General features: G+C 43.6%; 1 protein-coding gene and 1 non-coding gene across 2 annotated transcripts; both read right to left on the bottom strand.

The window, feature by feature from the left end:
- Window positions 1-58919: 58919 nt before the first annotated feature.
- LOC124613638 (thymus-specific serine protease-like) lies at window positions 58920-119728 on the bottom strand. Its single transcript, XM_047142353.1, has 7 exons — window positions 119649-119728; window positions 100518-100753; window positions 94723-94858; window positions 81914-82062; window positions 75698-75806; window positions 72546-72715; window positions 58920-59065 (listed from the first exon to the last, which is right to left on the bottom strand). Exons 1-7 carry the CDS (start codon window positions 119726-119728, stop codon window positions 58920-58922), a joined length of 1026 nt encoding a protein of 341 aa, XP_046998309.1.
- Window positions 119729-140847: 21119 nt separating this feature from the next.
- Trnaa-ugc lies at window positions 140848-140921 on the bottom strand. Its single transcript has one exon. It is a non-coding gene; the product is annotated as a tRNA-Ala (tRNA).
- Window positions 140922-144179: the final 3258 nt, after the last annotated feature.

The following is a 144179-nucleotide window of genomic DNA, read 5'->3' as shown; positions in this document are numbered from 1 at the left end:
TTGAAATACTTATTCAGACTTTATCAAAACTCTAATTTAAGAAGGTTGTACAAAATTTGTTAAGCCATTACCTGTCTATACTTAATATAAAGTTGACGCTAAAATGACTATTGCGATTGTGCAGGTTATTGTAATCATTAATATTATATATGACTACGAATCACTTATAGTCTTATTGACGATTTCAATACAGCATTGTTGCTGACTATGCGAAGTTCTATTCACCTTAAAGACCTACAAACATTTATTTTGTAGCAAATGTCCGCTGCATAGTGTTATTATTATGGTATACTACCTTTAGTAGGAATTTTTTGTACATAGATTCTATAAAACTAATTACTGTTATTGCTATGGAGGATGTGACGTTATTGTTACCTTCAAGATATATAAAATTTTTTGCAGAAAATGTCCACTGCATACAGTTATTGTATATTACTTTTAATATTAATTTCCTGCAAAATAATAATGTACGTTTCTGTCACTATGACAAATGTCATTTTGTAAATGTTTTTAATCTAGCATCAGACTAAGCTGTCGCCTACCAGGACATACGTTCTGCATCTGCGAGAATCTCATGATTGTGTTTGAGAGTCAGAGTGGACTACCACCTGACATAACGAGTAGCCCGAGTCTACGTAAATGTAAATGAAACTTAGACTGAACTGTCACCTGACATAATAACTGGTCTGAGTCTACGAGAATATTAAGAAAGTCAGTGTGAGCTACCTTCTCATGTAAAAGGTGTCCTATAACAAACTGAATATCGTAACTTTATGTGTATGTCAGTGTGAGCTACCACCTGACATAACATGTGTTCTGTGACTGATCGACTATTATAATTGTAACTGAACGTCAGTGTGTGTTGTCACCTGACTTGACATATATTTTACAATCGATACTACCACGGCTCAGTGTGTCCCATCACCTGATGCCCTTTCTTCTTCAGTCTTATTGTACTACTGATCACTATTAAAGTCAGTGTGTCCTATCATCTGATGTGATAGGTATTGTACAATAGACATTATTTGTGGCTCAGTGTGTTTCATCACCTGAGACCCCTATTTGTGACATAATATAGTCTTTCATTATGGTAACCAAAACAGGGAGAGTTATCCCCTGACTTAACAGGTATTCTACGAACTCAGTAAGGTGGCTCAGTGTGTCCCACCATCTGATGCCCACTCTTCAACCTTATTTTACTACTGATCACTTTTAAAAGTCAGGGTGTCCTATTACTTGATGTGACGTCTATTGTACGATCGACATTATTTGTGACTCAGTGTGTTTCATCACCTGAGGCCCCATATTTTACTATCGTTTACAATTAGAATCCGTGTAAACTGTCACCTGACGTGACATGGATTGTACAATCGACACTAGTTGTAGCTCAGTGTTTCTTCACCTGAGGCCCCACGTTTTACTGCAGTTTACAATTAGACTCAATGTAAACCGTGACCTAAAGTGACATGGCTTCTTTATTTTGCTATTGTCAATGAAACTCGGCGTGTACTCTAGGTCTACTACAAGATAATGATTGTAACTGAAAGTCAATATATGCTGCCACCTAATGACACATATTATATATTTAATCCTACTATTATTTAAAGTATCTTATTGCATTATTTCACTGGCATTAAGAGTTCTTTATGAGACATTTATCCACATTTGGTGTTAACTTCTAGCGGATATTTAACTATTTTATGTGTTTTACCTCACACTCTACATTTCTGTTCGATAAAGTTCGATGTTATTTGAGGTATTTTACCTCACATTTCTATGCTTCTATTTTGTAACTTTTAATACTATTTAATACACTTCTCTTTAGATATATAAGTATATTCTGCATTTTACCCCACATTCTGCATTTCTGCATTGTAACTTTTGGTGTTATTTGAGACAGTTCACCTTCAAAATCTAAATACCTTATGGATTTTACCTCACATTGTTTTCTTCTGTTTCGTAAATTTTGATGGTATTTGATACACTTTCCTTAATAATCTAAATGTCTGATGTCTTTGCCCTAAATTTATGTATTTCTGTTTTGTACATTTTGATGTTCATTGATTCACTGCGATTTGACAATCTAGCGATATTATACATTTTACTTCACATGCTATGTTTCTATTGATAAATTTTTTAGCTGTGTAATACTCTTTTAATTGGAATACTATGCACGTTTTGTATTGTATCTTACATTACAGATCCCCCCACAAAATTCTGGTCCAGCGGACCAGGGCGTTATGAAAGGTATGTGCTAAGGTCTGATCAGGGTAGATCCAGAAAATAAAGTCGGTAGTTGCCAACCGAAAGGTGGAATGAGTATAAGATCTTAGAGTAGGATGGTTAAGGGAGCCGGGCGCGTGCAGTAAAAAACTCGAGAGTCGCAGCTGGATGCCCAGAGGAAGCAGACGTGTGGTGACAGATTTAAGGTAGGATGCCCGCTCGCTGCACAGTTACACTGAGCAAACTTTGGCATGAAAATGAGAGAAGATTTATAATGATTTCAAAAATGGTTTATGTTAGATAATGTTCAGAGTTAGGATTTGTATGTCCAAGGTTTGATGCAGTAAACGTTTTGTAAAATTTTTTGTGAGAGTGATTCATGCTACAAAAATGTTGGAAATGGTAGGTTTTGTCTATGACTTATTAAAATTTTAACAATATATATATTGTGATCAACATTGTGTTTAAATCTAACAGCCTGAATCATAATCCACATCCTTTGTTTGTATTGAATATGAAAATGAGTGCTAAAGTAAAGTTACCCACCAATGAAAGAACGTAAGGAAAATGAGGCCTCTATGCAATATATATGTGCAGTTCATGGTTTGAAATCGATTTTGGTACAACTAAAATTATCAGAACAAAGTTATTTCAAATAACAAATTTTATGCCATTGCACAACTGGCATTATTTAAGGCAAGATATAATTTCATTAAGTAAACATCAGGGCCAAAAGTTAATTTTTCAGTACCATCGTAATGCTATTGCACAAACGGCATTATTCTCTTAAACTTGATTGCTGAGTCAAATACATGTTTCATTACTGGCAAAATGGAGGAATGCAAGAAACAAGTTCGCAGACGCAGTCAGATGCAGGTTTGTTGAATAATTAATTTGGAACAATCTTATCATTGAAACTTTCACTAACTAAAAAGGAAACAATTTTGGTTAGACACTTTCAGCATTAATTTCATGCATGATTTTTATATTCTGTGTCGTCTGGAATAACTGAAGCGAACAAAATTTGGTTTTAAAACTATGTTTCTTGAGGCGGTTGAGTTAAGTGTAGCCTAAGGCCAACATCTGGCCAGATTAATGTGTAGCACTTCCTGAAAGCATTGTCAAATTGGCTGGCATAATCAGTTTCAGCAGCTTAGGACACCAACAAGGTAAGCCTTGTCCTTGCAGTTTCTTACATTAATGTGCAGCATGCGAATTGGAATGCAGAATTCGTGGCTGTGTGTCGTGCTGTGTCACACTTACAGACTTTGATAAGGTCCCAGATGTGGAGAGAATATTATTTCGTATGGGATTAAGTAGAGATGCAAACGCCTACAATACGTCATGGCTGAGTTATTCACAATAGCTCGGTCGTATAAAACTGACTGCAGAATCGTCAAGTCATCATGTGTTTTCTTTTCCCACAGACAAATATGAAAACTACTGCTGTGATTCCGTTGTGCATCACGGGGGTGGGGCGTCTTTAAGGGAATTGGAGACTGATGACGGGAGTGTACACTGCTGCCGTATTTTTGTTTTGGCAATCGGCGACGAAATCCGTATTTGACCAACACCATTCTACACATCGCTAAGAGCTGCACGTGGAAGCGTCAGAAACAATTGAATACATTATTTCGGCTCGGTTCTGTTAGGGTTCGCATCCATCTTGACTGCAAAACAGTGCTGAAATCGCAGCCACACCAAGGAATCGGCGTACTTTCCCGTGCGCAGAGTGATAACTAGGAAAACCCAAGATATGTTGTGGTTGATAAAGCTACAATACGTCTCGTCGCGTTCTGCAATGTTAACTCTAGATGTTTAGCTGACATTGTCAACTGTATTGGAGGCGATCTCAGAACTTAAACACGGTTGTTCTTCTTATTACAGAAGGTTATTCGCCTCACACAATGATTAGTAGTTTGAGTGAAATTAAATCACAATTTTCGGATGACTTGTGCAGAAAAATGTTTACAGTATCGATACGTTTCATCGACTGCTGACATTAATTGGACTGTAATGTGTACAGAGTGTTCGGAAATTCCCGTTGCAAACTTCTAGGACTTGTAGAAGGGATTGAGCACACAATATTTTGAAGAGGAACCCATGTCGGGGAACGTACTGTTTTAGTTCTATGACGGTTTCAATTCAGATGTGCGACGCGTCGGCGTCTGCTGATGGAAAGAATAAAGTCTCAGAGTTTCTTGTCCTGGTATACAGGAAGGTAGACAGGATGGTGTGTACTACGTCAGACGGTCACTTCTGTTAATTAATGTCGTATGCAGAGTTTAATTTTGGAGACTCCTTTAGAGACAGAGTAAGACTTGCTGGCACGAGGTCTGGCCGCTGGATCAGAAATTGAAGACACACCATTGGAATGGGGAGTATGTACCAGAAAATGCTTCGTAGGTAGGTCTGTAACAACGATGTTCGTCGTCACGTCGAGGCGCTGTTGTACGGCATCGTTCCTGCTCTGTATGCACTGTATGCTGCGTTCCTTCTTGTTTTGAAATAATGTCAACATGTCATGTTTAAGTCATGTTTAAGTGTTAACACAAACAGATGTGCTTAAGGGATAAATAGCTGTTTCGTTATATTTCCGTTCGAATTGTTACCCAATAATTGTACTGCACCACGCCTAATTAAATTCCTCAAGCAGAAATGGATGAGTTAAACATCTGACTTGCAACAGTCGTAGAACGGGAACTACACGTTTCCGGACATGGGTTCCTTTTCAGAATATTATGACCAGATACCTCTACAAAAGTCCAAGTTCCTAAAGGGAGTTTCTGAACACCCTGTGTAAACGTACAATTATGGATAATTCTAACGTCGAACCAAAAGAAAATGCGTACAGATTTAAAGTATGGCTCATAGACACTACGTTCCACAGTACCTACCAAGTCATACAGTAAGAGAATACCTGTCCACTGTGCACTGCCGAAAGATGGTACTGTGGAATGTAGTCCCTATAAGGTATGTTTACTTTGAATTTGTGTGTTTTTATGCTGGCTTGAAGTTAGAATTTCCCATACTTCTATCATTATTTATATATATATATATATATATATATATATATATATATATATATATATATACAGGGTGTCCCAGCTATCTTGTCCACCCAAAATATCTCTGGAACAATAACAGCTATTGGAAAACGACTTTCAGCGGTATCAATGTAGGGCTGGGGCCCATGAATGTACATATTTGGAAACATTCCAAAACGAAAGAATATGTGTTTTTTAACACAAACTTATGTTTTTTTTTAAATGGACCTCCTATATTTTTTCTTCAGCAATCCATAGCATGACAAAGCACATACACAATGGCGTTGATTGCATCGCAATATTCCCATTACATCCCGAAATATTAAGACGCGAAGTTGACGCTTGAAACACCCGCCATGCGCTGCTAGCGCACGTCCTGAGGCTCAGGCGTGAACCCCATGCTGCCCGTAATCGCGATGTGATTGACATGCGTAGTCATACTTCCATACTTATCAAGAGGTCCGAAACGAATAATACGGTCTGCTGCCATCCTGCATTAACGACGTACATTTCAGCAGGTATTTATCTCATAGGCTAGGGGTGATACGGTTCTGTACATATCTGTGTACCGCAACGTTAGTCACAAAGTTAACTTCGCTTATCGTTAATCCGTTACTAAAAGGGTAATGCCGTTCAACGTTAAAACTTTACTTTACTGTAGATCTAGCTCAAGTGACAGTTAATCATTCACTCGTAATAGAAAAATTCATGTTGATGGTTTTAGTGAAACAAGCAAGTGGACTAAAAGTTTTACCGCTGTTTAGGTAAAAATGTTTTGATTTGGGAAGTTCAGGTAGGACATAGAAGATGAATGTAAACATGTTTAACCAATTAGTTTTATTATCACATAATTATCAATGTTATGTTTATCTAATGCGTTAAATGACAAACTGTTGCAAACAAATGTTTCTTAACATCACTGGGTAAAATGGCCCTTTGTAGAAACTTCCACTGTGATACCAGCACTACATACTAAACATAGCGTTCACATCTCATGCTCAAAGTGATGCCCATTGGCTTGCATACATAGGGTCACTCTGCGGATGAAGGATGCCCTACTTCGTGCTACTGTTTCCTCTTTGATGGCTGTACAAGCATCAATAATGCGTTGCTTCATGTCCTCTGGTGTTGTTGGTTCATGTTGGTAAACAGCATCCTTCACTGCTCCCCAAAGAAAATAATCCAGCGGTGTAAGGTCCGGAGATCGGCAGGCCGCCTAACTGGGCCACCTCGTCCAATTCACCTACCAGGGAACTTACGGTTCAGAAGTCGTCGTGCTCGTAAGGCGTTATGTGCAGGGCATCCGTCATGCTGATACCACATGACCATTCTCCGGTTCAGAGGTACGGTGTCCAAGAGAACAGGAAGATTGTGTCGTATAAAACTGGAGTATTGTCTGCGATTTTGGATGCCATTTATAAAGAAAGGTCCGATAATGGTATCTCCAATAATCCCACACCAAACATTAACTTTCCACGGACGTTGATGCTCTACCTGACGGAGCCATTTTGGATTGTCTGCGGACCAATAATGCATATTCCTCATATTGACAATTCCTTTGTTGGAGAATGATGCCTCGTCGGTAAAGAGAACATCTGCAAAAAATTTCGATTAGTCAGAAGTTTTTGCTGAGCCCACCGACAAAATGTTACCCTATTGCGGAAGTCATTTCCATGAAGATCCTGGTGTAAATGAACATGGTAAGGATGAAATTTATGACGTTTAAGAATACGCTGTGCACTTGTTTTCGACACACCAACTTCACGTTCAATTTGACGTGTGCTGATTTGAGGATTCACAGCTATGGTAGCGAGCACAGCAACTTCAGCACGTTCGTCAGTGCGTGTTCTAGAACGATGTCGCGGACTTGGATTTAAGCTTCCCGTTTCACGTAGACGAGATGTGAGACGACCAAACATCCGGCGCGAAGGCGATGGCTTGTCAGGGAATCGTCTTCTGTACAGTCGTTCTGCCTGAACAGCATTTCGTCCACCTTCAACAGGGTACAGTACAGGTATGTAGAGTAGGGTAGAAAACAGACATATTAACTTAATAATCATAATGTTCGCTAACACTACTATCAACAAACAAGCAATCTCATAACGTATTTCCCGTCAACGTACATTCTCCATAGATCAGCAGCATTTCTACCATTTCTTCATGTGTATACATTATACTGTACAGTATAAGTTCCACAACACAACGTTTATTCACAATGTGTTCTACCTCCGTGCCGTCACTAGGTTACTCTGATGCACGACTACACTGGCAAGCGGTGTACTGCACGCCAAAGCAACAACAAATGGGATGCTCGGAGGGTGGTGGAGTACAGGAGTTTGCATGGGTCGCAAATCATAAACAAGGCGAAGTGGTAACTGTGGCAGTAGTGGGAACTACGTTGGACACTTGACTAGGTGCGAATCCTGCCTCGGGCATGGATGTGTGTGATGTCCTTAGGTTAATTAGGTTTAAGTAGTTCTAAGTTCTAGGGGACTGATGACCACAGATGTTAAGTACCATAGTGCTCAGAGCCATTTGAACCATTTGAACTTGACTAGGTAGAGCCAGGCCCTGCGCGACAGGCACAATGGGTCATATAACGCATTAGATAAACCTTATTTTGGGTGTGCAGGATAAATAAGACAACCTGACGGGTGTACACCGATCGGTACTGGTTCATATTGTGTACGTAGATACGTAAAATGTGGAAGAGGGAAACCATTATGTGCTTATGAGAGTTGATGGCAGCAGACCGTATTATTCGTTTCGGACCTCTTGATAAGTATGGAGGTGTGATTACACAGCCGGCCGAAGTGGCCGTGCGGTTAAAGGCGCTGCAGTCTGGAACCGCAAGACCGCTACGGTCGCAGGTTCGAATCCTGCCTCGGGCATGGATGTTTGTGATGTCCTTAGGTTAGTTAGGTTTAACTAGTTCTAAGTTCTAGGGGACTAATGACCTCAGCAGTTGAGTCCCATAGTGCTCAGAGCCATTTTTTTGTGATTACACATGTCAATCACATCGCGCTAGCAGCACATGTCGGGTGTTTCAAGCGTCAACTTCGCGTCTCAATATCTCGGGATATAATGGGAATATTGCGATGCAATCAACGCCATTGTGTATGTGCTTTATCATGCTATGGATTGCTGAAGAAAAAATATAGGAGATCCATTTAAAAAAAACATAAGTTTGTGTTAAAAAACACATATGCTTTCGTTTTAGAATGTTTCCAAATATGTACATTCATGGGCCCCAGCCCTACATTGATACCGGTGAAAGTCGTTTCCCGATAGCTGTTATTGTTCCAGAGATATTTTGGGTGGACAAGATAGCTGGGACACCCTATATATATATATATATATATATATATATATATATATATATATATATATATATATATATATATCCCATTAATGTTAACAGTCGACGAAATCGATTGGCACCGCATAAAATTTTTATATACAAATGACCTGAAGATGGCGATTTAATTTCGTTGATACTAGTACCATTGTATATTTTTATGCGATATGGGCGAAAGAAACTTGTGTAGTAAGAAAAACAACCGTGGTTGACTCAAGAGAGTAATAGAGTCGAAGACAATTATTTTTAGAAATTCGAGATCATTATTTATCGAATAACAGCCTGTACCCAGATCCAAGAAGGGAGAAAGTGCACCACCCCCTCTCTGAAGCGGACTCTTATGAGTATGATGTGACATTGGATGGAGGCTGTACTCCAGAGGAACCTGAGGGCAGGCACACACGTAATCAAGTTTGTGCTCGACTACCCCAAGCACAAGCGAGGATCACCATGCTCCAATCACATCATAAGCCAATCACATCTGTGCCTGCCATTTGAGAGCAAGTAATGGACTTGATACAACATTCTGCATCATCCCGCACCATTTGTCGGAAAGTAGCAACGATCTGACCGGGGAATTACCGTCCCATGTATTGACTCTCGTTGACACAGGACACAAACGTCTGCATGACTAGGACGTATGGACTGTCGATGAATGATATCATTGTATTGTGTTCACTGATGAATCGTGTCCCCTGAGGACAAATAGGAGTGCGTGACTGTCTGATAACTCAGATTTACGTTTTTGCATTTGTGAGCACACTATTGTATGGCTTACGTGTCGATAATCGCCTCTCTGACGAGGGAGAGCGCGCGAATCGTCGTAGCTGACAATTAATCACTGTGGGCGCGGTCACCGTGTAGTGTTGTTCCTTGGCTGCAGCACGCTTTTCTCGAATCATTGCAATGTAATTAAAAATGTTTGCCACGCAGGTTGTACATTTCGTATTAGTGTACACAGCTCAATACTAATGTTCATCTAAACAATGGTGACTTTAGATCTCGTGTGTTGTGTTGGGTGGTCAATAGTCAACATCGTCGGTACAGCTATGGGAAGACAACGTGACTCTGTTGGGTCCTGCCCACTCGTCTCGTACAGGGTGCCTAAGGGACCGGAATGCTATACAGCAATTCAAGCAAATAACATTAGTAGTTTTATTCCTATAAATCTGACTAACAATACTTAACTCTGGAGTTAAATCGGTGTTGCAAGTGACATGCAAACAGTAATTGTCCTCGCTACAGACGAAGTCCAGACATGCAGTGGATATGGATCACTAAGCACTCTTATAAGTCGCGCTAATGCTGTCCACTAATGTCCGTATACCGAGCAGATCTGAGCGGCTGAGGCTGGTAGGGGCAGCGCTTATATACACTTCTTGCAGGGGGCGCTCCTGTAATGGTGCGGACCTAATCAGCTTACCATTGGCCGACGTCGTTTCACCACCTTCTCTGGTTTTCCGTTCTTCGTCTTCGTTCCTGTGCTTGTGGTTACGCCAGAACAGAACCTTATTACAAGTTGCAAGTGAATGAAGCATTTATGGTTGGACTGTTTGAATATCATGAGAGTAGGTACTTTCTCATTCCGGATATCGGTCGCTGACCTTTTTAAACATGTGTTTCGACATTCGACCACATGCATGCTTCTGTAACGAACCGAGGAATTGTTTAGTACTGACGGGAGGAAGTGTGGCCTTCATCTACTTATAAAGCGTATTTTGAACAGTGAATTCCATGTGTGCTCTGTGTTGCATTTATCTGAATTGGATAGTTGTTGTTGTTGTTGTGGTCTTCAGTCATGAGACTGGATTCATGCAGCTCTCCATGCTTCTCTATCCTGTGCAAGCTTCTTCATCTCCCAGTACTTACTGCAACCTACATCCTTCTGAATCTGCTTAGTGTATTCATCTCTTGGTCTCCCTCTACGATTTTTACCCTCCACGCTGCCCTCCAATGCTAAATTGGTGATCCCTTGATGCCTCAGAACATGTCCTACCAACTGGTCACTTCTTCTTGTCAAGTTGTGCCACAAAGTCCTCTTCTCCCCAATTCTGTTCAATACCTCCTCATTTGTTGTGTGATCTACCCATCTAATCTTTAGCATTCTTCTGTAGCACAGCATTTCGAAAGCTTCTATTCTCTTCTTGTCCAATCTATTTATCGCCCATGTTTCACTTCCATTTATGGCTACACTCCATACAAATACTTTCAGAAACGACTTCCTGACACTTAAATCTATACTCGATGTTAACAAATTTATCTTTCCTTGCCATTACCAGTCTACATTTTGTATCCTCTCTACTTCGACCATCATCAGTTATTTTGCTCTCCAAATAGCAAAACTCCTTTACTACTTTAAGTGTCTCATTTCCTAATCTAAGTCCCTCAGCATCACCCGACTTAATTCGACTACATTCCATTATCCTCGTTTTGCTTTTGTTGATGTTCGTCTTATATCCTCCTTTCAAGACACTGTACATTTCGTTGAACTACTCTTCCAAGTCCTTTGCTGGCTCTGATAGAATTACAATGTCATCGGCGAACTTCAAAGTTTTTATTTCTTCTCCATGGATTTTACTACCTCCTCCAAATTTTTCTTTTGTTTGCTTCACTGCTTGCTCAATATAAAGATTGAATAACATCGGGCAGAGGCTACAACCCCTCTCACTCCCTTCCCAACCACTGCTTCCCTTTCATGCCCCTCGACTCTTATAACTGCCATCTGGTTTCTGTACTTATTGTAAATAGCCTTTCGCTCCCTGTATTTTAACCCTGCCACCTTTAGAATTTGAAAGAGAGTATTGCAGTCAACATTGTCAAAAGCTTTCTCTAAGTCTACAAATGCTAGAAACGTAGGTTTGCCTATTCTTAATCTTTCTTCTAAGGTAAGTCGTAGGGTCAATATTGCCTATTTTGCAGCTGTGACTTATTAAACTGATAGTTCGGTAATTTTCACATCTGTCAATACCTGCTTTCTTTGGGATTGGAATTGTTATATTCTTCTTGAAGTCTGAGGGTATTTTGTCGGTCTCATACATCTTGCTCACCACATGGTAGAGTTTTGTCAGGACTGGCTCTCCCAAGGCTGTCAGTAGTTCTAATGGAATGTTGTCTACTCCGGGGCCTTGTTTTGACTCAGGTCTTTCAGTGCTGTCAAACTCTTCACGCAGTATCATATCTACCATTCCATCTTCATCTACATCCTCTTCCATTTCCATAATATTGTCCTCAAGTACATCGCCCTTGTATAGACCCTCTACATACTCCTTCAATCTTTCTGCTTTGAATTCTTTGCTTAGAACTGGGTTTCCATCAATGGTCTTGATATTCATGTAAGTGGTTCTCCTTTCTCCAAAGGTCTCTCTAATTTTCCTATAGGCAGTATCTATCTTACCCCTAGTGAGATAAGCCTCTACATCCTTACATTTGTCCTCTAGCCATCCCTGCTTAGCCATTTTGCTCTTCCTGTCTATCTCATTTCTGAGACGTTTGTATTCCTTTTTGCCAGCTTCATTTACTGCGTTTTTGTATTTCCTCCTTTCATCAATTAAATTCGATATTTCTTCTGTTACCCAAGGGTTTCTACTAGCCCTCGTCTTTTTACCTACTTGATACTCTGCTGCCTTCACTATTTCATCCCTCAAAGCTACCCATTCTTCTTCTACTGTATTTGTTTCCACCATTCCTGTCAATTGTTCCCTTATGCTCTCCCTGAAAACCTGTACAACCTCAGGTTCTTTCAGTGTATCCAGGTCCCATCTCCCTAAAATCCCACCTTTTTGCAGATTCTTCAGTTTTAATCTACAGTTCATAACCAATAGATTGTGGTCAGAGTCCACATCTGCCCCTGGAAATGTCTTACAGTTTAAAACCTCGTTCCTAAATCTCTGTCTTACCATTATATAAACTATCTGATACCTTCTAGTATCTCGAGGATTCTTCCATGTATACAACCTTCTTTCATGATTCTTAAACCAAGTGTTAGCTATGATTAAGTTATGCTCTGTGCAAAATTCTACCAAACTGCTTCCTCTTTCATTTCTTACCCCCAATCCATATTCACCTACTATGTTTCCTTCTCTCTCTTTTCCTACTCTTGAATTCCAGTCACCCACGACTATTAAATTTTCATCTCCCTTCACTACCTGAATAATTTCTTTTACCTCCTCATTCATTTCATCAATTTCTTCATTATCTGCAGAGCTAGTTGGCATATAAGCTTGTACTACTGTTGTAGGCATGAGCTTCGTGTCTATCTTGACCACAATAATGCGTTCACTATGCTGTTTGTAGTAGCTTACCCGCACTCCTATTTTTTATTCGTTATTAAACCTACTCCTGCATTACCCTTATTTGACTTTGTGTTTATAACCCTGTAGTCACCTGACCAGAAGTCTTGTTCCTCCTGCCACCGAACTTCACTAATTCCCACTATATCTAACTTTAACCTATGCATTTCCCTTTTTAAAATTTCTAATCTACCTGCCCGATTAAGGGATCTGACATTCCACGCTCCGATCCGTAGAACGCCAGTTTTCTATCTCCTGATAACGACGTCCTCCTGAGTAGTCCCCGCCCGGAGATCCGAATGGGGGACTGTTTTACCTCGGGAATATTTTACCCAAGAGGACGCCATCATCATTTAAACAGTAAAGCTGCATGCCCTCGGGAAAAATTACGGCTGTAGTTTCCCCTTTCTTTCAGCCTTTCGCAGTACCAGCACAGCAAGGCCGTTTTGGTTAGTATTACAAGACCACATCAGTCAATATCCAGACTGCTGCCCCTGCAACTACTGAAAAGGCTGCTGCCTCTCTTCAGGAACCACAAGTTTGTCTGGCCTCTGAACAGATACGCCTCAGTTGTGGTTGCACCTACGGTACGGCCATCTGTATCGCTGAGGCATGCAAGCCTCCCCAACAATGGCAAAGTCCATGGTTCATGAGGGGAGGAATTGGATAGTAATACCTCAAAAATAACCATAGTAGATCACAACAGATAATGCGATTGTAATGCAAATACTAACTTCGGTAATTATAGAATAATATAAAACGTGAACAGTGCAGCCTAATCCTCTGTGTGTTTTTAGCAGAATGTACTGAATCCCACGAGACTAAGTTGACTTTGTTTGTGTAAGTGGCTCCGCACCCTGTTCGATAATAATTATTATGGAACACATAGAAGCAGGCAGTGCAGGGAAAGAGCAACCGCCCCGCGAAAACCAGATGTACAGGATTTAGGCACGCGGTCGTTAAATACCCTCCCCCTGTTCCTGTGTTTAGGGAGTATTTGTCAAGAGTGTACACATTTTCCCTGGGAGCGTTACACACTGTGTAGTCAAAATACACTCATATTAAAAAAAAACGGAACACCTTGAACGACTAGAAATAGGAGGTCCACATTCACAGGACTTGCATATTAGTGCGTCCTGCAGAAATAAGTAGCTGTCGAGCTATGCCGCCCAAGGGTTCCAGGTCAACATCGATATTGCGGCGCAACACTGCAACGGCTCTCGTTGGTGCTATAAACCGAAGGTATTGGATTCGTGACTTGAACAGACGTGCAGGATGCCTCGCAAACGTATGTGCGAACTGTGCCGTCAAACAAATGAGTTTGAAAGAGGGAGCATTATTGATATGAGAAAATGTGCTGCATTCATCCGGGAAATTACTGCTCTTGTGGGATGAAGTATTTCGGCAGTGCAATAGGTGTGTGGAGAATTATTCATGGAAGGCCGGAGAAGAACACGACGAGAGGCGTCAGGTCGCACCACCCAGACCACCCTCAGAGCAGATTGACACCTCATCCGAATGGCATTGTAGGACAGATCTGCGTTCTCATCGGCTCAGGCGCAGAAATGGAACAGTGAAACACATCGTACACTATTAGAAGTGACAGTACGTCGCCTTTTATTACGCTATGGGTTATATGCGCATCGTCCACTTCTCCACCTACCTTTGACGGATGTGCACAAACTTTAGACGGCAGTAGTGTATGGAACGATGTCATTGTAGACAGTAATGGCAACGGATAAGTGTTTCCATACGAATTCAGGTTCTGTTTGTTTGAAAATGATGGCCGCAGACATGGGGAGCGGCATTACAGTGACTGCATCCGCCCAAGACTTGCGGCACCATCTCAAGGCCTTATGCTTGTGGGGTGCTATTGGATACAGAGATAAATCACAGCTGGTGCGTGTCCAGCGCACTATGACCAGTGTGAGCTACATGAATGACATCCTGCAACCCGCAACCATACCCTTTCTGCACAACACAACAGACACTATTTTTCAGCAAGACAATGCACGAACGCAAGTTGCTGCACAAACACCTGCCTTCTTGCTGTCACTGGATGTCATCCTTTGGCCCTGGCCCAGCAGATCATCAGGCTTAACACCAGTCGAAAATGTGTGAGATATAGTGAAACGGCAATTGCAGTGCAGTGACCCAATGCCAACCACCACAGATAAACTTTGGAACCAGGTGACTGCAGAATGGGTGACTGTACCACAGAACGCCATTTGCGACTAGTACGCGGCAATGTCATTACTCATAGAAAAAGTTATCAGAGTCCACGGTGGTTCCTTTGTCTACTGGACAACAGGATACATTCTGAACCGAGATGACTGAAATGCTAATCACTTCTGCAGATCATACTAATGTACGTGTATGTATCCTGTAAATATGAACGTCCTATCTCTAGTCGTTCAAGTGTTCTGCTTTTTCTGAACACGAGTGCACATCCGCACATATTCAACCAGTTAACCCTACCTACCCTTAACTGTTATACAGTCGTTCATGCACTGCACGCCCGTTTCTGTGACCTGATTAAGCTTTCTAGTAACACTACACAACTCTGTTAGAGGTTTGTACGCCATCAAATAAATAACAAGTCAATCTGGTAAAATCGTAATATATGTTTGAGGCCCTGTTATCTCCAGTTTGTTTGCTGTACATTAGTTACAACAAATGCGCAAACCACAAGTGACAATCATGAGAATTCATGGAGAAACGCTATTTCTGATTGACAAGACACTTTCACCATTATCTAAATAGCAATTACCGTATAAAATTACAACAACGCAGCTACTGCCCCACAGAATTCGAAACGAAACACTGTTTAGTTCTGAATCTGCTTGGCAATAAGTCGTCCCATATTTCCAACATGTAAAACAATCTACCCCCACAGTCGCAACCAGGTCATCAGTAATGACATGATTACAACACAGAGAATGTACACAGCTAGGTAACAAGCATCGTCCGCTTACCGACATTTTGCTTAATGACGCGACATAAGCTTTATTTGTTACCGCTACCAACTTCTAAGTCTATAGATATTGTCACCATCAAAATACAACTTCAGAACACCAATTAAAAGAGCTGCATACCCAATTCGGATATTCACGTTTTCAAACTGTGTCAGCATAAAATCAACAATTACAAAGCTTACTGTACAGCAGAGCTGTAACTGCTAGCAACCAACACTTTCTCCACCACACAGTGTTCTGTCACTTACGTTTATAATTTTTCGGCCTATGTGAGTTCAGAAAACCCTCTTCACTAATATTTACACTTTTGATAATATTTTGTCCTACCCTTTGTTCTCCAGTGGATACTCTTTCGGAACACTACTTGAAATAATTTAACCCTCAGGCTAACTCCTTAAAAAGTGTGTTTTAGAAGGACTGTATTTCTTTCACTGATTTCGGGGCTCGGGACGAGTTCGCCTGCTTGTTGATAAGGGGGGGGTCAGACCTAGCAAACTGCCTCTAACTTCCAGTTCTCTCCCGTCGTAACCTTGCTCCCAGCCTACAGAAACTTCCCGGCGCCGCGCTCCAAACCCCTTACCATGGCAACTTGCAAATTACCGGCCACTCAGTTGCCCACTTTGCTACAATGGTGGCATACAGCTGTTGCATGCTACATTGAATTCCAATTCCAAAACTTAATTAACATTTAGATATCCCGTGCTCCAAAGGTTGGATCTTTCTTCTTTATTGTTTTAACCAACTATCGTGATTATGGGACTTACGAAATCGGAAATGAGCGTGGTTATTGAGATAGTAGATGACTGCCACGTCTTTAAATGTCATTCATTAAATGTAAATACACTGTTGATTTTGGGCTTCAGGTCACTGATGTCTTTGACATTAGTGTGATAAACAAGATACTTGTACCAAATTAGCTCTCAACAGAGGTAGTTTTCAAGAATTCTCTTTTTAAACTACCCATGTGGTGATTCAGCACCATCCTGGAGAAATATTATCAGTTGATAGCCAACTAAATGAAGAATAAGATACATCTCCTGGATGTTAAAGTAATTTTCATCATTACTTGACACTTCTACAACAAAAAAATATCCACTTACGTCATCCATTATAATTCCAAATGTTATTTCAGTTTATTTATTTTTGAGTATTTCACGCTAATGAAAAGTGGTTTCCTGAGAAAATGTCCTTTTCGTTAGGAGACGTGACGATTTCTGCAAACGTGAAAGAACCTCACAATAAACAATAAACTCTAGTTAGTCATTTCCACTTCCTAGACATGACTTCCATGGTTACTATCGAAATAAAGTGGAATTCTTCTCTATTTGCTCATTATTTTTTTGTACGTACAGAATTCATTACTATAGTGACTTGTGGAAAAATATGGGAAACATATCATTTATGCGACTGTGTTAAAGGTCTTGGAAGACTCTTAGTACAGTTGTGAAAGACTACATATCTTCTACACTACTTGTAAAAATGCGAATACGGTAGAGAGGTCTCAAAAACAAAAAAACAAAAAAGATAACAGCGCAGCGACGTTATTGGTTTGAAAGATAGAATTTTTTATTCGTCACTACTTATGCTGTAAGTGGAACATAAATTTAAGAAAAATCTATTTTTTACTTTAGTTAAAACACTAGCAGTGTTTAATTAAAATTTGGCCATGGGACTGGAGTTAGCATCATTGGGTTTAATTGCTTGCAGCAATTAGAGTCGATACGGTTAGAACATAGTACACTCTCAGATTACACATCTACCGTTACACGAAGTTTTCCCAACTATTGCGGCATCTTATGAACAGACTTCAGGGGAACTTTGGAAAAGTCTGAGAAGTCTTCGTCACTTGTTATAGGCCGAGTAGTATGAATGATTTCACGTGGTGGACAACCTAAACTGAGTAATACATTCGTAAAGCAAGAAACCACTTCAGTTGCAATGAAAGTTTATTTGTTTAACTGATTTCAGAGCGTAAGAGCTCCATCATCAAGTGCTATAAACTGCAAAGTACTCCTCTACTCGTTATTATAACATTTATTTATTTGCGTACTAATATTAGAGTCTTGTTTATGCCTTACCTGACACCCAGTGATCCTTAACGCTGTGCCACATTGTCTACCGTCTGTTTATTGTTAAATGTTGATAACTTTGTTAATAAGAATTTTAGTGAGCTCGAATCAATATCATGAATCAGACGCTGTATTCAGATTTTCATAGTAAGTCTCTAAACAGTTTTAGTATTTTTACTGAATATATTAGGCGTCAGTTTTAATATATAAGGGTCGTTCCAAAAGAAACGAGCCGTAGTCTGGAATGCGCAAACCGATGACGGGAGGGTAATAACGTGGCGTGTGTAACGAGGTGTGGTCCCGATCAGTGCGTGGAAATTCACAGCCCGTCGCTAGAGGGTACGCGTGCACGTTACGTGGCTATACAGAGCTAGCAGCAGCATGCATCAATCGTCCAACGCTGCCAGTCGCATTACAAACAGTGACATGGAGACTTCAAAAGAACAGCAAAGAGGTGTTGTTCCTTTCCTCAGAGCGGAAGGAGTAGGAGGAACGGACATCCATCGACGAATGTCACAAGTGTACAACGAACACTGCATGGCTCTTGCAAGGATCAAGGCGTAGCACAAGCGCTTCAGGGCAGGACGTGTGTCGTTAGCCGATGGTGCACGGTCTGGAGCACCGCACTGCGTTACCGATGACATCGTCCAGCTGGTGGACGCACTCATTACCCAGGACCGCCGAGTGACAGTGAAAGCCATAGCCACCGTCGTCGGATTGAGCCTCGGAAGTGTTCACACTATCATGAAGGAACGACTGCACATGCGCAAAGTGTGTGACCAATGGGTGCCCCACGGTCTTCAACCACACCAGGAAGCATGTCGAATGGCCCACTGTCTTGCTCATCTGCAGCGCTATGCTCGAGAAGGGAATGCGTTCCTGGCACGAGTGGTGGCTGGAGAAGAGTCACGGTGTCATCACTTCGAACCGGAATCAAAACGACCAAGTCCCCAGTGGAAGCACCCAGAGTCACACCACCAAAAGAAGCCAAGGCCATCCACACAAGTGCAGGAAAGGTTATGCTGAAGTTCTTCTTTGACCAAGATGGCCCCCTTCTGATTCACTTCCTGTAGCACGAGGCAACAGTGAATGCCCAGCGTTACTCGCAAACTTTGACCACCTTTCGCCAAGCGATCAAATCAAAACGACCAGGCAATCTCACTCGTGTGGTCATTCTGCTCCACAACAATGCGAAGCTTCATACAGCCAATACATTCGCGGAACTCCTGCATACGTTCAAATGGGAGGTTCTGGCCACCCTCCATACAGTCCGGACCTCTCCCCGTGTGATTACTCCATTTTTGGTCCCCTTAGAAAGGCTCTGAGCGGCAAGTGATTCACCTCGGACGACGGCGTCTAGCTACTCGTGCGGAACTGGTTAACATCGCAGCCCTGGGAATTTTATGAGACAGCTATTCACCGCTTTGTGTCACTTTGGGACAAGGGTCTCAACAGCCAGGGTCAACACTTCTAACATACAGGTACTCTTTCTGTAATTATGCCTCAGGCTCGTTTCTTTTTGAACGCCCTTACAGTTCCTGGGCCATATTGCCTTGTTTCTCAAGCAGGCAGAGGAAAACTAAGACCCTAGCATATGGTATCTCTACCTCGCTGAAACACTGTAATTTATGTGTCATCACTGTAGTTTTTGTGTCATCAGTATTTTAATTCATAAAATACACAATATGAGGAAAATCGGCAGAGGTTCCTTGGGCCATTAATTTCAAATTCCAGCAAGAGCAATGCCGGTACATAGGAATACTGAGTATGCCCACTGGTCCCTGCAGAGTCACCAATGCGCTGTCCTCTCGCGCAAAAGCAGTAGGAACCGTTTGCATTACCAATCCTAGTCAAGTTGGCCGCATGGATGTTTTTCTTTTGGAGGTGGCACACTGCTATGCTGTGATCAAGCTTACAAAATTGCTGAGAGAGATGCTCTCTTAGTCCCATTTCGTTGAGGCCCTCAGGCCTCTTCGATTCCCGGCAGCGTTGGGGGTTTTCTCTGCCTAGGGACTGGATGTTTGTGTTGTCCTCATCATTTCCATCATTTCATCATCATCATTCGTGACAGTGGCTAGATTAGATTCTGAAAAAATTCGACACTGTTAGAATTGGGTCGTTGTACGGGCGCTGATGACGCGCAGTCGAACGCCCCACGAACCAAACATCATCATCATCTCAGTGAGCTCTTACAAGGGAAAGTCCTCGTCGTAGCGTCCTCAGATTTAGTGGTAAGAAGGCTCAGAGAACATCCCGTCAAAAACTAAACACAGATCAAACATGAAAACAGGAGAATGGTGTACTGGACCGAGAAAAAAGGATCAAAATATACTCCTGGAAATGGAAAAAAGAACACATTGACACCGGTGTGTCAGACCCACCATACTTGCTCCGGACACTGCGAGAGGGCTGTACAAGCAATAATCACACGCACGGCACAGCGGACACACCAGGAACCGCGGTGTTGGCCGTCGAATGGCGCTAGCTGCGCAGCATTTGTACACCGCCGCCGTCAGTGTCAGCCAGTTTGCCGTGGCGTACGGAGCTCCATCGCAGTCTTTAACACTGGTAGCATGCCGCGACAGCGTGGACGTGAACCGTATGTGCAGTTGACGGACTTTGAGCGAGGGCGTATAGTGGGCATGCGGGAGGCCGGGTGGACGTACCGCCGAATTGCTCAACACGTGGGGCGTGAGGTCTCCACAGTACATCGATGTTGTCGCCAGTGGTCGGCGGAAGGTGCACGTGCCCGTCGACCTGGGACCGGACCGCAGCGACGCACGGATGCACGCCAAGACCGTAGGATCCTACGCAGTGCCGTAGGGGACCGCACCGCCACTTCCCAGCAAATTAGGGACACTGTTGCTCCTGGGGTATCGGCGAGGACCATTCGCAACCGTCTCCATGAAGTTGGACTACGGTCCCGCACACCGTTAGGCCGTCCTCCGCTCACGCCCCAACATCGTGCAGCCCGCCTCCAGTGGTGTCGCGACAGGCGTGAATGGAGGGACGAATGGAGACGTGTCGTCTTCAGCGATGAGAGTCGCTTCTGCCTTGGTGCCAATGATGGTCGTATGCGTGTTTGGCGCCGTGCAGGTGAGCGCCACAATCAGGACTGCATACGACCGAGGCACACAGGGCCAACACCCGGCATCATGGTGTGGGGAGCGATCTCCTACAATGGCCGTACACCACTGGTGATCGTCGAGGGGACACTGAATAGTGCACGGTACATCCAAACCGTCATCGAACCCATCGTTCTACCATTCCTAGACCGGCAAGGGAACTTGCCGTTCCAACAGGACAATGCACGTCCGCATGTATCCCGTGCCACCCAACGTGCTCTAGAAGGTGTAAGTCAACTACCCTGGCCAGCAAGATCTCCGGATCTGTCCCCCATTGAGCATGTTTGGGACTGGATGAAGCGTCGTCTCACGCGGTCTGCACGTCCAGCACGAACGCTGGTCCAACTGAGGCGCCAGGTGGAAATGGCATGGCAAGCCGTTCCACAGGACTACATCCAGCATCTCTACGATCGTCTCCATGGGAGAATAGCAGCCTGCATTGCTGCGAAAGGTGGATATACACTGTACTAGTGCCGACATTGTGCATGCTCTGTTGCCTGTGTCTATGTGCCTGTGGTTCTGTCAGTGTGATCATGTGATGTATCTGACCCCAGGAATGTGTCAATAAAGTTTCCCCTTCCTGGGACAATGAATTCACGGTGTTCTTATTTCAATTTCCAGGAGTGTAGAAAGAGTGACCTTTCCAAGGCCAAGATGTGCAACATCGAGCGAACAAGAAGAGCTAAGCCGTCGTGGTTGCGTGGTCACGGTGTTGGCTGCGAAGGGGCAGATACGTGTTGAAATCTCCCTAGTGCCCCCCCCCCCCCCTCCTTATTTTGTGCAAAGTTATGAACTGTCCGTCTGGTCATTGACATGTCTGTTCGCAGCATTGAAATCTGTGTCTGTGTCGTGTAAGTACCTCCTGTTTGTTCTGCACAACTACCAAACGTTATGACTCTTGCGTTCCGTTTTGGAAGTTTTGGCTCTTGAATTCCTTTGTTGTAACGTAGTTCACATCAGTTTATTTGTTGTTTTCAGTTCTGTGAGAGGTGTATGAGGCGTCTCGTCTGCCTTCACTATTCATCAGATTTACTTGCCACGGTAATGTACAGTGTTTATCAAAATGGATCATCCGAAGTGGTACGTCTATATTTCTGGGATAATAAACATATACAATGAATTTTGATGACAGAAACTCAAAAAGTTTTTTTTAATACCTTTTAATAGTGCTTAATTTGCCTCATTAGATGCACGGCATATGTCAATGTAGTATTCAAATTGTTTCCACAATGCAGCGAGCGTGACTTGAGTCACAGCTTCCACAGCTGCTGTTATGTGCTGTCTCAGTTCATTCATTGTTGTTGATAACTGAGGCACATAAACAGAGTCTTTTATAAACTCCAACAAGAAATGATCACATACAGTCACGTCCGGCGACCATGAAGGCCACTAATGTAAGGCTGAATCATTTGGTCCAGGGCTATCGATCCATCGTTCACTAATTCTTTGATTTAAAAATTCCCACACTTCCAGATGCCAGTGTGTCGATGCCCATCCTGTTGGTAAATAAAGTCGTTCGAATCAGTCTCGAACTGTGAGAAAACAAAGTTCTCAAGCATATCGAGATATGTGATTCCTGTAACAGTGTTCTCGTCAAAGAAAAATGGACCTTACATCTTTTCCCGTGAAACTGCAAAAAACACATTCAATTTTGGAGAGTCCCTATCATGATGTCTAACTTCATGTGGTTGTTCCGTACCCCATATTCTCACATCATGGCGGTTCACCTTTCATTTGTGTGAAATGTTGCACGTCACTAAACACTAAGCGTGGAAAAAAACTGTCAACCTTCATCTTGTCAAGGATCAAATTACTGGATTCCACATGTTGTTGTTTGTCATCTTCACGAAGAGCTTGCAGTAGCTGAATTTTGTATGGTTTCATGTGTAAACACACAACAGACGGACATCGGGGGCATGTTGAGCTGTCGAGCTGCACCGCGATCTCCTTGGGAAACTATGGCGGATTGGTTCGACGTGTATCTCAGACACTGGGGGACGGCTCGGCCATTTACCTCCACACAAACAACCTGTTTCTCGGAACTGTTCATGCCATCATCTAATGCTCTATACTGTGGGAGGTTCCACACCATGCCTAGTACGAAAGTCACGCTGAACAGTTATTACTGACCCGCATTGCGCAAAACATAAAACACAAAACGCTTTCTTTTGTCTCGACACCATTTTTACTAGAACTGAAGTGGGCGCACACAGCTGCTACCTAGCGAGAACCACGTAAAACTCGAGAGTTAGCTTTTTCCAAAAGTACGTCGTTCACGCACATATCGAAAATAATATAACAGTTACAATTTTTTAAATCAGATGATTCTTTTTGGTACACCCTGAATTATTACCATATTACTTATACTCTATAGCCAGTGTATAGTATGACAGTTGCCAAGATTACAGAAGAACAACAGACACGTCAATGAGCAAATAGAAAATTCCTAATTTTGTGCAAAAGAAATGGGGCACGAGGGAGGTTTGAACCCGTATCTCCCACTTTGGAGTCAAACACCGTGAACACAAAACCACGACGCCGTGGCTCTTCCAGCTCGCTCGATGTTGTACATTTTCGGCCTGGACCGTTCACTGTTTCTATTTTGTTTCTTTTTTCACAGTCAGTAAACTTACCTCCTATTTTCATGCTTGATCTGTATTCGGCGTCTGATGGGCTACCCGCTGTGTCATTTTACCACTAAATTTGAGGGGAGGTGCGACGGGGAGTTCCCCTCGTTAGTAAACCGCAATACAGCTGACTGGAGCAAACCGAATAACTTTTTGAATTAAAATAGTACGACAGATGCTGACATTATAACACCAACGAAGTCCGCAGGAAGTATGATGGTCAAATACCATAGTAGAAACCGCAGCGAGACTGAACGCAACCTCGTGCTGTCCTCGCAACGGGTCCTTCAATGCACACATTGTAGGCGTAAATCAGTCCGCTGTGCCCCGGTCAGCGAAGCCTCTCGAAGAACCACCCCTCTTGACAGGAGACTGATCCCTGTTGCTTACTGCCGGTTATCACCTGCCCTCTCCTGCACAGGGCCAACCAGGAAACACAGCTGAGCGTTCTCGCTGAGAACACGGCACTCATCTTGCTTGCAGACCCAAGCACTGCGACTTGCTAACGGTCCAAGACCGCTGACGCCAGAGCGCAGCACCCTCGCATGCGCGCCTCTACATCCCCCATCTTCCGCCTGTCCCCTGGTAACAACCACCCAAGATTCACCTGTCGCTCGTGAGCATATATTCTTTACTCGCCTCAAGCTTAAAATCGAAAAATCGTGCGCCACGACTCAATATCTGTAAGCAAGAATACTGAAAAATTCGAGCAAAGAATTGTTTAATGTCAGTAAGATGATACTATGTAGCTATATGGTGAATAATCTTGGATAGGAGGAGAGATAATTTTTGGATGTTTTCGCACAGAACACAATTTACAATGTGAACCTCTACAGTCGCAGGTTGCTAAGTACCACAGATGTAGTTTGCCATTTCAGCTTCTGCTAAACGTATGGTTTTAATTGAAATTACGCCTTTTTTATTGCTTTCCTTTCATCATTTTCTGAAAGGGTTCATGAGCAGACTGTGGTAATGTACGTGATTACAACTGAATGGTTCAAATGGCTCTGAGCACTATGGGACTCAACTGCTGAGGTCATCAGTCCCCTAGAACTTAGAACTAGTTAAACCTAACTAACCTAAGGACATCACAAACATCCATGCCCGAGGCAGGATTCGAACCTGCGACCGTAGCGGTCTTGCGGTTCCAGACTGCAGCGCCTTTAACCGCACGGCCACTTCGGCCGGCAACTGAGTAAGTCTGATTAAAAGACGAGGAAACTTTTAGTCATGTTTTTTATTTGTGATAGATATGAAAAGAAATGAAAAGTATTAATCAGGTAAAAAATAGAAAGATAGAAACTATTTTTATCATTTATCACCGAAAAGGTAACCATGATGTTTATTTGGTTGTAGGACCATTCGGCGTGGAATAGCACCATATTTTAACTGACATCGAAGACAGAAAGAAAAACAAAATGGACTGCGATTTAAAATATTTTGAGTGCCGATGGAGGTGGACAAAAAGTTGTAAACGGTTGTCATGTAAGAACACAATGACGGTAACTATTGTCTTATTTATCTCTGTATTTCGTACAGTGGTCTGCTACGTAAGCGAAGTCATGCATTCTGAGAGGCCTTATTATTTTTCTTACTGTACGTACACCAATCTGGTGGTGTGGTTTGCAGAGAATTATGTACAGTGAATAAGCTTCTACAGAATTCTCTTTTTTGTGTGTTTCTTACGAGCGTGATGTCTGTTGTCAGGTTACTACTGCTACCCAACAGATCTTGAAAGCGCTGTCTTTCGTGCACAGCACCTACTTTCCATTTCTTCTCCTATAACAGTGTTGCAACCACCTACGACTATTAAGTTTTCATCCCTCTTTATATGTGTAATCAATTCCTTTATTCGCTGAGATACACTTTCTCTCATTTGCGGACATTTAAGCATGTAAACGTTTGGCTGAAATGGTATACTTTCATCACCTAGACGATTAATTGGAATGTACTTTGTGACCGGCCTTTGTATTCATACGATGCCAAAAGTGTTGATGCTGTTATTATCAAGCTATAATCTTCTAACTAAAGATCTCTTTCCCTTTCCATTTCACTTCAGTAATCCCATCCAAATTTAACTTCAACCTGTTCATTTCATTTTTCCGATTCTTGTCTCCCTTCAGCACTGAAGCATGTACTATTCCACACTAAAATGTAGAAAGTTAGACCTTTTCTTCATCTTCCTCGTATCGACTTCCAGAAATCATCTGCAGATCCGAAAGAGAACCTGACTTTTCAGTCGAATATTTTTTGCAAACAAAGTGGTGCCCTTGAGATTATTTAAAAAAACTACATGTCATGTAGACACATTTTATATGCTTTTAATGCAGTGATTTTCATTATCCTCTCCCAGTGAATTATTGGCGCGGTAACCTATTCCAACTTCGGTATTCTCAAACACCCATGTTTGTGTTCGTGTATTCATCTTCTTGGTCATTTTAAGATCTGCATTAGTTCCTAACCACTATATACTTTAATATGGCCATATCCTTATTGAGATCAATTTGATATGGCGGAATGTTAATTAGGCTACTAAAAATGCTTTTCCTTGAATTTCAGAATTACATGTTGTCGTGGATTGGGGTCATTCGTTCACACGACCCAAGTGTTATCGGGTTCCATACAACGGTAGGCCGCCATTGGAAAATACGAACATTGGATACACCAAGATACAGTGAATAAAATTAACACGCAACAGGAGCAAATACGAGAAAACGATTGAAATACGAGTATACAGAGATTACAAAGACATGAAGATGAACATGGGAAAACAGACCGATGTGTGGGGAATAGAAAAGGAAAGTGAAAAGTAGCATTGGTGCAATTAGGACTGAGAAGGAATGGTACAGAATAAACTGAAAGCATTGAAACACTAGCGAAGCAAGAAGAAAGTTGGATGAATGGGAGGTCTTCATCATTGCGAGGAAGGAAGCGGCTAGAAGAAAAGAATGAATAGAAGTGAGAGCAGGAAAAATCAAGAATGATTGTAGAAAGTACAACAGCGTATAATTTTTCCTGAAATTCAACGACTGACTAGATAAAGGGACACAGAAATTGTTGCAAGAGACGGGAAGGTAAGTGCAGAGCAGAAGAGTAATTGACTGAGAGTATTGTCACCGTATAATGTACTGCAAACGATCCTAAAGGGATTTGGAACGTGATTCGGACAAAGAAGTTAGGCAGTCTTATCTGGCAGCCAAGGATGAAGGCACAAGCCAAAGGTGACTTGAAGACTAACAAAGCGATCCGATCGTGGAATCGACCAGACGAGATATATAAAGTGACATAACATATTAACTACGCAATGGAAATGAACGAAAGTGCGGGAGCTTGTTGTCAGAGGTCTCCCAGTCGTACACAGAAAGCTGGACCTCACTTGGAGTGAACTCAGCCTGTTCATAGCTCCAAGTAACGAGACAGTTCAAGGAACGGGAAAATGTGTGTGTGTGTGTCAATCGCTGAGCAGTTACGGTGGACTGTTGTTGTGTGCTTCATTACAACATGGCTCGGAGACAACATCTCCATGACTTCTCACGTGGAAGAATCATCGGGAAGCACGAAGAGGGATTAAGTGGGGCAAGTGTAGTCCAGAAGTTTGGTATTGCTTACAGCATTGTTCAAGTGGATGGTGAGCGTTCCGAACTACAGGCACTACTGCCTAAAGGAAATGAGATGGTCAAACAGCGGGTACAGTTGGAGTCACATTTGACGTGCCTGCAAAGCCTGCAATCTTACGCTCCAAAGTAGTACGGCGACTGCATGGAGACATCCACAGGTCGGTGGCATCGTTAGCAATGCTAAGAGCAAAGGGACTGGGCAAATAAGGAGCGGGGTCACGTGATCTTCTGGGATGAGAGCAGATTCAGTCTGAGTAGCGATTCTGGACGCACGCTCACATGGTGAGAGGTCGTAATACGCAATGCACCCAGAAATGCTGTCGAACGTGATCGTTTTGGTGGTAATGGCTTTATCGTGTGGTGAAACATGATGTTGTGTGCGTGTACTGGCCTCCAAATCTTTGAACAAGATGCACTCAACGGTCAACATTATTGTGACACTGCACTCCTACCCCATGTGCGTCTTTTCAGGGCTGAAGTCAGCCCTTACTTATTTGTCTGGATGGCAATGCGCTATCACAAAGAGCACCACAGGTGGAGATCTTGGAACGAGAGGATATCCGGCCTGCCCGTTCCCCGGACTTAACTCCCACCGAGCACGTGTTGGATGCGTTGGGGAAACATATTGCAGCACATCCACACGCACCAACGACCATCCAGCGGTCGTCAACCGCACTGGATTAAGACGTCCCACCACAACAAATCATTACCAACCTTGTGGCCAGCATGGGAGCACGTTGCGGAGCATACATTGCCATCCGTGGTGATCATACACCCTATTATGGACCATAAAAGGAAGGAAGAAAGATTGGGTTTAACGCCCCGTCAACCTCGAGGCCATTAGAGACGGAACATAAGCTCGGATTGCGTCAAGGATGGGAGAGGAAATCTGCCGTGGCCTTTGAAGGGAACCATCCCGGCATTTGCCTGGAGCGATTTAGGGAGATCAAGGGAAACCTATATCTGGATGGTCGGACGCGGGTTTGAACCGTCGTCTACCCGAATTATTAAGAGCCGTATCGCAAATTTTTTAATGTCCAGGGTATCATCACAAGAGGCGGTGACTTCAGTGTAATTATGCCAGTTGTGGGGATTCAGGGATAGCAGTCTGTGCTTCGATTTAACGCGTTGTCTGGCAGTCGTTGGCGAGCAATCTTCAGTGTTCAGTCTACAGTCTTCAGCGTGTTCAGTTTACAATGAGCAGTCAGATGTTCTGACGCAGTCCTTCAGATGAGTTCGTCTGGAGTTAGTAACCACCATACTGGAATATTCTGTACACCTTGACCTGACATGAGGGACACAACGCACAGATACACTGTGTGCTCAAAAGTATCCGGACACCCCCAAAATCATACGTTTTTCACATTAGGTTCATTGTGCTGCCACCTAGTCACAGGTACTCCATATCAGCGACCTCAGCAGTCATTAGAGATCATTAGAGAGCGGAATGGGGCGCTCCGAGGAACTTACGTACTTCGAACGTGGTCACTTGACTGGGAGTCACTTGTGTCATACGTCTGTACGCGAGATTTCCACACTCCTAAACATTCCTAGGCCCACTTTTTCCTAAGTGATAGCGAAGTGGAAACTTTAAGGGACATGTACAGCACAAAAGCGCACGGGCTGACCTTGTCTCGCCGGCCGGTGTGGCCTAGCGGTTCTAGGCGCTTCAGTCTGGAACCGCGCGACCGCTACTTCGCAGGCTCGAATCCTGCCTCGGGCATGGATGTGTGTGATGTCATTAGGTTAGTTAGGTTTAAGTAGTTCTAAGTTCTAGGGGACTGATGACCTCAGATGTTAAGTCCCATAGTGCTCAGAGCCATCTGATTTTGACCTCGTCTGTTGACTGACAGAGACCGCCGACAGTTGAAGAGGGTCGTAATGTGTAATAGGCAGACATCTATCCAGATCATCACACAGGAATTCCAAACTGCATCAGGATCGACTGCAAGTACTACGAAAGCTAGGCGGGAGGTGAGAAAACTTGGATTTCATGGTCGAGCGGCTGCTATAAGCCACACATAACGCCGGTAAACGCTAAACGACGCCTCGCTTGGTGTAAGAAGCGTAAACATTGGAAAAACGTTGTATGGAGTGACGAATCACGGTATACAATGTGGCGATCCGATTGCAGGGTGTGGGTATGGCGAATGATCGGTGAACGTGATCTGCCAGCGTGTGTAGTGCCAACAGTAAAATTCGGAGGCGGTGGTGTTACGGTGTGGTCGTGTTCTTCACGGACTGGGCTTGCACCCCTGTTTTTTTGCGTCGCACTATCACAGCACTAGCCTACATTGATGTTTTAAGCACCTTCTTGCTTCCCACTGTTGAACAGCATTTCGGGGATGGCGATTGCATTTTTCAACACGATTGAGCACCTGTTCATTATGCACGGCCTGTGGAGGAGTGGTTACACGACAATGACGTCCCTGTAATGGACTGGCCTGCAAACAGTTCTGAGCTGTATCAAATACAACACCTTTGGAATGTTTTGGAACATCGACTTATTGCCAGGCCTCACTGATCGACATCGATACCTCTCAGTGGACACTCCGTGAAGAATGGGCTGCCATTTTCCAGGAAACCTTCCAGAACCTGATAGAACGTATGCTTGCGAGAGTGGAAGGTCTCATCAAGGCTAAAAGGCTGTGAGTGTGCCAACACCATACTAAATTCCAGTAATAGCGATGGAGGGCGCCACTAACTTGTAAGTCATTTTCAGCCAGGTGTCTGGATTATTTTGAACACTTAGTGTAGATGGCTGTTGCAGAAAATAAGTGGTGATGAGATGAATTGCAGGTACGCGTCCTTCCAGAATGACTGACACGGGGTCCTTCCAGACCCACACCACAAGAAGATCGTAGGACTGTTCGCCTGATTCTGTTGAATAGCTGGATGACAAGACCTGAAATCCAGGCAGAATTTAAAGATGGAGTACCGCCACTAATCACTGGGAATCGACTACTGGAAAGCGGACGTAAATCTCGAGTCGACATGCACTGCTTGCCGTCGGCACCACACCATGAAGAACAGAGCTATGCACGGGGTAGAGGGAGAACCGACTGGAACACTTGAGTGGCATTCGGCGGTGGTCAGCGACGATTCTCGCTGTTGTCAGCGGCAGTCAGACTGATTCCAGTGCGTCCATAGACGACCTGGTGAAGGTGACAGGGTCACAGCAAGCAGCGATGTTCGAAACCCAACGTCTAGAATAAAGATACGGTATGCTGCTGCATATGAAAACATGACTGATTTGGAAATTTTTGCAAGGGAGGGAATGACACATTTTTCAGTCATGGGAGTAATTCTGCAACATGACATTCGCAAGCTGTTTGCTTCCTTGCTACAAAGTGTATTCGTACCTGTGAGCATCATATTGATATTGATGGTGAACACCAGTTCCAAATTAAATGTGCGAGGAAGGAAAATCAGATTGGGAACACGGTGTGTCTTTATTCTCTCCTTTATGACAACTGACAGTCACCACAACGTACACCTATAGCTGCCTCCCAAATAAGGATGCTCCTTCAGTTTGAATGAATGTGGGTATAGTAATAACAAACCCAAGAACCTAGGCAAATTCAGGTGGACGCTCTTTGTTTAGCTTTGTAGTAGCAGCCTGGGAAAAGAGTTGAACATTATTTCCGAAACCAGTTTCAGTTGCTACATTCTGGCACAGCACTGTTTCACGAGACATGGACGGCATGAACAGGAGGAGTTTGACGAATTAGCGATACAGCTATATCGGCCCTGGGGAGACGCTGCACATAGTGGAGTGTGCGAGGAGGCAACCCCATCTGATTTCAGTCATGACGAGTGATGGCGTCAACTTGTGTCAGTACAAAAGTAGTCCGTTTCTCTCTTTTCTTCAGCTCAACCACTGACTTCCACTCAGGCAAATGGCTTGCACAGTACCTTAGAGCAATGTCACGGAAAAAACTACTAAAGAGGCATTTTATGTTCGAGCACTTGCTTGACAAGTCGGCTACGAGGATCCATGTCCTGGTGAACAAATATCAGACATATCAGTACTTTAAACTCAAGTATACAAAAGTCGCCGAAAACGGTATTAAATGATGGAGGAATTTAACATATCCAGTTTCCCTAACCTGATACTCTGTTTTAAGGAGATGGTTAAGAGGAATCGGTACCTGATTTGCCGTGTGACCTAGCTGAAGTAATTCGAATACGTTAAACTGAGCTTCCTCAGCAACTACAAAATGTGATTGTGGTCAGTGACCATCGTATGGATGAAGTGCTTTCTTTTCAGTCCTTACTACAAGAAACAGGATGTGACTGCAGATATTAGGCAAAGGCACCCATCACGCTACAGAGCAACATGGAATACTCGTATCATTTCGATGAAAGAAAGGAATGGGAACCTTGTCACCAATCACAAAGAAATGGAAACAGATGGCAACGCAATAACCAGAGAGGACGTTGGTCACCTCATAACAGTGATAACGGGTGACGGGAACTGCCTTGTTACGATAATTGGAGAAAACCGCAATCCGACAATAGAGAGCGCAGAAGTGCGTACTGCGGACCCAAGTAATAATGGTCTGAGTACGAACGAAACTAGAAACTAGCTAAAAGTCACTAGATCGGGTAGTAATGTACGAAGTGAGAAGCTACCCGACAACTTGTATAGTGTAAATTTGGAAGACATATGGGAAACGCTCTTGAGAGAAGAGGATTTCCTACAAACACTAGGCTATCCTATACTTAGAATGAATGGTTGTAGAGAAATTTATTGCGTTCTCAACACCAGCAGTGTGATAATAGTCATGCATGAAGGTGATTCTTCCAGCTCGCGAAAGGCAAAGGTCTCGAGTTCGAGTCTCGGTCCGGCACGCAGTTTTAATCTGCCGGGAAGTTTCATATCAGCGAACACTCCGCTGCAGAGTGAAAATTTCATTCTATGAATGAAGATGTTTGTGAAGAATGCGTGTGTGTGTGTGAGAGAGAGAGCTTGGCCAGAATTTCCCAGGCAGAAAACTAAAGTTGAGGGGTTAACGGAAAGACCGTGAAAGTAAAACGCCAGTCTTGAAGAGATTTCTTGTATGAGTTTCATGAAATGTGGGCAAATTTTCTTGTTGTGCCGTTCTACGCAGTGAATGTCTCGAGGTCAACCTTATTAACCACAATAAGATATTCTGAGCTGAGAGCGATTCTATGTAAAACAAAAACGGTGTTGAAAGTGGCCTGTCAGTTTGCTCCATAGAGTTTGTATAGGGTGGAGAAAATAAAACAGGCCTGGGTAATAGAGTCCCAGGGTACAAAGAAACACAGCAGAGGAAAGGAAATACAATACTAACTTGACCATAGCAGAGGTTAAAGGGACTAGCATTCATCTCTTGGCACTTTTGGTCACTGATCAACAAGTCAATGAAGGCGCATTGAAGCTGGACTGATGAAACTGCTGAAATTTCTGCAGTCTCACCTGAAATATTCTTCTGCAGTTCTTGAAGATTATGAGGGTAGTTATGATACACATTAGCTTGAGCCCCCCCCCCCCCACCCCCCTCCACAGACGTAACCGCACACTGACAGATCAGGTGAACTGAGTGCTCAGACAGGGCTGCGAACAGATAAGCCTCTGCTAACAACTCTGTCAGGCGCGAAGATGGTGTTAATGTACTCTAAGGTTCTGCTGGCTGTATGGGCAGTTGCTCCGTCCTGTGGGTAGTAACTGTAGGCTTTTCCTCCTCCATTACTGTTGGCAATGTTACATACCGAATTCAGCGTCTGGCGAAAGACGAAAGGAACAATAATGAGGCGTGCAGGCACTACCCACCAAACCCCAACCTTCAGAACACGCAGCGGTGTTTCTTTGTAGTTATACGGATTTTTCACAGTCCAGAATCTATGATGACGTAACCACTCAGGTGAAACCCGGCTTCATCAGACATAAATAACAGGTCAGTATCCATTGTTATCTCAGCGAATAGCCGCTCACAAAACTAGAGACGCTGAGGAGCATCTGCTGGTTTTAATGCATGAACAACGGACACTCGGGAGGGATGTATGTGTAGATCCAGGGAAGTATCGTCCAAGTGACTGACTTGACAGCTGACGAGTTGATGTGATAGGACTCCGATGCATTTTCTGGTGAACTGCAGCCACATTTTCTGACGTGCAGGAACGTTTCGGGATGTTTCTTGACTTGTTCAGAACAGATCCTGCCACACACCATATTCGGACTAAGCGTTGCATGACACTCATCGCTGCCACTTTGACGCCACTGAACTTCTCAGCAAACAACTGATCACACTGTTTCCACGCATTTATTGTCACGTAGCATTTCACAACGAGTATTCGCTGCTCTACTGTGAGTACCATCATTCCCTTTGCACTGGTCCACTCACACTGACACAGCCCCTCACTACGCTCTGAACTGTTGTGGATCACATGGTGGAAGTAAACGTGTTGTGCAAGCCACGGAGTGTGTTTATATACATGCATTAATCCAATCGTCTGGGTCACTTTTATTTGTTCCACCTTGAATATGTGTTCCACGTTGAGCACGTGAAACAACAAGTACAGTATCTGGCAATAGACACAGAAGTTGACAAATCAGGAGGTAGGACACCTGGAGCAAACCAGGGAGACAGAAAAACTCCATGAATTTTAACGTCACATCTGTTAAGTCCCTGGGACTATTAAAAGCTTTTGAACACCACTTCTAGAGTAAACCACGTAAGAAGTTTCTCTTGTGATTGTACAATAAGCAACTGGAGAAGGAATTACGATCTATGGTTGTGGAAGGAATGACTCAAACCGCAAACACCTCATATAATAACCATTTACCATATGTCACTAAAAAGGATTATTCCACTCAGTTTGTGCTCAACTCGTGGCAAGTTAATATTATCATCCAGTCTGAGAACGACTGCCCTGAAAAACTGAAAGCGTTACTGCAATGTTTCCATGAGGTAGAAGTGGCCAAGTCTAAGGACAAGCTAGTGACAAGTAGCACTAAATCCTGCCTCCCTTTGTTTTGGCCCCTCCCCCCATTGAGAAAGCTGCCTTTCAGGCTTAATGTCTTATGGGCTGCATTTATTAGAAGCCTGAATGACATCATTCTGGAGGACCTGTACAAGAGAGTAACGCTGTATATTGAGGTAATTCTAATTTGCAGGAAACACGGAACAACCACAACAGAACACTTGAAAAATTGATGAAATTATTTAGAGATGGCAGTGTAATAGTAAACCTTTGAGATCCAGCCACAAACAAGTTAACTTCCCGTGTCATGTAATTTCTCAGCAGAGAATTCGACAAGACACTGATAACGCGCAGACGATAAGAGATTATGCAGTACACCGAACCAAGCGCCAACTTCAAGCTTATCTTCGATCTTTACAAGCACTTTGTTGACATGACCGTGAGAACACACCGGCTCTGTCAGTTTTAAGGCAAGAACACTATCTGGTTGTGGGACGAGGGTGCACAGTAAGATTTCACGGCCCTAAAGCATAAACTACTCAATGCCCTTGCTTGCGGGCATGCATGGGTTTCCACTTGTTTCAGGAAGAACGAAATGACAAGGTGAGGGTGCAGACGACAGCGTTTGCGACTCACAATTTATTCAGTTATGGAGCTTGACGCCTTCGCAATTGTGTGGTATTTACGAAGTTACTTACAAAAGCACATTGTGATCAAAAAGCATTACAGTTTCTCATGAGTGCAGGTCTCACGCATGGTCGGTAAGTATGTTGGTGCGAGCTAACATCCCAAAGATGTTCGGGCTCACATGCGGTTCTTCTTCGTCGCAATGTCTTGGCTCAAAGTCATCTAGGGGTTGAACCGCACGTGTCGCATTACACGCCCTAAATTAGACACTTGTGACCCTTTGGTTAAATTGTCTGACTGATGGCAAGTTCGCGAAACACAAATGAACCGTGATTTATTTTCAAATAATATTCTTAAGAATTTATTTCATTTACTAGCGATCCATCAAGAACATTAACACATTTAATCACACTAAGTAAGCATGGAAGTAGTTGCCAAGAAGTAACTAATGAAATCATAACCACATTCCTTTTAACAAATGGGAATTTTATTCACTTTAATAGTGCCTAAAAGCATTTTTTTAAAGAAACAGATTTAAAATTGTAATCAGAGAGCACCCTCTAAGTATCAAAGTTACAATTTATTCAAGGGCAGAAAGAAATAAGTTTTGACTGTATGAGCTTTCGGGCAGAGAACCTTGCCACTCCCTTCTGACACGGCCGTAGATACGACGTAGCTCACAATAGCCTCTGAAAGACTACGCTGGTGCAAATCTACAACACACCAGATAGCTTTAAACTAAGAGGTTTAACAATTTACACAAGCACAAAAACTATGCACCCCCCCCCCCCCCCCCCCCCCCGTAGGAGGGATGGAAATGGTACAAGACAATTAAAATATTAACTTTGCCACCGAAGGTGCAACTTGATTTTAACTTCTAAGAAAAGTCTTACGGTGAAAGGGTGGAAACTTTATATACTAAAATAATCATTTAAATAAAAGCCCATGAAATGCAATCTTATATAAAATTCTACAAGGTTGACCAAACAATAGTTAAGATGCTCTACAGTACACAGATACCGCCTCTCAAGATCATAGGCAATAATATCAAAGTTTCCTAAGATCAAAACATATTTCAGGTATTAGGCCGTTACACTCCAAGCAATAAATTCGTTAACACACCAAATCCGACAAACATGACAGAGGCAGCTACTAACGTACGGTAGATTGATAGGGAGATTACCGAACAACCCGAACCGCAGGTTGCTCTAACCCGCCCCTACTCTATAAGGGAAAAACGGACCACCCAATTAACAAACAACCACCTTCCCGCGGGTGGGCAAACGGAGAAGAATGGCGGGACGACCCCAAAGCAAACGGCTGGTGAACTCACCAAGAAAGCAAGTAGAATTTAACAAGAGTAAATCAAACAAGATATCACCAATCACTTAACTTCTAATAAACTGCGATTTCTCGAGAAATCTCAGCCAGTCTTTATGGTAGACACCCGCGCGCAATGGCTCAGGACCCAAAGTGTTAATTCCTCCCCCCGAAATTTATTCATTGTTCACATTCCCTCACTCTTTAAAACATATTCTGGCTAGAACAACCGGAGACAGCAGTAATGTGTGTGTGATTTTTGTGCGTATGACTGTATGAATGTGTGTCTGTGAGCCCGCATTGCTTCCTTTCTCGAGAATTGGCAGAATACTTATGTGAATACTCTTTTCTTCATGACTGCCTGCTCATCGGCGTGTAAATAGCAATCTGTCTGCTTCATGGTATAGTTATTCTCTGATGAAGTTTGTTGTAAATAATCCACTGCACTTAAACAGCAACATCATGTACTCAATTACAATTCCAGAAGAAGAAAAGAAGACACTCATAACGCCACATTGAGGTTGTCTATAGCACAAACAGGGGTTCACAGTGCCGCAACCAAAAGTTTTGATCGCTTACCCACTGATATAAAACGCCTGAGAGACAGCAAAGTAAAATTTGCAATTAACCTGTAAACCGTTCTCATTGACAACTCTTCTATTCCGCAGAAGACTGTCTATTGGTGTGATGTGTAATGGTGTGGATAAAAATTACTGTCTTTAATTAAAAAACTAAAAAACTAATGATGATTATGGTTGCATATTTACAAAAAATTGATGTTTGTATAAAATTATTTGTTGTACATCATCACGGCGTATCGTGTAAATGGTATATGGAACATGAAACTAACTAACTATTGGTATATCAGAAGGCAAAGTATAGACTTACACACTTTGAAAACCTCAAAATGAAATTCAAAGGTAAAACGAAGCGGCTGATCAAAGTATTCATAAATTCCATATTGTGATATGTTTGGTTCCTCCTGAAAAATTGACAGACATGCTGGCGAGAAATAATACGGGAAGAGGATCAAATAGGCTACACAGGTTAGGCTATCATTACTAAAAAAAAAATTACTTACACAGGTTTCCAGGAATTCCCCATTTAGTTGTAAGAGCGAAAGGCTACATCTGTATCTTATACCGTTTCCAGTTCGAGCACTTCGTTGTTAGTTATCCGTTTAAAATTTTTTCCTCTGGTTCCTGTACATATTGTATATTATCCGCATTTCCCTATATCTGACGTGTATTTTCCTTAGAACTTCGTATATATTGAACAATTTTTCATTGTCGAGAGCTACTTCTTCTTCGATAAATCATCTGAGCGTGTCGCGATTTTTTTACATCTTACTTCGAATATCAAGGGCATCGTCAGACTACCTCTCTGGTGCTTTTATCTTTACTAAAGTTAAACTAATATATGGAGCTTGTTTCCAAAAGATACCAAATGCAATTGGGGAGATTCTTGGGTAGAGCAGAAAAATTCACTGTAGCCACAATATTTCTCGTATGCAAACCAGATATACAGTTTGTCTGCGACTCACTGATAAGTCTTTTAGAAAAGATTAATATATCCGTCATTATTATTGCACAGTTATTGGGAACTTAATTTTGGATTTGGTGCTTTGTGTCATAAAAACTATTTTAAAAGTGTACAAAATGTACAGGGTGTACATAAAGTCCGGGTACACTTTCAATTATTTATTGCACAAAAAGCAAACATTGTACAGATATCACATATATGTCATTTTGAAGAGAAACTCTGAAAGTGTTTTTTTTTTCATGTGTGCCGTCACAGCATTGGAGTTCGACAAAAACAAGTGTGCTACAGCTGTTCAGCGGATCTTTAGGAACCAAGTACGGTAAGAAGCCAGCAACAAGAAATGCCATTTACCACTGGCACGACAAATTCATTACGACTGGTTGCACGTGCCCGGCAAAGAGAAGCGGACGTCCCAGTGTGAGTGAAGTGAATGTGGAGGGTGTACGAGAGACATTCATAAGGAGTCCAAAGAAATCGGTGCGTCGTGCATCCCATGAACTCGAAATGGCTCCAATGACGGTGTGGAAGGTCCTGCGACAGAAGCTGTCTATGAAACCCCAGATCACGTAAGAAACAGATTGACCGTCCTTACGGCGGAACAGGCAACCGTAAAAATAGTTTTCCCGTCAGTCAACAGATGTCGCAGGCGACGCTACAATGCTAACTGACCTGTCCACGTCGCGGAATTGGCAACGCTGTATCTTCGGTGACGTGAATGACGCTGATTTGTGTTCGGCTAGAGCGCTGCGCGCGAAATGCATTCGTCACACAGCTGACTGTAGACCATGATCGGCTATGGTTTTTCCCGAGTTTTCAATCGAAGAATGTAGATTAGTTCCTGTAATTCCACAAACCAAGTTTATTTCTACTGTAGGGATACTTCTCACAATCATATGCGAAATGAAAAGTAATACACAATCTGCTCTCGCGCAGACATGTTACTATAAGCAGTGTTGTATTCGAGTGAAAGCTGTGTGAGGATTATTAGCGCACAGATAAAAGAAAAAATTAAAATAGGCAGCGTCTATAGTTTGCATGCTATGCTCGTTCTCTTCTATCCTCCTCCCTTCATTCCAGTATAAATGTTTGTTCACATGTATAAACGAATGGCACTGAACATTGGCGAATTATCTATGAATACTCATTTGCAGCAGTGTAAACGAGGTTTTACACTTGTTCACTTCGTTCACTCTAGTATATACCAGGATATAGAGGGACCGATGACCTAGCAGTTAAATGACGTCTATTATTCATTTATTTCACTGTTGCGATCTCAGTTATAGAGCCATTTTCATGTACCAAGGGAAAGGTCTTGTAAGGTAATGCTTCTTAAATTGTTTACCAAATGCTACCACACTATGCCTTGCGTTTTGTTGTCCATATCTTATATTGGTTTCAGTTTTCACATTGCACACAAAAATGACCTACAGCCACAATTACGATAGTGAAGTGAATAAACAGTTGAAAAAAAGTTCATATCGCAGCAAAGATTTCATTTAAAAATTATATGATATGATTCTTGTACAGGAAGGGCTGCCACGTTATATCAGAATGTAAGATCGACAAAATTTAGATAGGATCGAATGCTTAGGGATCTTTATTTTTTCTTACTCGTAACTAATTTATAGATTTACCTGAATTTAAAATCCACTCGCGTAATCTTTCTTTATTTTGGACAGGAATCTGAACATTTTCAGTTCAGGATTTGTTCGTCTACTCTTTCCACAGTTGATATACTCGCAGGCCCTCGGCATGACGACTCGATCCACTACCACCGGTATGTCAGAAACAGCGGTACTTCACAGACACCAAATAGTGGAAAGCTGCACGCGTTCGGCCGATGTTGCCACATATTTCACAGAACGGAGTGCCATCTAGTGGTTGATTCCACAAGTAAGGGTGTGACGCTGCTGCCGCCTGGTGGCCGTTCCCTGACAAGGGTTGCCTGCTAGACCAAGCGATTGGGCAATCTGTTTCTTACGTGATCTGGGATAAAACCATTCAAATTGGAGCTAGTGCAGAAGCTCAATGACGATAACAAAGACAAGCGTTTTGGGTTTTGTTCGCAGTTGCAACAGTTGAATGAGGATGGGGATGGCATTGTTGACCGCTTAAATTTTAGCGACGAAGCCACTTTCCACACTAAAGGGAAAGGGAACAGGCATAATTGTCGAACCTGGGGTACAAAACATCCACACGAATGCATTGAATTTGAGCTTGATTCCCCAAAAGTAAATGTTTTTTGTGCCTTGTCACGTCGAAAACTGTACGGGCCATTCTTCTTCGCCGAGAGCACTGTCACTAGATATTCCTACTTGAACATGTTGCAGTAATGGCTAATACCTAAAATGCAATCGTACTCTCTGTTCATCTTTCAGCAGGATGAGGCTACACCCCACTTTCATCGTTGAGTTTGTGGGTACCTGAACATGGAGCGGCCGCATCGATGGATTGGCCGTGCTACAAAAGAGGACAGCTGTTTCATGAAATGGCCTCTCCGATCACCAGGTCTCACTCCGTGTGACTTTTTTCTATGGGGACACATTAAAGATCTGGTGTATGTTCCGCCTATACCGCGGGTTTGTATTCCATAGATTATAGGTTTCTTTTTGATTGAACTTATTTTTTCCTTGATCAGGCCGCCTCCTTTTAGGATACTAAGCTTCAGTATACCCCATTAAAAATCTGACTCACAGCATCTGTAGCGTTTCAATATCTGTTATTTTCACGTATCATATCATTTCCTGATATGCATAATGCTTTACAAAAGTTATCATTATATTTGCACGTGATTTCAGGTTTTGCACTTGCATTATGATTTTAGTAACACTCCGCTTCGGCGTATTTAAAGGTCTTCCACTTTTCCTCGTCTTTTCTATAATATAGGGCACATCGACATATTCATCAGACATATCACAGTTCATTTTAAATGATAGCCATAAAGAAACACGATAGAAAACACAAGAATATGACATGAAATACGAGGGTGGTTTCAAAAGTTCTCGGAATCACCATGCGAGGCCAGCGCTAGCGCAACGAATTGTTCACGTAATATTCATTGGACTGTTGCCTGTGAACACGTGCCACGTCAGTGCTCTTCGAAGAGAGCTGTGAGGGTGACGTGGCTGTGTTGTTGTTCCCGTGTAATGATTTGCGAAGATGGAAAATTCAAGATTCGAGCAGTGTTTAAGTACTTCGTAAAGAAAGGTATGAAAGCAAAGGACATTCAAGCCTATTTCCAGAATAGACCGGGGGAACCTGCTCCTTCATATTAAACTGTTGCCAATCCTACAAACGAATTTAAATTTATTCGGGAAAGCTTAGATTATGATCCGCGCAATGGTCGGCCAAGATGTGTCACTATTACAGAAATCATTGCAGAAGTGCACAAAATGGTCATGGAGGATCACCGATTGAAAGTGCGTGAAAATGCTCATGCTTGCCAGATACCATCTGTAAGTGTATATCACATTTTAACTGAAGAATTAGAAATGAAAAAATTATCTGCAAGATGGGTGCCGCGATTCTGGACGCTGGATCAAAAACGCATGAGAATGCCATGGCAAAATTACACGAACTAAGGTAAGAATTGTTGCCACACACATCTTATTCATTATTTCGTCAGACTTCCATCTCTTCCCAAAACTGAAAATTTTTCTTGATGGACGAAGATTTACTTCAAACTAAGAACTGATAGCCGAAGTTGACAACTATTTTGCAAGCCTGGAGGAAACTCATTTTCGAGATGGGATTAAGGCACTGTAACATCGTTGGACCAAGTGCATTAATCTACAAGGAGATTACATTGAAAAATAAAAAAAGTTTCAGTGATGTAAGTACTTTTTTTCTATTCCGTTCCGAGAACTTTTCAAACCACCCACGTAAAACGTAAGAAAATTACGTTCGATGACTGCGTTTGTGGCGTCACAGCACTGAGCCAGATCAGTGCAAGAGGATTTCGTACTTCTTGCTACGGAAGTCCAAAGAGTCTGGCTTGTTTTGGTGTAAAATACTGGATTTGTCTACCTCTGTGTAAGATATTTGATACTTTCTGTAAGTAAATATTGACTTGATAGATCCAGCAAGCTAGTAGGTAGAGACTGCCGTCTCTATGTAATTTTTTTTAATTTTTTGGATTTAGCACCTTTTGGAAACAAACTCCACTTATCTAACAGATCCTCAGTTTTCTTTCCCATTTTTCTATATGTTATTCTTGTCAGCAAAGTGGATACTGTAAACATACAAACTGCAACATGGAAACGGAGCACTCTTTGGGAAACTGGCAATATGCTACATTTTTTCTGTTAGTCAACCAGTCGCATGTCTTTTTTTAGATGAAGTGAAAATACCGAATGTTATTGTTGTCACCTGGACAGAGATGAAAAATACAAGAAGGAACTTGATGAAATAAGAGTAACACAAATGGTTGTTTCAGTGGCTGAAGTATACATGAGTGCTGTCGTTTGTAGTTTTCACGAATGTCTGACCTTCTGAACGAAAAGAGTTATAAGTAGCTAAAACATAATGCAAATCACCGAAAGTTTCCATTGATCATGTGATACCATTTACTAGAAACATATTTGTGATGGTGTTTCAAGGTATAAACAAATTCAGTTTGAACAGTTTCATTAAATCACTCAGAACAAAAGTGCGAACATTTAACGAAGAGGTCGCACACATAATGAATATAGCTCAAAATGGAATTTCCAATATCAACCGTTAAAGGATACTTCAGAAACATACCTCTGTCTTCAAAATTTGGATGTTTTGACAGACATAATACATGTACAGTACGATTCTAGCAACCAAATGAAATTGCATCAGACCTAACTAAGTTGAATATTCTGGACGTTACTCTTTGAAAATCAGAGGATAGCAATTATAGAAGGGAAGGCAAAATGTTATCGCTCACCATCGGACGATGTAGGAAGGGATGTAGGAAGGGATGTAGGAATGGAGGAGCGAAATACCTGAGGTTACAGTCAGACAAATATTCCTGGTAACATAGTGTACACAGTTCATACTTTGGAGTCATAAATGTCTGCACACTTTCATGCAGTAACAGAACTGTCAGATACATTCTCCTGTTGTTGCGGCATAACGTAAGGCCTGTACGGTGTTTCAGAGCACCTTCCTTATCTTCTTGGCGATCCACAGTCAACTTACTTATAGTCGAATGATCGATTCTAGTAGCAGTAGAGACAATTTCGTAACAATTATATATGTTTGCTCCTTTTCATTGCGAAATTGCCAGCGTATCCACATTCATCCGCCAAAGAAACGTTATCTCTTTCACTTGATAGTATCTTTATGTTTCGAAATAACCACTTCACATTCAGTTGAAGGCCGTCGTTATCAGTGGTGGGAGGGTAAGGTTCAAGAACTCTTACTGTCCTTGAAATTTCATTCAGTGCTCTGTCACATCCCATAAATAAAATAATAGCTATCATCCGAGCCCATTTTAGTTTTAGATAGTCAAGGTCTGACACTTAAAAGCTATTAGACCATAAATAAGAAAGATGTTCTCAGAATAATTATGTATTTCCTTACAGCACCTACACTGTACCATTACTACCTCTGCCCTCAGAATATTTTCTTTTTTTTTTTTCAATAATAATAGAGATTTTATATTACAAATACGTACCAAATTGTGATTCAAACCTATAAATCTCTCACCAGGAAATTCCCATCCAGTTAGGCCCTCCTAGGAAAGTCCCCCTTTGTCTTTAGCCACCGCTGACGTCCTCCCTTCGAAACTCCTCAGTGGCTCCCAAGATGACAGGAGGTGGAATCCTAGGATGGAAGATATTTTACACAGCCACAGGGATGTTAATGAAGTGAAGCTCTTACCTTTGCAAAGTGTTCTCTCACTGGAATATCTTGAATATCGGTCTGCTGACCGTGCTGCTGAAAGCGATAAAAATATTGGAACTTCATATACTTTTTATTGGACGTCGATCGTGTCCATACTATCCATTCAGGATAAGTGAGTCATCTGAGGTCGCAATGTGCAAGAAGGGAATGAACTGCTGAAACACTGTGTTGTGAAGTGCAGTAAACAAAAATTTAAGGTCAATTAATAATACACCAGATCTGTCTATTTCTTAAGTAACACAGAAAAAAGAAAAAGGATGTGATTTCAGTGAGATAGGAAAACTGACGTGAGAAGGTGCGAGATCAACCAGTGACGTAATGAACAGAGAGCCACACTGGTGCCGCCGCAGGGACCTCGGATGCGACAGTAATAACAACTTTAGGATGTAAGTACAGTCTGCGCCTTTGCACCAGTGATTGGGTGATACGTGAAGCTCCTTGAGGCTTCAGTGGAACTGTATGGGAGCACTGTAACTTTTACAGAGTTATTCAGTGTATGGTTCTGTCGTGAATTTTTATTACTACGGTAAAAGAGCAAAACAATATTAAGGAATCATAAAAACGCAATAAATGTATACATGGGCCTAAGTTCAGGTTTTTACGATCTATTCTATATCTATCACAGAGCAAAATTCAGTTACTGAGTGCGTCAGTTGGGAAATTAAGGTCCTGTATAAAGTATTGCCCAGCTAACATATCAACAATATCTAAGCGTGAAATTAATTTGCCATCAAGGAAGTAACTCGAGCACCACAGAGTGACCAAATACATTCTGCGTTGTTGCAAAGTCTCAGTTATACTAGCAGCAGCAAGAATAAATGTGTTTCTCGAGCAGGCGGAGAAGTGAAGGGTACTGCTTGCATCTCAAAGATGCCAGAGCCGAAATATGAACAGCCTAACATAATGATTTTTTTCGCATTTCTGCATTTAGGTTTAGGCGCTGTGGCGCAATTAATAATAAATATTTGCAGTCAGAGGCACCACCTGCAAACTAAACATCTTAAATCATAACTGTCACAATGTTTTTTGTTCTTCTGTGTTATGTAAATTGCAAACTGATATATTCATTTACCACACGTGATTCACTTGTTTGGAGCGTCATTAGTGGTTATACTGAAAACATCATGAGTATGTAATATTTTTTGATCGTTATAGGTTTTAACGTTTCGAGTCCAGGAAGGTCGTTCTCCACAGAAATTGCAGCTAGTATCGTATACACATCAAAAAAGTTTTGCAAGACCTCGGTTGCGAGAGTTGCGGAAGCTGTACAGAAAACTGGAATAGCGATGAACATAAACATCATTTCCGCCCTTTTTATTGCTCATTAAAACCACACGTTAAATGTTGTACCACCATATAGCAAGACCTACAGAGGTAGTGGTCCAGAGTGCTGTACACACCGGTACCTCTAATACCCAGGAGCACGTCCTCTTGTATTGATGCATGCCTGTATTCGTCGTGGCGTACTATCCACAAGTTCATCAAGGCACTGTTGGTCCAGATTGTCCCACTCCTCAACGGTGATCCGGCGTAGATCCCTCAGAGTGATTGGTGGGTCACGTCGTCCATAAACAGCCCTTTTCAATCTATCCCAGGCATGTTAGATAGGGTTCACGTCTGGAGAACATGCTGGCCAATCTAGTCGAGCGATGTCGTTATCCTGAAGGAACTCATTCACAAGATGTGCCCGATGGGGATGCGTATTGTCGTCTGTGAAGACGAATGCCTCGCCAACATGCTGCCGATATGGTTGCACTATCGGTCGAGTATGGCATTGACGTATCGTACGGCCGTTACGGAGCCTTCCAGGACCACCAGCGGCGTACGTCGGCCGCACATAATGCCACCCGGAAACAGCAAGGGACCTCCACCATACTGCACTCGCTGGATAGTGTGTCTAAGGCGTTTAGCCTGACCGCGTTGCCTCCAAACGCGTCTCCAACGATTGTCTGGTTGAAGGTATACGTAACACTCATCGGTGAAGAGAACGGGATGCCAATCCTGAGCGGTCCATTCGGCACGTTGTTGAGCCCATCTATACCGCGCTGCATAGTGTAGTGATTGCAAAGATGGACCTCGCCATGGACGTCAGGAGTGAAGTTGCGCATATGCAGCCTATTGCTCACAGATTGAGTCGTAACACGATGTCCTGTGGGTGCACGAAAAGATTATTCCATGGTGGCGTTTCTGTCAAGGTTCCTCAGAGCCATAATCCGTAGGTAGCGGTCATCCACTGCAGTAGTAGCCCTTTGGTGACCTGAGCGAGGCATGCCATCGACAGTCCTGTCTCTCTGTATCTCCTACATGTTCGTACGACATTTCTTTGGTTCACTCCGAGACTCTTGGAAATTTCCGTTGTTGAGAGACCTTCCTGGCACAAAATAACAATGCAGACGCAATCGAACCGCAGTACTGACCGCCTAGGCATGGTTGAACTACAGACAACACTAGGCGTGTACCTCCTTCCTGGTGGAATAACTGGAACTGATCGGTTGTCGGTCCCCCTCCGTCTAATAGGCGCTGCTCAAACATGGTTGTTTACACATTTTGGTGGGTTTAGTGACATCTCTGAACAGTCAAAGGGACTGTGTCTGCGGTAGCGTTCTCGCTTCCCACGCCCGGGTTCCCGGGTTCGATTCCCGGCGGGGTCTGGGATTTTCTCTGCCTCGTGATGACTGGGTGTTACGTGATGTCCTTAGATTAGTTAGGTTTAAGTAGTTCTAAGTTCTAGGGGACAGATGATCATAGTTGTTAAGTCCCATAGTGAAAAAAAAAGAAAAAGAAAGGACTGTTCCTGTGATACAATATCAACAGTCAACGTCTATCTTCAGGAGTTCTGGGAACCGGGATATTGCAAAACTTTTTTTGAAGGAGGTATTTTACGTTGCCAGTTATCTTTCTTGTGCAGTGGGGAGAGATGAATATTGCATACGTTGACTCACGCTGTAAGGTGAAGGCTGTATTATATCTCTGTTCCAAGCTCGGCAGAGACCAGCCTTTTACCTCTACTGTGACAGAGCTAGGAGCAGCCAGATCGTAAAGCTGTTAAGAAAATCTTTAGAAACTTCTCTATCGTAATTCTTCTCACTACTTTTATCACTCAGTAACCTAAGAGTAAAAAACTTACGATATAGTATGCTTGACAACACCTTTTTTTTTTGTTACTACCAAGGGGATTTTTAGTTTTCTGTGAATACACAACTATGGAAAGGTACTTTGTTAACTGGATTTCCTTTTGCGTCTGCTCCAACAGTCATATTTCCACACTGCTTGAGTATGACACAGGATAATTGTGGCATGCTCACGTTGCAGATTCCCTCTGTTTTATTAAAATTGACTTCTGTCCTAACGTTATCATGGTATGGTACGTATGGTATGTTAATCGGGGACCTAGAAACGACGGAGAGGCTCCGTCCCTGCCGCAGCCGCAGTGGTCCACAACCCCACGACGACTACCGCAGTCAACTTCACCCCTCCGCGGCCCCACACAGAACCCAGGGTTATTGTGCGGTTCGGCCCCCGTTGGACCCCGCGGAGAACGTGTCACACCAGACGAGTGTAACCCCTATGTTTGCGTGGTAGAGTAATGGTGATGTACGCGTACGTGGAGAACTTATTTGCGCAGCAACTGCCGACATAGTGTAACTGAGGCGGAATAAGGGGAACCAGCCCGCATTCGCCGAGGCAGATGAAAAACCGCCTAAAAACCATCCACAGACTGGCCGGTTCACCGGACCTCGATACAAATCCGCCGGGCAGTTTCGTGCCGGGGACCAGGCGCTCCTTCCCGCCCGGAAAGCCGTGCGTTAGACCGCACGGCCAACCGGGCGTGCTAACGTTATCATTGTAAGCTATAATTCCTTTTATTCATAAAATGGTTTATTGAATATGTCGGTAAACATAAGAGATAAATTAATCTTTATGTTAGCTAACAAAATTTAAAACACCGACAATTTTCCAAGATTTTACCTAATCCATACCTGTAGAATCCAACTGGTTCAGAGCCAATGATGTTGCCAATCAGGGTTCTAAACGCATTTCCGTGTAAACAGTTGAGAGCACAAGGTTAAAAGAATAAGTGCATGGAGGGACGACCTTCTAAACAAGCCCCTGTATAGCTTCATTTGTGAAATCAGCAGAATGCATATGATCATTACTGTACTTTTTTCTTGGTCATTTATCTTACACTGCAACGAAAAACGATCTCACATATTGGTAATAAATGTTAGCTGTGATGAACACACCCCTGGAGAGAAATTCGTGGTACACACCAGATGCAGAATGTCATCAACTACTTTGGCGCCGGCTGCTTCGCTTGTGTGGACTGTATGGTATGGGCAGATTTTTATTTTTCTTTAATCGAATTTGTATGTTGTTACGCCCATTTCTCATGTGAAAATCTACAAAATCCATAAAAGAGTTAGTGACCCTTGACATGGCTGTAGTCTTTGCGTATTTGAAGTGTTTTAGTAGGTTTAATTTAATTTCATATAGCAAGTTAAAAAAAAGAGAGAAATCTGATAAATGATTCTATAGTTATTAGCGCTAGTCTTACAACTGGTACTGAATTATTTCGTGTCAAACGGATATCCCTTGCATGGAATCGCACTGAAACGTGGTATCTACGTTGCCATTAGTGATGACTAATTTGCATAGTAATTAGAACTAAAATTAATTTTATAAACATACTGGGTGATCAAAAAGTCAGTATAAACCACGGAATGGCCTAATGATAAATTAGTGTATTAAATAAAAGTTTCTTTTTCTATATAATTCTCGCAAAGTCGTTTTGTTGTGGTGACTGTTAAATACCTTTCTTTGATTTAGTTCAGAAATTGCAACATCTTCAAAACTCTCTACGCTAATTAAGGCTGTAGAAGCATGATTCTTTTCAAATATACTTCTGACGAAAAAGCTATTCTGCTTTCATGATGAAATAGTTTCATAAAGCTTTTCGTCCCCTATTTCACTCCCTTACGTGTGGGATTTCCAAATATACTGAAACACGTATTTCTTTTATTTCTAACCAAACAATCAAATACCAATATTTTATGGATGAAGCATTAAAAATGCTTTAGTGTTTCATCCAAAAAAAAAAAAAAAAAAACTTTCATCCACTATGCGACCCCTGAAACATACATTTATTTTTTCTGACCAAAAACCCAAATACCAGTTTTCGTAGTTCTAGCTTCAAAGTTTCCTTAAAAGCGACATATTTTCAAAAAATATTTCATCCCCTATTTCGCCCCATTAGGGGTGGAAATCCGAAAAGTCCCTTTTTAGACGATGCCTACAGTAAAAACTCAGCACTGTCTCCAAATTTCAAGTTTCTATCCTTTGTGGTTTGGGTTGGGCGATGATGAGTTAGTGAATTAGCAAAAGACATTTTCTTTCATATGTAGAGATTCACTCTGTCCTCTAGCTGATAAATTTCTTTTGTTAGGGCTTTGCCGCTAACGTCTTTTTCGAAGTTAACGCAGAACCATTAAGCTTATCACCAGAAGCAATACCTCACGGGAAGGCTCGATCTAACTGAGAAAGTTGGAGATAATATGCTGATATGATCACCCTTCGATTTTTGTTGGTTTCAAGCAAGCAGTATGCCCGACTTTTGAAGCTTCACCAATGAATGAAAATGTCGCATGCAGGTTAAATGTTCGCCGTTCAACACGTTTATGAATTTTGGGACATCTTGAATGCGGAAAATCATTCTCGCAAGAATTATGTTTTTTGAATACAGATAAGCATTTTCTGGCGTGCTTTCTCCGACAGCACTCACACAGCACAAGGCACATCTAATTCGAGTTACCTCTGCTGCCTTCACCCATTCATTATCCTAAACCGAACAATACGTCACAAACGTTACAGCTTCTTACCCTTTAAACTCCCTTTCATAACGCTTAAACGACATTATTGGTATTCAAGTATGTATAATCCAAACTGCAAGTACTAGAACTTCAACTAAAGGCTGAAAATTGTGAATACGCTCATAGGAACCAAAGCCCCAACAAGCCAAACTTAAACGTTACGAACTTATGCACAATCCAGTTTCATTTCAAATAACTTTTAAGTGTGATAGTGGTTTACACACTTCAATGTTCCTTACGTCGAATGCTACGTAATAGCCGCATACTTCTGTTGAAGCCTGGTGTTCACGCAGTTTACCGAAATAATCTCGCGTGGAGAATCATATTTCAATAATAAACGATATAAGGCTTTCCAGCGTGAGTTCATATATGGTTCATATGGCTCTGAGCACTATGGGACTTAACATCTATGGTCATCAGTCCCCTAGAACTACTTAAACCTAACTAACCTAAGGACAGCACACAACACCCAGCCATCACGAGGCAGAGAAAATCCCTGACCCCGCCGGGAATCGAACCCGGGAACCCGGGCGTGGGAAGCGAGAACGCTTCCGCAAGACCACGAGATGCGGGCTAGCGTGAGTTCAGCAACGTGCCCAACGTGTACTGCATGGAGATTAGCTGGACAGCTCCGGCCAGCATCAGACATGGTGGGTTTCTGGTGTTCTGCGACTGGTAGTCGGTGACCGCTGAACGGTGATGAGACTTCTGATCTTGGTGCAGCCGCGAGCTCTTTCGCGGAAAAATATCGGAGAGATTTTGCAATTACGGATGGATTAGAAAATGGAGCAAATTATCTTCGAGGTTCCATTAGACTGACAGTTTTAGCAGACAAGGTAAAATGCGGGCTAAAAAATGAAGAAAGGAGCGCACACAGCACTCACACAGCACCTTTGCGCCTACAGTGCGCGATGTTCATCACTGGAACACGAGCAAATACAACACTACAAGAGCTCGAACCGAACAAATATCTTACTCCGGAAAATTCGAAATCCTGCAGTGTTGGCCGATCGTACAGATAGCCGGATTTAGAATTCTGAGAGGCAACCAGTTTTATCGGTGCCATGAGTGAATGAATGAGCCATACTTTCTGCAGTGGCTGGCGGTGGCCAGAGTGTGTGTCAAATACTGTACCACGAGTTAAGAAATAGGCTTTTTTGTAACAATACACGGACAGTGTGACTACGTCTCGAGCACCAAGAACTGTCTACGTGGCCATCATTTTCTATTTTCTGTTGACATAACAGCAGTCGGAGGCGCACCGTCAGTGGCGCGCGCAGCGACAACTAACGACACAGTAGTGACATACTATCGAGGATTCAGACGAGTCCCGATTATATGCACAATATCACGATGAACATACCCGTGCATGGAGTCTCCGAGGAGAACTAATTCACTACTGGCCATTAAAATTGCTACACCACGAAGATGACCTGCCACAGACGCGAAATTTAACCGACAGGAAGAAGATGCTGTGTATGCAAATGATTAGCTTTTCAAGCACTCACACAAGGTTGGCGCTGGTGGCGACACCTACAACGTGCTGACATGAGGAAATTTTCCAACCGATTTCTTATACACAAACAGCAGTAGATCGGCGTTGCCTGGTGAAACGTTGTTGCGATGCCCCGTGGAAGGAGGAGAAATGTGTACCATCACGTTTCCGACTTTGATAAAGGTCGGATTGTGGCCTATCGCGATTGCGGGTTATCGTATCGCGACATTGCTGCTCGAGTTGGTCGCGATCCAATGACTGTTAGCAGAATATGGAATCGGTGGGTTCGGGAGGGTAATACCGTACGCCGTGCTGGATCCCACCGGCCTCGTATCACTAGCAGTCGAGATGACAAGCATCTTATCCGCATGGCTGTAACGGATCGTGCAGCCACGTCTCGATCCCTGAGTCAACATACGGGAACGTTTGCAAGTCAACAACCATCTGCACGAACAGTTCGACGACGTTTGCAGCAGCATGGACTATCAGCTCGGAGACCATGGCTGCGGTTACCCTTGACGCGGCATCACAAACAGGAGCGCCTGCGATGGTGTACTCACGACGAACCTGGGTGCACGAATGGCAAAACGTCATTTTTTCGGATGAAATGAAGTTCTGTGTACAGCATAATTATGGTCGCATCCGTGTTTGGCGACATCGTGGAAAACCCACATTGGAAGCGTGTATTCGTCATCGCCATGCTGGCGTATCACCCGGCGTGATGGTATGGGGTGCCATTGGTTACAAGTCTCGGTCACCTCTTGTTCGCATTGACGGCACTTTGAACAGTGGACGTTACATTTCAGATGTGTTACGACCCGTGGCTCTACCCTCATTCGATCGCTGCGAAACCCTACATTTCAGCACGATAATGCACGACCGCATGTTGCAGGTCCTTTACGGGCCTTTGTGGATACAGAAAATGTTCGACTGCTGCCGTGGCCAGCACATTCTCCAGATCTCTCACCAATTGAAAACGTCCGGTCAATAGTGGCCGAGCAACTGGCTCGTCACAATACGCCAGTCATTACTCTTGAAGCTGTATGAGCAGCTGTACCTGTACACGCCATCCAAGCTCTGTTTGACTCAATGCTCAGGCGTATCAAGGCCGTTATTACGGTCAGAGGTGGTTGTTCTGGGTGGTGATTTCCCAGGATCTATGCACCCAAATTGCGTGAAAATGCAATCACATGTCAGTTCTAGTATAATATATTTGTCCAATGAATACCCGTTTATCATCTGCATTTCTTCTTAGTGTAGCAATTTTAAAGGACAGTAGTGTATTTTCACCTGGAATTCATCATCTTCACACGATCCCAGCACGTAGCGCGGTGTTGCAGGGTGCCACTCCGTGCACAAGAAGATCACCTCCGGTTCGCGCAGCAAATAATTTCCATGCGATTTCTGATGTCTCATAGCCAGTGGATTGTCCCACCTTCGTCGTGTTATCTTTCAATACATGATCCCACGCTAGCCTGATCTACCTGTATCCACAGGGTGTTCGACTGGTGGTTTTGCCATCAAGTTCTGCAGATCTCTCAACCACTGAAAACATCTGCTAATGGGTTGCGTGGGGGCACACTGATGCATTACCAGTCCATAGCCTCTAAGACTGATGAGCTATGGCACAGAGCTGACGCAGCATGGAATGACGTAGAAACATCGTAATTACCTGCCAGCAAACTTCAATTCGAATCGATGCCCCGCAGGGTCAGAGCAGAACGCATTGCTTGTAGTAAGGAAGAGGTACATGTCAGCAACTAAGTAATGTGCACTTGAGAGAGAGTTTCCTCCCTCAGATGTAACGTTGGCTACCAAACGTACAGCTGGACCGACTACTGAGCCTATTTGTCTTCTCAGGAGATCCAGTACAAGGAAACGAGGCAGGACGGAAGACGATGTATTACTTAGCTGAAGACATATGCCGCTGCTGCAACAATGCTGTGAATCTTGTAGTGCTGCGACGATACTCTGCAAGCCATGGCAGGATTTAAACGACTGCTGCAAACTTAAGCTGCTGCCTGAAAGTCACAGAGAAGATTAACACAATATTAAATTAAAATTCAAAACTACTTTAGACTTTTAGACTTGTGATTTTCGTCCCAGATCCAGATTCCCCTTGTTCTGAGCCGATAGTCGCTAATTAAACAGGCCCAAGAGTTGTTTGGTTGGTTGATTTTGGGGAGGGTGCCAAACAGCGAGATCGTCGGTCCCATCGGATTTGGGAAGGATGGGAGAAAAGTCGGCCGTGAAATTTCAAAGGAACCAGCGATTTAATGAAATCACGGTAAAGCTAAATCAAGATGCCCGGACGCAGCTCTGAACCGTCATCCTCCCGAATGCGACTTCAGTGTGCTGACCACTGCGCCACCTCGCTCGGTGCCTAAGAGTAATCCACCTCAAAATGAATCGATTGAACAGTACAATTCCTCGTTATTTTTACGAAGAAGCAATGCACGGTGCATGTGGGAACAGACATGCTTTGACTTGTTAACATGTGTGAATGCTTAATTATAGCTCAACCACACGTGTAGATGATACTTTGCAGCTGCATATTGGATGCATGGTTCAAACATTTTCGTACTCTAATGACACGCTGAAGAGCCGAAGAAACTAGCACACCTGCCTAACATCGAGTAGGGCCCCCGCGAGCACGCAGAAGTGCCGCATCACGACGTGGCGTGGGCTCGACTAATGTCTGAAGTAGTGCTGGAAGAAACTGACGCCATGAATACAGCAGGGTTGTACATAAATCCGTAAGAGTACGAGGGGGGATGCAGATCTCTTCTGAACAGCACGTTGCAAGACATCGCATTTACGATCAATAATGTTCATGTCTGGGGAGTCTGGAGAGCAGCGAAAGTGTTTAAACTCAGAGGAGTGTTTCTAGAGCCACTCTGTAGCAATTGTGAACGTGTGAGGTGTCGCATTGTGCTGCTGAAATTGCCCAAGTCCGTCGGAATGCCCAATGGACATGAGTGGATGCAGGTGATCAGACAGAATGCTTACGTATGTGTCACCTGTCAAAGTCGGATCTAGACGCATCAGGGGCCCCGTATCAGTAACTGCACGCGCTCCACACCATTACAGAAGTTCCACCAGCTTGAACAGTTCTCTGCTCACATATAGGGTCCATGGATTCATGAGGTTGTCTCGATATCCGTACACGTCCATCTGCTCGATACAATTTGAAACGAGACTCGTCCGACCAGGCAACATGTTTCCAGTTGTCAACAGTCCAATGGCGGTGTCGACGGGCCAAGGGGTGGCGTAAAGCTTTGTGTCATGCAGACATAAATGGTACACGAGTGGGTCTTCGGATTCAAAAGCCCATATCGATGATGTTTCGTTGAGTGGTTCTCACGCTGACACTTGTTGATGGCTCAGCACTGAAATCTGCTGCAATTTGCGGAAGGGTTGCACTTCTGTCACGTTGAACGATTCTCTTCAGTCGTCATTGATCCCGTTCTTGCAGGATCTTTTCCCGGCTGTAGAGATATCGGAGGTTTTATGTTTTCCGGATTCCTGATATTCACGGATACTCGTGAAATGGTCATACGGAAAAATCTCGATTTCATCGCTACCTCAGTGTTGCTGTGGGCCATCACTCGTGCGCCGGCTGTAACGCAACGTTCAGACTCACTTAAATCTTTATAACCTGCCATTGTAGCAGCAGTAACCGATCCGACAACTGCCCCGGACACTTTTTGTCTTCCATAGGCGTTGTCAACCGCAGCGCCGTCTTCTGCCTCTTTACATATCTCTGTATTTGAATATGCTTACCAATACCAGTTTCTTTGGCGCTTCAATGTAATTTATGTGAGTGAATGCGTGTGTAAATGAAGTGTAATTCTGCGGTGACTGTGGAGCTTTCGTGTAAACTACATAATGTAGGATTCCTGTTGCCTGATTCGTTGATTCTCGTTCCCAGAAAACTGCACTGTTCTTTTCAACATTTTCAATATTTTGTACATTAGGTATTGTGTATGTTATTGACTCGTGTCATAATGCACCTGGCGAGAGAAGGTGTAAATAACGGTAGCAGCTGCCCAGACCTCTGATTTCCTTGTCAGGCGTCGGTCAAATGTGTGGACGAACAGCTACAGTTTCATCGAGCAGCATCATCAACTAGATGAATCCGCTGTTCTACAGCCCTTCAGCTATCATTGATGGCTCTGGGCTAAGAACTAGTACCACCAAGGTGAGGCCACCGATTGGGTTCAATCGCGTGATTCTCCAGCCAGACTCCTAGAGGCCTGAGTTCGACACTGGGCGTTTGCGTGCCCCTACCGCCTCCTTGGGCCGCATGAAGAGTTCACCACTCAGCAGTCTCACCACACCTACTGCAAAGTGGAAAACTGTCTTGTGTCAGAAGGGCCACCCCCAGGCCCACGAGTCAGACAGGCCGGAGTGCGTGAAACTGCAGGTCTTAAGGCTGCCAGCTGTCATCTCTGGCGAGGATCGAGTAACTATTTCAGACAAGTTCAGAACTTCATAACTGCATTTTAAATGCAAGCAAGCTGTCGATAGCAAACGACAGATTTAAGACCTTTAGTGGGTAAGTTTTCATAGACATATTGATTTCCCGTGCATCCTGCAAGGAGTCGTGAGTTCACGAAGTATGGCAGACAAGGTGACTGGTGTGACATCACAAGACTGTTCTGGGGCCTGTATTTCTCTTGGATCCCGGACCACGCACAACGCGAGCCGGTGTTAATCTGCGGTAGCACTCCACTCTCTCAGCGCCTACCTCTGGGTACAGTCGCCGATCTCCTGCATGGAGGCAACGATTAATAAAGAATTGTAGTTGGGTAAGAGTTCTTAAGCCTGCACTCACTGTAAAAAATGAAATGAAGTAATCGTGTGAGACTGCTGGCCGAGAGAGCTCCGCCGAGGAAGTTCGGTCGCCAGGTGCAAGTCTTATTTTACATGATGCCACAAGGGGTGACATGAGCGTCGGTAACGATGAGGACAACAAAACACGCAAATCTCCAAGCTGGCCAGGAATCGAACCCGGGCCCAATGCATGGTAGACAAGCACGTTACCACTCAGCTAAGCAGGCACTCGCTGTAGTATTGGCAGATTCCTTCCCATACAGCTCGCATAAGCCAAAATTTAGACAGCTAATCTCGTGCACAACATAAAGCGATAGCCTTTTCGAATATATTAAGGATGCAGCAGCAAGGCAAGATTAATGAAATACAAATTCTTGTACTGCAGAAGTTCGCCGATCGCCATACTGAGACGCTGAAGCAATTTATTACCAACTTTGCGAAGCCAAACTTGACGTAGTGTTTTCAATCATTTTCGTGCAAGTGGACGTACTAAAAAGGATCAGTGCCTTGCAGAATTTGAGCATATTTCTTTCCTGTCTTTAAAGGATAACATAGTGTGCATTTCTTTCACGTATACAAGCCATTGCACTAATGCCTGATGATGGTAAAAAGAAATGGAAAGGTGTACATGTAGGCCACTGAAGTCTTGAAGTAAAAGAATATATTATTAATTGACACGTTTGTAAGGAAACATGAGAGTATTTTTTTTTAAGTCTGAACAGCCGGCGTTACTCAATCAGTACGAAGTATCAACAACCGCAAACCTGGAAGTGTAAGCAGCTTAACAGCGTCAGTCGATCAGGAAGACAGCAACCTCGACACTCTTGTGCGCGACTACGAGCGGGCTCAGAAGAATGATGATGATGTTTGGTTTCTGGGGTGCTCAACTGCGAGTCATCAGCGCCCGTACAAAGTCCCAATTGTTACACAGTCGATTTTCTTTTCATAATCCATCTAGTCACTCTCACAAATGACTAAGAAATGATGAGGACAACACAAACACCCAGTCCCCGGGAGGAGAAAATCCCCAACCCGGCTGGGAATCGAACCCGGGACTCTGTGATCCAGAGGCAGCAACGCTAGCTCCTAGACGACGAGCTGCGGACAGAAGGAACTGATACGAAGAGCATAATGCGAACTGCCTTCGTTACGCTCGCAATGTTACGTAAGAGACTCTAGGTAGGACGCAACATCGTCTCGTAAGAGTTTGACTAAGCAGTAAAGACACTGTAACAAATTAGTTCAGCAAATGTAGCGGAACTGAAGACCGCTGACGACTCGAAGAGAGCAGAAGCGATTCGGTCATTACGAATGATGTCGTAGAGTGGAGTTCTCTTCTACCACATACGTCTTCCACCTCCCCCTCCCGAGCCCCATCCCTATTCCCCTACTTGCTTAGAGCACTCGATTACTTCTATCGATGGCGTTCATACCATTCGAAGTCATTCTCTGGTTACAGTGCGGTAACATCTTGTGTGTGAGATTGATCTAAAGTTGGTCTTACACTTGCTACCTCACAAGAATATGAGCGATAACGACCACGGGTAACGGACCAAGGGCAACGAAGACCAGCGTCCAGTACTGAAGTCAGCAAAGCAGCCAGCACAGATGGGTAGTCGAGGGGCTTACCAGCACGGCTCTGGTTCAGGGCAGAAGGTGCCTTAAACGCTAGCCTCACACGAGTCTGAAGTCTACTGTACAAGAGAGCCGGGTTCAGCATTCAGCATGAAATCATGACATCTGACTTCGCGGTCCACACGAAGATACAACAAGGGCAGTGATCTGTGAGGCATGGAGTACTGCCCGAAATTGTATCTTTCAAACACACACTTCGCACTCACTGCCATCTGCAAACAGGGCTACCGGTGGGGCGCCCCTACCTCGCCAGCGGAAACCAGGACGCCATCGACTTCCGCTCCTAGCTGTCGCAATGCTCTTGCCAGCTGTGAGTCCACCGATTCAGAGAGTCCGCTTCGGCTAACGTAGAAACCAGAAGTCACAGAAGACACGGCAACGACTTGTATCCTGGCTAATAAATGGAATGGTCTTGAATATTCTTTTATTGCGCCTAAGGGCGTCACACTGGTCCTCAGTCTGCACCCCGGCAAAGCAGTAGAGGCTTCCAGTCCAGCAACGGGCGAACCCTAAATATGAAACAGCGCATTCGCCACTTTCTAAAATAGATTAACATCGTAGCTGATCCAGTAATCCGAAAATAACAAACGTACCAATTGTAGCTTGCGTACCGCGACGGCACTGGTGACGCCTTTTTTCTATCTTCAGCATTCTGTAGACGTTTCCAGCATTACCGTTGAAAGGCGCCACTAACTTGTAAGTCATTTTCAGCCAGGTGTCCAGATACTTTTGATCTCATAGTGTGTGTGTGAACAGCGAACGGGATAATCACAATACGAACAATTAATGCTGTATGTCCGGATATTCGGCCAAGTTTGTGTTTCAGTTTCCGCACAATATTTCGACGACGGTCCCAGTCGTCTTCTTTAGGTGCTGTTATTACGTGTACTCGCTGCTTGGACTCCAATCACGGCCAAAAAAACTAAGAAATCACAACACAAGTACTGCCCATTAGTACTGCTTTTGAAACTCGGTTTTGTTTCCTGATTGGCAGGACGTTAACAGATTACGTCACTATACGTCTGGATTGGAAGTAACTGAAACAAGAAACGTTGTGCAGCGGGGGTAGCATTCTGTAGACGTAAATCCATGATTCGTATGGTTACATGAAAAGTTCTTTTTTAATAATATCTTGCTTTTAATAATATCCTTCTTTTTTAATAGCATCCTTTCCTTAACAATTTCTCGCTGAGTAATAAAAATAATCCTACAGTTACAAAGTACTTTTATTTTCTGGAGAATCATTCACTGACTTTGCATTCAACGACGAATTCGCTGTTTTATATATCATTTTCATTACTGTAATTACGAAAACTAATATAACCTGGAAAAATCTTCAGGCGCAGCTACGAACGATGCGTGTGTGCATAATCTTTCCCAGCAGGCACCTCTTCTCAGCGCTGCGTTTGACAAGGCCTAGGTGTATCAGGAGTTTTGGAAAGTAATTAAGACAACAGTCTTTTTGTTTCTGGCTTTATTCGTATTAACACTTTTTTCCACTGCTGCTTGGGCCCTAGTTGATCCACTGGGCGACCAGCTGCTCGATCCTGTCGTGGGCTGCCGTCAGCTGTGGGATGTCCAGCAGTGTCGTCTGTAAACAGAAACACACCAGGTCACTTATACAGTTGCAGCAGAAACACAGGAGTTCTTTATCGACCAGCAGCATATTTCCTATGGAACACTGGGCCTTCATCAACAATCACCACTACACGTTGTTGTCTGCTACACTTTTTATCCTCCCAGCTCTTGTTCAAATGTGTCACTTCCTGGTATGCATATCTTCCTCAAATAACCTGAGGGCCACCCCATTTATTTTATCGTAGTCCAAGTAAGGCGCGCCTTTGCTGGTGTTACTGCGCCGTGTCTGAGAGTGACGGTTTAATTACATGACCTTTTTTGTACCACTATATAGCTAAATGTGCCTGAAAGCCCATGTTTTGTAGCCTAAGAATAAATCTGAAACGTTAGTAATTTTGTTTCGAGCTTATTCCATTTGTGTTTGTTAACGAGTTATAGGAATTACCCCAAAGCAAACCTGAGCATTCATGTAATGCCAGTTCTGAAAATACGTAGATCCTAATGTACACGATGATAAAGAATTATCAAACCAATTAAGGTGTTATTATATTTAGAAGAGCTGACGTATCGACTGGATAAACAGTAAGATAAATAACCAAAATGGTAACAATAGGTTGGTATACTTTGGTTAAATCAAATATTTTCAAAGTCAAGCTTCCGGTCTGCATCAAACAGAAAGTCTACCTTCAGTGTGTAGTACCAGTTCTGACTGGTGGTGGTCATGTATGAACTTTCAGTATGAAAAGCACTAAAAATCGTTCAACAAGGAGAGGAGAAAAGTATATCAGGCTTACTAACACAAGCTAAAAAATAGAAGAATAAATGAGGGAACAAACTGGAGTGGCAGACAAAATTACAGTCTTATAGAAGGAAATGAACGATGGCAAGAAAGTTGACCAATATAATGGTTGTTAGATGGAACAAGTAAGTTCTTCACTGGATTCTAAGACATAAGGGCAACAAACCGGAGAAATCAGCTTTATGGAAGCGGTAAGATGGTATCAGAAAGCAACCACGGGCAACATCGATGCCTACATCTACATCTACATCTACATTTATACTCCGCAAGCCACCCAACGGTGTGTGGCGGAGGGCACTTTACGTGCCACTGTCATTACCTCCCTTTTCTGTTCCAGTCGCGTATGGTTCGCGGGAAGAACGACTGTCTGAATGCCTCCGTGCGCGCTCGAATCTCTCTAATTTTACATTCGTGATCTCCTCGGGAGGTATAAGTAGGGGGAAGCAATATATTCGATACCTCATCCAGAAACGCACCCTCTCGAAACCTGGACAGCAAGCTACACCGCGATGCAGAGCGCCTCTCTTGCAGAGTCTGCCACTTGAGTTTGCTAAACATCTCCGTAACGCTATCACGGTTACCAAACAACCCTGTGACGAAATGCGCCGCTCTTCTTTGGCTCTTCTATATCTCCTCCGTCAACCCTATCTGGTACGGATCCCACGCTGATGAGCAATACTCAAGTATAGGTCGAACGAGTGTTTTGTAAGCCACCTCCTTTGTTGATGGACTACATTTTCTAAGGACTCTCCCAATGAAACTCAACCTGGTACCCGCCTTACCAACAATTAATTTTATATGATCATTCCACTTCAAATCGTTCCGCACGCATACTCCCAGATATTTTACAGAAGTAACTGCTACCAGTGTTTGTTCCGCTATCATATAATGATACAATAAGGGATCCTTCTTTCTATGTATTCGCAATACATTACATTTGTCTATGTTAAGGGTCAATTGCGACTCCCTGCACCAAGTGCCTATCCGCTGCAGATCTTCCTGCATTTCGCTACAATTTTCTAATGCTGCAACTTCTCTGTATACTACAGCATCATCCGCAAAAAGCCCCATGGAACTTCCGACACTATCTATTAGGTCATTTATGTATATTGTGAAAAGTAATAGTCCCATAACACTCCCCTGTGGCACGCCAGAGGTTACTTTAACGTCTGTAGACGTCTCTCCATTGATAACAACATGCTGTGTTCTGTTTGCTAAAAACTCCTCAATCCAGCCACGCAGCTGGTCTGATATTCCGTAGGCTCTTACTTTGTTTATCAGGCGACAGTGCGGAACTGTATCGAACGCCTTCCGGAAGTCAAGGAAAATAGCATATACCTGCTATCCTGTATCTAATATTTTCTGGGTCTCTTGAATAAATAAAGCGAGTTGGGTCTCGCCCGATCGCTGTTTCCGGAATCCATGTTGATTCCTACAGAGTAGATTCTGGGTTTCCAAAAACGACATGATACTCGAGCAAAAAACATGTTCTAAAATTCTACAACAGATCGACGTCAGAGATATAGGTCTATAGTTTTGCGCATCTGCTCGACGACCCTTCTTAAAGACTGGGACTACCTGTGCTCTTTTCCAATCATTTGGAACCTTCCGTTCCTCTAGAGACTTGCGGTACACGGCTGTTAGAAGGGGGGCAAGTTCTTTCGCTTACTCTGTGTAGAATCGAATTGGTATCCCGTCAGGTCCAGTGGACATTCCTCTGTTGAGTGATTCCAGTTGCTTTTCTATCCTTGGACACTTATTTCGATGTCAGCCATTTTTTAGTTTGTGCGAGGATTTAGAGAAGGAACTGCAGTGCGGTATTCCTCTGTGAAACAGCTTTGGAAAAAGGTGTTTAGTATTTCAGCTTTACGCGTGTCATCCTCTGTTTCAATGCCATCATTATCCCGGAGTGTCTGGATATGCTGTTTCGAGCCACTTACTGATTTAACGTAAGACCAGAACTTCCTAGGACTTTCTGTCAAGTCGGTACATAGAATTTTATATTCGAATTCACTGAACGCTTCACGCATAGCCCTCCTTACGCTAACTTTGACATCGTTAGCTTCTGCCTGTCTGAGAGGTTTTGGCTGCGTTTACGCTTGGAGTGAAGCTCTCTTTGCTTTCGCAGTAGTTTCCTAACTTTGTTGTTGAACCACGGTGGGTTTTTCCCGTCCCTCACAGTTTTACTCGGCACGTACCTGTTTAAAACGCATTTTACGATTGCCTTGAACTTTTTCCATAAACACTCAACATTGTCAGTGTCGGAACAGAAATTTTCGTTTTGATCTGTTAGGTAGTCTGAAATCTGCCTTCTATTACTCTCGCTGAACAGATAAACCTTCCTCCCTTTTTTTATATTCCTATTAACTTCCATATTCAGGGATGCTGCAACGGTCTTATGATGACTGATTCCCTGTTCTGCACTTACAGAGTCGAAAAGTTCGGGTCTGTTTGTTATCAGTAGGTCCAAGATGTTATCTCCACGAGTTGGTTCTCTGCTTAATTGCTCGAGGTAATTTTCTGTTAGTGCACTCAGTATAATGTCACTCGATGCTATGTCCCTACCACCCGTCCTAAACATCTGAGTGTCCCAGTCTATATCTGGTAAATTGAAATCTCCACCTAAGGCTATAACATGCTGAGAAAATTTATGTGAAATGTATTCCAAATTTTCTCTCAGTTGTTCTGCCACTAATGCTACTGAGTCGGGAGGTCGGTAAAAGGAGCCAACTATTAACCTAGCTCGGTTGTTGAGTGTAACCTCCACCCATAATAATTCACAGGAACTATCCACTTCTACTTCACTACAGGATAAACTGCTACTCACACGCCACCACCGGTTGCATGCAATCTATCCTTTCTAAACACCGTCTGGGCCTTTGTAAAAATTTCGGCAGAATTTATCTCTGGCTTCAGCCAGCTTTATGTACCTATAACGATTTCAGCTTCGGTGCTTTCTATCAGCGCTTGAAGTTCCGGTACTTTACCAACGCAGCTTCGACAGTTTACAATTACAATACCGATTGCTGCTTGGCCCCCGCATGTCCTGACTTTGCCCCGCACCCTTTGAGGCTGCTGCCCTTTCTGTACTTGCCCGAGGCCATTTAACCTAAAAAACCGCCCAGCCCACGCCACACAACCCCTGCTACCCGTGTAGCCGCTTGTTGCGTGTAGTGGACTCCTGACCTATCCAGCGGAACCCGAAACCCCACCACCCTATGGCGCAAGTCGAGGAATCTGCAGCCCACACGGTCGCAAAACCATCTCAGCCTCTGATTCAGACCCTCCACTCGGCTCTGTACCAAAGATCCGCAGTCAGTCCTGTCGACGATGCTGCAGATGGTGAGCTCTGCTTTCATCCCGCTAGCGAGACTGGCAGTCTTCACCAAATCAGATAGCCGCCGGAAGCCAGAGAGGATTTCCTCGGATCCATAGCGACACACATCATTGGTGCCGACATGAGCGACCACCTGCAGATGGGTGCACCCTGTACCCTTCATGGCATCCGGAAGGACCCTTTCCACATCTGGAATGACTCCTCCCGGTATGCACACGGAGTGCACATTGGTTTTCTTCCCCTCTCTTGCTGCCATATCCCTAAGGGGCCCCATTACGCGCATGACGTTGGAGCTCCCAACTACCAGTAAGCCCACCCTCTGCTACCGCCTGGATCTTGCAGACTGAGGGGCAACCTCTGGAACAGCACAAGCAGCCATGTCCAGCCGAAGATCAGTATCAGCCTGAGACAGAGCCTGAATCCGGTTCGTCAGACAAACTGGAGAGGCCTTCCGTTCAGCCCTCCAGAATGTCTTTCGCCCCCTGCCACATCTTGAGACGACCTCCCACTCTACCACAGGTGAGGGATCAGCCTCAATGTGGGCAGTATCCCGGGCAGCCACAGTCGTAGTCCGATCGGGGGATACGTGGGACGAGCAGGCCATCCCCAACAAACCCCCATCCGGACCCCCACAGTGATGCTCATTGGCAACAGCCTCAAGCTGTGTGACCAAAGCCATCACTGCCTGAAGCTGGGAGCGAAGGGATGCCAACTCAGCCTGCATCCGAACACAGCAGTTGCAGTCCCTATCCATGCTAAAAACTGTTGTGCAAAGAACGTCTGAACTAATCTACAGAGAGCACAAAGAATTCGACACAAAATTTAAACGGTTATTTAAATACAAGATTGCCTAGTAAATGCAGTAATGCTGCTACTTGCGCACTGCTGACACACTGCTCGGCGGCGGAAGGAGACTACGCGATTTTACACTATTCAGGTACTAAAACGCGATGCTACAACTTTCAAATACTATAATACGCCAGAAATTTATGAATTAAACAATGCAAATACCAAAACACGCAAAGAAATTAAGAATTAAACTATGTAACAAGTAAGTGAGCTAAGAGTATACGACTTGCTGCTGCAGCTGCTTATCCAACGGCGGCAGGGAGCACACTGAGATGAATACCGTAAAACATACCTTCAAGAAGAGGCCTTTACCCAGCAGTAGATGTCAAATACAGATGATGATGGTGCTGATGATAAACAATTCACAGTTTGTTCTGTAAATTGGCTTTAACGATTTTGCTGTGATTTGAAAGTAATTACTCTCATAACATTTTGAGGTTAATGGAAATACTTCTATACACAGCACAGTATTACGGCAGGAAGAGCAAAATAGACTTTCCTGTTACCGATGCACTGTACCGAGACACAGGCCCGATAAGCGGGTGCGTTTCTCGAGTCCTTATACTCCCAGTGTCAACGGTCAACAGTGATAGCGTTAATTTGGATATAGCTAAAAGTACACTCCTGGAAATGGAAAAAAGAACACATTGACACCGGTGTGGCAGACCCACCATACTTGCTCCGGACACTGCGAGAGGGCTGTACAAGCAATGATCACACGCACGGCACAGCGGACACACCAGGAACCGCGGTGTTGGCCGTCGAATGGCGCTAGCTGCGCAGCATTTGTGCACCCCCGCCGTCAGTGTCAGCCAGTTTGCCGTGGCATACGGAGCTCCATCGCAGTCTTTAACACTGGTAGCATGCCGCGACAGCGTGGACGTGAACCGTATGTGCAGTTGACGGACTTTGAGCGAGGGCGTATAGTGGGCATGCGGGAGGCCGGGTGGACGTACCGCCGAATTGCTCAACACGTGGGGCGTGAGGTCTCCACAGTACATCGATGTTGTCGCCAGTGGTCGGCGGAAGGTGCACGTGCCCGTCGACCTGGGACCGGACCGCAGTGACGCACGGATGCACGCCAAGACCGTAGGATCCTACGCAGTGCCGTAGGGGACCGCACCGCCACTTCCCAGCAAATTAGGGACACTGTTGCTCCTGGGGTATCGGCGAGGACCATTCGCAACCGTCTCCATGAAGCTGGGCTACGGTCCCGCACACCGTTAGGCCGTCTTCCGCTCACGCCCCAACATCGTGCAGCCCGCCTCCAGTGGTGTCGCGACAGGCGTGAATGGAGGGACGAATGGAGACGTGTCGTCTTCAGCGATGAGAGTCGCTTCTGCCTTGGTGCCAATGATGGTCGTATGCGTGTTTGGCGCCGTGCAGGTGAGCGCCACAATCAGGACTGCATACGACCGAGGCACACAGGGCCAACACCCGGCATCATGGTGTGGGGAGCGATCTCCTACACTGGCCGTACACCACTGGTGATCGTCGAGGGGACACTGAATAGTGCACGGTACATCCAAACCGTCATCGAACCCATCGTTCTACCATTCCTACACCGGCAAGGGAACTTGGTGTTCCAACAGGACAATGCACGTCCGCATGTATCCCGTGCCACCCAACGTGCTCTAGAAGGTGTAAGTCAACTACCCTGGCCAGCAAGATCTCCGGATCTGTCCCCCATTGAGCATGTTTGGGACTGGATGAAGCGTCGTCTCACGCGGTCTGCACGTCCAGCACGAACGCTGGTCCAACTGAGGCGCCAGGTGGAAATGGCATGGCAAGCCGTTCCACAGGACTACATCCAGCACCTCTACGATCGTCTCCATGGGAGAATAGCAGCCTGCATTGCTGCGAAAGGTGGATATACACTGTACTAGTGCCGACATTGTGCATGCTCTGTTGCCTGTGTCTATGTGCCTGTGGTTCTGTCAGTGTGATCATGTGATGTATCTGACCCCAGGAACGTGTCAATAAAGTTTCCCCTTCCTGGGACAATGAATTCACGGGGTTCTTTTTTCCATTTCCAGGAGTGTAGTTCAGTGGAATTTGTTCAGTCACGACATGAGACAGTGAATACCACCAAATTGCCCCAAGATATAAATTAATGATAAATTAATGCTTGTTTCAATCCCAAACAACTGTATACATTCCAAAAGTGCCAGAACTCGGTAGTGCGCGAGCACTTATAGTATGAGACGCCCATTATATTCAGCTCATGACTCGACGCTGTAGGCAGGAGAATGCGGCCGGAGACCTGAACAGACTCACCGTTGGTGATGCACGCTGAATACATCTTTACTTTATTCTCCGTGGAGTCACAATTTAGCGTCTAGCCTGAAACTACATGTTAACAACTTCGGAAAGTATGAAACTTGGGATATTTTTACATCTGTGGGTGGTGCATCGCAATATTGAAGTAGTAAGCCCAAAGTGTGTCGGAAAGTTTACCATTCTCCTTCGTTCTATAGGGAGTGGGCTTTGTTTCAGTACCATATTAAGCGATACCCACTCCATTTATATCCAATATCCATACCCATTCACAACTTACAAGATGTCTGTTATTGTCTTTGTGGTGGTGGTGGTGGTGGTGGTGGTGGTCGTCGTCGTCATCTTACGTCCGAAGACTGGTTTGAAGCAGCTCTTCACGCAAGTTTATCCTGTGCAAGCTTTTTCATCTGCGAATAGCTACAACAACTTACATCCTTTTGAACCTGCTTACTGTGTTCGTGTCTAGGTGTCCTTCTACAGTTTTTATCCCCCCCTCCCTCCCGCTCACCTACGTCTATTATCAAATGATGCCTCATGATGTGTTCTATTAACCAAACGCTTCTGTTGATCAATTTGTGCCACAAATTTCTTTTTCCACAGTTTGATTCACTGCCTCCACATTAGTTGTGCCATCTACCCATTTAATCTTCAGAATTCTTCCGTAGCTCCATACTTCAAACGCTTCTGTTTCCTTCTTTTCTGAACCGCTTATCGTCGATGTTTCACTTCCTTACATTGCTGTACTCCAGCAAAAACCTTCAAAAGAGACTTCCCAACACTTAAATTTTTATTAGCTCTTAACAAAATCCTGTTTTTCAGAAACGTTTTTCTTGCTATTGCCAGTGTCAAATGGCATTTTACATCATCTCCAGTTTGAACATAATAAGTTATTTTACTGACAAAACAGAAAAACCCACCCAATTAGTGTCTTGTTTTCCAAACTAACTCTCTCAGAATCATGTGACTTAATCCAACTGCCGGCCGGGGTGGCCGAGCGGTTCTGGGCGCTACAGTCTGGAACTGCGCAACCGCTACGGTCGCAGGTTCGAATCCCGCCTCGGGCACGGATGTTTTTGATGTCTTAGGATACTTAGGTTTAAGTAGTTCTAAGTTATAGGGGATTGATGGCCTCAGAAGTTACGTCCCATAGTGCTCAGAGCCATTTGAACCATTTTAATTCAACTACATTCCATTACATCTACATGTACTTCTAAACCTACATGATTACTATACAATTCACGACTGAGTGTCTGTCAGAGGATTCTTCCAACCACCTTCAAGATACTTCTGTACCTCACGAACAGCACGCGGGAAAAACGGACATTTGAATCTCCTTATAAAGGTGGGTGTCAATGAATATTTACACCCTCCTAGGAGAAAGTTGGTGACTGAAATGTCATGAGACGATCCTGTCGCAACGAAAAACGCCTTTGTTTTAATGATTGCCACTCCAATTTGCGTATCATTTCCGTAGCACTCTCTCCCCTATTACGTGATAATACAAAACAAACCGCTCTTCTTTGAACTTTTTCAATGTCCTCCGTCAGTCTTATCTGATGCGGTTCCCACACCACACAGTAATACTCCAGAAGAGTGCGGAAAAGCGGAGTGTGAGCAGTCTCTTCAGTAGACCTGTTGCGTTTTCTCAATTCTGAAAGAGTGGTGTAGGCAGTCTGTTTAAAAGATCTGTTGCATCTTCCAAGTATTCTGCCAGTAAATTCCAGTCTGGTTTGCTTTCCACGCAACCTTACCTGTGTGAACGTTTCAGTTTAAGTTATTGTAATTCCTAAGCGTTCGGTTGTATGAAAAGCCTTTAGATATGTGCGTTTTATAGTGTAACCGAAATTTGGTTTGAGTTGATGACTTCACACCTTTCATTATTTAGACTAATTCTCCATTTTTGGCAGCATGCAATGTTTGTCTAAATCGTCTTGCAGTTTGTTTTGATCATCGGAAGACTTTAGAAGACAGTAAGTGACAACATCATCTGCAAAGAGCCTCAGGTATTTAGGGGTAATAATAGTAAGAAAAAATCTCTAGATTGACCTTAAGAGGCTGCTCAGGGAAGTCCTCCGAGCATCCCGGCATAAGAAACCCATGGTCTTCCGCAGCCCGTCACTGAGTCACGGCATTTCGTTTCGCTTCTTGCCCCAGCTATCTCTGCATCTGTACTGCAACGAAAATAGCCCACATCAGGGCAAATCCCGACGGTATGCATTGTGTCTATTGTTTCGTTCGCTCACGGTATCTGCTGTTGCAATAGTAGTGCCCTGTTTAATTCGTTGCTCTCAAGTTTACCTTTTTCTGACGTTTTTGATATTCATCGAGAGCTAGCTCACACATTTTTTAAATGGAACACAGATAGCACTGGTATCAACATAATTTTGTTTCTGTATGTTCATGCTGGATAAAAACGTGATTCAAGCATCATTCTCATCGGGAAAATAATTTTGTTCGTATTTTAAAAATGGTCGTGTTGGGAGTGGATAAACCAGTAACGTGCTATTTTCTAATTCTTTCTTTTGGGTGTTTATTTCAGACGAAAATTAATCAGAGATTGTTGAAAATTAAATGTTTAGAAATTGTTAACTATATTCAAACCTAATCGTAGTTAGTACAACGCTCTTGAAGATTATCCGTACAACGGACGTCCCAAACCGCAACTATAGATGAAAACACAGAAAATTTGAACAAAATTAAACTTAGTTTATGACACTATGACACTACGACCATGACAAAAGATATGTTCACACAGATTTTTGATCTTTGGAGGCTGTTGTTTCCTGAATGCTGACCACAAGAAAATGAAACGAATTCCTCTGCAATATTACAGAGCCCACTTTCGAAGTTGCTGTGAGTTCAAGGTGTTACTATACGCCATAAATCCTTTACGCCAGAAGAAAGTATACGTAACCGGCCCTTAATCCCTAATCACAAAATATTTCTGTTCCATCTGTAGATTTTTCACCTAAAGGTAGTTCGTTACTTATTTGCATCATCGGTAATTCATAATTGTGACCTGTCTGAATGATGTGGAATAGGTCACATATACTTTCTCAGGAAAAAAATTTGGTAACTTGCAGACTATTTACGAGATCTCATAAGCTATTATTTTAGATGCATATAGTGATTTATCCGTAACTATGTTCAGTTCGTTCAAGAAGACTAACGGCCAGATACGTATATTTTCTACTGACCGTACGTAATATCTTAAACCCATAGCAGCTTAGAAAGTGGAATGCAAACCGCATTGCATACATTACAATTTTTTTTTCATTTATTGTATTTCAATGTCCCATCTGGGAGGGGCTGGCAGCAGCATATGCGCTGCTCTTCAGCTGAAAGACATTAATTATACAATAGAAGACATTTAAAATTACAAAAATTGAAAATGGTTCAAATGGCTCTGAGTACTATGGGACTTAACTTCTGAAGTCATCAGTCCCCTAGAACTTAGAACTACTTAAACCTAACTAACCTAAGGACATCACACACATCCATGCCCGAGGCAGGATTCGAACCTGCGACCTAGCGGTCGCGCGGTTCCAGACTGTAGCACTTAGAACCGCTCGGCCATCCTGGCTGGCTTAAAATTACAAAGGAGAAAATATGACGTACATAAATATAAAAAGGGGGAACATAATGGAGAGAACAGACAAAAAGGGGGCGACTCTAAAATGGAGATAAATACCTGAAAAAAGTATTGCACACAGGAAAACCTCACACTGGGACAATTAATAGAAGAACACAAGGTGAAGTATGGCTGAAGCTTAAAAGTAGCGATGGACGGCATATCACATAACGATCGCTGACAGTAACACTATGTACAAGTCCAGCACACAATTAAAATCACAGATCTGGACACACAACACTGATGTAGCACACTGATGACGATGAGCAAACACAGGATCTGCCAGGGGCATGAAGATGAGGGAGAAGGGTGGAAGGGAGGGAAGGATGGAGAGGGGGGAGACGGGCGGGGGCGTGTCGAAGAAAGCTGGGGAGGGAAGGATGTGTGAGGGACACAGTTGAGGAAGGGGTGCAGGGACTCAGGGGAGGAATGGAGGAAAATCTGCTCTGAGAGAAGGAGGGGAGAGGAAAAGGGGGGCCCTGGGGAGGGGAGGGAACAAGGCCAGGTTACAGTTGGAAGGAAGGGTAGATGTCAGGGTGTAGTTCAACATCCAGGAAGGGAAGGTGCTGGAAATTGCCCTGATGAAGGAGATGGAGGGTGTGGAGGTGGAGAGAGGGAGGGATACAGCGATAGAGGTGCAGCAATGGGTGGGGGGTGGAGAGGAAGGAGGAAACCTGGGGGGGGGGGGGGGAAATCAAGCCTTCAGACAATGTATGAGGAGATGTTGGAGGAAAAGGAGGAGATGGGAGAAGGGGATGAGGTCATACAAGAGTCATGTGGGGGAAGGAAGGTGGATACAGAAGGCAAGGTGGAGTGGCGGGGTGCGTGGCGGTCAAAGATTTGGAGAGCCTTTGAAAGGGGGGGGGGGCAACGCTGGCATAACAGAGGAACAGAGGATAGGATGGATCTGTCGGTGTGGAGGATGGAAGGATGCAATCCCCATGTCCAGTCAGACAGGAGTTTCAGGAGGCGGAGGTAGGAATGGACTTTCTGCTGGAGGGTCATTAGGTGAGGGGTCCAGGTGAGGTGACGGTCAGGGGTGAGGCCAAGGTATCTCAGGGTGGGGGTGAGGTGGATAGGATGACCTTAAATCCATAAACGGTGAGGTAGAAATCGTGGAGACGGAAGAAGTGGGTGGTGCGGCCTATGATGATTGCCTGGTTTTTGGAGAGATTGAGACAAAGGAACCACTGGTTACACCATGTGGTGAACTGGTTGAGGTGGGTTTGGAGGATGCTTTGGGACCGTTGAAGGGTAGCATAGAGAACCGTGAAGGTGATGTCATAAGCATATTGGAAAAGGTGGTACTCTATAGCCAGAAACTTACTTTTTAACATTTTACTAAGGTTGTGGCACACGGGCTCACATCTTATGTAGTAATAATAAAGTTTGTGTAACAAGACTAAAATACAACATATAAAGTCTCAACAAGAACCCACAGTTGAATTAGTTACAATGTGAAAGAGATGTTTACATATGTACTAGAAGACTGAACTATGATATCTTTCCATTCTTCAGCAAAGTGTGTGTGTGTGTGTGTGTGTGTGTGTGTGTGTGTGTGCCGTCCAGATAGCGTTGAGAATTGAGAATGGAGAGTAGTGTTGTGGTGACGAGGGCTAGATGAGCAGTTCTCTGCTAAGCTGTGTCAAATTGTGTTCTAGAGTAAAAACGTCACTCACATGTCGACGAAAGAATTTTCCTAATGTTTCAGTTCCCGAGATGCAATCAACAGTTGACATGGTCTGTTCACTGTACACCACAATGTTTTGCTAACCTGTAAGTATGGGAGTACATCATCCACACCTACATTTACATATACATATAGACTCTGTAAGGCACACTAGAGGGCAAAGATGAGCGTATATTGTACCAATATTATAGGTTGTCTGTCGTACCTCTTCCATTCGTCAAAGGCAGACGGTGATAAATCTAGTGAATATTGTGGCTGCTCCAACGATTCCTGTTCAATATACCACCATATAGCCAAAGCAGGTTTATTGGTAGGCGAACTAATCTGGTAATACTATTTTTTTCTTTTGCAGACAGTGATTCTTATACGTTTCTGACAACAAGTACCAAGAAGCTGCTTTATATCCTAGAAAACACTGTACTAATCTACTTGACAGATAAAATCGACTTTTTGTGAATTTTAAATTCCCTTATATACTAGCAGCTTCACATCTCGCCCATAGTAAATAATTAAGACACCCAACCAGTAGCACTTGTTTTAAAACTCTCCAAACATTGCATTCATGCCACGCAGAATTACTGTTGAGCACGGTTCCAAGATGTGTGATCGGCGTGCGGAGCAAAATGCAAATCCATTACTGGTGTTTGCTGCAGCAATCCCCCTGATAAGTTTTTTCTGGTGTGCAGTGTTCAGCAGGTAGTCATAATATTTTGGCACATGAGTATGTGTTTCACACGGCCACACACAATGTGTTCACATGTCGCACGACCCTTGCTTTAAGATGACATGTACGTCTAAATTATCGGATAGCACTTTGCTGCAAATATTTTACATCCAGAAGCGGAATGCTCGGATTGAAGGTAAGCTATGGCATGCATATAATGGTATTGTATTGGTGTGAGATACTAACACTCAATGGCGATGGGTGGAGATGATTCGCTGATGTCGTCGAGGACTCCGAGTGCGTGCCACGGGTCGAGGCCGCCGTTCACGAAAGCAACGTTGGTGACGTTGGGGGTGCGACCCCCGTACAGCAGGTTGGCCTTCCTCACGCCTTCCTCCACCCTCTCCGCCGTGTACCTGAAACAGGAAACCACGAAAACGCTTTGACAGTGTTGCTCCAATGGTACCTACACTTTCTGCCCTGGTCCGCCCAAATTTCGAAAATTATACAACAATATTATGATATATTTACTTTTTTATGAATTATAGTGAGCGTATTTTGAGACAGTTGAGTATTAATTTTTAATGTAAATACGAAAAAATAAAATGGTACCAGCAGCTATAGACCTGTGCACATATAGAACGTAAACCCTGATAAAAACCAACGAAACTAAGTTTCGTAAGCGCCGATATGAACCAATTTTATGACTAAAAAGAAATTGTGATGTGATCGTCAAAACTGGGTACGTATTAATTAATGATCTTTTTCTCAAAACGATCATTTTCTCATATTCCATTCAGCGCCTTGTGGAAGATACAGTGCTAGACGTGTGGAGCAAAATGCAAATTCAGCACTGGTGTTTTCTGCACCAACCTAAAGTAAGTTTTTCTAGTTTGCAGTGTCCTTGTGGTGAGCATACTGTATGACCTTCAGTAAACACACCATCAGATTATTTGACTTGTCGCTCTAACGAAATAGGCGAGTGTCAGCAATATGTCTTATGGTCTTATCGTGCCGTGTTTATCTTCTGCCGTTAGGTCAGACGATAGAAAGGCCACTTGCACGCTTATAGTAGCAGATTGACGGTGACCAACTTTAAACATAACTTGATTAATATTCACACACATTTATTAAAATAATAACAAGCATAAAAATTACTTAAATTTGTCCTGGATGCTATTTACAATTGACAATCTGAAGTTCCTTTGGTATTGGTACGCTAATCTTATTCTCACATATATCTCTGATACTTGACAAAAGTGTCTATACATTTATCTTCATGGCTATGTACAGGAATATGGTAATCGTATTAGGCGCAGACTGAAACTTGACTATAGACTGGTACAGACAAATGCAAACTGGTACAGACTGGTGCAGACAAATAAATACTGACTAATCGGAGGTCTGTACACTTGTTATAATACCTCGCGCGTTCATGTATCACTGCGCGAGTGTGATCCACGAGGAGAAAAGGTTGTACATTAGCAGCAATCTCATTGGCTGCCTTACATATTAATATGCGGATCGGTGGAAGCAGAATTTGGTCCGTCTCTATGGCAGCGCCATCTCGTAGTGTGGAGACAGACGAGCGCTGCGCCTGCATTGTTGTGCTTAGCAGGGCGCGCTCTAGTGGGAAAGTTGTGTACGCACTGACTATGCGGAACTATGTACACAACAGTCCTCTATAGTCAGCGACTGGTTTTTATTTTTAATATCCGAGCCACTTCCCCAGGACAAATCGAATGTCCCAAAGCCATCATACTTTCAGTCTGACCATAACATCCAACAATGACAAAAATCCAGCTTTTTCCGTTTTTCTGGTGAGCTGGGTACTTCATGAAAGGAGTTAAGACGATGTAATTTGTATTCTACGGGGGGCCAGACTGTGGAAGTGCCGTCAGTTGAGTATCAAGGAACGATTGGTTGACCCTTCACAGCCCATGTATAAGCACAGGGAAAAAATATAACAATTTCTTTCGAACACTAGTCAGTGAAACAGTTCTTTGTTTTCGTTATATAAAAATCGACATTGTATGTGTTACACACTGATGTTGTGCGACGTAATTCTTAGCGTCACTACAGTGCGTACATCCACTAGGTGATCCTTTCTCCGGCATATGGGATGCACTGTCAAAGTACGGTAAGGATTTGATAAAGATGCTCCAATTAGACCAACAGCTACAAAGAGTCTGAACTGCTTCAAGGATATTTGTTAGTGATTGCAGTGTTCTTTATAAATGATGAAGGCATTTACAACAGTGACAACGACGAAAGTGGCAGAAAATGCTGTGCCACCAATTCTTGCTTTTTCTATGAATCTCATAGATTTATATTTGCATAATGTTTTCGTCTAGAAGCTGCATACAGCCATTGTAATCCCTTACAAAATATCCCCACCGGAGCCATCTTTACATTTCCAAGATACTCTGCTTACGTTTTCAATACTGTGAAATTTCCAAAGAAACTGCAACGGTTTGCGATCTATTCAGCTATTGGTGTGATGTCATAGCTGCTAGCCTGCTGCATCGAAACTCAAATTTCACCAGGGCTAAATGTAGATTTATTGTCACAAAAATCAATAACAGTATATGACAACAATCTGAAATTCATAATAAAGTATTTTGGGTGGTTTCAAGGTGAAACGACTCGCGCTTTACGACGATTTTAATGGCTACATAGGTCATTACGTCCCAGTGGTTTCAAAATGAAACAGCCCATACTTTTTTAAGAAACGAAACTGGTTATCATAATTATTAATGAAAATATCTTCCTAAGTGAAGTGTAAGAACAAAGTATTATCTTAAATTCCAAAGGTCTGATACAGAGATGTTACAAATCAAGTATATAACTAAGTCTGAGTTGCAAGCCCCGGTACTCAGTGCCACATTACGCTGAAAAGGCAGCTTATCTTCAACAGTCACTTTGCTGCTGCAAATAGTTGCCTCTGCTGACGCTAGGTGACACCAGCAGTCAGTGTGCAGAGCTGGCCTCGAGATAAGACCAGCGACCCGGATAAGAAAGCGAAGTAAAAATATGGTATCAGACTGAAACCACTGGGCCGGAAATCCGCTATTTCAATGCTGGCCAGCAACGGATGAATGAAGGTTTCACATGGTGATCTAGTTAGTCTTCTGCAAACTTTCCTAGCTAAACATGATACACATGGAGGAAAGAGCGTACCGGAACAAATCAGTTATGTCCGACTGAAATTCTGAGAATAAAACGCTCGAATGCACAACATACATCAGAAAATGTTCTTTACTCTAGCTAAATGAAGATCGAAAGAAATCATCGTTTACACGTGGAACGATTATTGAAATATTATCTACAAGAGAGAGCAATAAGCAGCCTAGGAGCCCTCCAGCCGTACTTTCTCTGAGCCGAAAATGAAGGAGCACATGTCAGTGTAGTAGGGCAGAGTCCTCCAGTGGTCGAACGGCTGGTTGGCGGAGTCCGTGGTCTGGTAGTAGCCGAACTCTGTGCACGTCTGCCACAGCCACTGGCGCACTGCAAAACAGTGGGCGTCACACTGCTTTCAATGAAACGCCTTGCATGAACGAAGGAACCAACGTAAACCTTAATATAATATTTAAGAGAAGCACAGAAGTTAGTTAACTGCACATGATGTACATTTTACTAGCTGAGTGAGAAAGTGTGACTGCAGGGACTTATCTCTGGTACGCTCCCCGTGAGACCCACATTTCCAACTTGCTGTCCACACACTACATTTCTAGTGCCCTGACAACTATACTCATTAATCACGGCATTGAATCTACCGATTCCCGTAAGAGTTTGAGCAATGTGAGTGCATCTGCAATGAGGAAGATCATTGGCTGGTAAGCGTTATATATACGCCGGCCGGAGTGGCCGAGCGGTTCTAGGCGCTACAGTCGGGAACCGTGCGACCGCTACGGTCGCAGATTCGAACCCTGCCTCGGGCATGGATGTGTGTGACGTCCTTAGTTTAGTTAGGTTATGTAGTTCTAAGTTCTAGGGCACTGATGACCTCAGCAGTTAAGTCCCATAGCGCCCAGAGCCATTTGAACCTTACATATACACTACTGGCCATTAAAATTGCTACACCAAGAAGAAACGCAGATGATAAACGGGTATTCATTGGACAAATATATTATAATGGAACTGACATGTGACTACCTTTTCACGCAATTTGGATCCATAGATCCTGAGAAATCAGTACCCAGAACAACCACCTCTGGCCGTAATAACGGCCTTCATACACCTGAGCATTGAGTCAAACAGAGCTTGGATGGCGTGTACAGGTACAGCTGCCCATGCAGCTTCAACACGATACCACAGTTCATCACGAGTAGTGACTGGCATATTGTGTCGAGCCAGTTGTTCGGCCACCATTGAGCAGACGTTTTCAATTGGTGAGAGAGCTGGAGAATGTGCTAGCCACGGTAGCAGTCGAACATTTTCTGTATCCAGAAATGCTCGTAGAGGACCTGCACCATGCGGTGGTGCATTATCCTGCTGGAAAGTAGGGTTTCGGAGGATTCGAATGAAGGGTAGAGCCACGGGTTGTAACACATCTGAAATGTAAAGTCACTGTTCAAAGTGCCGTCAATGCGAACAAGAGGTGACCGAGACGTGTAACCAATGGCTCCCCATACCGTCACGCCAGGTGATATGCCAGTATGGCGATGACGAATACAGGCTTCCATTGTGCGTTCACCGCGATGTCACCAAACACGTATGCGACCATCATGATGCTGTAAACAGCCGAAAAAATGACCTTTTGCCATTCGTGCACCCAGGTTCGTCGTTTTGCACACCATCGCGGGCGCTCCTGTCTGTGATGCAGCGCCAAGGGTAACCGCAGCAATGGTCTCTGAGCTGATAGTCCGTGCTGCTGCAAACGTCGTCGAACTGTTCGTGCAGATGGTTGTTGTCTTGCAAACGTCCCCATCTGTTGACTAAGGGATCGAGACGTGGCTGCACGATCCGTTACAGCTATGCACATAAGATGCCTGTCATCTCGACTGCTAGTGATACGAGGCGGTTGGGATGCAGCACGGCGTTCCGTGTTACCCTCGTGAACACACGGATTCCATATTCTGCTAATAGTCATTGGATCTCGAACAACGAGAACAGCAATGTCGCGATACGATAAACAGCAATCGCTATAGGCTACAATACGACCTTTACCAAAGTAGGAAACTTGATGGTACGCATTTCTCCTCCTTACACGAGGCATCACAACAACGTTTCACCAGGCAACGCCGGTCAACAGCTGTTTGTGTTTGCGAAATCGGTTGGAAACTTTCCTCATGTCAGCACGTTGTAGGTGTCGCCACCGGCGCCAACCTCGTGTGAATTCTCTGAAAAGCTTATCATTTGCATATCACAGCATCATCTTCCTGTCGGTTAAATGTCGCGACTGTAGCACGTCAGCTTCGTGGTGTAGCAGATTTAATGGCCAGTAGTGTATGCAGATGAACAATACCATCTTCATAGAAATCCTATGAAAGTATCTTAATTTTTATTAGGTTTTCTTCCATTGTGTTAGGCCTCAGGATAGTATCCCCGGGAGACACTAAAATTTCGACCAAATTCTACCTTGGCAACTCACCGAAGCCGATCCGCCCGTGTCAATAACCAGCAGACTGCAAGTTGGAGGGAAAGCGAAAAACGCGGAAGCTATCTCCACACGGGGGAACGACCGAGCTCCCAGCATAATGATGTCGTGGAAGCCAAGAATACCGCCATATCAGTGAGTACGCTGGGTACAACGCAACTTGGTACCTCACAACCGCACCCCGCCCGGCGACTGTAGGAGTCTGGGACAGGACCCCTATAACTGTCAAGTACGACGTCAGAAATCGCTCTGTCTGTCCTTGCTTCCCCTTGAGCCAAACTAATCGTCCCAAAGAAACCGTTAACGCTGCAGTATGGGACTGTGATTGGCCACTGGCGAATCTCATACGTCTGCCATCAGATACAGACTTCCCACCTCGTCTACTGTCCGTTCGACCACCTGGCGATCAGAATGAATTTTTCACTCTGCAGCGGAGTGTGCGCTAATTATGAAACTTCCTGGCAGATTAAAACTGTGTGCCGGACCGAGACTCGAACTCGGGACCTTTGCCTTTCGCGGGCAAGGGCTCTGCCAACTGACCTACCACCAGGTGCACTTGCCCGCGAAAGGCAAAGTTCCCGAGTTCGAGTCTCGGTCCGGCACACAGTTTTAATCTGCCAAGAAGTTTCATAATCAGCGCACACTCCGCTGCAGAGTGAAAATTTCATTCTGGAAACATCCCCCAGGCTGTGGCTAAGCCATGTCTCTACAATATTCTGTCTTCCAGTAGCGCTAGTCCTGCAAATTTCGCAGGTGAACTTCTGCGAGGTTTGGAAGGTAGAAGACGAAGTACTGGCGGAAGTACAATTGTGGGGACGGGTGCTTGGGTAGCTCAGTTGGTAGAGCACTTGCCCGCGAAAGGCAAAAGTTCCGAGGTCGAGTCTCGGTGCGTTACACAGTTTTAATCTACCAGGAACTTTCACCTGGTGGTCGTCTACGTTCATGTTACTTAATAGGAGCCGGCCGCGGTGGTCCCGCGGTTCTAGGCGCTCAGTCCGGAACCGCGCAACTGCTACGATCACAGGTTCGAATCCTGCCTCGGGCATGGATGTGTGTGATGTCCTTAGGTTAGTTAGGTTTAAGTAGTTCGAAGTTCTAGGGGACTGATGACCGCAGCTGTTAAGTCCCATAGTGCTCAGAGCCATTTGGACCATTTGAACTTAATAGGACCACCAACTTCATTCGCCAAGTATTTTACACGTACTGCGAACGGCAGTGGTCCTATCACACCATTAAAAACGACATACCGATCTCTGCTGGTAAGGAAGTTTTCAAAAAAATGGTTCAAATGGCTCTGAGCACTATGGGACTTAACATCGATGGTCATCAGTCCCCTAGAACTTAGAACTACTTAAACCTAACTAACCTAAGGACATCACACAACACCCAGCCATCACGAGGCAGAGAAAATCCCTGACCCCGCCGGGAATCGAACCCGGGAACCCGGGCGTGGGAAGCGAGAACGCTACCGCACGACCACGAGATGCGGGCAAGGAAGTTTTCAATTCAATCTCATATCTTTGTTGAATTTTGTTTTATGGGCATTATGCTACTGTCCGCGCCTAACGATTCGTCTCGGAATGCTGGAGAATCTTCATAGAAGATATAGGCAAAAAATTTAAAGTTTTAAGAAGACCAGCAAGCTTGACTGTTTATACACGTATCCAGGCAACGGTCTGATCGTGGCTTCATCACCCCGCCACCATCGGCGCGAATCCGCGATAGTGGCGCTGTTTGCCTTACTTAGCGCTAATGACCACAACCTACTTAATCCTTCTTTACTGCCGCAGTTGTTTGTTTGCTTTCGAATTCTATGGCCTCTCTTTGGGTCCTAGCACAGTAATGACTAGTTGTTGATCAAAACCGAAGTACTGCTGAAACAAAATTGGTTGTTCCCTCGTCCCTAATTGCCCTTTATTTCCTCAATCCGGGTGCTGCAGTCGCAAGCGATCTCGCGACCTCAAGAAGCAGTCTGATGACGTCACGACCAAGTTCAAAATGTGTGTGAAATCTTGTGAGACTTAACTGGTAAGGTCATCAGAGCAAGCTGGATTTCACCTTACTATCGGTGCTGACAGAAAACCTTTATTCCCACGTAAGATTTAATTGGTCTTCTGAGAAGTAATGATTCTTGAGTAGAACGTATTCTCGATAATGTTACAAGAAACTGATATCAATCAGATAATTTTCGTTGAACCGACTGCGTTCCGATATCCTTAGGACTTTCACCTTTTATTTACTTGTTCTAATGAAAACCGGTTTCCCCACAGTTGAATTTTTTTTAAAATTTGATATTTATCTCATGCACAATATTACCTCATTTTAATATACTGGTAGACGTGCTTAACGAATCTAAAGGTTTAAGTACAGTAACTGTTGTTTCATCGAGGGAAGTGTCTAGATGAGATGATACTGTCTCGAAAACGATTTTACAACGTGAGATAAACAAAAAAAAAAAAAGCATAAAAATCCAGCTGTAAAGGAATTGGGTTACATTTAAATAAATCTGTTAGATAAGTCTTATCTGCATTGACCTTGCAATTCTTACATAAATTTTAAGGAGATGCACCCTTTCCCAGTTACTTGGCACACTCCGTTGACTCAATGATCTACGGTAAACTGACATTAAAAGAGAGGCCACTTCCTCTCATATTCTGTAAAAAATCTTAAGGGAACGGTACCATTCCAGTACCGAGCGACTTAAACTTTTTTTAAGATGCAAAAAAGGCTTTTTTTTTTCTTCTGGACAAATAAGTATTTGAGGTGGTGATCGTAAATGGTACTCCCTGCTTAGAGGATGTATCTTCTAATAGCCGCCAGGCATATTTGATCTGGTGTTATGGCAGATAATTTAAATTTCGTTCCTGTAATGTGTAGATGGAGTGATACTGATCATCATGTGTTTCAAGCGACTCCTAAGGTCAATGGAATGCGAAGCTTGATTATCGTTACAAACAAAATATTTTTAAAACGGAATTTTATGTTCCCATTCGATAGGACAGTCCCAAATTAATGTAGGCGATTTTCGCTTTATCCATATGCATTAACGGCGACAGTAAAACAGGAGAACACCAGCATTCCAGCAGAACTCGCGCGCCACCAAGCCCCGCACTATATGCTACCGCCATGCAACAGCGCTACTCCGTTGCTTCTGGAATATTGGTTGTTCAAATGGTTCAAATGGCTCTGAGCACTTTGGGACTTAACATCTGAGGTCATCAGTCCTCTAGACTTAGAACTACTTGAACCTAACCAAACTAAGGACATTCACACACATCCATGCCCGAGGCAGAATTCGAACCTGCGACCGTAGCAGCAGCGTGGTACCGGACTGAAGCGCCTAGAACTGCTCGGCCACAACGGCATGCTATTGGTTGTTCTTCCAGTTTTAGTCTTTATGTGTATACATATCGATAAAACGAATATCGCACCACACTAATTTGAGAACGCTATATTGAGTGAACATGTAAAATTCTACTTTGAAAATAATTTTTCTGATGAGAAATATACTGTTGCTCTCTGTGGACAGCAGACGTGGAGTGAATGATGTGATGAGCTGCATCTGCTCGGGCTCACTCCAGTTACATATTACAAAATCTAAATTGGAAATATCTGCCGAAACACCAATGAAAGTGCACCTGACGATCTTTAGGAGGGACACCAGGTAAAACTCATTTCTGTTCCAACGTTGTTGTCGAAATGACTGTTTCGACTCTGTTCTGCTTTAGTTTGGTTGTAATATTTTGTCTACCTTTCAGCTTGCTGTTCCTTCGTAGCAGCTTTTGCAGCTCTGACGTCCTAAGCGTTATTGAGAATAAGTTTTGTAGATCACACGTCTCCCTAAACATTCTTTCGAAAAGTTCAGTAGAAAATACGAATACTCACTGCCATCACCATCCCATCCAGTAGACAAGTATTCCTCGTAGGACGCTTCGTAGTCGGGGTCGAAGCAGGACGTGTCATCGCCAGCCAAGAAGTTGGTGAGCTGCTGGGGGGGGCGAGTCTCCACTGGCACTCCGCAGGGCGGCGCAGTACTCCTGCACGGTGCTGTATATGCCGACCATGACGTCATTGTACTGTACCGCGCGGGAGAACCCACTGATGACGAGGCTTGTCAGACCCGCCCCGTCGCACTCCCGCGACACGTTCAGCGACGAACAGAGCCTGTGCAGCAGGAGTAAATTTCTATAAACACTGATAACATAAAGTCGCCCGTAACACCATCAAAAGTGTATATTGCTACAGATAATTAGAGAAATTACATGGGGTATGGGGAGGAGACGTGCATGATGAAATACCTTGTTATATTCCACTAATGCCAAGAAGGTTTGCATGCTTTGAGAGAGTGCATCGACACATTGAAACACCCCCGTTTAAATTCCTTTATTAAGTTTTGAGCGATTTATCGAAGCTACCAAACAGTTAATCATTATGATTATATGACCGTATGCTTAATGGATGAAGGCTATCGTTTTCCTGCTGTGATTTCGGGGGTATTTCAACCGAGTGCGACTGTTCTGAGGCGGAATAGTTAATGATTGAGAGTTTGTCTATTAATGACCACAAACTGATATATAGGGTGTTACAAAAAGGTACGGCCAAACTTTCAGGAAACATTCCTCACACACAAAGAAAGAAAATATTTTATGTGGACATGTGTCCGGAAACGCTTACTTTCCATGTTAGAGCTCATTTTATTACTTCTCTTCAAATCACATTAATCATGGAATGGAAGTAAACAGCAACAGAACGTACCAACGTGACTTCACTTTGTTACAGGAAATGTTCAAAATGTCCTCCGTTAGCGAGGATACATGCATCCACCCTCCGTCGCATGGATCCCTGATGCGCTGATGCAGCCCTGGAGAATGGCGTATTGTATCACAGCCGTCCACAATAGGAGCACGAAGAGTCTCTATATTTGGTACCGGGGTTGCGTAGACAAGAGATTTCAAATGCCCCCATAAATGAAAGTCAAGAGGGTTGAAGTCAGGAGAGCGTTGAGGCCATGGAATTGGTCCGCCTCTACCATTCCATCGGTCACCGAATCTGTTGTTGAGAAGCGTACGAACACTTCGACTGAAATGTGCAGGAGCTCCATCGTGCATGAACCACATGATGTGTCGTACTTGTAAAGGCACATGTTCTAGCAGCACAGGTAGAGTATCCTGTATGAAATCATGATAACGTGCTCCATTGAGCGTAGGTGGAAGAACATGGGGCCCAATCAAGACATCACCAACAATTCCTGCCCAAACGTTCACGGAAAATCTGTGTTGATGACGTGATTGCACAACTGCGTGCGGATTCTCGTCAGCCCACACATGTAGATTGTGAAAATTTACAATTTGATACATACTGACGAAACTGAAATGAGCTCTAACATGGAAATTAAGCGTTTCCGGACACATGTCCACATAACATTTTTCTTTATTTGTGTGTGAGGAATGTGTCCTGAAAGTTTGGCCGCACCTTTTTGTAACACCCTCTATATTTACTACTAACACACAAATTCTGAGGCAGTTGCTACCTTCGCCTTACACATCTAATTACGGTTATATCTTTCATTGGTTGCTGATTTTAGGTACTTCGCCATACGCAATGCTGATGGTTAACATTCACAACAATCCTCACTACAATCCATGGTTGTTACTGGCCGACGCGGTTGACGCGAAACACGTCATTCGGCACTGGTCACTTTGGTTTCATATCACTCGCAAATCGGTATCGATGGGGGTTCACCCCACGACGATCAGGGGGACGCACTCATTCATCATAGTCCGGTGAATTTGCCGTTTACAACTCACTCGGCGCCATTCTTGCCCGTCTCTCCAGTACAGCTGCTCACTCGACACCCAGTACTACTACTCATTCGACACTAGGTTCACTGCCTCCTGCAGCGCTCGACAATCGACTCCTGTCTGCTATCGAGCTGGGTGTCGGATACTAATATCTATGTTCGTGGGATAGTGGATCCCTTACAACATCAATTGGGATCATGTAAGTGGAGCTACTTGGGTGTTACTGCAGTTTAGTGTAAAGTGAACGATACACTCCCTGCAAAATGTTAGCACTCTCTCCACGGTTCTGGTCTCATTTGTATGGAGGATGCAGTCCATGTAGGAGTCACAATTGTTCCTTAACATATCAGATAAGATCGAAGATTTCTATAAGGCGTTCTAACCTGATGTCTGCACACCAAGTTGTTTGTCGCATTTCTGTTAGTGGAGAAGTGTTGGTTCTTGTTGTCCAAAATTGCTACCAACGTGGCTTGTATTTTTCAGATTTAGGCAGGCTTTTAAGTGAAGTAGTCCAAATTTTCCAAATTTTCTTTTATTTACGACGTTCACATTGGATGAAACAACAAAATATCATCAGAAATTCGTGTGCTCGTGAAAATCTGTGATCTACAATTTATACACAATATAACTAATATGTTATCGGAATACTTTTCATTCACAGAGAGTAATAAATAAATTTCCTAATAATCAGTCTGCATTACTCGCAGACTTGCGCCAACATGCAACCACTTTGCTACCGGAAAGGTGCACACCCCACGACTAATTAGCCATTGCAGATCACTGCACTATGACTGCGCAACACGGTTAATGTCCCGACCCGCTTGGCAGAGGGCGTGTGGAGCAGCAAAGCAGCCGAACTCAACTTAACCCCTTGAGTTCCAACGATGTACAACAACTAATTTTAGTATTTTTCACAAAAATGACCATTATCATCATAGTAACCATCGAATGCAACAAGCAATTATCAAAACTTAAATAAATAATGTGAACAGGTGATGTCACTCTGGAAAACGATTTTAAAATTTTTCTCATAATCTTTATTTTCATAGCCAGTAACGAATAAAATAATAAATTGACAACAAATACATAGTCAATGGTTTTAAAGTAGTGGTTTCACATTGGTACCACTGGGACATACAGTTTTCTAACAGCCGTCAGTTCATGAGATATACGAGGGGCGTTCAATAAGTAATGTAACACATTTGTTTTCCGTCCATTTTCGGTTGAAAAAATTGCGAATTTTGCTGTCGGTTATTGGTAAAATTTCCTGTTTGAGGCCCAGTAGTTTCGTGAAAATTCAGTCGGTGGCGGTGCTAAATGTAGCCTTCAAAATAGCGTCTTTAACTGAGGTGCCTTCTAGTCAGAGAGCTGTCATTGAGTTTCTCTTGGCGGAAAACCAGGGCTTCGCAGACATTCATAGGCACTGTCAGAATATCTACGGAGACCTGGCAGTGAGCAAAAGCCGGCCGACCGCACGCAATTGTGACTCCTGCAATGTTGGAACGTGCGGACAGTCTCTTTCGAGGTGATCGACGAATCACAAACACCTCGCTGCTCAATTGGACGTCTCAGGTGGTAGTGGTGACACACTCGTCCACCAGCTGGGGTCCTCATAGGTGAGTGCCCGCTGCGTTCCTCTCCGCCTAACAGAAGACCAGAAAGGACAATGAAGGACCGTCTGTGTGGAATTGCTTGCGCGTCACGAGGCTGATCGTAACAGGTTTTTGTCGAACATCATCACAGGCGATGAAATTTGCTTTCATCACGTTGAACCGGAAGCAAAGTGGCAGTCCATAGAGAGGTACCACACCACCTCCCCTCCGAAGAAAAAGTTCAAAGGCAGCACCCTCAGCCAATAAAGTCATCGTGACGAACTTCTGGGAGTCTGATAGGGTTATTCTGCTTGATGCTGTACCTCATGGCGCAAAGATCAACTCTGAAGCGCATTGTGCTACACTCTGGAAATGGAAGAAACTACACTGGTGTCCAAACTTAAAGCAACAAACCACTGTTTCCCGGGCCAGTGTCTAATTCACGATATAACCATTCAAACTGTCAAGCAGATGCCCGTACAATCGTGTTCTGCACGGAAGATGGCATTCCGGTCAACGAACAACCACACCCATGAAACGAGGTATTGCTTGTTGGGTAGCCAAACATTCACAATCGCTGTGTACACAGTCACAGGCGGCACAGTATGGGACAGAGAAGATACCTAGCAGACTCTTTGCAGAGAAGGGCCATAGAAACAAAGGAAGCACGACAGTCGCAAACTGATGTGGCCTGATGGCTTAATGTGAATAGTTCTGGCATTCCTCGCATGTGGCGACAACTTATAGAGACCGAAGCTGTGTGTCGAAGACTACAGCAAGGCCGATCTCGTGTGCTTTGGCTGTAAGGGCACCACAGTACCGCCTCAGTGCTGCACTGCAACTGGCGTGTGAGCTCCCAGCATCCACTGGACGTGTTGTATGAGGCAGATGGCTTCGACAGCGTGGCCTTTATTGTTGGAGACCTACTATATGTATTCACAGAAAGAAACGTCTAGAGCTGAGTCATCAACATGCTTCCTGGACGGCCGAAGAGTGGGCCAGTGTTCTTCTCACAGATCAGTCCCGATTTAGTCTGCAGAATGATTCTCTATGGATTCGCATCTCGAGGGACCCAAACATTGTGGAAAGTGACTGATATCGAGGAAGATCCCAAATAGTGTGGGATCCCAAATAATGTGGCCAGGGCACTGTTTACCAGTCAAGTAAGGTCACGGCCGGCCGAAGTGGCCGCGCGGTTCTGGCGCTGCAGTCTGGAACCGCGAGGCCGCTACGGTCGAAGGTTCGAATCCTGCCTCGGGCATGGATGTGTGTGATGTCCTTAGGTTAGTTAGGTTTAACTAGTTCTAAGTTCTAGGGGACTAATGACCTCAGCAGTTGAGTCCCATGGTGCTCAGAGCCATTTGAAGTAAGGTCAAGTTGAAAAACAGCTTTTTGTAACGGAAAAAGAGGGGGAATAATATGGTACATAGGAATCCTGAATAAAACCAATCTGCTTTCAGAAAAAAATGCCTTAAATTAAGTACTGAACGTCCCTCGTATTTGAAATAAATGTCGCTTTTTTGGTAGACAAAATCCCACATGTCAAAACATCCGTGAAGTCATAATGGCTAAAACAAATTTTGGTCCTAAATAACAAGCAAAACCTGGGCTAAAATTTAATAAATTTGTATAAAAAGTACCTTTTGCTCCAGTGGTTTCATTACGAAACCACACATAGCAGCAGTAGCACAAACTCAAATTTCATTACAATAACTTTCGATATACTTACTGTCACCGTCAATGATTTTTTTCAATATGATCACTGTAAAAGAGCCACGTGTCACAGTACCCTACAATCACATCGAATAATCTATCCGCTAAGTGGTGCTTTTAACGCAGTAAGTGAGTGCTACAATGCACCACGTTCATGGGAGTACCACAGTGTACCACTCAATGTCTCTGCCTTATAATAGTTTCGCTGGTGCGAAGGCATCGGTACTTCCCAAATAATTAATAAAATGGTGGTTTCAGGCAGAAACAACTGGTACTCGGAGGGTTGAGCGAGGAGTCTGCGGTCGGCAGCGGGCTGCCAAGATATAGTGTAGAGTGCCGGATGCATTGAGGGTGAGACGTCCAGTGTGTCGATTCTTGAGATTGCATCCCGAGTCGTCAGCGAGCACCGGAGTTGCAGGCGGCTGTTCGCAACTTGTGGTAACGGCCCCGTGCATTAGGAGGATGGTTAAGGCGGCCGTGGCAACTGGAAGAGTCTGTTGGGGAGGGATGGTGCAGCCTAGTCTGAAAAAGCACGCATGGGGCGTTGAGTGGTGGTTGGAAGCTGTCGACACCGAGAGAATGGCGCCAAACACAGGAAGAGAGGGCTGGATCCCGAGAAGATTGTACGTTGAGGCCATGGACGTGGTAGTGATTACTGCCATGCGCACCGTGCACAGTATTTCTCAAGGAGGTTTTCAAAGCATTGCAGTCTGAAATTACCAAGCTTTGGTACTTGTTACGAACTTCGTGGCTCATCACGGTGGACTGGTTGAGTTGTGTGCTTGTTGTATTTTGAAACCGTGCGGTTGATTTGTATTACAGGGGACTGCAGACGTATTATCGTTAGCACACCGATCTTACCTATCTTAAGATGCTGCAGTGCCTATATTATTACTAATTACAATGCAAAGTTCCTTTGATCAGACATGCATATGTCCAAAGGAACAGGCACTGCGGCGTCTACAGCCGTTGTGAAATGCATTAAATATATTCGCAGTTGCGATTATATACAACCTTCAGCTGTCTCGAATCCGGATTTCCAGCTTATCGTCAGCGGTCGCCTTACCATTTTTTAATGTAGGAAACGGGTTAAGTAAACAAAACATCTTTATTTGTTGAAGCATAAATACAACAGAAAGGCCGTCCATCAGGCGGAAACAACATAAGACATTACAATCGAACAATATGTGCAAAGTGCGGCTGATCCCGGCGGAGGTTCGAGTCCTCCCTCGGGCATGGGCGTGTGTGTTTGTCCTTAGGATAATTTAGTTTAAGTGTGTTTGTCCTTGGGATAATTTATTTTAAGTAGTGTGTAAGCTTAGGGACTGATGACCTTAGCAGTTCAGTCCCATAAGATTTCACACACATTTCAACATTTTCAATACGTGCAAAAGTGTTTATTAATAAGGTAGGGAGAAAAATAATAACAATAATACTGAAATTAAGACAAAAGGTATGAGGCGTAGATAAAGAGGGAAGAAGGTTTGGCGATATGATAAGACTTGCAGGCACCCCGTGCCTGGCAGATGGGGTGTGAAACAGAGTGGGCAGGGGTCAACATGCGAGGCCTGGCCACGGTGTCTGCGGCACCACTACCAGGAAGAAGCACCTGAAAGGAGGGCAGAAGACAAGGAGGAGGGCATAATATAGTTGGAGGAATGATCAGCGTGCTCTGATACAGTGCATAAAAGTTCCATGCGCCTACTCCGCGTGGGTTACGATATAGAAATGTAGTGCGGGGAGTCTCAGTGTCAGCAGGGGATGCGGGGCTGATGTAAAGATCGCGCGAAAGCCATTGGCGAAGAAGGCGCGGTAGCGCGGTCGGTGCTCGACGTCATTGTGGGCGCTTTTGTAAATACTACCGGAAGTCAAGTCGCGATTTATCACATACAGGTAAGTTCAAAATGGTTCAAATGGCTCTGAGCACTATGGGACTTAACAGCTATGGTCATCAGTCCCCTAGAACACCCAGTCATCACGAGGCAGAGAAAATCCCTGACCCCGCCGGGAATCGAACCCGGGAACCCGGGCGTGGGAAGGGAGAACGCTACCGCAGGACCACGAGCTGCGGACCTACAGGTAAGTGATCGGCCACCCCTTGACCTATACAATCGCATAATTTTTGGTAGAGGGTAAATAAGTATCCTCAGGTTGGATAAAAGTCCACGGGTCAATAGAGTCGGGCGGAATCGCGGAGATAGCAGGCAACGAACTGTCGAACCAGTTTTCAGACGTCACTGGTGGCAGCACAAGTCAGATGGCGGACATCGTAGTTCACGAGGTGGAAGATTGAACAAAGCGGGGTGTCCGTTAGTCCGTTGGCTTGAAGACGTTTATTTGTGGTGTACTTTCACATGCGCCCTGGTTCCCTGTTGTCCGGACGTTGGAGGGAAGGAAATGCTGATGGACATGACGCCAAACCATGGGCCACCGCATCGATGGACGTTTGAGTTCGATGTTGTTGCTAGATATGTAACGAAGCAATGGGGTGTAGAAATCTTTGGTTCGAGGAAGGTGCGTGCTCGACAAGTGAGTGTGAGCTGTGAGCATAACGATGGAATCAGGTGTGTGATGTGACCCTCTGGTACTGGCGGCGATATGGTTGCGTCCCTAAGAATGCCCAGGAGGTCAAGGTTGTGCAGTATTTAGGTCAGCGACGTTCACGGGTGGCCCCTGTCTCGGTAACGCGTTGAAGACATACGGAACTTTGGAGGTGGGAGGTGTTTAGCTTCCACGGTGGATGACTGTTCCAGACCACTTGTTGCGGAGGAGAATATTGCAAATGTTGACACAGTGGTCCGAAAAGGCCAAAAGCCAAAGTTCTGCACATTGGAGTGCAGGTGTGAGTTCCCGAGAGACGCAAATCCTGTCAAGGCGGCTCGCGGAGTCAGTCGTATGGTAAGTATGTCCAGGTGCAATGCCGTGCCAAACTTCCAAGGTGTCGCGGATCACGGATCACGGACGACAAGGCGCAGTTATTGACAGGTGTTGTAGTGGAGCATTTGATCCTTATGGCGCAGGACACAATTAAAATCACCCCCAAGCAAGCAGAGGTCAAAGCACCCAAGAAATAAAGGGGATTTCTTCTGAACAGAAGTGCGCTCTGTGGCACCTGCGGGTGGAACCTGACGGAGCGTAAATGTTGACAATACGAGTCTCCACGATAGTGACTGCCAGGCCTTTAGCGGACGGAAGGTGGGTAATATCAGCCACCCGAATACCCTCTTGGGCGTAGATGCCTACGCCACGTCGCAGGTGGTCACCAGGAGAAGCGTAAGTGTTATATCCCGCGAAGTGTGGCCAAGTGAACTTCCTGCAGTAGCGCGATGTCTGTGTCCTAAGCCCATATCATTTCTCGTAGCAGTTGAATTTCCACGCGGTAGCTGTTGTTAGTATTGATCGTTGTTATTCGGTACATTTGGAGTCGTGCCTCGCCGTGGAGGGGAACTACATCAGCTGATGGTGAAGAGGGGCGAGGCAACGGCGAGCCGTGCCGTGCGCCACCTAACGGCGTTATCGTCGTCCTAACCAGGTCTTCTTCTGCGAGAACTCCGTCCCCAGCATGTGGTTACGCCGTCGTCGACGTCGTCACTCAGCACTATCGACGGCGCTGTCGTTGTGGCGTTCTTATGTTCCACCTCGTCCGTAGCAGCGGGGACCTCTAGGCAGCAGTCGTAACCGTGGAGTTCATTGGTTGAAGTGCAGCTGGGCGAGCCGGCAGAGTCGGTGCCGGCACAACCAGAGCCGGCGTCTCGTCATTCATGTCGTCGTGCAGGTTCTCCGAGGTCTCGTCGGACCAGACGGCCTCTGCAGCCTCGCGGGTGAGCTGTCTCGAGACCGCCTCTTGCCCCTTTTAAGTGAACGTTGTTCGCTGGTCCGTCCCTCTGTGCCGGGAGACGGGAGGGGGACGATAAGTGAAGGTACGTCCATGCCATCAGCCGAGAGGGAATCGGAAATCGTCCCTGTCGTTAGTGGTGCCGGCGTCAGATTGTGAGAGTGACATGTCGACCCCGGCAGTATCCGTAGCAGCTCGAAGGATCACCGGTACATGGTCCGACGGACGGCGGTTAGCGGAAGGACAAGAAGCGCCGATGCGTAGGTGATCGATAAAAAAATCGTCGGGGACGCCACGGTAGCGGCCGGCAATTGGGTGATGCGTCGTTTAAGACACTCAGAGCTGAGGTGGCCTTCTTTGCCGCACCTGGAACAGGGATTGGCCGCCGTATACGACGACCGCGCGGCACCCGCTGATTTTCAGGTAAGATGGCACGTGGCAGCGGAGATCGATGATGATCTGTCGTACACCGTTAAGGACGGGGTATGTTTGGAATTGCGCCCAGCGTTCGGCAGTGTGGCAGTGTACAGTGCCATGAGTGCGGAAAGCTGCGATAACGTCTTCGGCCGGGAGCTCGAAAACTCGTATTGTGCGCGTGCCGAAGCCTGCGTGGTCGACAGTGCCGTCGGCGTGGCAAAAGCGTAGTCCATGTGTGGTGCCACGAAGTATTCTTTCGTATGCCGCGTCTTTGTCGACTTTGACGTACACGGTACTGCTTAAGATGGACAAATAGATGCCCAAAATGTCGAAAACTGGGATCTTAGCTCCGTCGCTTAGGAAGCGTTCCATTTACAAGGCATTTGGTCGGGTGTAATCACAGCAGAAGGTGAATCGTAGTGTTGATTTTCGAAAACGGTTGACCATTGTTCTGCAACACGTAAGCGACACGTAAGTGACGGTCGCTGAAAGTAAACAACAGCGAGCACTCGCGCTCCGCAGGCGGAACAACAGCACGTCCGCACTGCACGGCTCGAAAGCCGGACTGTACCATTTGGCTACCTGTGCGCAATTGACGGCCAGACCGAAACTTTCATATGTCGTTAACCGCCGTGCAGAGTGGCCTTGTGGTTTTAGGCGCCATGTCACGGATTGCGCAGCCCTCCCGCCGGAGGTTCGAGTCCTCCCTCCTCGGGCATGGGTGTGAGTCTTCTTCTTAGCGTAAGTTAGTTTAAGCAGTGTGTAAGTCTAGGGACCGACGATCTGAGCAGTTTGGTCCCTTAGGAATTCACACACACTTGAACATTTTTATTCGTTAATCATACGAGAACCTTCATAGTCTAGTGATTAGGTTCCTAGTAGTATTGTTAATAAATGGTACCGGTGATAATAAACGGTAGCCTTCACAAACTGGAGCCGCTTCCACTCCATGTTCGTGCTGTTGCCAACTGCTCCATTCCATCACTTTCTGGGGCATCGCTCATAATAACTAAACAACTCATGAAGTAATTCGCATTGTTTACATCTTTTCTTATTTTACAAAATGCTATTGTCAGATTATTTTAATAAGCACGCCACACGCACTCCATGAAGACTTTTAGTCTTTTTCTCAATTTGTATTTGACGTTTTGTTTATTTAATAAACAGTATGATGTAGTTATAGGTTTTAGTATGCAAGCCGTGCCCTTGTAGCCAATCACAGCATAACATGCTCCGCTGGTTACGCATCAGCTAAACACAGTAGATTAACGAACGTAAGTACTGTATGTAAACCTACTAGTGGCAACTTTTCTTGGTCGCAAATAACGAAATAATCATGGCTGTAAGACCCAGAAATGTTGCAGTATAGTTGGTGATGTCTGTCGTATTGTGTATGGTAGACTTTCCAATTAAGAGTGTCATAAAATATTAAACTTCCATTTCGTTGACATGGTGGTACCTTTATGTATTTGCATTTAATTTCGTGAAAATAAATCCTTATTAAATTGCTCAGTATTATTTAATCACTCTATATTTATACTGTAAACTCATATAACATTCTGGTACATATTTGTTCAGAGATTAGGTATGCTTTGTGGAAGTAGTTAAAGGATTTTAGGTGGTAGCAGATGAAGAAGAAAGAAAATTACTAAACAGAAGTAGAAGTAAAAAGTAGTAATCCTGATGTACAGCTACATAATCATTTGACGGGGAATATTTATGTCTCCTGGAATCTGAATACTTTCACAGAGAAAGTTCTAGAGCACATACACTGAAGTCATGGGATACCTCCTAATATCGTGTCTGGCCTCCTCTTGCACGGTGTATTGCTGCAATCCACGTGCATGGACTCAAAAAGTCACTGGAAGTCCCCTGCAGAAATACTGACCCATGCCGCCTCTATAGCCGTCCATAATAAAGAGCGTTGCCGGAACAGGAGCTTCCTCACGAACTGATCTCTCGATAATGTTCCATCAATAATCGATAGGATTCATGTCCGGTGATCTGGGTGGCCAAATAATTCGTTCGAATTGTCGAGAACGTCCTTCAAATCTGTCATGAATAATTGTGGCCCGGTGACATGGCGCATTATCATCCATAAAATTTGCCTAGTTGTTTGGTAACATGAAGTTCACGAATGGCTACAAGTGACCTCCAAGTAGCCAGACGTAATCATTTACAGTCACTGATCGGTGCAGTTAGACCAGAGGATCCAGTCCATTCCATGTGAGCACAGTCCACACCATTATGGATCCACAACCAGCTCGCACAGTGCCTTGTTGACCACTTGGGTCCATGGCTTCGTGGGGTCTGTGTCACAATCAAACTCTACCCCCAGCTCTTACCAAATGAAATCGGGACTCATCTGTCCAGGCCACAGTTTTCCAGTAGTCTAGGGTGCAACCGATATGGTCACAAGCCAAGGAGAGGTGCTGCTGGCGATGTCGTCCTGTTAGTAAAGGCATCCGCGTCGGTTATGTACTGCCATAGTGTCGTACTTTCCACATTGATTTCTGTGGTTATTTCATGCAGTGTTTGTTTTCTGTCAGCAGCGACAACTCTACGCGAACGCCGCCGCTCTCGGTCGTTAAGTGAAGGCCGTCGGCCACTACGTTGTCAGTGGTGGGAGGTAATTCATGAAATGTGGTATTGTCGACACAGTCTTGACACTGTGGACCTCGTAATACTGAGTTCCCTAACGACTTCCGAAATGGAATGTCCCATGCGTTTAGCTCGAACTATCATGCCGCGATGAAAGTCTGTTAACTCCCGTCGTGCGGCTACAGCCACGTCGGAAAGCTTTCCACATGAATCAGCGGAGAACAAATGACTGTTACGCAAATGCACTACCCTTTTATAAGTTATTCATTCATGCCTATAAATTTTGTCATCTTGGTGTATGAGATGGTATGCGACTCATCCTGCAATGGAAGAAACGAATTGTCACCACTCAGGACCACATATTTGTCCAACTCGACTATACAGGTAACTGATTCAGTTTGATAGTCTGAAGTGGCCAGGTAGGAAGGCAATAGTTGGGGGATTTTACTTTGTGATACTCAAAGTAGCGAATTCTCCGTTACGATGTCTTCACATTCATAAAAAAGAGAAATTGTACGTGTTCTCTGAAGGACAATGCTTTTTAAAAATGTAAGTGTGCTGGAAAATAAAGAAGAATGTATATTTCTGTAGCTTTTCTTTCGTCTGTAGCACAGGTTCTACTGATAAAACTACAAGCTTCTTGGTCTACCGGAAGTAATCGAGACGTGTGGTTTCCATCAGTATCCCAGAATACAACTGTGTAAACAAATGGAATGGCTGAGACGTAATGGAATACCAAAATATCACCAATTAGTTGTGAATAATATTAAATGAAACAGAGAAATGGCACAACTGACAGAACTGCATGGTGGAGACTGCTGGCTTCGCAAACCTGCAGCACCAGCTCGCAGTGTGACCAACTCACCTGAACAGCTCGTTGATGGTGGAGACGCCGGAGTCGCTCTGCAGCAGCTCCTCGAACTCTTTCATGGCTGCATCCACCACTGGTACGCAGTTAGGATCAAACGTCTGCATGCTCTCAGCCACCACTTCCAGGTACTCTGCGGCCAACGACACTCCATTTCAGTAAAATCACACAGACGTTTGAATGCATTGATTCTATGGTTTTTGGTCTCACAATTGGCATTTCGCCCTAGCAAGAGAAATATTTCCCTTTAATTCCGGAAAGGGTCTCCACATAAGTAATACTTGCTGTTTTGCCAGAAGCTGACATGTTGAGCCCGTGGCTGTGCGCAAAATATAGGTTGAGTCTTACATATATAAGTAGCATTTATTTTCATCCTGATTGACTATATAGCAAGGTTTTATTTTTGTGATGGATAGGAATGAGGAAATGACTACTGTCTTTGATTTCCAACATAAACCATTATTTAGTATAAATGGAGTTTTCATTGTTTCAAATTAGTAAATGGGAAATTTCAAACTGAGGGAATCCAGATCCATTCAGTGTCAGTCACAAACTGTGCTCCATGTTTTTTTCAGCAAATATTACAGTCTCACGCATCTATAATCCGGTAGAGCTGATCAAGCTTATTCATAAATGGTTTGCTGAATCTACTATAGTCAGAGATGTACAAATATATGATTTGAGCTCGTTTTTAATAAATTGTAGGGATTCTGTTTCTGGCTCACCTGGGAGAGTATTCATTTACGAACGCACTCTTCGACCAAATCCTTATCAACACTTACATATCAAAACTGTACGCTGTCTCTATTGCTAAGAGACCTGAGGGAGAGACAGAACAGCAGAAAATGGAAAGCTCACTGTTTCTACACGTTTGTAGAACGACCTGTAACAATTGTTTTGTGGCAGTGGAAAAAGAAGATGAGCAGGAAAGATTGGTGCTTGACTACAAGCATTTAAATGAGGTCTTAGATAGAACATTCGGAAAATATGAATAAACTGCAGTAAACGGCACTCAAACGAAAAAATTAAGTAAACTGTTTATTATTTCAGAAGTAATCAACATAACCGTTAATACGTTTTTTAACAGTTAAGCCGGCTCCTGTAAAGTTATGATGACATTTTTCTTTTAGTACAAGGACCCAATGCTCATTGACTTTCTGGAACAAGGTGCCACAACTTAACCACTGTCGTACATGGACACTTCGGAAAAATTGAAACATGCCATCAAGTCCAAACGCCCAGGAATGTTGACGATCGGCATCATTCTGTTGAGGTATAATACGAAGATTGTTTCGACTATTCCGATGGAATTTCGCTGGAAGCTCTTACACATCCTGCACAAAGTGCCAGTCTGTCTCCAAACGATTTTCGTATTTTTGGAGCCCTGGAGAAAGACAATCAAGGGCGTTCATTTGCTTTGAACAAGGAGGTGCACTCTTGAATACAATCACGGTTCTGTAGGCAACTGCAAATATCTTTCCGTGACAGTAATAACCATCCTGTCTCACTGTGAGATAAATGTATTAACAGTTATGATGATTACTGTTGAAATGATAAACAGTTTACTTACTTTCTTCCACCTGTCTCGTTTTCATTTGACTACCCCTGATACATAAAATGCAAAGTACTAAACTGATGAGCGGCTTGACATCGGGTTTCCAGCAGATAGCCATAGCTACCAAGACCAGTAAGTACACTGCCTTCTTGTATAATGGTATATGTTAACAATGTAATGTTCTGCGTCATTTGTCCTGAATGGGTATGTAACACAGTTCATGTTCCCTAGGTCTTTTGAGTGCAGATCTTGTATCCAAACTAGCAATGTTATGGTGATATTTTGTCTCTCTTCGTGACTGGATAGCTCTCTATGAATTACTACAAAGTGTATTTGAAGCATTGAAAAGGGGAGGCGTGATTTGGAATCTGCTGAAAAAATGATAATCTTCCTGAAGGGTATAATAAAGAAATGTGAGATCACATTGGTTAGTGAGAGACATAGACCTATTACTTGTCACCCACATCCAAATATAAGAAACAATTAAGATCATTTTATGTTTTATGTGGATACTATAGGAAACTTGTGATAGAATAATGTTTAAATTCACCTTGCCCAAGTGAATAACTCAAGAAAAATGGAATGAAGATCTGAGGGAGGTACTGACAGAAAGTATCTGATCCTGTGAAAGAGGTCCCGTGCTATAGCAATATTTTATGTTGACCTTATTCGTCATTACTTATTCATTTATCCACCAATAGTGGTAATCTTGGTCATGGAGCAGAGGAGTTTCGAGAATGTTGAGTAAATGGTGAACATAGAAGTGAAACAGCTTTAACAAACAGGATACTCCTGAAATAGGAAACTGGAACACACTGACAAAACATAATTGCTAGAAGTACCTCAGGCAATAACCAAATTTAAATGTCACCTGGTGGTCGCATTATAGTAGTACGTTCGCTCCATAAAGCATTCTGCTGCCTAAAAGAGTGCCATATGGAACGTAGCCTATTGGGAACATGGGCACTCCTTAGGCAATAGTTTCATTATTAAATACAGATAATCTGGTGACTGATGTCCTCTCTAGATTACCACTGTTAAGTTTGTTGTTCCTCCTTCTGCTTTACGCTTGCGTACTGTGTCTTTTGAGAGGGACCAATGAACTGTTGTTTTATCCCTGCTTTATTTAAAAGAGGTTTATGTATGCGTAGTTGAACCAGTGTTAACTTAACAACTTTAACAACTTGTCACCACATGTCGAGTGCCCGACGACTACCTAAGAGTATAATATACCGTCTGTGGGCTTGCACCCTGACATCATACTGGGCTGCGACCTCAAAATTTATTGATTGTGATCTAAGGAACCTATATATATATGTATATATATATATATATATATATATATATATATATTGCACTGTTTTAATTAGAAAATACTTAATTTCGTAGAGGTATGTACCGTGTATGCAACTAATTGAAGCCAGTTTGTTTATTGCCATACGCCTTTCGCTTCATTTATTTGGGAAGCATCATCAGTCGCCTGTAATACAACTTTCCTTTTATACATACAATAAACGTATTATTTGGTAGAAGTAATATGCTGTTAGATTACATTTTGTCGTATCTTTCTCTTGTTTTCTGGGTTGAAATCACCTTCTGAGGACAAAATTTGTAATCTCAACTTATCGTTCGGTGTTACCTACGATTTCCAGCGCTGTTGACTCATGTGTGTGGTTCTGGAGATGTATTTGTTAGTTTCCATACTCCATCTGGCCGATTTCAGGCGTCCTTCCACCCACATCTGTCACATCGCATATATAACTTACACTTTCCACTTTGTGATCAACATATGTGTGTTTTCAGTGTGTAGTGTTGCCAACTGTTGTTGTGTCTTTGTCCGTCTTTTGTATGTGTTGTGTTGTGGTTTGATATTTTTCATTTGTTGTGTGTGTGAATTTGTGTGTAATTGTGTAATACTTTCTTGAGAGGGTGATTTTTTTTTACTTTTAATATGGATATTTGTGTGTGTGTGTGTGTGTGTGTGTGTGTGTGTGTGTGTGTGTGTGTGTGTGTGTGTGTGTATTTTGCTGTGCGTAAATATGTGTTTTTATATAAAGGAGATTCATTAATTATTTATCTTGGTTACATTTCGGTTTGTTATTGTTTTTGTGGCTAGCACAGCAGTGTCGATGCAGTTGTTCAGCATACTGTGGCAGCCATTCTTTTGGCAGCCAACCAAGCCATTCCATTTTTCATGGGATCTCCCCCTCAGAAGACAATATTCTGCATCAAAGGTATTGGCAAAGATCAGACGACGCTACAGCTTCCAGTACTCTGCAGGTGTACCAACTATTTCTTTAGGTGGTGCTATTTATACTGACCCAGACTCTGTCAACGAACATTTTCCTGAGCATTGTGGTCACACATTTACATCTGAGAACTACCATCCCGCATATCGGCTTATAAAATAGTGGGTGGACCGAATATGCTTGCCTTTTACTACCTGCCACCTGGAGCCATGCAATGCTCCATTCAGTGTATGGGAATTCTCCAGTGCCCTATCCCATTGCCCTGATGCAGCCCCAGGGTCAGACAACATCCACAACCTAATGCTGAAATATCTCTCAGTGGACTGTCAGCAACACATCCTTGTCCTCTTTAATCGGATCTGAAATGAGGGTGAGTTCCCATCTCAGTGGAGAGAAAGCGCGATTGATCCAGTATTGACACTGAGTAAGAACCCCCTCGAAATTGACAGTTAACACGCAATCACCCTTACTGGCAATCTCTGTAAGTTGCTCAAACACATGGTGAGCGAGCGACAGGGTTGGCTTCTTGAATCCTGAGGCCTTTTGACTCCATCTCGGGGAGGCTTTTGGAAAGGCCGCTCCACGGCCGACAATTTGGTTCACCTGGAGTCCACCATTTGGACGGTCTTTGCTCGTCGTCAGCATCTCATGACTGCCTTTTTCGACCAACAAAAGGATTATGGCGTGACATGGCGTCACTACGTCCTAACTACGTTACATGAGTGGGGTCTCCAGTGGGTCCCGATATTTGGCAAGAATTTCCTGTCACACCATCCATTCCAAGTTCAGGTGGGGTCCCACAGGGCTCTGTAATGAGCGTCCATATCTTTCTGGTGGGCATCAATAGTCTAGTGGCGGCTGCAGGGTCTCTGGTTTCACACACCTCATATACCAACGATTTTTGCTTTTATTATTACCTCTCTAGTGTGGTTGTGGCTGAGTGTTGCCTGCAGGGAGCCAAAAAAAGGGGCAGTCATGGGCTGTCAACCATGGCTTTCGGTTTTCAGACTCATGCCATATAATTCTGTAGCCACTGTGGTGCGCATCCACACCCAGAGCTTTACGTAGACGATCAGTTACCTATTTCTGCCACTAGTCTTCGATTCGCAGCTGATGTGGCTTCCCCATATCCGTCAACTTAAGCGAACATCCACTCCTCAATAAATTTCACTGCACAATTTGATACATTCATAGTTCCGTAGGCAGCTGCAAACGTTTTTCCGTGAGGGCACTGCCCGTCTTTTCTCACATTCGGATAAATGTATTATAAGTTAAGACGATTACTTTTGAAATGAACTATTTACTTACTTTATCTATCTGTGTCGCTTTCATTTGACTTTCCCTTTTAGATATAGGGATTACAAGATGAGAAACCTGATAAAACAGACACAAACACCAAGTCTAGAGTACGATTGCAGGGAGAATTATCAGCGGCGAACTGGTATGACATGGGCGTAGAAAAACTGCCACAGCGTCTACAAAAATGTATCGACAGAAATGGTGATTATGTCGAAAAATAGCTAAGTGTTCAAGCTGTAAACTGATGTGAACCATTGTAGAAATAAACAAGTCTACGTACTTATAAAAAAATAGGAAACCTTAATTTTGGAATTTTTGGAATTATCCTCGTAATATATCCTTTTTCGTTGTTATCCAGGTTGCACTTCCATAAGTTGCAAATACAACTGACAGCGACTTTTTTTTTTTTTTTTAAAAATTCTAGAAGTGTCTCTTTCCTTACCTTCATTAAGGTTCATTTAGTATTACCGTTCATTAATTTAAATTTCTCTGTCTTATGTTGAAAGCCAATTTCGTCTTCTTGTGATATACTGCATCCAACGTATTTAAAACTTTCTAATTACTCAAAATTGGAAAACAAATGTCAATGGACACATTTTTGTCATACATAAAAGCACTTGTGGAGATGGAAATACGGAATGAATAATCACAGCGACGCGGGAAGCTGTTGCTGGTGTGCAGAGGGCTACCTGGGAAGTTGGCCTGTGCCAGAACGGGCGCGCTGGAGGCGACGGCTCCGTCGGTGATGTCCGGGTAGCGGAGGCGCGCCCAGGCGGCCAGGTTGCCGGAGTACGAGCCGCCGAAGACCACCCACTTGGCGGCGCCCAGCTGAGGGTTCTCCTGGCGCTGCTGCCGGATGAAGGACGCCAGGTCCTCCAGTGCCTGCGTCGAGATCAGGTAGCGCAGGTTCGTCGTGCTGATGTCCCTGCGGAAGCAAGCGGGGGCTGACCGAATATGCTTACGCTGATCGTTTTTAAAAAGTGTTGCATTGTAGGAGCAAATGAATCTGAGGTTTCAGTAAAATACAGGGTTGTTCGTAGGTATTTCCGGGGCTTCGGAAGACGAATGCGCCATTGTGTAGAAGGTGTACAGAAGATTCGTGATACACGTTGTGCCGTACTTGCACTAGGGATCAGGTGTGTCATACACACAACACGTAGACAAATCATCCACTCCGTATTGTCACATCGAATTAGTTCATGGCTGCAGATAGGCAACCCAACGAAAAAATTACTATGTCTGACTCCTGTTGCGCCTTCCCAGCCAATTCGTGTCGACAATTTCACTAAATTTCACTCTCGTATTGTCGGTTGCCAGGTCACGAATGGTGCCCAGATTGAGCAATCGTAATGTAAGTTTAAAACTTTGGGAGACTCTCTATACGCTGTATGTTTTCTGTACGTCTTGCATTTTTCGTGCAGTCATCTTCTGCAGCACAAGAGATACTTAAGAATAATCTTCTACCTTTCAATTTACGACCACGTAATTCTGCATATCTCCACTCCTGAAGATGGGCTTCATTCCAGGGGCGACATATACTGTGGATCTAGAGACACGATAGCTCTCTAACGGGTGTTTCGATATGTTTGACATACTTTAGTAAAATAATTTACGTTTTGCAAGCTGTCTGAAAATTATAATTTAACTTTATCAAAACTAGAGATGATTGTCTCATTGGGACAGCCGCGATCGTTCTTTGAATAAAAATGTGGCATTTCAGTTTTGGATCGCTATTTTTTTTATTTTCAATAACCGGTTTCAGGATAGCTGCCCGTCTTCAGATCATATATTGCAGAGTAACGTGTCAGTACAGAACTATTGGTTCGCTGTCAAAACCAATAGTTCTGTAGTGACTCGTTACTCTGTAACTGCAATATTTGATTGGAAGGTGGGCAACTTGCCTGAAACCGGTTACTGAAAATAAAAAAAATTGCAATCAGAGACTGAAATGATATATTTTTAAAATAACTGATTTCTTTTTTTAACCATGAACTGCTTTCTTCTTACGTACCAACATTGACCTGTTCAAGATCCCTTTCGTTGCTGCCAGGGGAATTGTTTCCTGTCTCCATAGCAGTACTGGGATGTTTCTGCTGGAATATCTTCCAGGACGTCTATTACGCTTTTCTCAATGTAGCAAACAGTATCAAAATCACCTCTTTTCGCAGAAGGTCATTGCTGGAGAATGTTGTGTCACAGCGCTGATTGTCATGGTGGAGCATCCAGCTGTTGTACATGTCCCTTTCTTACCCTGAGTCTTTCAAGGACTTCCCAATGAAGTTAGCTGACAGTTTGTCCTGAAAGCGATAATTCTTTGTCAACGATACTCTAGCTGTAAAGAAACTAATGAGTTTTTGTTTATGGATAGACTCATTCGTGCTGCCTCCGGATAGGGAGACTTTTGCCGGAATTGTTTCCACTATTCAGCATCTGTGATACCGAGAATGAAGAATATGGCTACATTTGAAGGCGGTCCAGATAATAAATACACCTACTATTCTAACTGATCCTCTGTTCTGTGTCAGGCTCACTGAACCATTTTTGCATGACTTATGATAGAATTTGATTGACACTAAACGCGTTCAAATTTAGCGCTCTGCTAATCATTGACATTGTCAATCGACTATCTGATATCACTGGACACGTGACTGTTTCCACATTTTCATCTGTTCTACAGTTATACAATTTCACCTGTACCCCCTAAAAAAGGTTGTAACTTGTGAACCGTTACGCCCTCGACAGTAACTGTACTCTGTAACACATCTACGACCTGTCATTATTCACTTCGGTGGTTTCGCCAAGTTTCAAACAAAATTTTATGACGCTGTATTGCTCGTACTTTTGCTGTCTGCATTCGTAACATACGTGAGAAACAAAACTCCACTTTATACCCACACTCTTGCAGTAACTAAGAAACACTGAAACTGGTAAAGGTCACAATCCAAAGTAACTGTCGTGCGAATAGAGAGGCAACAGAATTGCCGGTTTATGCGCAACATTATTAGTCTCATTACTTTTGTAGCACGCCTCGTATTTATTACGAAAGGCCTCACTGTGGCAGCATTATTGTAGCCACATCATCTCCTCAAGCAGTGTAATGTAGGGTTCTACATTACACTGTACCTTAAAATGTTTATTTGCAGTGAGATATTAACCAGAAAGGCAAATAAAACACTTTCACAGACTCCAAACTGCGTTTTTGTTGTCGTGGTCTTGAGTCCGAAGCGGCTTTTCGTGTTACACTACCCAGTGCAAGCATCTTGGTCTTAGAATAAGTACTGCAACCTACATCCTTTTGAATTTACCTACTGTATTCGTTTCTTGGTCTTCCTCTACGAGTTCTATTTCCCCCTCCCCTCCTCCTCCCACCCCCCTATACACACACACACACACACACACACACACACACACACACACACACACACACACACTTCTCTCCAACACTTAACTGGTGATCTGTAAGCTATTCTTTCTTTTAATCAAGTAGTGCTACAACTTTTTTCCTCCCTAATTCTCTTAAGTACCTCCTCAATTAGTTACGCACTATCCCTATCTATTATTGAACATTCTTCTGCAGTGCAACATTTGACAAGACTCTATTCTCTTTTATCTGAACTGTTTCTTACCGACATTTGACTTCAATGCAAGGCTACACTTCAGAAAGGACTTCCTAACACTTACCTCTATAGTCGATGTTAACAAATTTCTCTTCTTCGGAAGCCCTTCTCTTGCACTGCGAGTCTACTTTTATATCATCTTTACTTCAGCCATCATCATTTATTTTACTGCCCCAAATGGCAGAATCCATAAACTACTTTAAGACTCTTGTTTCCTAATCTAGTTCCTTCAGTACCACATGATTTCATGTGTATATGCAGACTGAAGAGACGAATGAAAGTTGAAATGCTCTCTGAAACTATGTAGCTTCATTTGATTACCTGGTTTAATTCGACTTCATTCCATTACGTCTGTTTTGCTGTTGTTGATGTTCATCTTAAATTTCCTCTTTCAAGAAGACATCCATTCCGTTCAACTGCTTTTCCGCGTCTGTTGTCTCTGATAAAATTATAATGTCATCGTCAAACCTCAAAGTTTTTATTTATTCTCCCTGTACCTTAACAACTTATGTAATTTTTTTCTTTTGTTTCTTTTACTGCTTGCTCAAAGCACAGATTGAATAACGTCTCACTCGGTTCTCAACCACTGCTTCTCTTTAGTGCCCCTCGATTCTTATTACTGCGTCTGGTTTCTACACAAGTTTTAAATAGCCATTCGCTCCCCGTATTTCACCTTTGGTACATTCATAATTTCAAAGAGATAATTCCAGTCAACAATTACAAAAACTTTCTTTAAGTCTACAATTTCGATGGACGTAGGTTTGTCTTTTCTTAACCTATCTTCTAACAAATGTCGTTGGGTCAATATTGCTTCGCGTGTTCCTGCATTTCTCCGGAATACAAACTAATCTTCTCTGTTATCGGTTTCTCCCAGTTCTTCCATTCTTGCATAAATAATTCGTGTCAGTATGTTGTAACAGTGACTTATCTAAGTGATAGTTCGATAATATTCAAGCCTTACAGCACATGATTTCCTTGGAATTGGAATTATTAAATTCTTCTTGAAGTCTGAAGGTGTTTTGCCTGTCTCATGTATCTTGCACATCAGTTTTATTAGTTTTGTCACGGCTGACTGTTCCAAGAATGCCACTATATCTGGCGGAATGTCGTGTGCTCCAGGGTCCTTGTTTCGACTTAGGTCTTTCAATGTCTTCTTACAGGAAGAATAACCAAAAGACAGTTTGTCCCAAGATATGCTGATCGTCATACGGTGTCTGCGTTTCCTAATTGGCTTCGCTCGTAACCCCTACTTACGTATGTATGATGACGGCATCTCCTCTTGCACCTGTGCTAGTGGAGGTTTTTGTCTTTTATCTTTTCTTAACCTTTGTTTTATTGCTTGCTTTGTTATCCTAACAAACTGCGGATGTTTCATACGAACTTGATACTTTACCTTCGAGTGTTCTACTACAAAGCACACCCAATATTTGGAAGTGAAAACTGATTGTATTTTACAATACCAAGTCGAAGTCAAAATCGATAAAGTTCCTAAATAGGAACATAAATACGTAACGACAGTTATTAATGAGAACTGCTTCAGTAGCGGAACAGTCAGGTCCATTGAAGGAGATACAATTTTTGTTGTTATTGGCACTTACAAATAGACTAAGTACGAACGATAAATTGAAAGACGATGCATAAAGTCTTTTGAATACTTGTTCTTGTATTTCAGTGTAGACGTTTGCTTGAGCAAATTAATGTGGAGGGTTTGAAATACTTGCGGGCTTTTTACGCACGGTTTCAGAGCCTAACAAAGTGTATAATTCACCATATTTATTTATTTGATTTATTTATTTAACCTGATCTGATTAGGGCCATCAGGCCGTCTCTTACATCGAACCAAGATTTGACACATACAGAATTTATTACATTATAGGTACCAAAGATATAACAGTTTTAAGAAGACAACTAGTATTAAAATGATTTTTGTGTCTGAAGTGGCAGTGTGACTAAATTATACTGAATATCAACTAAGAAAATTAATAGAGGCGTTACTTGTACTATTGGTGCTGCTAATACTAATAGTGATAGTAGTAATAATAACAACAATAATGGCAATAGTTGTGATATTATTAACAAAAATGACACCGACAAATGTAAGAAGAATTTATAGGCCGACGGAATAGACGTCTTCCGATATAGCGAGTTCTAGGAAAACGAAATTTAACGAGACTACGTCGGCTAAGATTACTGGGAATGATCTAGTTGGAAAGAGGGATGTACAAGGGTGGTGAGTGCGTACAGGGACAGCGGTAATCTTATTGGTGCTTTAGTAGATATGTACTTACCCGCCAGCAGAAAATGGAGGTTAGCTAATATAAGGTAGGAAGTTGTTCCAGAGTTGGGACCCTGCCACACAGAAGGACTTCGAGACGGTAGCTGAACGATGGGGTGGGACAGAAAGGACTTTGCTCTGATGGGAACGTTTGGTTCTGCCTTGTTGTTCAGACAAGAGCCTTAAGGTTAGGATAGATATGAGAGACGGTATTCTTTGATAAGTCAGTAGAGAGAACAAATGGTATGGAACTGTCTGTGCTTTTCTTCACGTAGCCGGGATATCTGTGTAAATGATGGTAAAATGTGATCAAGGAGTCAAACATCACAACTACAACGAACACAGGCATTCATAATCAGTTTCCTGGGAACGGCTTTGTTGGATAACATCGCTGAAATCAATAATTGGACGTGTAAGTGTTTGTACAAGTTTCTTTTTCAGGTCAAGAGGTAAGAGTGTATTTGTAGGGCATGGAGAGATGATCATGCCTTCTTGCACACTGCAGTTATTTGCTCAGTCCAAATTAGATTTTTATCTATAATTGCTCCTACATTTTTTGATGAAGGAGAGAAGTTGATATTTATCCCATTTAGGATTAAAGACGGTGGAATGACCAACCGGTACTCTACATCTTGCGCCCATTTTGACAGTTCACACAGGTCGGTATTGAGATTCTGATAACTGTCTTCAGGTCTGTAGCTATTGCACTTAGATACAGCCAGAGATCATCAACGCTTATGTATTTTTCTTTTGGACAAGATTGATGGCACATCATTTACGTACAGGACCTAATACCGAACCCAGGGGGACGTCTGATCCTACTTGCCTTGCACTGCGGCTTTATGGTGCTGGACATGACGAATTTCTGGCGAGACGTCAGGTATGAGCGAAACCATTAGACTGAACTTGATCAGAAGGTTAGGCTGCTAAGTTTGCCAAGTGAAATGTCACAAGCAGCGATGCCAAGGGCTTTTCTAAAGTTTAAGAAACACATGACAGTTGCTTCTTGTGTATCCATAACAAGGTTCAAGTCATCATCTTTATTAAGGAAGATGTTGCGCTGTCATGTTTGGCCTTTTCCAAGAACGTTATGAAGCTTAGCTTTGCCGTTAACAACCTCTATACTGTTCAAATGGTTCAGATGCACTATGGGACTTAACATCTATGGTCATCAGTCCCCTAGAACTTAGAACTACTTAAACCTAACTAACCTAAGGACAGCACACAACACCCAGTCATCGCGAGGCAGAGAAAACTCTATACTGTTGCTGGTACTACAATTATAATACTATATTCCAACGTTTTGTAAGACAAACTGGTTCATTTAATCTTATTTAACCATTCAGTGATGCACTGGACGTGAGGTTATACTGCTGTTTTTCCTTGATGAAAGCCGGCCGAAGTGGCCGTGCGGTTAAAGGCGCTGCAGTCTGGAACCGCAAGACCGCTACGGTCGCAGGTTCGAATCCTGCCTCGGGCATGGATGTTTGTGATGTCCTTAGGTTAGTTAGGTTTAACTAGTTCTAAGTTCTAGGGGACTAATGACCTCAGCAGTTGAGTCCCATAGTGCTCAGAGCCATTTGAATCATTCCTTGATGAACGGCGGTCAGTGAGAAAACACTGCCGCGAAGTTCCGACCTGCGTTTGTAATAAGTCCGTGCCAACATTAAACTGGCACAAGTCAAGTCATAACTGCACGTTCTCAATGCAACCGCTGGTGCCAGACTCCATGTCTGTTCCAGGAATCACATGTGCTATACTTTTATGCTATAGCTAAAATTTTAGAAGCTGAGTGTCTGAAAAATAGATGCCATTAAAAGGGTATATTATCGAAATTTTGATCATCATCAGCTTACAACGAAATTTTTAACAACAGTGGTTTTAAAATTGTATCATTTAATTAGTTACATTTAGGTAGTTAATATTTTAGTACTTTCAACATCGCAGCACAGTCAGCAATTGTGATAATCTAATATATAAGAAACTATAACCCTCGATTGCGGTAATGAAACCAACCATTACCTAGGTTTCAGTCCAAATAATTGAGCCTTCTTCAGAAGATACACCAGAATTTGTCTAAGAGGCCATGGTCTAGAAATAAAACTAAAACAGCCAGAATAGGCGTAGTCACGTTTTAAAAATGTGTACTAAGTCTTGGTGTTGACTTAGAACTTATGTACCGCATTTTTAAAATGTGACTACGCCAATTCAGGCCGTATTAGTTTTATTTCTAGACCATGCCCTCTTAGACAAATTATAGATTCAGGTATATCTCCTGAAGAAGGCTCAATTATTGGGATGAAACCTAGGTAAAGTTTGGTTTCATTACCGCAATCGAGGCTGATAGTTTCCTATAAATTAGCTAATATTTTAATTGACATACAAGAAACTGTTAGGGATTATACTGGATATTTTCACATAGTAACATATTTTTCAATCCGCCAAAGTACTATTAAGGCTGAAGCTGAATATACTCTGCCTTTACATGTGGTAATTGTCAATACACCGGGAGAGAGCGTACGCATTTTCACGTAAATAATCACTAAGACTGTATATATAAATAACTGTTAATGTTCACTATCACGATGGCCAAAGACTGCGCCTCTTACGCGGGAAATAAATTATCGAGCATATTGGCAAGTTGTATGCCACATGGTAGAAAAATTAGTGTTTAACGTTCAGTCTACGAAGAGGTAATTAGAAGTAGAGTACAAATACAAATTCGGACTGGGAAAGAACTGAGAAAGAATTTAGCCAAACTAGTATAACAGGAACTATCCAAGGACCGATACAGGGAATCTACGAAAAACCTAAATCTATATTACAGGCCTATGATGTTAACAAGCATCCCCGTCAATGCGACTTCACTGTACTGTATCACTTCGCTCATGATTTTCTTCGGGAATTCAGAAGACTCATTACAGTGGCTCACGTAGAGCTGATGCACCTATACTAGAGTGTTATGCCGTAGTACGAGTGGCGTTCAATAAGTAATGCAACACTTTCTTCCTCGTCAAATTTCGGTTGAAGAAATGCGGAATTTGTTGTGGGGCATCGTGGAATACTTCCGGTACAGCCCCTGTCGTTTCGTGAAGTTCCGGTAAATGGCGGGGCTACACATGTCCTTGAAAATGGCGTCTGTAACAGCAGTGCATTCCAAGGAGAGAGCGGTCATTGAGTTTCTTTTGGTGGAAAACCAGAACATCGCAGATATTCATAGGCGCTTGCAGAATGTCTACGGAGACCTGCCAGTGAACAAAAGCACGGTGAGTCGTTGTTCGAGGTGTCTGTCATCATCGCAACAAGGCCGCGCAAACTTGCCCGAACCCTCGCGTCCCAGCCGCACAGAGCTGTGACTCGTGCATTGCTGGAACGTGCAAACCGTTTCCTTCGAGGTGATGGACCGATCACAGTCAAATAACTCGCTGCACAGCTGGACGTCTCTGTTGGTAGTCCTGACACACTCGTAAAGCAGGTGGGATACTCCAAGGAGTGTGCCCGCTGGGTTCCTTCCCCGCCTAACAGAAGACCATTCTTTCTTTTTGAATCAACAGTCTTCTAACTGGTTTAAAGCAGCCCGACACAAGTTCAACCCCTTAACCTCAGAGTAGCACTTGCAACCTACGTCCTCCACTATTTGCTGGATGTATTCCAATATCTGTCTTCCTCTACAGTATTTGTCCTCTACAACTCCCTCTAGTGTCATGGAAGTCATTCCCTGATGTCTTGACAGATGTCCTACCATCCTGTCCCTTCTCCTTGTCGGTGTTTCCCACATATTCCTTTCCTCTCCGATTCTGCGCAGAACCTCCTCATTCCTTACCCTACCAGTATATTTAATTTTCAACATTCGTCTGTAGCACCACATCTCAAATGCTGCGATTCTCTTCTGTTCCGGTTTTCACAGTCCATGTTTCATTAACATACAATGACGTACTACAAATGTACATTCTCAGAAATTTCTTCCTCAAATTAAGGCCTGTGTTTGATATTAGTAGAGTTCTCTTGGCCAGGAACGCCCTTTTTGCCAGTGCTAGCCTGCTGTTGATGTCCTCCTTTCTCCGCAGGTCATTGAATATTTTGCTGCCCAGGTAGCAGAATTCCGTAACTCCATCTACATCAATCCTGATGTTAAGTTTATCGCTATTCTCATTTCTGCTACTTCACATTACTTTCGTCTTTCTTCGATTTACTCTCAGGCCATATTCTGTACTCATTAGCTTGTACATTCCATTCTTCAGATCATGTAATTCTTCTTCACTTTCATTCAGGATAGCAATATCATCAGCGAATCGTATCATTGATACCCTTTCACCTTGAATTGTAACTCCACTCCTGAACCTTTCTTTTATTTCCATCATTGCTCCTTCGATGTACAAATTGAACAGTACGAGGGAAAGACTACACCCCTGTCTTACATCCATTTTAATACGAGCACTTCGTTCTTGGTCGTCCACTCTTATTATTCCCTCTTGGCTCTGGTACACATTGTATATTACCCCTCTCTCCCTATAGCTTACTCCTCTTTCTTTCAAAATTTCGAATATTTTGCACCATTTTACACTGTCGAACGCTTTTTCCATGTCGACAAATCCTATGAACGTGTCTTGATTTTTCTTTAGCCTTGTTTCAATTATCAACCGCAACATCAGAAATGCTTCTCTGGTGCATTTACCTTCTGATCGTCATCTAACACATCCTCAATTTTATTTTCCATTCGTGTGTATATTATTTTTGTCAGCAACCCGGGTGACTGAGCTGTTAAGCTGATTGTGAAAAAATTCTCGCAGCTGTCAGCTCTTGCAGTCTTCGGCATTATATGGATGATATTTAACTGAAAGTCAGATCGCATGTCGCCAGACTCAAACATTCTATCACTTTATTTTACATATCCATCTTTAACACGCATACTTCTACACACCAACGTGAAATAATCTATTTGTTGCCACTTCCCCCAGTGACCTTAGAAATTCTGATGGAATGTTATCAATCTCTTCTGCCTTATTTATTCCTGACTCCTCCAAAGCTCTCTTAAACTCTGATTCTAATACTGGATCCCTTATCTCCTCTAAACCGACTCTTGTTTCTGCGTCTAACACATCAGACAAATGTTCCCCCTCATAAAGGCATTCAATCTACTCTCGCCACCTATCCGTTCTCTCCTCTGCAGTTAATAATGGAATTCCCGTATCAATGGTGCCACCCTTGTTTTCAGTTTGTTTTGATTTTCCTGTATGCTGAGTCAATCCTTCCGACAGTCATTTCTTTTTCGATTTCTTCACATTTTTCTTAGCTTGTCGTTCCTTCCTATTAATTTCATTCCTCAGCGACTTCTTTTGTTACCCATGGTATCTTCACGGCTACATTCTTTGTACTTATCATTTTCCTTCCAACTTCAGTGAATGACCTTTTTAGAGATGTCCAATCCTCTTCAACTGTACTGCCTACTGAGCTATTCCTTATTGCAGTAGCTGCAGCTTGCAGAGTACCTCATCATACCTTAGTATTGCATATTCATTCTTCCTGACTAATCTAACTTCAGCCCACTCCCGTTACACTGTGATCTGAATCTATATCTGCTCCTGGGTGCGCCTTGCAATCCATTGTCTGATTGCGGAATCTCTGTCTGACCACGATGTAATCTAACTGAAATCTTCAAGTATCACTGGGCCTTTTCCAAGTATACCTCCTCCTCTTGTGGTTTTTGAATAGAGTATTCCCTATTATTATTACAGGACTCAATTAATCTTTCTCCTCTCTCATTCCTTGTCCCAAGCCCATACTGTACAGAAACCATTTCTTCTGCTCCTTCCACTAGAACTGCGTTTCATACCCCCAAGACTATTAGGTTTTTCATCTCCCTTTACGTACTATATTACCTTTTCAGTATCTTCATATACTTTCTCTATCTCTCCATCTTCAGCCTGCAACGTCGGCATGTATACCTGAACTATCGTTGTCGATGTTGGTTTGCTGTCGATTCTGATAAGAACAACCCTATCACAGAACTGTTCACGATAACACACTCTCTGCCTTCCTTCCTATTCGTAACGAGTCCTACTCTCGTTGTACCATTTTCTGCTGCTGTTGATATTACCCTATACTCATCTGACCAGAAATCCTTGTCTTCTTTCCATTTTACCTCACTGATCCCTAGTATATCTAGATTGAGCCTTTGAATTTCCCTTTTCAGACTTGCTAGCTTCCCTGCCACGTTCAAGCTTGACATTCCACGCCACGACTCGTAGAACGTTATCCTTCCGTTGGTTATTCAATATTTTTCTCATGGTAACCTACCCCTTGACAGTCACCTCCGGGAGATCCGAATGGGGGCTATTCCGGAATCTTTTGCTAACGGAGAAACCAAGGCTGTTGGCAGAATGAGGGTGACTTCCTATGCCGGAAACCTTCAGCCGCTAATGCTGATTATTAATCAAAATTTAATTGGTAGCGGTTTTCGAACCGGAGACTGAGAACGTTTTGATTAATAATCAAAGACGCTACCCTTAGACCACGGCAGAAGACCGTAAAGAACAATGAAGAACCGTCTGTGAGCAGTTGCCCAATGAAGGGTAGACTCCGCGGGAAGCAGTACATGGATGATGTGGAGGTTACTGATGCAGCAGCACGTTGGCTCCAAGGTCGACCAGTAGTGTGAGACCATGCGGGCATACAGGCCTTTCCATAAGGTGGCGTAAGGTGATCGCATTGAACGGAGGTTGTGTTGACGAATAGGGTTTTGTAGTGAAAAGACTTGAGAATAAGAGATTTATTGGAAAACTGAATAAAACCAACCTGCTTTCAGGAAAACCACATGTTTGCATTACTCGCCGAACGCCTCTCGTACAAGGTTTTAGCGTAAAGTACGGAAAAGAATAATTACTTTAGCATAAAGTTTTTAAGTGCAGTTCTTTTACCTGAGAAAATTTTGTAGCAACTTTGGTTTTATAAAATGGAAACGTACGCTTTTAGCAACGTTCAACAGATCTTGGTAACAAACCTACATTCACGTGACAGATAACCATATAGTAGGATGCCCCCTTATCAATGGCGGGGGATGTCTGTAGAGAGATTAGACTTACATATGGTTCGTAAAGAAGCTATAGGAGAAACAATCTGGATGATTGACTGATCTAGCCTTGTAATGTTAGCCAATTTGTCATTTAAAACGCAGCTGCTGCGAACAGGTAAAAGGAAGGGGAAGCTGAAGCCGTTAGATTTCCCTAGGACATGCAATTGTACTGTAAGACTTAATCCTGCAGTAAAATAGTCATTTACTGGCATATACAGGCGAGAATTTCTCAGGAGGATATAAAATTTTTGCAAAGAGCATTAGGCGACTATTGACAGAAATAGGGGAAAGGAATACAGTACGATGCAAATGGTTAGCTTTGAGAGACAAAATAGTAGAGGTAGCAGGGGATCAAATGGGCAAAAAGAGTGTGTGTGTGTGTGTTGGGGTTTATGGGCGCTCAACATCGAGGTCATCAGCGCCCTGACACACAGTAAAAGGAACGAATGTGGAGAGACCTAATGAAACTGAAAAACACACTCAAAGCAGGAAAAGAGGGAAAATACGACCTGAGAAGGTAAAACCTAAGGTAAGGGATAACATAGCGACAAGGATGACATAGGAAACCGTCAGTGTCTGGCCACTTACATAAAATATGGGCGAGCTTGTCACACAGGAAACAAGTTAAAATCCCCTCCCTAAAATCTTTGTAAAAACATTCGACATGGCACAGAACTTTAAAACTTTAACCACATTCGTCCGAGTGTTGCCTAAAAGAGTTGGCAGGTCCGCTGGCAAGGCAGCCGCGGCCCGCTGGTCAGAAAATAAAACGCAATCCAATAAAACGTGGCGCACAGTGACCTGGACGCCGCAAGCACCACACAGTGGAGGGTCCTCCCGCCGGAGCAGGAAGCCATGCGTCATAGGGCTGTGGCCTATTCGAAGCCGAGTGAGGAGAACCTCGTCCCGTCGATGGGGCTGAAAGGAAGTACACCACACACGCGTTGTGGGCTTGACTAGACGGAGCTTATTGTCAGTCACGTCCAGCCACTCGTCCTCCCACCGACACATGACTCGGGAGCTCAACAGCGAGGTGAGTGCGTGCAAGGGGATAGCACACTGAGATACGTGTGGATCAAGACACGCTTCCTTGGCTGCGAGATCTGCCCCTTCATTCCCAGCAATGCCAACATGCCCCGGAACCCAGCAGAAAGCTACAACCTTCCCCAGTCGCTGTAGTCGGAGGAGGGCATCCTGGATGGTCTGGACTACTGTAACTGCCGGATACAAATGGTGCAATGATTGAAGGGCACTGAGGGAATCGGAACAGACAAGAAATTTAGGAGAGGAAGAATGTCTCATCTCCTCCAGCGCCCGCAAGATCGCAGACAATTCTGCATCAAAGACCGTGAAAGGCGGAGGCAGTCGGACCTTAAGGACACGATCCGGAAAAACAACGGAGCAGCCAACGGAATCCCCTTGTTTCGACCCATCCGTAAAAACCGCTACATAGTCGTGGTGCTCAGATAAAACAGCAGAAAATGCTGCATGAAAAACGGTGGCAGGAGTGCAACCCCTCTTGTACTGCAATAAATCTAAAATCACTCTGGGCCTCTTCAGTAACCAGGGTGGCAGGTGGTTAAAACCCTGGATTTGGGGTTGTACAGACTCCACACCGAGCGACTCTAGAACACGTTGCACACGGATCCCAAATGGCAACGTAGCCCGGGGACGGTGGGAAAAAAGGCGGTCCAGAGGTGGATGGGCAACAAGGCGGTGAGCAGGCGAGCTGGGAGCCGCAAGAAACTTACAAGCCTGGCGCACCAGAAGGAGCTGCCGCCGGATGGTAAGTGGCGGTTCGCCAGCCTCAGCACAGAGACTTGGTATGGGACTGGTCCGATAAGCACCCGTGGCCAGTCGAATCCCAGCATGGTGGACAGCGTCAAGGATCCGCAAATAAGACGGCCTCGCTGACCCATATACTGTGCACCCATAGTCCAGCCGCGAACGCACAAAAGCCCGATAAAACTGAAGGAGACGCGCCCTGTCCGCGCCCCAAGACCTGTGGCTGAGGCACTTGAGGATGTTGAGTGCCTTCAGGGATCTGGCTTTCAAGTCACGTAGGTGTGGCAGCCATGACAACCTGGAGTCAAAAATTAGTCCCAGAAACCGCACTGCGTCTCTAAAATGTAGGACAGCATCCCCCATATGCAAGGCAGGCAAAGTAAAAAGACGACGAGAACGATTAAAAGGAACACAAACACACTTATCGGCAGAAAACCGAAAACCTGTCTTTGCAGCCCACTCCTCTAACCGCCGCACTGTTAGCTGCAACTGACGGCTCACGGTTGCAACACTGGAGGAGGAACAGAAAACAGCAAAGTCGTCCACAAACAAGGAGCACTGTACTGGACTCCTCACTGTAGACGTTATACTGTTTATGGCTATGGCAAAGAGGGTAACGCTTAAAACACTGCCCTGGGGGACACCGTTCTCCTGCTCAAAGCGATCAGACAGTGTGTTACCAACGCGGGTCCGAAAAAACCGCTGAGACAGGAAAGACCGAATGAAAATGGGGAGGCGGCCACGAAAGCCCCATTGATGCAGTTGTGCAAGAATACAGTGTCTCCAAGTAGTATCATATGCCTTGCTGATATCAAAGAAGATACCGATACAGTGATGCTGACGGAGGAAAGCCTGCTGAATAGCCGCCTCGAGGAGTGTCAGGTTGTCGACTGTGGACCGAAATTTTCGGAATCCACACTGAAAGCGGCTAAGGAGCTGCCTGGTCTCTAGCAGCCAGACCAGACGACGGTTAACCATTCGTTCCAGGGTCTTTCCGACACAGCTTGTCAAGGCAATACTACGATAACTACCGGGACATGTGCGGTCCTTTCCTGGTTTGAGTAGAGGGATGAGAATTGCCTCCCTCCACGAGGTGGGGAACACTCCTGTCTGCCATATGAGATTAAAACATTCGAGGAGGATTTCCTTTGACGCCGCTGGCAGATGGCGAAGCATGGAGTACCGGATGCGGTCGTAACCTGGTGCGGTGTCAGAAGCCGCAGTAAGTGCCGATTCAAGTTCCCACATGGAGAAAGGGGAGTTGTAGGCCTCAGAATTGTTCGACCGAAAGTCCAGCTTCGCTCGTTCGACAGTCGCACGGTAGCGACGAAATGCTGGACCCAAAGACAAGTTCCAGTAGAAATAGTTGGCTAACACAAGATACCGAATTCAACTAATGAAAGAGAAAAATATAAAAATGCAGAAAATATATTTTGCAAATGATAATACACACGTCTAAATATTTATATTGGTGTGAAACGCAAAATGGCAAAGCAGGAAGGTCTAGAAAAGAAACAGAGAATTGTATAATCATGCATAACTATAGAAAACACAAATTCCACGTACAGGATGACTAAAGTGACCTTCTGAAAAAGGAGAATCAGCTGTATGAGAATCAAGAACTCAAATGAAACGGCAGAACTATGCAAACATACCCGCAAAAACGTCGAAAGATGGAGTACATATACAAAGGAAAAAATCTTCTAAATAATGTAATGAAAAGGGGAGAGGAAGTAGATGAAAATGTGTAGGGAGATGTAATATTGCGAAAGCAATGTGTGAGGCCACTGAAATACCAAAGCCAAAACAAAGCACCTGGAGTAGACAACAGTCCCTCGAAATATTTGAGAACCTTTGGAGAACCCTAACAGAACTATTAAGTGTCATAGGCAAGATGTGTGAGACACTGAAAACACCTTCACACTTCAAGAAGAATGCAATAATTTCAATACCAAACAAAAAAGGTGCTGAGTAAGTGAATATTGCCCTCCCGGGTAGCCGCGCTGTCTAACACCCTGCTTTTCGAGCGGGAAGGCGTGCCGGTCCCCAGCACGAATCCGCCCGGCGGATTCGTGTCGAGGTCCGGTGTACCAGCCAGCCTGTGGATGGTTTTTAAGGCGGTTTTCCATCTGCCTTGGCGAATGCAGGGTGGTGTCCCTTATTCCACCTCAGTTACACTATGCCGGCGATTGCTACGCAAACACTGTCTCCACGTACGCGTAAATCATTAGTCTACCACGCGAACACCTGGGGTTACACACGTCTGGTATGAGACATTCCCTGAGGAAGAGAGGGGGATAGGGGGCTCCACTGGGGGCCGAACCGCATAATAACCCTGGGATCGGTTTGGGGCGGCGGTGGGGTGAGTGGACTGCTGTAGCCTGTTGTTGGGTTGTGAACCACTGAGGTCGTTTCTAGGTCCCAGGTTCAACACACGCACAATACACAAGTAAATATTACAGAACAATCAGTTTAATAAGTCAGTGTTGCAAAACACTTACAAGAATTATTTACAGAAGAATGAATAAATTGGAGATAAGAGTGGATTCTGGTGAAATGTAGGAACACTGAGGCAATAATGACACTACGACTAGATCGACGAAAATATGGAAACACCACAAACGCAACACATTACCATGCCTCACACGTTAGCATTCAAAACATCTTCAGTCCTCTCGGAAAGGACAAACAGAGATAGTGTATACTTCTCAAGGAAATCTTATGCCATTCTTCGTATGAAACAGTGGCAAGTGCAGGTAACGACGATGGACGTGAATATTGATCCTGCCCACTTCTCTCTACAGCAGGCCACAAGGCCTCAACAATACTGCGATCTGGTGTTTGTAGTGGACAGGGGAGCTGCGACAATTCATTCTCGTGCCCAGAAAATCAGTACTAATGACAGTCCATTAGTCCATAATACTGTAACTCACATGAGAGTGGCGCCTCTGTTAGAATCCAAGAAATGCACTGTGCGGGGTTAGGCCAATACACATTTAGTAGGAAGATAATCTACATCTACATACATACATACATACTCCGCAACCCACCTGACGATGTGTGGCGGAGGTTTTTTTTTTTTTTTTTTATCAGTCTACTGACTGGTTTGATGCGGCCCGCCACGAATTCCTTTCCTGCGCTAACCTCTTCATCTCAGAGTAGCACTGGCAACCTACGTCCTCAATTATTTGCTTGACATATTCCAATCTCTGTCTTCCTCTACAGTTTTTGCCCTCTACAGCTCCCTCTAGTACCATGGAAGTCATTCCCTCATGTCTTAGCAGATGTCCTATCATCCTGTCCCTTCTCCTTATCAGTGTTTTCCACATATTCCTTTCCTCTCCGATTCTGCGTAGAACCTCCTCACTCCTTACCTTATCAGTCCACCTAATTTTCAACATTCGTCTATAGCACCACATCTCAAATGCTTCGATTCTCTTCTGCTCCGGTTTTCCCACAGTCCATGTTTCACTACCATACAATGGTTACTCCAGACGTACATCCTCAGAAATTTCTTCCTCAAATTAAGGCCGGTATTTGATATTAGTAGTCAAAGATAAATTGGAAACTTCTGTCACATGTATAGAAGTTTGGATCTAGTACTCGTAATACTGAATCGAGTGAGCGATGATCTAGAAAATATTGCCCGCATCAGGGACATTACGTGACAAAAGGAATTCTGTTATACGGGTGTTTTTCGCTAAGGGCCTAATTGTGCCTTTCTAACTGGGAATGCTCTAACTTTTCCACTCTGTTTAGAGGAGCTGGTAAACTTTTCTATTGCAAATTTCATAAGTATTATCATCAGCATAATACGCATAATCTAACCTATGGAATTAGAACTCAGACTTAACCTACGAGAGTTTCAAGATTTTAGTGAGATTTAACATAGGACTTGTCTTAATGAGACACTGGCTTCATGACAAGCAGCGTGTCATTTATCACGGACTCCGTATGTGGTGGGTTTTGAATTATGCACAACTGTGTTCCTGTACGATCTATGGCTAATTAGCAATATGATGAAATCAGTCAATTCTGAAACCCTATGTTGGGTTACTGGGACACAGTCATTCCAGCCATATAATGCAATGAATGGAAACTGTCATAGTGTGCGATATGGAATAAACTCAATTCAGTGACACACATTGCGCTGCTATTATGCACTGGGAGCATGTTCGATCACGAGGAACAACTGAAAATTACATTTCTCGTCTCCCATCACCTTATAAAGAAGTGTAGCTTCTTCTGGCCTCTGACTGACTAGGGTTCGAACAGGGACTCCAGAATGGCGTGACGCAAGAGGTTAATACACGACAGGAGTTGCGTGCAGTGAAAGAGGTGCATTGCATGGGCACGTAGTTTCAGTAAAGTCATTTAATCGGTAAATATCCTAGTGGTGAATGTGAGTGGAGAAAGACGTGCATAGCGCATGTTTGCGTTGTAAATAGTACCGATTTCGATATTGTACGACTGCAAGTGTGTGAGATAATTCGAAAGTGCCTGTGTACACGGCTGGTACTTATTCCACAAGGGTTGTTCTCGTTATCAATAAAAATGTGTTGGCATCAGTCAAATGTTTGAATAGTCATATCCAACAGTCAAGCTGCCTACTGATTTTTGTAGCGTTTTTAGTTGTTCTCGAGGTGAGCGCTATCGACTGTGCGTAATGGACATATGCACAGAAGACTCCAGGTTGATAGAAAGAAAATTCGCGATGTGTGTCTAAATTTTACGTGTCCGTTTGCAACGCTCACATATTTCTGTGGTTACAACCAGCACATCTCATAACATTTTAAGTTGTACCATCGAGAGGATTTGCTGCTTCCCGGTTTGTGACGTCTGTCAAACATCTCCACGATCAGTCTCATGTGCATAACTTTGGTTTGTCAAACCTACGTCAGTAACAAGCTGTTCATTCAAAGTGACGGCCGGCAGCCTTCCAATAGAAGTTTGTCTCATTCTCAGGTGTTGATGATATTTTGTCCATCTCCTGCAGCTCAGGCTAATAGATTACGTGTAGTTTTGACTCCAGTCTACGAACTGTTAAGGAACGTGAATACGGTGTACTCACCTAGTGGGCCTACTGGAACCATAGAATCGATGCTCCAGATCCAGCATGAGGGCGCCATAACTCCTGGCCAGCGTGAACATGAATCCTCCACTCACTCATGAAGAGCTGGCTTCGGACTCCCCACCGATGAACAAGAAGACAGGATTTCCAGATTTGTAGTATCTGTCGTTGCGGTAGTAGAGCTGCAGAATAGGCCACAAATTATTGCAGTTGAGACAACTGGTGAGTGCAAAGATGTGCTTCACTCCAGTGTTTCATAGCCTATGTACTACAACACAGAGACCAACTGTAATGAGAAGAGCACCTATCTGCAGAACTATGAAACTGAACGAAAAAAGTTGCTTTCGTTATTATTAAAGCAATGGCTCAGAAAGAGTTTTTAATGTAGATCCAAAAATACACTGCGTAACACAATTAAAGAATCACTTTTTGGAAACCGCTTAATTGTCCCCCATTCCAACGTAGAAGTCTGACGTTTGGCTTGCTTTGTAAAGGTGCAAAAGAGCGACGCCTTGGGTTCGGTGACCCTTCAGACAGCAAGATGCCGACACATGCCAAGAGAAGGTCAGAGCTCAGAAGTTCATGTCAGACGAAACGTGGGTTAATGATGACATGTGTGTGGGAATCAATGCTCCAATGAAAGGGGCCTATTCGTGTGGATTCTGTACGTCAGTGTGTCTGAAATATTTTTCTCGTCACCTATAAGTAAACTGCATGTTTTCAACGCTGGGCGCCCTCATTCTGATCTCCATTGCAGAGGCATCAAAAGATGGGGTGAAATGTGTGTAAGAGGATGTATGAAGAACTTCCCAACATGTCTCACTTTGGCGTTGGACAAAATTTTGTTGAAATTTGGTGCAATGTAACATCATTGAACCACCTGACACCTCACATGATCTTCACTCTGGACCTTTTCCCTCATGTGTCGACGCCTTGCTGTTTGATGCGTTGCCGAGCCCGTTGGTGAAGTCGCAGGATGACGCACTTTTGCATGATCACGGACAAAGTTTGCTGACACCTCTTAGCCAAATTTCGAACTTCTACCTTGCAATGGGAAATAACTAGGGGTTTTCGAAAAATTATTCCCTTAATTGTGTTGCACAGTCTATCCCTGATCATTTCCCAACACCATAAAGTCCGTGACAGGCAGCAAAGCAAGCTTGGAACGATATGATGACCAATTACTTTTGTTCTGTAGACGAATGTTCTGTCAAAGACTTGGAACATGCGTGGTATGGCATACAATGTTTTCTATTTCTTATTTAAATTTTGTTTTTTACTCGTAACATGAGATGTAACAAGGAATTTTTTTCTAAATTTAATTCACTGGTCTACTAAATAATCTGTAAACAACCACATGGAGTCACAAAACCACAAAAGTCAACACCAACTGCGGCATAGTCGCGTATACAAACAGTGATCCAATACTGTCAAATATTTTTTATTCCAGTCTTTGATCACAATATCAATTCTTTAGACAATGACCGGTTTCAGTCCGTAACTACCATCCTCATATCTGTCTTACACCATTATGGCCTTATCACTTTAGGACATGGTGTAAAAAAATCTGAGGATGGTCGTTACAGACTGAAACCGGTTATCGTCTAAAGAATTGATATTGTGACCAAAGACTGGAATAAAAACATTTAAAAGTAAACAAGTTAATTATTCTGTAAACCAACTGTTTCCCATGTCGTTTCAACAAAATTGTTCTAAGTTAACTATGGAACACATTTTTATCGAACTTACTGGCGGCAGCAGCAAGAGCGGTGTGTTTACACCATGTAATATTTTGGTAGTCAGCAGAGATGGGTGATCTGCTCCTGAATTGATTCACAGACTTAAATCCTTCTGCAGACTGAGTGATAGGTGGCTCAGAAGAAGGGAGCAGTAGTTCTTCAGAGTCGAACTGTCTCTTCAGTGACGTTATTGAGTTGAAGATTCTAGGGTAGGCTACTGCAATTGTGTCCCACACAAACTGCTGAATTAGTCACTATGGAATAGAGTATTGTAGTAACAAATGTCTCCCTATATGCAAAAAATAAAATAAATTACGCTGTAGACTACACGTATGTAAGTTTCTCTATACCTTAATGTTGCAAACAATCTGTGTCAAAAAGGAAAGGAAAAAATCGAAGAGATTAGTTTCTTACAATGCTGCATTAATGCAGAAAATACTTTCCTATTATTTATTTTGGGTCTTGATTTGAAGAAAGAAAAGTGGCAACCAGATGTCACGCTGGTCCATTCGGTGCTTCCCGCAAGAGATGGTGCTCAGAGAGTTGCAGTACTCACTGGGGAGCGAGCGAGCTGCAAGGAAGTGACTCGCAACAGCCAGTGAGCCAGCTCTCACTCACCACTCTGCTGTCACTCTTCACGCACAGGAAGTGGATCACATGGCAACTCCACAGTGACACTGCGCTTTGTAATCTTCTCTCGGATTCGGCTCACAGCACTATTGGCTGGTTCACTGAGTCAACTGCAGTTTGACTTAGCTCTTTCTTGACTCAGCACTTTCCATTCAAGTTCAGTTCAGTGCGGATATTGTTCATAGCAGTAGTAGCAGTATGTATATAACATTATTAAATTTTCCATTTGCAGGGTGAGCCAGGAGGAAAGGTACATGCTTTCACTGGTAATAGTATTAGTGATTCTGAACAGAGAACTCCAAAAACTTTTCTTAAGTGCATCTGGCATACAGCTGTTTGAAAATCGTGGACGTCAGTTGTATGTTCTTCTGCACCAGCAATCAAATGTGAATGTAACCAAAGAGACATTAAGTTTTGTAGTGTTGTTGTTACCGGCCATTTCAGCGATGCACAGTCCGTCCTGCCAGTCATACAGTACCTCACTGAAACGTATCCTATGCATTAGATCGTCGCCATGGAATCACTATGTAGTCATTGAGATCACCTGATCTTACTCGATTAGATTAATGTATGTGGGGTTGGCTTAAGAGCGAAGTCTACAAGCACAGAGTGGACATAAGGGAGAAACTTTCCGCTCGTATTTTACATGTGTGGGCTCAGATCAGTAACACAGCAACTGTCTGCAAGAACTGCAAAATCTATTGCAGTTCACAGTGGACTTTTATAACGTGTTTTATGAGGAAATGTGCACAACTAAAGAAAACATTAGATCAGTATGTTTCATTATCTATCACCTGCCTTTGTAGTATCCCCAAACGTTCCCAAGACTTTCCTCAGAAACTGTTAAGAACTGGGCATATGTTTATATGGGGTTTCTTGTTCAGAGTCACTAATACTATCACCTCTCAAAGCATGTACCATTCCTCCTAACTCACCCTGTTATTAGTGTGTGTAATATTATAGAACACACTGCATGTGCATTTTTCCTCATTTCAAATTTTTAATATTTTAAATGTGGATCTTCGTAGTAAGTACTTTAATTTTTCCGTATAACATATAATATTTTCAGTGATGCATTATGTAAGTAAACCACGTTGCCTTCGCCTAGATGAGCTGCAAGCTTCATATATCATTTTACCAAACTGGAGAAAAGAAAGTAAAGTTACTGTCCGCAGGTAACTTCCTGTTCTTCTGGTTTCTAATCAAAGCTGAAGAGACGTGCAAGAATAGTGTGAGTCACAAAGCCTATCGAGATCGCAGTCAAACGATGATTATCCTGCATAAATGTAAAAACTCGATTCTAGTGAATCGTTCTCACTGATGCCTGCTTACTCCGCATGCACTTCAGGAAATCAAATAGGCTATCAGTATGAATCCAGACTGCCACTTTCATTTGGTTCCGGAACCAATTCTGAGATACTTCCTTTATGTGGCCTAACCCATAACTAATATTCGCACGCAACAACCCACAAATGAAAGTGTCAACGATATGAATCCGATCATATTACATAAATTTAGAGCATTAGATAGACAATATTTTCAAATAATTCATAAATATTACAAGTTATAATTCACTAATCCAAAAAAATGTTATCAAACGGTTTACTGCCCAGTTATCTGATGGCATTAAGAACTATTTGACCGCTTAAACAGTGTGACTCACAGCTACAAACAATCGCAGTTTCCATAGACTCATGCCGGATTTATAGATGTGAAGACTTAGTCACACCTTCCAGAGTCCTTCCAGTGCAAAAAGATCCACTGGAAAAAGTGTTACAAGCTAGGGAAAGACTGTCATTACAAAACCACGTGTAATGACTGTGCCACGATAGCGGTCAGTACTTCAAATATGTAATCAGCAGTCTGATAGATTGTCAGGTATCCGTATGCTCTGTAGCTGTTCGTTATCACATTTTTAACATGTTTTTGCATTTTCGGAAATACCGTTTTTGGATGACCTGAAAATGGGTCGCGGCCCGAAACTGGTCATCGAGTGAATAATAAAAGTGAAATTTGCAACTTTGGACTGGTTTTTCGTCGTACTTGTTAACAGAAGCTGCTGACCCACATCTATTTCAGCAGTTGGAAGTTCGTTGAACATATGAGCCCAATCTAAGACTTTGTTTGTTTTAATCTGTCAGTGAATAATCACTGAGGGGCGAAATTGGTAGTCTGTTTTTGTCATGCATAAACTGGAATTAAAGAAACAAATTCTATACTCCTTACTTGTCCCTGTTACGTTTATATACTTTCCTTACTGTGTCCCAAGCCCGAAGCACCACCTGTCGATATTCTACAACGGTGGACAGTGTTCATCTTATTTTGATTCACCAGAGTATCATAGACTTAATGAGACATTAAATATGTTGCCGTGTTTGTCACAACAAATCTTCGTCGACAGCCATTCACATTTCGCTAGTATTGATTCCCGAGTGACCATACGAAACGAGTTCTCTTTGTGGTCAGCACACTGGACTCTCATACGTCTGCTTCCAGACCTACGTGCATCGGCAGCCTGCAAGCAGCACCGCAAGTGTTCTCCTCCTGAAGACTCACTACGAGTACCGCAACTGCATCGCTTCGTAAGGATACTGCATTTGTGATGAAAAAATCTGTTGACATGCGACACCAGGGGCGCCACTATCACTCAGATGCACCTCGCGCGTCAGCAATGGCGGCGCTGCAATAGGGAGGACTAGTCTGCATCGCGGGCCACGTAGCCGCCAAGCTCCGCGGATATTACTCCGCATGCTGTGTATTTAAATCGCGTCTAAAGCTGGAGCAGGCAATCCTTCGCAGCTCAGGGTTTTTATGCTCCCAACGGTCCATCCGTCGGAGCTCTCGTCGAGTTACCGCGACCCCTGCGGCGCCCACATCGAACTTCCGTCGAGTTCATGCATCAAGAGGATGCCTCTAATTTTATTTCTTAATCTGCACCATATTAATCTGTGCTTAATTGTGTGATGCTGTAACAAAATGTACTGGCTCACTATCTGGGAATCGTAACTGTTGCGGCCACATGTAGTAAGCGTTGCTTCACGCAATGGAAAAACAGAGGCACGCCGGCAACCGAGGCGTTGCGAAGTAGGCAGGCACAGATAGCCTTGCTGACAGCAGCAGTCTACCAACAGACTGACGCAAGGACGCATACATACTGAGCGCCGAGCGAAGCCTGGAGAGTGCTGAGTAAGGGGAAGTGAGGCCAGCACGCTAAGTTACGCTGCAATATACTGTGGGAGTAATAACAAAAAGCTACCACCGTGGGTAAAAAACGTCCTCCTGCCGGATATAAATAGTGGAGCGCAGGCAGCAACAGACAGAAGCCATTAGGAAGCAGTTCGGAACTGAGGACGGACGTGGTCCGTGTCCGAATGTTCAATCTTCGTAGGTGACGATTCCTGAAGTCTGTTCCAGCTCGCAGGAGTCATCCGTTCTCCGACAGATGTCTACTTCAGCTCTGGAGGTCGGCCCGAGTGAGAACTTCCAGCAGGACCGGTCGCAGCGCGGTCTTGGTCACAGGCGCCACCAGGGACTGATGCTCGGACTTCACGGCAACCCGGCCCCACGGCGCGTGGTCCGTTCATGACGGGACCTCGCGGACATCGCGACTGATGGCTTCCCAGCCGCCGGTGCAGCAGGAGTCGGCAGCTGACCTCACGGCGACGCGGCTCCGTGGGAGTGCCGTACTGGGGCGCCGAGCGGCGACGAGTTCATCTCAACCACAGGGCATCCTGGCTTCAGCGGAGCACTTGTAGCCTGAGGCTCCCGAGCTCGACCAGCGGCGCGCGTTGCGCGCATTGTCGGAGGATGTACACAGCAGCAGCCAGGCGGAGGGATCCGCAGGGCTGGGCAGCGATGAGGGGGGAGAAATTGTAAAGAAAGTTCAATAAATAATTGTAAAACTCCACGCCGTCTCAGTCTTTGGCGCAGCCACTGTGTCTGCTGCTAACACGTGGTCGTAACATAACTCATTAATCATCAATTATTTGCGTGGAGCCTTACAACGATGGACATAGAAGACACCACATTTAGTCGTCATATTCAGGTGAATGAACATGTTAACGAAGCAACAATATTTGTTGAACAAAACTGTTAACGTTTATGTGGCCCTTATTGACAGACTGCCTATTGGTTTCTGTCTCGGGTCCTTCGGCCGACGTTTGTTTGATGACATTTCTGACCTTTCGCCAGCACGAGTCGGTGACATTGTGAAACCTTCGCCCTCCATTGCTGGTGGTGGACTGGTGTCGAGTTCGCGGCTGCAGATTACATGTACCCTTCGCTCCAATGTTCAAGTGCTTTTCCTTATTCATTTCCGCTGCGATTCTCCCCTGGCTACCTGCAACAGCCGTTCGGTGCAGCACAGGATTCCAGGGTCCGCTCACCTCGAGGCTTTCTTCTTTCTTGATGAGGCTGTTGTCATGTTTGTGTATTTATACAGCTTCTCTGAACAAGCGGGTGTGATAGCTCTTCTTACAGCAAGAACTTCCGTGTCACCGTGTTTTACTGTCTGGTGTTTTACTGTCTTGCACAGAACCAGCTCCGCCAGGGCCGATTTTTCCACCTGCCCCAGCCTGCAGTGCCGCTTATGTTCGGTGATCCTGGCGTTGATTGATCGTCCAATCATTTCAACACAGTATTTTCCGCATTTACGTCGTATGTGGTATATATGCTCGACTACGCAAGCGCATCATCCTCGTAATCAGAAGACCTGGGTTCAAGTCTCAGGCGTGGCCATATTGCCGCACGGAGTAGCCGTGCAGTCTAGGGCGTCTTGTCACGGTTCGCACTGCTTGCCCTGTCGGAGGTCAGAGTCCTCTGTCGGCCATGGGTGTATGTGTGTTGTCCTTAGCGTAAGTTTGTTTAGGTAGTGTGTAAGCCTAGGTACCGATGACCTCAGCAGTTTGGTCCCACAGTCCTTACCACAAATTTCCAAAACTTCCGACTACGCAAGCACACTGCGAAACGACAAATCTGGAAAAGAAATGACGGATACGACCTTTCTGCCATAAATTCGCTGAGAGACGGACACAATCGGCCGTATATTTGGCAAACACGGACAAAGACTATTCATAAACCGACAAAGAAAATCGAACAGTATCTCAGACAGGCAAAGGAGGAAAGCAACCCACCTGCAACGTCGGGAACATACCGCATATCATGCACATGAGGAAAGTTTATGTCGGAATGACTGGACGGTCAATCAACACCAGGCACACAGAATATAAGCGGCACTGCAGGCTGGAGCAGGTGGAGGAATCGGCCGTAGCAGAACACTCGCCGTGTGAGGCCGACCACATAGTGAAATTCGCCGACACAGAAATTTTTACTGTAGAGAAGCGCTATCAGACCCGCTTGTTCAGAGAAGCTATATACATATACAAACATGACAACAGCTTCAACAAGAAAAAACAAAGTATCAAGATGAGCGGATCCTGGGTTCCCGTGCTGCAGCGAACGACCGTTGCAGATAGCAAGGAGATAACCGCAGCAGAAGTGACCACGGAAAGGTCATTAGACGTTGGCACACCAGGTACGTATAATCTGCGGCCACGAGCTCGACTCCAGTCCATCACCAGCTTTGACGATGCCAGCCACTCGCGCTAGCGAAACGCCAGAATATAATCAAACAAACGTCGGCCTTAGAACCCGAGGCAGAAGCCAACAGGCACTTTGTCAATATTTGTCGTGTTGTGAGGAAGGCTAGTGTAATTTGGGTACTCTATTGCTGGTTTTATCGACATGAATTCTATGACTAAGAAAATTCTGCGGAGTATCAACGATTTTTCTGTAGGATGGCCAAGCGGTCAGAAAGTTTTGGCGGTATTTTGGAATGTTGAATTGAGGATGACACGTACGTGGTTCAAAGACAGGAAGCTGATACCGTGCGTAAACTGATGAAATTTTCTGATATCATTTGACTACACCACTTGCAATAAGGTCACTGGATTGAGTCACACCCATCAAGTAATTACGAGCACCTGATCGGAACGATTACCGGTGGAAAGACATCACTCTTGCCAGGGGGAAGGCAGGTTTATGAGATTTATCGGGAGTATCCACAGGAAGAGTACCACCAGAAAGGAGATGCGCATCGTGGAACGACTTAATCTCAAACGCACGAGAGTCTTCGTTTTTATATCAGTCAACGAATTTGTTCCTTAATGCAGTTTACATCTCACGTAGAGACCATGAGGGTTAAATTGCAATAATTCGGGTGTAAGAAGATGCATACCGGCAATTATCCTTCCTGTGCACCACATACGAATGGTACAATATATAAGGTTGGTGCATAAATTCGTAGCGTTTTTCCGGAAGTTAATAAAAGACGAAACAGGTACACATCACAGAGACTTAGTAACATATTCTGCTTCACTATTTACAACAGTCTGCGAGCGTTGGGTAACTTTTCGATTCCGCGACTGTAGAAATCACGTGAATTTGTAGCGAAGAACTCGTAAAGCCATGTCTGGAGCGCGTTGTCATCCGGAAAGGAAGTTACTTGAAGGATGTTCGACAGAGATCGGAAAAGGTGAAAATCTGGGGGTGCGAGATCAGAGTAATAATGTGGTGCGAAATGACTTGCCAGCCCAACTCCTGTATAGTGTATTTTGGCAGTCTAGCAAAATGCGGTCGGGCGTTATCATGGAGTGGTATCACTTCACGCATTATTCACCGAGCGAGGTGGCGCAGTGGTTAGCACACTGGACTCGCATTCGGGAGGACGACGGTTCAATCCCGCGTCCGGCCATCCTGATTTAGGTTTTCCGTGATTTCCCTAAATCGTTCGAGGCAAATGCCGGTATGGTTCCTTTGTAAGGGTACGGCCGACTTCCTTCCCCGTCCTTCCCTGATCCGATGAGACCGATGACCCCGCTGTTTGGTCTCCTTCCCCAAAACAACCCAACCCAACCCTCACGCATTATTCATGGTCGTTATTCTTGGACTGCATCTGTAAGACGGTTCACAATAAATATCAGCAGTATTAGCTGCACCTCGGGGAAGCAATTCGTAGTACACCATACCGCCACCGTTTCATTTTTATCTTTTGTGGATGCGCGCAGGTCCTTGTACGGGGGCTAGCAGGTTTGTTTGGAATTAAGCATGCCTTTTTCCCCTTATTTTAGCATAAAGACGCTATTTCTCGTCAACGGTAACGATACAAGATAGGAATGATTGTTGTTGTTCACGAGTCAATTGATAACGATCAAGCGGAGATTTACGTAGGGCCACCCGCAAATTTTTTGATTGTGGCTTAGAGCATGCATTACTAATACACCTGATTTTTGAACCTTCCCCAGTGCATCCAAATGTCTCACGATGGTGGAACGATCGCAGTTCATCGTGTCTGCCAGTTTTCGAGTACACTGACATTGATCGTTGTGGATTAATGCGTTTAAACCGCGTTCATGAAACCGTTAAAATCTTCCTGAGCGTGGAAAGTCATTAATGTCAAAACGATCGTCCTTAAAGCGGGAAAAGCACTTTAATGCCGTGCTCTGTCCAATAGGACTACTCCCATACACGGCTTAAATGTTTCTGATTACCTCTGTTGCTTTCATTCCTCTACTGAACTCAAAGAACCATTTTCTAGTATCCATAGTTCCAGTCAGTATCTCCGAACGACGAAACGACAATACAAAAATTCATATATCAACAGTGAACTACATATAAAAAATGACAATCGATAAAGAAACCCTTATAAGCAGTAATACCAACATGCAAAACAAAACGCTACAACCTTACTTAGGCACCAGCCTAACGTATTGTTAACATCCAGTGGAAGACTAATTGATGTGGGAAGCATGGGCTCGCTCACAAACTTTCTGTCTGAAATTGCATTCAAAAGTGGTGCTTGCTACCAGCGAGGGCAAGGTATTATCTTCCTAGCAATTTTCTGTTCTACAGTAGTCATAACTGAGTTTTTCACATAAAGTGAACGGGTTTTTAAAAGGTTTTCAGATAGTAGAGGTTGCTATTTAATCACGACTACAAGCGTAGACAGCAAAATGCCGAGTATTTTAACAGTATAATTCGGCTGCATACTGGATCCTGTTTGTCCACTCTGACATACTAAAACAGCGCTCGTCATAGAGGTGTACGCCCATTGCCGCAGTTGAAGCCACTTTCATCCTTAAATATGACGCCTTGTCTGCACTCCACCGTCTGTGGGAATACGCCCCAGTTCACCAGGAGAGGTAGCTGGGTATTGTTGCAGTGCTCTTTTTGTAGAGATACAATGGTCGAACAGCAGGGACGTTGCTGTATGGTGTATCAATGGCTATTGTCTCAGCTTTCGGCTGCTGCGCGTGATGATGCTCTCAGTAACAAGCGCAATATTTTGGGAATTTTAAGCCATCTCCCACTGTCACAGCTTCTCGTTGCTTTATTTCAGGAACATGTGCATCTAGCAATTAGCTCCTATTCTCACTTGATTACCCATGTTCAAGTGTCCGTGGATACACGACAAGAGCATCGAATGTCAATCTCTGTCATGCTGACGATGTTATCTTTGATTTCACAGTGTAATATTGTGTTTGAGTGAGTATAGGCCATTATGGAAATAGTAAGAAAGGAACATTTAATACCGATAATTTGCTAGGAAAAAAAGAGCTATGTCGCGTCACATTATATGTAGCTTCATAGTGTGATTCCAAGACATTAAAACAACGCGACAGGCTCCAGAACTCTACTGCTAATTTTGCAGTCGGATACTATTGGATTCTGTCTTTTTTCTACTGGCATTATATAACATTCAACATTTAAAACAATCCTCAGTGACACATAGCATAGCTCTGCGCATAAATCGACAACTATTATTTTGCAAGGAAATTTGTAAAAAAAAAAAAAAAAAAAAAAAAAATCCGAAGCCTGAAGATTCGTTGCTGATGTGGATCCTTATTCATATTTCCTTTAAAATATCAACAATACACATCTGCTTTTATGAATGCCGGATTCACAGTTACATGAAAATATCCGACGCACATGTTACACTACGTTGTAATCAGAATAATGGAATAGGAGACGGAATTGTAGAGCGAGACTCGACGGACGATAATGAAGTTTCCTGTAATCGGTGAGCGCGTCGGAGGAAGGCACGACAGAGCGACAAACAACAACTGAATGCTCTTCTTCAGTTTTCCTTACGCAAAGGCATAACCGATTGTTTCCAAATCAGAATCCGAGAGTGATTTGTTACCAAATGGCTCTGAACGTTTCTTTTCCCCAGTGAACTGGCCAGTTTCCCCTAAATCCTCACAGAATTTGCCTTCGGAGTTGCCTGGCGTTTTCTTCAGATTTCCAGTAACTGTTGCTGAGTATTCTCCATTTTATAGACAAGTCACCAGCCAGGAATACTGTTTCAAGAATATCATTTATAGAAAGTAGCTTCTTTTGACTTTGGGAATTCATAGTGTGGGAGCTCAGTAAATGCCCTAGAATCCTACAACAGACGAACGTTAGAAAAATTGATCTGTAGTGATGTGCATTCGTTCCTTTAAACACTTCTTATAAAGAAGTGTGACCTAATATGTCGATTCAACAATGAACACTTATTCAATTGTCTGAGCTACAAAAGGTTTCATTTTATAATTTTTTATTATTTCTTATACGTTGTAATACTATTCAGATAACCAAGAGACTATTCCTATTGATTGCCTTTCTATCCTGTTGATTGCCTTTCTATCCTCTTTGGATCCTTTTTATTGAAACTTGGAACACTGTACACTGTAAACTATTGGTAACATATCTTTTTCGTATGCAAACTGCAGTTTCCTAGAATCCTTGAAATAATTTGAAATCTACCATTTTTCTTACCTCCAACTAAGTAAACTTATGTATTGTTTGTCTCAGGTATGTGATATGGCCGAACCGAGACGGCCCTGCCCAAGTGTGCAAAAAGTGTAACACATGTAAATGCCTGTTCCAGGGGCATCAAACGCTGAGGGTATCATTCATCACTTTATTATCATTCATCAATTTATTAATTTGTACTCAAAGATACTGTATTTTACCTGGAAACATGCGCAAAAGATTCGTTTCATATGACTCACATGTTTAATAGCACCCTCCTTGAACACGAATTCAAATTACTGACATTGTCAAAGATTTTTCGAATACTAAAGATCAGAAAGTTTATTTTGATTTTCTGTAAATATTTGTCTCATTTTTAAAGCTCAATGACAGATTGCGTGCTTTAATGTAATCCGGATGAAAGGTGTCACTGCGATATAGATTAATAATATTTTCTAGAGCTTCCTTCAACAGGTTAAATGTCTCCGAGCTTTCGAACGAGTGTTCCTTCGTCATTGTCAAGTGCTGACAGTCACCATTTGACAAAGACCGAGCAGCATTCGTCCGAAGGCCAATGGCTGTGTAGCCCATGGACGCGGCTGGCAGCTCGACAGCTCGAGATAGTCACCACATGTCAGTGACAGAACAGGACTCGACGAAAACCTCATCGGTATTTAACCAAACCAAGGGCCAATAACCTTTATATAATTTTATTTGTTTTAGTCTTTCACGTGCCATAATAAATGAAGACTGTTAAAAATGTGTTTATGTGTAAATCCTAACACAATATTGATAACCCAATACATTTTTGAATATTTGGGATGGATAAGCTAGTTAGTTCGGGGCCCTATTATAGTATCTAGGTGATGACTGGGTGTTGTGTGATGTCCTTAGGTTAGTTAGGTTTAAGTAGTTCTAAGTTCTAGGGGACTGATGACCATAGATGTTAAGTCCCATAGTGCTCAGAGCCATTTGAACCAGCCATAGTATCTACACCCCGGAGAGAGACTGTCTTTGGGCTGACACATTAACTGTGTAGTTGCAGGAATCTACGTTATATATTGACGGGAAAAAATTACCGTGTGAAGAAGGAGTTGTCCGACGTAAACGAAAGTTGGTAGACGTGTTTCTACATTATAAAGATGATGTCTATTCAAATTTCGCGTCTTCGCATAAAAGTGACTATTAGCGCCACTCTGAGAACGCAAATAAGGTTTTCTTCAAATACATGCAATACCACTCGTGAGCGTTAGTTACCTTTGAGTTTGGACGAGGTAACTTGATGTTAGTGAAGAATGTCTTTAAGACGACGTAGTAGGCATTATCAACACCTCAATCAGTTTGAGCGAGGTCGTGTGATATTGCAAAAAGACGTGGTAGGAATGTAGTCACTGAATACGATTGCTGACAACGGTGGTCACGAGAATGTTTGGTGGTAACTAGACTGGACACCAGACAGCTACGTGGAACTATCGAGAGGGAGAACCATGGTATTCGGCGTATGGGTGTGGCGCATCGTACTGCATCTGCAGGAGCAATCTGAGCAGCGGCTGGCACCACTGTGACACAACGACTGTCACAAATTGGTAACTTCATGGACAGCCCCGAGCCAGATGCCCTGTAGCACGCATTCCACTGACCCCAAACCACCACCATTTGCGACTTCAGTGGTGTCAAATATGAGCTCATTGTAGGGCCGTTTGGGGATCTTTTTTGTTTCCTGACAGCTGTTCCTGCCTCTGTGCCAATGATGGCCATGTGTTCGTTACAAGGTGGGTCTGCAACCAGCCTGCCTGCAAACTAGACACACTGGACCTATACCTGGGTTGCGATTTCATATGACAGTAGGACCACTGTTGTGGGTACCCCACGCAACCCGACTCCAAATTTTTACACCAATCTGGTGATTCGTCCTGTTGTATTGCCACTCACGAACAACATCACAGGGGATGTTTTCCAACGGGGTAATGCTCACTCACTCACCGCTATTGTAACCCAACATGCTCTACAGTGTCGACATGTTGCCTCGGCCTGCCCAATCACCAGATCTGTCTCCAATCGAGGACATATGGGACATACCCACAAACGGTAATAACCGATCCTGTATTGACCGACCAAGTGCAATGGGTGTAGAAATCGATCCCACAAATTGCCATCCGACACCTACGCAACACAATGCAAAGATATTTCCATGCTTTCATTCAACAATATGACTGTTACACCGGTTATTAATGTACCAGCGTTTCACATTTGCGGGTGAGTATCTTACGCTTACATTAACCTGTGATTTTGCAATGTCAATCATTGAAATATGTTACCGAGACTTACAAATTCCCTGAATTTCGTTACTCCACATAATAATTATTTTATGGCACTGCGATTTTTTCCGTCTGTATATACTGCGGGGTAAAAGTTTATATTGAGTGAGTGATTAAGAGAGAGGAAGAGAGAGAGAGAGAGAGAGAGAGAGAGAGAGAGAGAGAGAGAGAGAGAGAGAGAGAGTATGTGCGTGAGTGTGTTAACACACCGGACTCCAGATGGCGTTGTTGGTAGAATCGAAGTGATCTAGTTTTTGCCTGAACCACAACTCCTCGACGCCAGCCCTGGAGATGACGGGTGGTGGTCGGAACTTCCTTCGCATCCAGTCATATGTGGGGCGGCGCGTCCGTGGAAGCGGTGGTGCAGACCGCCAGCAGCATCCCGAGGGCGACCACAAGTAGCAGAGCTCTGACCGGCACCTGCAGGAAACGTGGCATTCTTGGCAGTGCTGCGCTACGGTGTGTATAACACGCTGTCACACGAAAGCGACGGATAACTGTCGCGTCATGGTGATGAAATAACGTGGGAGCTGTATTATTGTACCAATGTACGTATGCGTAAAGTGCAAGTATGGGGGCAATATCTTTACTTATATTGCTACCGGGAGTCTGTTCATCTACATATACCACTTTCAGTGTATTTATCCACCATTCCAATCTCGGATACCGTGTCAGAAAAACGAATAATTAATTATTTCTGTGTGAGCTCTGATTGCTCTTACTTTACCACGATGGTCTTTACTCGCTTAGAAAGTGGTAGTTAACAAAATATTCGGAAGAGAAAGTTGGGAACTGAAATTTTGTGGAACAAACTCCCCACAACGTAAAAGTCTTTAATGATAGCCATCCCAACTCGCTTATCATAACCTTGAACCTCTGTCCCCTGCACCCATGTCTTTCTCCATCCTGTCTGGTAAGGATCTTCTACAGCACAGTAATACTACAGGAGACAACTGGCAAGTGTAGTGTGCGATGTTTCTTTAATATATCTCTTGGATCTTGTGGGTGTTCTACCAACGAACCAGAGTCAGCCCACCCCACGACATGGCAGTACCCACTTAAGTTATTAAGTTGTTCAGTATTGTATTTCCTGAGCATGTAATACAATCAACTATAGGATGACAACTAACAGGACCACAAATGATCATTGACTTTTGGCTTTGCTATAGATGACTTTTGAGTTTCCCCTCATGACATCATCATCCCTTATCGATGACATCTTCTTCATCATAATCACATGACAAGACAAGCCCCCTCTCCCTCTTTCCCCATCCCCCTCCCACGTCAAGCTAATCTCAGTGTGGTGGTGGTGGTGGTTAGTGTTTAACGTCCCGTCGACAACGAAGTCATTAGAGACAGAGCGCAAGCTCGGGTTAGGGAAGGATTGGGAAGGAAATCGGCCGTGCCCTTTCAAAGGAACCATCCCGGCATTTGCCTGAAACGATTTAGGGAAATCACGGAAAACCTAAATCAGGATGGCCGGAGACGGGATTGAACCGTCGTCCTCCCGTAATCTCAGTGTAGCCAGTGACAGTGTAGTCCTTTAGCGGGTATTAAAACGAAGCAGCCAATCACCTGAACTGCGTAAAAATGATACCGAGTTCAAAGATGTTTGCGTAAAATGGCGTAATGTACAATATTTTCGTGTTGAAAAGCATGTTAGTTTCACTTGAATCTGACTATATTTAAACATAGTTGCCTCTGAATTGTGTAAATTGGCTCCATCACACACACACACACACACACACACACACACACACACACACACACACACACACTATATCATGTTCCACGTCTGTAAGTTCTGTACTGCTTCGCCAATAAATTTCACCTCAATGCGTGCATACAACTTCAAAGAATTACCTACAACATTCGTACATCCGTCCCATCATCATCTCTTCGATTTATATTTTTATATTTATATTTATTTCCTATGGCCTTCTCTCTCTTTCCATTTCTGGCCCATCATTTAATTTCGTTTCATGTGTGTGTGCACACAACATCAGAAAAAAACTTATGTATAGTATTTTCACATCTACTTCAACATCAGCATCACAATCAGCAAACGTCAGCCCCGAGTAATGCTAACGGGTAATAAATGCAATAACAACATTAAAATATATTACAAGGGAATGAAATTAAAAAAGCACCAAATAAAAGCTACAGTAGATATAAATTTTATTATATATATTTTTTCAATAAATCGCAGTTAACTTTGACTTTATGCTATCAAACACAGTAGAAATACGCGAATTCAATCATTTTAAAATTTTTGTTACAGTTTGGATAAATATGTGAGGTAGTTCCTTTAGACAGCCAAGTTTTGACTGCTTTATCTACTTAATAAAATTGAAATGGCAATGAATGGCATTTTGTGGGTAGACTGTAGATGGTATGAATAATACATCTTTAATGTACCAATCAACCACTTTGTTTTAATGAGACACAAGTATTTCAGTGTAATAAATACATTCAAACCGATCACACGCTTGGAAATCAACAAAGGGCTCAGAATCTGTAAAGAACTCACTCTTAAGCAAGTCCATTGTTTTCACATATACTGCTGAAAAAGCATTTAGATCAGAATCAAAACCACTGACTTTGTATTCAAGAACTAAATGCTCTTGTAAATTACATGTGGAGCCACAACAATCTTCTTTTAGACATTGAATATTAATGTCTCTTATAGTTCCACTGCCTGAACTTTATTAATAGGAAATGACAGTTTTATATGCCCAGTTTATAGAGGGTGTAAAAAATGTTATGGCCAAATTTTCAGAAAACATCTTTCATATATAGAGGAAGAAAATGAGTTATAGGGGCATGGGTCCAGAAACGCTTTGTTTTTGTGTTAGAGCTCATTTATTACAACTTTCCAACACATTAATAATGGGAAACACATAGGAAAAGAATGTATCAACATAGTAAGAAACACTTTCCTAAATGAAATGTTCAAAATGCTGTCCGTTAGCGAGGATCCGTGCATCAATCCACCGTCCCACTGAATCTCAGATGTATTGATGTGTTCCTGGACACTGCGTATTTTTTCCGCAATCTTTCACAATACGGGCACAAAGACACTGTACTTGTTGTATCGTGGGTTCATACTAACGAGCTTTCATATGCCCCATAGATATAAGTGTAGTGGGTTTAGGTCCAAAGAGAGTGAAGGCCATGGACCTGGTCCACCTCTGCCTATCCGTCTGTTGTGGAATCTTTTACTTAGAAGCTTAGCATTAACACTGAAATGAGGATGAACTCCATCATGCATGAAGTATATGTTTTGATGCTTTTGTAAAGATAGATGTTCTAGTAGAATAGATGGAGTATTCTCTCAGAAAGCATGCTAAATTTCTCTGTTGAGCTTCGGTGGGAGAACGTGAGGTCCTAACAAGTAGTCACCAACAATGTCAGCTCAAAAATTGACAGAAAAACTTTGTTTTTGACACGAGTGTACCATTTCGTGAGGATTCTTGATAGCCCATATTAATGAACTCCCTTGCCACTAAAAATTTTTCTGTTTCCATTTTTTTTGAGTTATTCAGCACTAAATTTTACATTCTGTTTGTTAAGTATGAATAACACTTTTTGTGCTTCCCATGATTGATTTTATTATAAATAGAAGTAATAAATGAGCTCCAACACGGAAATAAAGCGTTTCCAGACCCATGTCCATAGAACACATGTTATTCCTCTAATGAGGAACCTTTCCTGAAAGTTTGACAACGTCTTTACATTACGCCTTACAGCGGAGGTGAAATACAGGGAGTGAAAGTTTAACTGCAACTGGTACAGAAATGGGACTGTTGAATGGCGTATCCGGACAAGGTTTCCTATTCTTCTTTATTCCTCGAGGCAATTTCTACACTACTCCCAAGTTCGTCGCAACGTTTCTGGGATACCCTGTATAATGCAGACTGGAAATAAGTTGAATAGAATTTCTTAAAAAGAGAAATTCGGTAACGTCAAATATAAATTTAAACGTTAAGAACTTTTTTCTGACGGTATTTGTCTGGATTGTAGCCGTGTACAGAAATAAAACATGGACGATTAACAGTTCAGACAGGAATGACACAGAAATATTTTAATTGTGCTGATACATGAAAATGTTGAAGATTATGTGGGTAGATCGAATAACTAGTGACGAGGTAGTGAATCGAATGGGAGACAAAAGAAATTTACTGCACAACTTGACGACAAGAGTGTATCGGTTGATAAGATATATCTAGGATACATTAAGAAATCATCATTTTGGTAATAGATGAAAGTGTCTAGGGTAAAAATTGTAGAGAGGCTTGACTAATTACCGAGAAGAGTAACAGAAAACGAGTCTTCGGATCGAAGACGACAAAAAGGTAACATTTTTCGCAAGCCGGTTGCTACCAGCGAACATTGATGTACTTCAGTAACTTAACGTGGGAAACATACGGGAAGATATGTAACGAAATTTGTCGGTAGACTATTAGCAAAGATCGCCTTACTTCGCTCTTTGTTGGTCGTCTGAGAAATATGTTGTAGAAGCAAACCTATCGTCACTAAATTTTCCTGCGCTCAAAGAACGTTCACTAGAATTATTTTTGTTATTTTCTGAGTAGTGTATCTCCACTGGAAAACTAAACGGAAAATGTTGATGAACTTCTACTTACCATTGTGATTTCTGCCAGTCGCACTTTACGATTCTCGTCATCATATAGCATATATACAGAATGTTTATCAGCATATTGGAAAAAGAGTCAGCGAACATTCATACGCAGCACGTTATCATCTGGAGGACAGATCTTATCGCAACAGTCTCGCGCAATGTTTTCCGTCATTAAACAAGGTTGCGATATGTGAGACACAGGCGCGTTCCCATCGACTGTGTGTCTGCGTCATAAACTAAAGAAAGCAATCCTGACATAATGCATTAGGCATTCTTTGATTATCCGCTATAGGTCATAGATATTCTGTAGACGGTAACAGTCACTACCATTTTCACCAGCCGCATGTTTTTCAGACTGTGTCGTAGTTAGGTGTCACTTGAAACGTGCAGAAAACGTGAGTGGAGTGAAGATGGATATCCTTACGTATTTGACACCAGGAGCTCATAGAAATGCAGAGATAAACGTATCATGAAATGTGGTAAGACATAAAGTACTATATTCACATATGGAAGGAAATACTGCAATGGCATGCAGAAAGCTAGCAGACGAATAACGTTCTACATGCCATTACGGTATTTCTTTCCTTACGTGAATATAATACTTCATGTCTTTTAAGTCGTAAGACTTCTTTGTCGCAGCATTGTACTCATACTGCATTATCTGATGATGGGCTAGACTCGGAAGGCGTTATGAAAATAAAGGAGCTCCATTAGCACCTGGTGACCACTGCTTGAGACTTATGAGCTTTTTTAGAATCATAATAAAAATCATTAGAAAGGCTCTCACACCTCACTCGCGACTTTCCCTCGTATATACGAAGTGTGGTAACAACATTGAAGAGTCTCAGTACGAGTGTAATTCATTTTTTATATGAGAAGTACAGTCATTCATTTTCAAATAACAATACTGTTAACAGAGAATTCCGAAGGTTTTTCGAAAATGTACGTGAGAGAATAAAAAGTGTGCGTCATGTGCCGGTAATTCTCCTTTCTGGAATAAGTTTCTCGTTCTACTTCACTATCTCTTTAAATTTAATAATTTTCAGGTTAAGGCAAATTTCATTAGTCAAACTATATGGGAGACAACTACAAATGGGAGCTCTTCTGAAAATCACGACTGACTGGAGTTAATTTATTGAATAGAAGTTTTACCTTTCGTAATCGTAAGTTCACGTTACTACATCTAGCACCAAACTGTGCAAAATGTGGAACTATCGGACAGACTTATACTGCGTACCAGACTGGGACTAAGATGCAAACCATCGTGTTTCGAGTGAATGGTATGCGAAGGATACTCTGTGAAATTTGTGAAGTAAGAGATATGCAACGGGAAAAAAGTCGAGAAAGCTGGTCCTGAGTCTTGTATGGAACGTTTAGCCGGTATGAGCGGTAAGAGACGTGTTCGCACTCTGACGCGGTCCGCAGTATTAATCCCCCAAGATCTTTCACAATAACTCATTCAGTGCTGCAGAGTGGAGGACACAGCGAGGTTCTTCCACAAAAAAGCAAGGCCGTGACAGATTATCCACATACAGAATGTCTTGACGTTTCGAGGTTTCCTCTAAAAAGGACACTACCGATTTTCTTCTCCTCAAAATCAGCTTGTGCTCCGTTCCGAACAACCTCATCGTCGACAAGCACTAAACCCTAGCACCCACGGAGGTCGTTCGCATCTTTCGCCTTCTAATTATTTTTTCTTTTTAGCCTCGTTAAGATGGCATCGTAGTATTCGCAAATGTGACGCACTTATACAGCTCACCCTACTACGTTAGCAAATAACAGTAATGGTCGACCTTGACATACATATAAAGCGGCAGAAGATGAAGCTACAAGTCGCAGTTCGTGAAAGACTGAAGGTGTATGTAGATGCTACGTTGCACATAAGCACAATTAGACAATGGGTTCTTTGCTGGAAAAGCTGAAGGCCGAAGGGCAAAAGCTGTAGACTGATGCAACACTAAGCGGCCGGCCAACGACAGCAGTGACTTTACACATCCAATAATGAAATTACAATGAAATCCAGACCATTAGCTGCTTACAGGCGTTGATAAAATTCAACGGGGAGACTGGAAAATATGTGCCCCGCCCGGGACTCGAACCCGGGATCTTTTGCTTGCATGGCAAACGCTCTATCCGACTGAGCCATCGAGAATAGAGAATATGGCGACTGCAGGAACTTATCGGAACTTATCTCTGCAACACTCCCCTTGAGCCCCACATTTCCATCTTACTGACATGTTCGAAAGAACAGATACCATCTTCATATAGATAAGGCTTACCGGCCAATAATGTTCCTCAGTTCGGATGCAGTCACATTGCTCAAACTCTTACGGGAATCGGTAGATTGACTGCCGCGAGTAATGATTATAGTGGGCAGGGACACTACAAATTTAGTGCGTGGACAGAAAGTTGGAAGTGTGGGTCTCACGGGGAGCGTGCCAGAGACAAGTCCCTGCTGTCGCAATACCGTCTGTGCCCTCAATGGCGCAGTCGGGTAGAGCGTCTGTCATGTAACCAGGAGATCCCGCATTCAATTCCAGTCTGGGTAAACATTTTCAACTCTCCGCTGGATTTCTTTGCAATTTCATTCTTCTAGAGCTGCAAGACCACCAAGTCCGAAAGAGCAGATACCGTATCCATATGTTACACACCCAATATGTCGACGAAATCATCCGTGACGACTGCCAGGTAACAACAAATGAATTGAGTTCGTAGTTTTCTATCGGTAAAGGCAGTGTGATAGCCAATACTGATAAACGGGGCTACTCAAAAATATATGCGCGCTGGATACCCAAACTGTTGGCTGACTAGACTGAAGTGGGAAGAAAAAAAAATTGCGTTCAAACTGCTGTACCTCCACGCTTCCATCTGTTCGGTCCACTCAGAGATGCACATCGGGGGCATGACTTTGAAGAAGAAGAAGAAGAAGTGTGTAAACAAGTGGGACCATGAGTTTTATCCAAGAGGTATATGTGCTCTCGCTTCAAAAAAGAAAAACTGTGGATAAAGATGTAGTTGTGGATATAGATGTTGGTGCAATTATATCGGGAAGGGACGAATTTATCGTGAGTGTTATAGCTGTTATTCTATTTATATGGCATTTACACTGAAGTGGTAATAGTCATGGGATACCTCAAAAAATCGTGTCGGACCTCCTTTTTCCCGGTGTAGTGCATCAACTCGACGTCGCATAGACTTAGCATGTCCTTGGAAGTCCCCATGCTGGCACTACAGTCGTCCGTAATCGCGGGAAGCGTTACCGGCACAGGAGATTTTGCACGAACTGACAACTCGATTATGTACCATAAATGTCCTATGGGATTCATGTTGGGGTATCTAGTGGCCAAATTATCCGCTAGAATTATCCAGAATGTTCTTGAAGCAACTTACGACCAACTGTGGCCCGTTGACATGGCGCATTGTCACCCATAAAAATTCCATCGTTGTTTCGAAACATGAAGTCCATGAATGGCTGCAGATGGTCTCCAAGTAGCCAAACGTAACCTTTTCCAGTCAATTATCGGTTCAGTTGGACCAGAGGACCAGTCGACTCCATGTAAACACAGACCACACCATTATGGAGCCACCACTGCGTTCATGGCTTCGTGGGATCTACGCCAAATTCGAAACCTACCATCAACTCTTACCAACTGAAATCAGACCACACAATGGTTTTCCCAGTTGTCTACAGTCAACCGATATGGCTGGGGAGGTGTTGCAGGCAATGTCGTGCTGTTAGCAAAGATATTCGCGTCTGTCGTCCCCTGCCATAGCCCATTAACACCAGACTACGTCGCGCTGTCCTAAAGGATCCGTTTGCCGTACGTCCCAGATTGATTTCTGCGGTTATTTCACCCGGTATTGCTCGTCTGTTAGCACTCTATGCAAACGCCGCTGCTTTCGGTCGTTAAGCGAAGGCCGTCGGCCACTGCGTTGTCTATGGTGAGAAGTAACGCCTGAAACTTGGTATTCTGGACGCTGGGGATCGCGGAATATTGAATTCCCTAACAATTTGCGAAATGAATATCCCATACTTCTAGCTCCTACTACCATTCCGCGTTCAAAGTCTGTTAACTCCCGTCGAGCGGCCATAACCACGTCGTAATCCTTTTCACACGAATCATCTGAGTGCAAATGACAGCGCCGCAAGTGTACTGCCCTTTTATGTCTTGTATATGCGATACCCCTATAAATCGACTCCTGTTTCTTCTTCTGTCACATCACACAAATCTTCCTCCTCACAGAGGATACAGAATATGAATCAGAGTTTAAATATCTTTGGAAGACTGAAAATCAAATAAGGCAGAAGGAGTGGATAACATTCCGTCAGAATTTCTAAAATCGTTGGGGGAAGTGGCAACAGAACGACTTTACGTTGGCGTGTAGAATGTATGAGTCTGGCGATATATCGCTTGAGTTTCGGGAAACTATCATCCACACAATCCCGAAGATTGCAAGAGCCTACAAGTGCGAGAATTATCGCACAATCAGCCTAACAGCTCCTGGGAGCAAGTTGCTGACAAGAGTAATATAAAGAAGAATGGGAAAGGAAACTGAGTATGTGTTAGATGACGATCATTTTGGTTTTAGGGAAGGCAAGGGCACCAGACAGGCAACCCTGACGCTGCGATTGATAATGGAAATGAGACCAAAGACAAATCAAGACACGTTAATGGGATTTGGCGACCTGGAAAAACCATTCGACAATGTCAATGGTGCAAGATGTTCGCAATTCTGAGGATAACAGCGGTAACCTATAGGGAGAGGCGGGTAATATACAACACGTACATGATGCAAAAAGGAATAATACGAGTGGGAGACCAACAAGGAAGTGCTCGGATTAAAAAGGGTTATCTTTCGCCCATAAAGTTCAGTCTATACATCAATGAAGTAATGGTGGAAATGAAAGAAAGGTACAGGACTGGAATTAAAATTCAGGTTGAAAGGTTATCAATGATACGATATTTTGATGACATTGCTATTCTCAGTGAAAGTGAAGAAGAATTACATCATATGCTGAATGGAAAGAACAGTTTAACAAGTACAGAGTATGGACTGAGAGTAAATCGAAGAAAGACAAAAGTAGCACAAATGAGAAGAACGAAAAACTTAATATCAGGAATGATTGTCTCTAACGAATTGAAGTTAAGGCATTGTATTACCTAGGCAGCAAATTAACCAATGATGGACGGAATAAGGAGGATATCATAATCAGGCTATCACTGGTGAAAAGGGCATTCCTGGCCAATAGAAGTCTGCAAGTATCAAACATAGGCCTTCATTCGAGAAAGAAATTTCGAAGAATATACGTTTGGGCAGTATTGTATGCTAGTGAAACAGGGAAAACCGGGCCATAAGAGAATCGAAGTATTTAAGAAGTGGTGCTACAGACGAATGTTGAAAATTAAGT

The sequence above is a fragment of the Schistocerca americana genome, chromosome 4 (assembly GCF_021461395.2).
Source record: "Schistocerca americana isolate TAMUIC-IGC-003095 chromosome 4, iqSchAmer2.1, whole genome shotgun sequence".
In the NCBI taxonomy this organism is placed as follows: Eukaryota; Metazoa; Arthropoda; class Insecta; order Orthoptera; family Acrididae; genus Schistocerca; species Schistocerca americana.
Note: the sequence above shows the minus strand (reverse complement) of the source record. Positions and strands in the feature narration are given on the sequence as shown.

Coding starts and splice junctions, on each gene's coding strand:
- LOC124613638 (XM_047142353.1), bottom strand. CDS start 119,728: ATGTTCACGCTGGCCAGGAGTTATGGCGCCCTCATGCTGGATCTGGAG. Junction 100,754..119,648: donor GGTTCCAGTAGGCCCACTAG/GTGAGTACACCG, acceptor TTGCTTCCGCAG/GGACATCAGCACGACGAACC. Junction 72,716..75,697: donor CTGCCCTACTACACTGACAT/GTGCTCCTTCAT, acceptor TTCCTGTTTCAG/GTACACGGCGGAGAGGGTGG.